The 144,179-nt window shown below is 41.6% G+C and overlaps 1 protein-coding gene across 3 annotated transcripts; it reads right to left on the bottom strand.

Moving 5' to 3' along the window:
* Window positions 1-28,559: 28,559 nt before the first annotated feature.
* Window positions 28,560-123,271, bottom strand: DYRK1A (dual specificity tyrosine phosphorylation regulated kinase 1A). 3 transcript variants are annotated; one of them, XM_068978093.1, is made up of 11 exons: window positions 123,223-123,271; window positions 70,685-70,881; window positions 65,732-65,851; window positions 63,350-63,538; window positions 60,062-60,209; window positions 55,762-56,048; window positions 53,101-53,247; window positions 51,221-51,361; window positions 43,409-43,715; window positions 39,660-39,784; window positions 28,560-31,793 (listed from the first exon to the last, which is right to left on the bottom strand). In XM_068978093.1, exons 1-11 carry the CDS (start codon window positions 123,230-123,232, stop codon window positions 31,173-31,175), a joined length of 2,292 nt encoding a protein of 763 aa, XP_068834194.1. In that variant the 5' UTR covers window positions 123,233-123,271; the 3' UTR covers window positions 28,560-31,172. The 3 variants fall into 3 exon arrangements, with proteins under 3 accessions (XP_068834194.1, XP_068834273.1, XP_068834352.1); XM_068978172.1 differs by having other exon boundaries at window positions 65,732-65,824; XM_068978251.1 differs by lacking the exon at window positions 123,223-123,271 and having other exon boundaries at window positions 70,685-70,819.
* Window positions 123,272-144,179: the final 20,908 nt, after the last annotated feature.

Below are 144,179 nucleotides of genomic sequence, written 5' to 3'. Positions count from 1 at the left end.
CACTTTGCCAACAAAGGTCCATATCATCAAAGCTATGGTTTTTCCTGTAGTCATGTAAGGATGTAAGAGTTGGACCATAAAGAACTGATGCTTTTGAACTGTGTGCTGGAGGAGACTCTGAAGAGTCCCTTGGACAGCAAAGAGATCAAACTAGTCAATCCTAAAGGAAATCAGTCCTGAGTAGTCATTGGAAGGGCTGGTGCTGAAGCTGAAACTCCAATACTTTGGCCACCTGATGAAAAGAACTGACTCATTAGAAAAGACCCTGATGCTGGGAAAGATTGAGGAAGGGAGGAGAAGGGGACGACAGAGGATGGCATCACCAACTCAATGGACATGAGTCTGAGTAAACTCTGGGAGTTGGTGATGGACAGGGAGGCCTGGTGTGCTGTGATTCATGGGGTCGCAGAGAGTCAGACACGACTAAGTGATGGAACAACAACAAATAAGACTGTAGCCCCACTAAGTGCTGGGCGTGGCACTCCCTTGCCCGCCCACTTGGATTTCTTACAAGCATCCTATATGAATAAATTCTTTCCTTACCTTCACTCTGCCTCTCACTGAGCTCTTTCTGTGTCGAAACAGAGGAACCTACACACTCTACCAAGAACTGAGATGCGTTCTGTCAGTTTCAAAGTCATCCCATCTCAGGACAAATAGTGAGTAGAGGCCATTTCCACTCATTCCTTCTTTTTCATTCACACCAGCGGGTTACTGGGCGACAGGTTGGCACGCAGGGGCTGGGAGGGGTTCAATGAGGAAAGACATAGCTTGCCCAAAGCACTCTGAGTCCAGGTGGGGAGAGGAAAAGAAAAGAAAATACCCACAGATAACTAGAAGTTGAGATAAAAAGTAATACATGTCACTTTTTAACACAGAGATAAGATGCTCTGGGGTTTTAGCAGAGGGCAAGTGTTACTATTCCAGATGCTGAATGATGAAAATTCTGTGGGTTGTCAGGCCTGGGAGGAATTCACAGAACTTTCAAACTGAAGAGGGGGATGGGTCCAAATTCTCTGCTTTACAGAAAAGGAAACTGAGGTCCAGAGAGATGAAGTGCCCTCCTCCAAAATCACATAGTTTAAGAGACCCAGGACTCAAATTACTCCCATCCTGGGACTCTTCCACTCTGCCTCCTGTCGCTCCACGTCTAGGATCCCCAGAGCCAATTTCCTGGCAGCATTTCAACGCTAGTCAATGAAAAATTACTCGGCTAAGAGGGTGGCATTTACAAGGTGTGGGGAGAGGCGTGAAGAGTGAGGACGTGGTTGAACAAATACCAAAGCCGGTCAGAAAATAAAGAAGGAAACATGAAGCAGAAATTTACGACCTGGAAGTATTTTCCTCATTTGTTCCGCCATGTGCATTCATCTGGACTCCCTGTTCTTTGACCAAAATACCCAGAAACACACTGGTCTTTTTTGACCCGAGGAGCAGAGATGTTTTCAATGTTCCAACGTGTCTCTTGTTCTAAGAGCCCTTAAAGGCTGTGAGTTATGGGTTTTTCCTCCTGCCTTGGTTCCTTAAATTATGCTCACAGCTTGGCAGAGAACTCTTAACTGCCTGGCCCATTAATCAGGCAGAGCCATAAATTTCTTGCCTCATTGCCCAGTGGAGAATCCTTCTGGAAGATGTTCACGCTGGAGTAGTTCGGGAAGCTCCCATCGGATCCACAGCCTTCTCATGCCAGGTTCCCCTGGGCCTTGGGACAACACAGGGCAGCCCCAGGACATACTCCCAAACAGTTCCCCAGCCAGGGTGGAGCCTGGCTCTATGATCCAGGACCAGCCACTCCATCACTCTGGGCTCCTCATCTATGGAACGGGAATTAGCCCACATATCTCCCCAGATTGTTCTGAAGGTTAATGAGACAAAGTATGTGAACCAGGAACTTTCCTGATGGCTCAGCAGGTAAAGAATCTACCTGCCAATGCAGGAGGCATGAGAGATGTGGGTTCGATCCCTGGGTTGGGAAGATCCCGTGCAGGACATGGCAATCCACTCCAGTATTCTTGCCTGGAGAATCCCAAGGACAGAGGAGCCTGGGGGGCTACAGTCCATGGGGTCACAAAGAATCGGACACAACTGAGCAACTTAGCTCGCAGCAAGCCTATGTCACTCTCCTCCTCTCTCTGAAATGCAGGCAGGACACACACCACTCCCTGGGCCACGGAAGCCGCAAAGCCCAGGGGGAGGGTCCTGCTTTCCTGGCGCCCCTTCCGGCAGACACGCCAGGCTGTCCTCGCAGCCAGAGGCCGCCTCTCCTCCTGCAGGCTTTTCCTCCCCGACCTCTGGCCACAGCCCAGGGGCACTTCTCAGGGTGAACCTCCCAGGGCTGCGGGGTCTTTGCTCAGTTTGATTGTGAAATAGTAACACAAGGACATCACTGCAAGTGTGGAGTGTGTATGCGCTGAGACTCAACGTCTCAGTTCCAGCCACAGCCCCTGAGGGGTGCCTGCAAGATCTGCCTACTTCCAGGGAAGGCAATCCCAGCTCTCAGGGTGTGGAGGCGGCTACAAGTCGGTGGCTGGGGACGGTGACTGCAGCCGTGAAATTAGAAGATGATTGCTTCTTGGCAGGAAAGCTATGACCAACCTAGACAGTGTGTTAAAGAGTGAAAACATTACTTTGCCAACAAAGGTCCGTCTAGTCAAAGCTATGATCCTTCCAGTAGTCACGTACGAATGTGAGAGTTGGAATATAAAGAAAGCTGAGCACTGAAGAACCGATGCTTTTGAACTGTGGTGTTGGAGACTTTTTTTTTTTCATTGGAGGCTAATTACTTTACAATATTGTAGTGGTTTTTGCCATACATTGACATGAATCAGCCATGGGGGTACATGTGTCCCCCATCCTGAACCCCGCTTCCACCTCCCTCCTCCTCCCATCCCTCAGGGTCATCCCAGAGCACCGGCCCTGAACGCCCTGATTCATGCATCAAGCCTGGACTGGCAATCTGTTTCACATATGATAATACACATGTTTCAATGCTTTTCTCTGAAATCATCCCACCCTCGCCTTCTGGAGAAGACTCTTGAGAGTCCCTTAGACTGCAAGGAAATCAAACCAGTCAATCTTAAAGGAAATCAACCTGAATACTCTTTGGAAAGACGGATGCTGAAGCTCCAATACTTAGGCCACTTGATGCGAAGAGCCAACACATTGGAAAAGACCCTGATGCTGGCAAAGATTGAAGGCAGGAGGAGAAGGGTATGACAGAGGATGAGATGGTTGGATGGCATCACAGATTCAATGGACATGAACTTAGGCAAACTCTGGGAGATGGTGAGGGAAGCCTGGGGTGCTGCCGTCCATGGGGTCTCGAGTCAGACACAACTTGGTGAACAGGGGCAACAAAGATGGCTGGGGAAAGTGGGACCAGGGTCAGCAGGAACCATGCCCACAGCCGGGAGACTGGGGATGACTGAGCAGCCAGTCTGTCTGCTTCCAGAGCACTTGCTCCCAGACAGGAAGGCTGTGGTCCTTGTTCTCTCTGGACACGTGTAGGTTCTGGTCTTTGATCGAAAGTTCTGGATCTCTGAGGAGAGTCCAGAGACAGGATCCCACCCCCAGCATCCAATCTAATACAAAGCCATCCTGGAAAGAGACTCCGTAATGTCCACCTGAAGGTTAAGTTACTTTGGAGTCTTGATGCTGCCTTAAAGAAAAAAAAAAGTTTAGATACATCCATTTTACATTTGTCATGTTGGGTAATTCTATAATAAATATAAGCACTGTGGGCACCCTTTTCACTTTATTACATGTCTGAAGTCAGCAGTGTGAATGCAACGTAGTTGACTGGAGAATTTTGACCTTCATAAAACTTTCTCAGAAACTGCTCATAGCCCTATCTTTTTTTTTCCAAAATAAGTTCTTCTTCCTCCCATTATCATGGTATAATTCAGTGGTCCTGCTTTTTGAAAAGTATTTTTGGTGCCCCTTGCAGCTCAAAGATGGAATTGCCAAGGACTGTACATTTGAGACTTAATTCTTTTTTTAAAAATGTGTTCAGTTCAGTTCAGTTGCTCAGTCATGTTTGACTCTTTGCAACCCCATGGGCTGCAGCACACCAGCCCTCCCTGTCCAACACCAACTCCCAGAGTTTACTCAAACTCATGTCCATTGTGTCAGTGATGCCATCCAACCATCTCATCCTCTGTCGTCCCCTTCTCCTCCCACCTTCAAGCTTTCCCAGCATCAGGGTCTTTTCCAATGAGTCAGCTCTTCACATCAGGTGGCCAAAGTATTGGAGTTTCAGCTTCAGCATCAGTCCTTCCAATAAACACCCAGGACTGATCTCCTTTAGGATGGGACTGGTTGGATCTCCTTACTGTCCAAGGGACTTTCAAGAGTCTTCTCCACCACAGTTCAAAAGCATCAAAATGTGTTGTGTCTGTTCATTTAGTTTCTATTCCTTCTCCTTCTATTTGGTTAAGATAAAATTCCCATGAAGTGCAATGAACAGACCCTCAGGAAACCACTGGATGAGTTTTGACAACTGGATACACCTGTGGATCTTTTGCCCCTGTAGTGAAACAGAGCATTTTCATCACCACAGGAAGTTTACTCATCTCCTTCCTATTAAGCTTTCTGCCCCAGAGAAAACCACTGCTGTGGTTTCTGCCGGCATCGACTAGTCTGTCATATCCTGCTGCTGCTGCTGCTGCTAAGTCGCTTCAGTCGTGTCCTACTCTGTGCGACCCCATGGACGGCAGCCCACCAGGCTCCCCCGTCCCTGGGATTCTCCAGGCAAGAACACTGGAGTGGGTTGCCATCTCCTTCTCCAATGCATGAAAGTGAAAAGTGAAAGTGAAAGTGAAGTCGTGTCCAACACTTCGTGACCCCATGGACTGCAGCCCACCAGGCTCCTCCATCCGTGGGATTTTCCAGGCAAGAACATCATATAAACAGTGTGTCTTCTTTTGCGTCTCACTTGTTTCACTCAACATAATGCCCTTAAGATGCATACGGTTTCATGCATCAGGAGTTTGCTCACTTCTGTCACTGAGTAGTATTCTGTTGTATGAATACATCACAGTCCACTCTCCTAGGCTTGGAAATGAAGGTTGCTTATACATTTTCACTAGTAGAAATAGGGCTTCCCTGGGGGCTCAGACAGTAAAGAATCTGCCTGCCATGCAGGAGACTTGAGTCCGATCCCTGGGCCAGGAAGATACCCTAGAGAAGGGAAGGTCAACCCACTCCACTATTCTTGCCTGGTGAATCCCGTAGACAGAGGAGCCTGGCAGGCTACAGTCCATGGGGTCTCACAGAGTCAGACATGAATGAGCAACCAATTTGGGCTTCCCTGGTGGCTCAGATAGTAAAGTATCTGCCTGCAATGTGGGAGACTTGGATTCAATATGTTATAAAGATCTTTGTATGACTATTTTAGTGGACATATGTTTTCATTTCTTGTGGGTTAATATTTACTAGTGGAATTGCTTGGTCATTTTGGAGTGAATGCTTTATAGTGAAAGTGAAAGTCGCTCAGACATGTCTGACTCTTTGTGACCCCATGGACTATACAGTCCACGGAATTCTTCAGGCCAGAATACTAGAGTGGGGTGCCTTTTCCTTCTCCAGGAGATCTTCCCGACCCAGGAATTGAACCTAGGGCTCCCGCATTGTAGGCAGACGCTTTATGATCTGAGCCACCAGGGAAGCCCGGTAGAATAGCTAGAATCGAAGGACTAAAAATTCCAAACGTTAGTGAGGAGGTGAAGAAACTGGAACCTTCATAAACTGCTGGTGGGAATGTAAAATGTACAGTTACTTTCAAAGACCACCTGGCAACTTTTGGAAATATTCAATATTTATCAAATGACCTAGCAATTATACTCCATTTCCCATAAGAAATGAAAATATATGTCCATACAAAGATATGCACACAAATGTTCACAGCAACATTCATAATGGCCAAATCCATCCACTAATGAAGGAAGAACTGAAATTTGGTATATCTATAAATAGAATACCACCTAGCAACAGAAGGAATTAACTATCAATATGTGCAGCAACTTGAATGAACATTAAGACCACTTTAGAGGTTAAGCAACAGAGATACACTGTATAACTCAGGGAAGTTTACCCATTATCTTGTAATAACCTGTCATGGAGCATAATCTGCAAAAACAGAGTCAGTATGCTATATACCTGAAACCAACACAGCATTATGAGGTAACTATGTTTCAACAGAAAAAAAGATAAATAAAAGACATACAGAAAAATAAAAATAAAATACAGCTATGATTTTGAAATCATGTAAGAAAAGATACATTGATCTTAAAAAAATTTCAGTGGAAGAATCCAGACACATACGTCTATATATTATATGATTCCATGTATGTGAAATTTCTAGAAAGGGAAAACTATAGAGACAGAAGACCAATAGTTGACTGGAAGAAAAGCAGGGAAGGGTTGCACATTGGCAAGAGGGAACGTTTGGGGTGATGGAAGTGTTCTAAGACTGGATTCTGAATTTACTGATTCATCAAACTATACACATAAAATCAGTGAAATTCGGGCTTCCCTGGTAGCCCGGTGGTAAAGAATCCACCTGCGCACTCAGGAGTCACGGTTTCCTCCCTGATCCAGGAAGATCCCAGACGCTGCAGAGCAGCTAAGCCCGTGAGCCCCGACTATTGAGCCTGAGCTGTAGAGCCTGGGAGCTGCAGCCACTGAGCCCACCTGCTGCTACGACTGAAGCCCAAACAGCCCAGAGCCTGCCCGCCATGGCCTGAGAAGCCCGCGGACCGCCGCAGAGCCGCCCCGAGCACTCCAACTAAAGGAAAGCCCGCAGGGCAACAGAGACTCAGCGCCACCATAAACAAATAAGTACAATTGTTATGCTCCGAGCCCGTATCTCCGAACCGACCGAGAGAGCAAGTCCACCACAGTAATGCAAAAGCAAGAAGGGAGTTTGTTTATTCCTAGCGCGCTAGGGCCCAAGTCTCATCCCACACAAGGGAATCCGACAAGAGCCCCGAACAAAGGAGTATGGCGGCTTATATACAGGCAGTTCTTTGTCTCAGTTACAGGAGTAGCTGGCGTTACATGATTGGCCAGGCAGGATGAGCGCATATCCTGTCTCTTTCTGGTAAACATGACTCAGGTCCTAGAGCCCGTCGTTTGGTCCCTAACAACAATTACTTTAAAATCAGTGAAATTCACACTAAAGGAAAACTGCTGCTGCTGCTTCTGCCAAGTCCCTTCAGTCGTGTCCAACTCTGTGCGACCCCATAGACGGCAGCCCACCAGGCTCCTCTGTCCACAGGATTCTCCAGGCAAGAACACTGGAGTGGGTTGCCATTTCCTTCTCCAATGCATGAAAGTGAAAAGTGAAAGTGAAGTCGCTCAGTCATGTCCGACTCCTAGCGACCCCATGGATGGCAGCCTTCCAGGCTCCTCTGTCCATGGGATTTTCCAGGCAAGAGTACTGGAGTGGGTTGCCATTGATGTCTACACCTCACTAAAGCTATTAAAGTATATTATGTTGAGTAAAAGAAAACGTAATTAAAAAGAAGTATACAGTGTATTATTCCATTATGTGAGATTTGAGAAGAAGTAAAGTTCAGTGCAGTGTAACATCCCAACAATAGTTCCCTCTGGGGACCATGGGTAGGGGCTGATGAGCACGGGTAATCAAGGGTCTTCCTGGAATGATGGTCATTTCCATAACTTGACAGGTGTTTGGTTACACGGTGGTACGCATTTGTCGAAACTCATTAAATATGTATTTAATATTTGATCATTTCACTCTAAAAATAAAGACTATAAATAAATACTGAACTCTCATTAATAACATGCACCTTGCAGCCAGCACACCGGACTGTGCATTTGAGCCGCCTGTGCACCCCACCTCTCCAAGAAACGCCGGGGCCTGAAGGAAACGCCAAAGCATCTTAGCTTTACAGTGGCGTGAAACCTCCCAGAGTCTATCTAACACACATCATCAAATGAAAGCTGTTGTTGCTCTTTAGTTGCTAAAATCTGTCCTACTCTTTTGTGACCTCATGGACTATAGCCTGCCAGGCTCCTCTGTTCATGGGATTTCCCAGGCAAGAATACTGGAGTGGGTTGCCACTACTTTCTTCAGGGTATCTTCCCGACCCAGGGATCGAACCCATGGCTCCTGGGTCTCCTGCACTGCAGGCAGATTCTTCACCATTGAGCCACCAGGTAAACCCAAATGAAAGAAGCCTTCTTAATACCAAAGACCCTTCTGTTGATTGCTCTTCTTAGTGTTCCTTCCCCTTCTCAGACTTGACTTACTCCCTCGATTTGAAAAAGCACTTGTTTTTTTAAAATTCCAATTCAAATATTTGAACAAATCTCACAATTGATCTCTCTCCCCTGTGCCAGTGTTTCCGCTCCCTCTTCTCGCGCAGCTGTTACAAACGAACTGTCCATCTCACCCCCACTGACAGCTTCTGACTAAACAGAATTATTAGCCTGAAACCATAAATGGCTAGTACTTTCGAGAATGGAAGCAAATAAAAAGCCAGACTCGAGGAACTCAATTCCTCAGTTTCCCCTTTCCAGCACCCTTACCCCTGGTCACCAAACCCCTGCAGGCGCATCCGCACCTTCCCTTCAAAGGCGAACCGGCTGCCAGTCTAGTCTGTGTTGAGCCGAAGGCAGCGAGTCTTTTGAGCTTTCGGGAAGGATGCTCGGTACCCCAGCGCCCTGGGCACAGGGTGGGGAGGTGACGGGCTGCAGAACAAGAGAGCGGGGCTGGAGGGACAGAGGGGAGGGGGCCCCCAGGGTGAGGCCGATGACAGTCGCACTTCCTAAGAATGGGGCCCCACTGCCTCGTTCACGGACACAGAAGCGCTCTGCCAACCCTGTTTGGCCTGCTTGTTTCTTGACTTCCTCCCCAGTGAGGCAGCGGGGAGCCCAGGGCCACAAACACACCCCCTCCACCCTTGGCAGGGGCGCCTTCGATCGAGAGGGCTACCAGCCAGACCCCTCGTCACGCAGGGCTTTGTGGCATCTCCTGAGGCAGCAGGTGAGGTTCAGAGATGTGGTGCCTCCTTTTGGAGGGTGCGTTTCAAGCAAGTCCTGCTGGGGAATGAGTCCCTCTCCAGTTGGGTGTGGAGCTCACCCCAGTTGTGGTGCCTGCTACCTTTACCAGCTGGGCCTCTGCGCTCTTGTTGGTGCTGTTGCTGTCATCAGCTGCACTACGCATGGAGGATCTTAGTTCCCAGACCAGGGATCGAAGCCATGTCCCTGCTCTGGGAGCATGGAATCTTAACAACTGGACCACCAGTCCCTGGGCCTGTATTCTCCAGCATCCTCTTAGCTGATTCCGCCAGGCTCTTCTGTCCACGGGATTCTCCAGCAGGAATACTTTCCCCAGGATTCCAGACCACATTTCTTTTGACTAAGCTTTCCCTGTACGGATGTCTGTGTGGTTTCTGTGTTCTGGATAGACACTGACACACAGGCTGAGAAAACAATTCTGCAGCAGACATCAGCTGCCTGTCATGGAGAAAGAAGGAAGACTGACAAGGTGGTGTCAAAAGCCCAGAGGAACCAAGGGCCATGGAGATGGCCATCAGAGATCCCCAGGTCCTGCTACTCAGGCTGCTGTGCAGACCCCTCCCCATGTAGGGATAACCAATAAGACAGGGAGGAGATGAGAGGGATGAGATAAGTCATAGAGGCTTGGCAGTTTCCACCTAACAAGCTCTCAGCTTACTGGACTTGGTAGAAGCTGGGAGCTCTATCATGTGGATGCGTCGGGAACACATAGAGAGACCCCCATGGTGGGGAAAGGAGGCTCCTGCCTGAATTTAGTGAGTCCTCGACACCTCTTATCAACAGTCTGGAGGGGAGACATGCTGGCAGGAGACTCGCCACCTGAGTTGACCCTTCAGATGTCTGCAGCCCTCACGGACATTCTTGACGACAACCACAGCTTTAGTGACCCCATGCCGGACTGTGCCGTTGAGTCGTTCAGTCGTCCCCGACTCTTCAAATGTGTGACGGTCCTGAAAGATAAAGACTAGAGGACTGTCCTAGAGTAAAGGAGACGAAAGACCATGACAGCTGGGCCTCCCTGTGGCCCAGGGCTGAAGACTCCATGCTTCCAACGCAGGGGGTGCAGGTTTGATCCCTGGTTGGGGAACTAAGATCCCACGTGCTGCGGGGGAGACCAAAAAGAAAAAGAGAGAGAGAGAGATGACAGCTAAAGGCAATGTATGACCTAGACTGGATCCTGGTCCAGGAAAAACATTAGTGGGACAACGGATAAAATCTGAATAAAGGCTGTAGACTGGTGGATAGTATAGTATCTGTGTGAATCTCCTTATTTTCATGATTGTCGTGTAGCTATAGAACGTAAACATTTCTGAGGAAACTGGGTGAAGAGTAAATGAGAACTTTCTACACTGCTTGTAACTTCTAAATAATCTTGAAATTGTTTAAAATTTTAAAGTTAAAAATAAGATCCCTTAAGAATGAAGGTAAGAGATAGTTTCAAATACCAAAAATTGAAAGAATTCACTATCAGTAGACTGCAAAAAAAAAAAAAAACCTAAACAGTATCCTTCAAGCAGAATGAAAATAGTCCTAATTGGATGCTCAGACATGCAGGAAGGAATGGAGAAATGTGAAAGAGGGTGACTTTTACTGTGGGTAAATTCTACTGACAGCTGACTTCATAAAAAGCAATAAAATTTACTGTGGGCCAAAAATAGAATTCAAATAATATCATGTAAATTGAGAAATGTGTGTAGTTAAAAATATTCCAAGATGCAGGCATTGTCTAGAAAGAGGGTGAAGTGCTTAAACACCATTAGCCTTTGATATATGAGTGTCACAGCTTTAAATCTCTATGGTAACCATGAGCGGAATGCTGGACCATTTCCAGACTGATGGAGAAAATAGAATAATAATTTTAAAATATGCAATCAATCCAAATGAAGAAGAAAATGACATGTAGATAGAAATCACTGGGGGAAGAAAGAGTAGATAATGTAATGCAGTTCCAAATACTATATAATTCCAAATATATCAGCACTTATATGAAATCTAAGTAGATTGAAGCTCCAATTAAAAACAAAAAGCTTTTCAAACTAGAACTGCAGCACACCAGGCTTCCCTGTCCTTCACCATCTCCCAGAGTTTGCTCAAACTCATGTTCATCGAGTAGGTGGTGCCACCCAACCATCTCATCCTCTGTCATCCCCTTCTCCCACCTTCAATTTTTCCCAGCATCAGAGTCTTTTCCAATGAGTTGGCTCCTGGCATCAGGTGGTCAAAGTATTGGAGCTTCAGTTTCAGCATCTCATGAGATGAGAGGACAACAAAAAGATAATCATTAGAAGGAAAATATAAAACATCCCTGTTTGCAGATGATTTCATCACATACTGTGTGTGCTGGTTGCTCAGTCATGTCCAACTCTTTGTGACCCCATGGACTGTAGCCGGCCAGGTTTCGGTGTGCATAGAACTGTCCAGGCAAGAATACTGGAGTGGGTTTCCATTCCCTTCTCCAGGGGATCTCCGCAACCCAGGGATCAAACCTGCGTCTCTTGCATTGCAGGCAGATTCTTTACCATCTGAGCCACCAGGGAAGCCCTTACTGCATACTGGAAAAATACAAAAGACTCTAAAAAAATGAGAGAATTTAATAAAGATATAAAATTAACATTAAAATACCATAAAATAAATAGCCTTCATATATTCATATAGTAACTAATTAGAGCAGAATATTTCACTTATAGTACAGGCAAAAAAGGAATAATATCTCAGTGTAAAATTCAAAAGAATTGTATAAAACTTACATGAGAAAAAAATTTAAAACACTTCTGAAAGACCAACGATAAAGTGGATTTAACCAATGAAAAGACATACCAGGTTCTTGGGTAAGATGAATCAACATTAAAAGGAGTTAAATCTTCATTCACAGAATTCCCAAGTCAATTCATCATTCACAGAATTTTCTTCTAAAATTAGATATATTTATTCTAAAAGTCCTATAGGAAAAGATAAAGCAGCAAGAATAACTGGGAAAATCATGATGAAAAGAAAGATAAACTGGCGCTACTAGCCGCAAAATACTAAAACATGCCACAAAATTTCTGTAATGCGAACAGCCGTGCTTGTGGGATATGGATGGATTTACAAACTAACATCATACTTTAGAAGGTACAAAAGACTCAGGTAATTACAACAGTTACCATTTGACAAAGAATGCATGTGAGATCTTTAATTAATGGGGGAAAGATGGGCTTCTTAATAAAAGGTATTGCAACACCCAGCCAGCCATTTACGGAAATTCAAAATCAGATCCTTGCCTCAAAAGACACAGTAGAATAAATTCCAAATGGATCAAAAATTTTAATGTAAAAAAATGAAACTATTAAACATATCAGAGTGGGGAAAACTTTTCTATCACCCAAAAGAGAGAGAATAAACCATTCTGGATCTAAGGAGGCTTGAGAAACAGAATAGCTAAATGCAACGTCTTGACGTTGATTGAATCCTAGCTTGAACTAAAAGCTGTGAAATGTATTTTGGGGCAATGGGGAAATTTGATCAGAGACCTAGTATTTGAGACAGTAAGGTATTATTACAAATTTTGTTAAACAGAATATTGTCATTTTGTAGAGATGCCAATTAGTGAAGTAATTTATGGTGAAATAAAATGTTTTCAGCAAAAGGAAAATTAAAGTGATTTTGGTATATTATCGTAAGAATTCAAAAAGTGTCTGAATGCTTCTAGTTTGGGACGCTCATGGCCTTTTTGTCCTTACCACAGTTCGAAACTAAATTCTAGTTTATATTTTGTCATAAAAAAATTCTAGAAAATGCCCACCAAGGGCACCCAAATCAGAGTCTAACCAGAGATCAAACAGGCTAATGTAGCTTAGCACTAAAGCCGCTGCCACAAAGGCCAGCCTGGGCAGATGCCCGGGGTTTTTGTAAAAGGGAAGAAGGAAATAACTCCTCCCCAAAATGGCAAGGCCTGGAAGTCAGATCCGAGGACCAGCAAACCAGTGGAACTGTCTGGAAGGTTCCTGCAGCAGGCATGCACAGAGCTCCCCCCATGCCCGCCCTGTGGACAGGGCAGCCCCGGGACAGGAGCGCTGGGGGTTCAGGGAAGTTCGCCACCTCAGCTCCACAGACCTGAGGGTCGGCCACCAAGGAGGCGATGGGGACAGAGTCTCTCAGGTCCTGCTGGAGAGCAACCAGGGTGCCTGGGGACAGGAGGGGTCTTAAGGAGACAGGGGACCGGGCAGGGACAGACAAGGGTGGGGCATGGGCCCAACCAGGGACATCCTGGCTTGTCACTGCAGTTCAGCTCAGCTCTAGGGAGATCTCGACTCGTCATCACAGCCGTTTTTTATTCGAAAGCCGCAGTGGCTTGGGAGAGCTTGGTCATGCTCCAGGGTTGAAAGTTAATCCAAGAAAGGGGAGAAGGCTCAGTTCAGTTCAGTCGCTCAGTCATGTCCGACTCTTTGCAACCCCATGAACTGCAGCATGCCAGGCCTCCCTGTCCATCACCAACTCCCAGAGTTTACCCAAACTCATGTCCGTTGAGTCGGTGATGCCATCCAACCATCTCATCCTCTGTTGTCCCTTTCTCCTCCTGCCCTCAATCATTCCCAGCATCAGGGTCTTTTCCAATGAGTCAGTTCTCATCAGGTGGCCAAAGTATTGGAGTTTTAGCTTCAGCATCGGTCCTTCCAATGAACACTCTGAACTGATCTCCTTTAGGATGGACTGGTTGGATCTCCTTGCAGTCCAAGGGACTCTCAAGAGCCTTCTCCAACACCACAGTTCAAAAGCATCAATTCTTCGGCACTCAGCTTTCTTTAAAGTCCAACTCTCACAACCATACATGACTACTGGAAAAACCATAGCCTTGACTAGATGGACCCTTGTTGGCAAAGTAATGTCTGCTGCTTTTTAATATGCTGTCTAGGAGAAGGCTCAGACTCACCTTTTCCAGGATACAGGTCACCCCTCAGCTTGACAGGAAGCATCACAGATGGACCATCAGCTGGTCCCCTGGCACTCATGGGCTTTTCCCGAAAGACTGATCCATAAAGGTCCTAGAGGTAGCTTTAGGCTCTAAGAAGCTCCCTTTGACAATATGTTATCACCTCCCAATCTGAGGCTTACGTATTTATTCTTGAATGGCGTTTCTTTCCAACTTATAAAATTCTGACACTGGTCTGCGTGGTGACCTTGGGCCTCCATCCCAAGTCTGCTCATCTTCCATCCCAGAAACAGCATCACCAGGGACCTGGTGGGCACACTTGCAAGTCTTGACTCTTCATCATGACAGATAGTTCGCAATTTACACTTATAAAGCATGTGTGTGGGTGCTGAGTTGTGTTCGACTACTTACGATCCCATGGACTATAGCCCTTTGGGCTCCTCTAGCCTTAGAATTCTTCAGGCAAGAATACCAGGAGTGGGTTGCCATTCCCTAGAGTCTGAAACGACTGAGTGACTAACTCTTTCATGTTTTCAGATGGCGCTACTGGCAGAGAACATGCCTGCCAGTGCAGGAGAGGCAAGAGACATGGGTTCGATCCCTGGGGCAGGCAGATCCCCTAGAGAGGGAAATGGCAACCCACTTCAGTATTCTTGCCTGGAAATTCCATTGGCAAAAGAGCCTGGTGGGTGACAGTCCATGGGGTTGCAAGAGAATCAGATATGACTCAGTACACACACACATTTCTAAACCTAAATTGCAAAATACCTGAAGCCCATAAAACATATGACTATTTATTAAGTACTCAGCAGCTGGGAGCCAGCGTGAGGAATTCCACCCGTGACAAGGTCATGCGGCAGAGCTCTGATGGCAAGGCTAATCAGACCTCAGGTTTTCCCCCTGGAATTTCCTGAGCATCCATCCCCCAAAAAATAAGAATCTGCCTGCTTTTCCACTCTTCTAATATTCTCTGGAAAAAGTCAAATCAGGGCTTTAGCCTTCTGCATTTGAAAGGGATGTTTCAGTTAAACCCCCTCTGATAACTCTCTAGCTTGCCTAACAGGTTCCCCCGGACCTCTTACAGCTTGTGAATTGCTTACAGCCCCACAACTGCCAGAGGCACAAAGCTTAAAAGCATCTTAAAGATACAGAGCCTTTTCTAAAGAGTTAAAAATTATATTGGTAGAGGGTTTTCACTGTTGACTTAATGATTGCTGCCAGGCCTCCATATTCTTTATCTTTTAGGCACCTAGGAGGATGTTAATCAATGTAAACGGGATATGGAAAAAGATATATGGTAGTTTTGATGTTAGCAACACTAGACTTGTGAGTTAATTACTTCTCTTTTTTATATATCACTGCACTCCTCTTGTGTCCTTGCTATGTAAGAATGTAACTTTATTTAGTGCTTTCTGAGAGTGGCACCAGACTTTGGGAAGATCAACACAAATAAGTCTTCTAGTTAACAAACCCTTATCAGAAAAAAGGCTGTAAAATGTTAATTGGCCCTTTTGGCCAGAAGATGATGTAAATCACCTAAGACTTGTGTATACAATTAGGTATGCAGAGAGAAAAGCCTGGTTTTGATAAGAGTCTGGACTGCTAACGCTGCATAACTTTGTGTTACCCATTGATCTCCATGTTTTATCAAAACTATAAAAGGCCTTCTGAACAATAGAGGGCAGAGCCAGTCGCTGGACTGGTTTCCCCCATATCTCCTCTTTACTCTAATTCCAGGCTGAAATCCCATCTGGAGCGGGGCGGCTCACTAAGTCTACTTACTTGCCCTGGCTTTTAAGACCCACGCCAAAGGGAGTCTAAGGAGGGGCACCCTTCGATATTCAAGTGGGCGCCGGTGGCCCAACATAGATGGTGCAAGCTCCTTGTTGGAACTTTATTGGCCTTCCCCATAAGCCAAGTTATTCAGCCTTCTTTCTCCACTTAATTTTCCTACTGTACTATTTCTTCCTAATCTAATCTTATATTAATGAATAAATAAGTTTTCCTCACCAACGCCGTCCCCGCTTTGAATTCCCTGGATCCACCGGGGCTGGACACCGGCACTCAGCCAAAGAAACCTGGCTATTTTTCTTTTTAATTATCTTCAGGTTCAAAAAACAAAATTCCCTCAGTGCAATTCTTACCAATTTTTAAATTATCCTTCTCCTCTTTCCTGATCCTTCAGTTCAGTTTAGTTCAGTTGCTCAGTCGTGTCCGACTCTTTGTGACCCCATGAATCACAGCACGCCAGCCCTCCCTGTCCATCACCAACTCCCGGAGTTCACTCACACTCACGTCCGAGTCAGTGATGCCATCCAGCCATCTCATCCTCTGTCACCCCCTTCTCCTCCTGCCCCCAATCCCTCCCAGCATCAAAGTCTTTTCCAGTGAGTCAGCTCTTCACATGAGGTGGCCAAAGTACTGGAGATTCAGCTTTAGCATCATTCCTTCCAAAGAAATCCCAGGGCTGATCTCCTTCAGAATGGACTGGTTGGATCTCCTTGCAGTCCAAGGGACTCTCAAGAGTCTTCTCCAACACCACAATTCAAAAGCATCAATTCTTCGGCACTAAGCCTTCTTCACAGTCCAACTCTCACATCCATACATGACCACTGGAAAAACCATAGCCTTGACTAGAAGGACCTTTGTTGGCAAAGTAATGTCTCTGCTTTTCAATATGCTATCTAGGTTGGTCATAACTTTCCTTCCAAGGAGTAAGTGTCTTTTAATTTCATGGCTGCAGTCACCCTCTGCAGTGATTTTGGAGCCCCAAAAGATAAAGTCTGACACTGTTTCCACTGTTTCCCCATCTATTTCCCATGAAGTGATGGGACCAGGTGCCATGATCTTCGTTTTCTGAATGTTGAGCTTTAAGCCAACTTTTTCACTCTCCTTTTTCAGTTTCATCAAGAGGCTCTTTGGTTCTTCACTTTCTGCCGTAAGGGTGGTGTCATCTGCATATCTGAGGTTATTGATATTTCTCCCCGCAATCTTGATTCCAGCTTGTGCTTCATCCAGCCCAGCATTTCTCATGATGTACTCTGCATATAAGTTAAATAAGCAGGGTGACAATATACAGCCTTGATGTACTCCTTTTCCTATTTGGAACCAGTCTGTTGTTCCACGTCCAGTTCTAACCTTAGTTATGGTCAAATGCCTGTTCCAGCCCTCTCCAAGCTACCTGCATCTCAGCCCTGGCCCTGGCATAGCTGACACCTCACCCTCACTCCAGCTGCACCCAGCCTGGATGCCGAATACTGGACTGTGGTCCAAGGCCCCCAGCCACAAGCTTCTGATCTGTGCAAACAAACATAAAAACATAAAGCACCTGCCCCAGGGTGATGTCCATTATAAAACAATGTTCACTGAACATTTCTACAAGGATGAAGTCCTTAGCCACTGCTGTTGCTAATCTACAAGTGCTCTACGGGAGGGATTCAGGACAGAAAACAGAAGAGGCTTTCTGTGCTCCCACCTTCAGTCTTTCCCAGCATCAGGGTCTTTTCCAAAGAGTCAGCTCTCCACATCAGGTGGCCAAAGTATTGGAGTTTTAGCTTCAACATCAGTCCCTCCAATCAACACCCAGGACTGACCTCCTTTAGGATGGACTGGTTGGATCTCCTTGCACTCCAAGGGACTCTCAAGAGTCTTCTCCAACACCACAGTTCAAAAGCATCAATTCTTCGGCACTCAGCTTTCTTTATAGTCCAACTCTCACATCCATACGTGACCACTGGAAAAACCACAGCCCTGATTAGACGGACCTTTGACAGCAAAGTGATATCTCTGGTTCTTAATACACTGCCTAGGTTGGTCATAGCTTTTCCTCCAAAGAGCAATGGTATTTTAATTTCATGACTGCAGTCACCGTCCATAGTGACTTTGGAGCCCAAGAAAATAGTCTGTTGGTAGGTCCCTGAATAAAACTAAACTCATCACTCTTACATGTGTTCTTCTCTCAGTTGACACCATGAATGGAGGAGTAGCTCCCCTGTGTTTCCCTAAAGTCAGAGGGGTGAGGTTGCTGGCTCCTGTCTGCGGCCTGAGAACGTCCTGCCAGTTCCAAGAGGGAGATACAGTGTCTCTCTCTCCATCCATGATTTTGTGAGCAGCCTCCTGCTTACAGAAGTCCCAAAGAAACAAACGTGACAATGCTTGGAAGAGGCCTCACTGTTTGAGCCATATTCTCTTCCTCTCCAGGAAGCAAGACCGAGGCTGCTGCACACACGGCTGTGCCCCTGGTGATTCTCTGCACATGGCCTGCTCATGTACCAACAGACCACGGCCCAGAGACTCTTTGGAGCAGAGATTGTTTCCAGGAGTGGGGCCAGGAGTCCTGGACCCCTACCCCTCCCCAAACTGCCTTTTTGGGGTAGACATCTGGGAGGCTGAACCCACTTACTCCTTCTTCACACCATCTGTGGTAGGGGAAGACAGACTTAATTTAAGAGACTAGATATTAAATGCCTTAGGTTTTCCAGGCCAAGAGACAAAAATGTAGGATATTGTGCAGGGATTTATATATACAATAAAAGAAAAAATTAGTGAAAGTAAAATATAGTAATAATTATAACTTTTTGGTACTACAAGTCTAGCAATGAGAATAATTTGAATCCTTAGTGGGGATGTCTTACTTAATTGAAGTTCAAAGCTAGAGATCAAGATTAATTGCATGTTTATCTGTTAATGCTGATTTGTAATGAGATTTTACATATTTCATCTTTGGAAGTGTCTTCCTGTGGATAGGTACCTCCCCATGCTGGTATCAGTCCACAAGCACGGGACTTTTAACTGAGCATATTTATCACTTGAAAGACGTTTGTAGAATTCTATTACATTTTTCTCTTGATGTTTGCTTTTTTAGCAGATTAATCACTTCAACTGAAGGTTGTGTGGAAACTCCTTAGTTGCAGTTAAATGGATCTTGAAATGTGGCTCATTTCACATTTCTTCGGGAAGAAATTTCAAAGCTTGAAATTTGACGTTTCTTTGGGATTTACATCAAGGTCTAAAAACGGCTGGTGGAGCTGCAGTTTGAACGCAGAAAATATAGATCCCCCTGTAGAACGGCATGGCAACCCACTCCAGTATTCTTGCCTGGAGAATGCCATGGACAGAGGAGCCTGGCAGGCTAGTCTGTGGGGTCCCAAAGAGTCAGACACGACTAAACCGACTTAGCATGCACTCACTGCAAATGTGTGCAGTACTGGAACTCTGGCTTTGTGTTTCAACTTTTGACAACATGTTAACATTAGCTGTGATCTCAGTAATCTTAGTTTTTGTTGAAATGACTTTACCATAGTGTGAATTCCACATATAAGCACTGTTTTCTCTTCTGATTTTAGACAGAATTCATCGATACATTATCAAACCTGAAGCAAAAGCTAATTTCCAAAGCTGTTTAGCGTTTGACAGTGATGGCTGAGGGTAGCTCTTCTTATTCAGAACAATTTCAGTCATGGTCCTGAGCTTAAAAATTGAAATAATGGAGACTCGGACACAGAAAATGGACTTGTAGACACAGTGGGAGAAGGAGAGGGTGGGTCGAATTGAGAAAGCAGTATTGGCGCATAGATACTATCATGTTGGAAATGCAAGGCTGGTGGGAGGCCACTGTATGGCTCAGGGAGCCCAGTCCAGTGCTTTCTGAAGACCTACTTGAATGGGAAAGCTGAGCGCCGAAGAGTCAATGCTTTTCAACTGTGGTGTTGGAGAAGACGCTTGAGAGTCCCTAGGACTGCAAGGAGATCCAACCAGTCCATCCTAAAGGAAATCAGTCCTGGGTGTTCACTGGGAGGACCGATGCTGAAACTGAAACTCCAGTACTTCAGCCACCTGATGTGAAGAGCTGACTCATTTGAAAAGATCCTGATGCTGGGAAAGATTGAGGGCAGGATGAGAAGGGGACGACAGAGGATGAGATGGTTGGATGGCATCACCGACTCGATGGACATGAGTTTGGGTAAGCTCTGGGAGTTGGTGATGGTCAGGGAGGCCTGGTGTTGCAAAGGCCATGAGGTTGCAAAGAGGTGGACATGACTGACAGACTGAAGTGAGATGACTGGGATAGGGGAGGGGAAGAGGGAGGGATACATGTATAATTATGACTGATTCATATTACTGTACCGCAGAAACCAGCACAACATTGTAAAGAATTATCCTCCAATTTAAAGATAAATTTTAAAAAATAAAATCTTTCTAAAAATTGAAATAAACTTTACGGCTACTAAACCATCGAAAGACTGTGTTATAGACCAGGTCAGGACTTTCAGCTACTATTTCTAAAAAACATTCATGGAACTGTTGACAGGTATGTTACAGCAGCAACTGAAGTTCACTGCTCATAACATGGTTCAGGAACACGATTCAAATATATTCCACATTTCTGTTGATTTAAATTCTACAATGAGTAATCCTAAGGTTTAACACCTTATAGTACCACAAGCTTCCCAAGTCTGTCTTTTTAAGGCTTTTTCTACTCCACATTTTTTTTTTTCACTATCAGTTGTAACACATCTTAGCAGATCCCACTTCAGGTTGTACTGAATTAGTTTTCTCAACTTGGAAAATATTTTTGCCTGTAGTTGCTACACACAGGCTATTCTTGTTCAGTCGCTCAGGCATATCTGACTGCAATCCTATGGACTGCAGCACGCCAGGCTTCCGTGCCCTTCACCATCTCCCGGAATTTGCTCAAACTCATGTCCATTGAGTCAATGATGCCACTAACAAAGGCTAATTCTTCAGTTATTTCCAACTTGGCACAGACTCTTCAAAGAAACGAATGTATGTCAACTCTTGTACTAAGAGTCAGGGGAAAACACTCACAACCATTTGCTTTGTTTTTTAATTGACCTGTTGATGTTGTTCCTGGTCTCAACACTTTGAGCAACTGTCATCACTGAGAGACTTCCCTGGTGGTCTGGTGGCTAGGACTCTGCGCTTCCAATGCAGGGGGCCTGGGTTGGAATCCTGGTTGGGGAACCAGATCCTGCATACTGCAACTAAGGCCCAGTCCAGCCAAGTAACTCAGGTTTTTGTTTTTTTTATGGTTATCATTGAAAGGCTGGTAGTTCCAGACAAGCTTAGTTTCTCCAAAGATGTTTCTCCGGCCGCTGAATCAAACATGACTGAACTAACCCACCACAGGTAATTGGCTTTCCTTGCTTGGCTTAACATACACCAGTCAGAAACTTACTCTGGTCGCAGCCTCATTTTCATTTTTTATTTCTGTGGAGAAAGTCTGTGATTAGATATTCAATTTTAAATTTTCTAATTTTTCTGACCATCCATTGCTTCCTTGTGAGTTAGAAGTAGTTTGCTGGATAACGTAGTCGTCTACCAATTGTTTACCTGGAAATGCCGAAAGAGATGGTATTGTTTGTAATGTGACAGCTTCCATATATTGCATGTTGTCACCTAACTCAGGAGGGAAATAACACATACTCCACCATGCCTTAAAAGCAGTGATATTTGAAATCCACTTTGTTTCGACATGATGGCCACACTGGTAATAAAAAAAGAAGTGTATGACATGGTGCAGCACTCAAAATGCTGTCGACTTACCACTGCAGGCCGCCAAACAGCAGGGCGAAATGCCCGTGTGCAAGCTCTGTGGCAATGTAGCTCTCAGGCCTCCAAGCAAGAAGCAACCACAGGGAATTCGCACAGTTTAAAATGCGGTGGTGTTTCGATAAGACTTCATACATGGGTACTGGAATTTAACTTTCATGTAATTTTCACCTCATGAAATTCTGTATGATGTTTTTCAACCATTTAAAATGGAAAAACCATCCTTAACTGGGTGGGTCACACCAAAGGAAAATGTGTCAGGGGCTCACTTGTGTCTGACTCTTCTGTGACTCCCATGAACTAGTAGCTCACCAGGCTCCTCTGTCCACAGAACCCTCCAGGCAAAAATACTAGGGTGGGTCGCCATTCCCATCTTCCTGACCGAGGAACTGCACCTGGGTCTCTTGCATTGCAGGCAGATTCTTTATTGTCTGAGCCACCAGGGTTGATCTCCTTTGGGATGGACTGGTGATCTCCTTGCAGTCCAAGGGACTCTCAAGAGTCTTCTCCAGCACCACAGTTCGAAGGCGTCAGTTCTACGGTGCTACATTAATTGACATTAAATTAGCCCCACCAGGAACTCCGCTTCTGGTGGTCACAGCAGCTGGAGGGATTATCCAGCTGCAGGCTGTGTTACATGATCCCAAGAGTTGAGGTCAGTATGGCGAGCCGGCTGGAGCCTGCCTGTAAGCTGGAGGCTGTCGCGGGTCAGGTGTGGCCTCTTGAACAAGCTGCTCAACTCTCCGCTTTTCTCCAGTGTGGCGTGCGGGTCCAGCCCGTGGTGCTCTCACTTGCACGTGTGGAGGAAGGACCCACAGGCCTTGTTCACACGCAGGTTCTGAGTAGGTCTGGGCCAGGACTGAGAGCCTGCATTTCTAACATGCAGAATGGGCTATGCTGACACTGCCGGTCCCCAGACACTGCTGGGTGGCGAGGGCCTACATGACCTCGAAAGCCCTAGAACATTTCAGCACTCAAGGCAGGCATGAGGTTGTTACTTTTTGGAATATACAAGTCCCCTGGTGGCTCAGTAGTCAAGAATTCGCCTGTAGTGCAGGAGACCTGGGTTCCATCTCTGCGGGAAGATCCCCTGGAGGAGGGCATGGCAACCCACTCCAGTACTCTTGCCTGGAGAATCCCCATGGACAGAGGAGCCTGGGGCCTCGTCCAGATGGCAGAGATGTGCCAGTGGGTCGCAGAAAGACCAAGAGCAATTAAGAGGCACAAAACCAGTCCAAGCCGGTTTTCAACAAGAAGGCTGACCATCATATTGGGTTGGCCAGAAAGTGTGTTTGAGTTTTTCCCTGGTGGCTAAGATGGGAAAGAATCCGCCTGCAACGCAGGAGACCTGGGTTTGATCCCTGGGTCAGAAAATTCCCCTGGAGGAGGGCATGGCAACCCACTCCAGTATTCTTGCCTGGAGACTCCCATGGGCAGAGGAGGCTGGCGGTCTGCAGTCCATGGGGTCACAAAGAGTCAGCCACAACTGAGCAACTAATGCTGTAATAGCTTATGGAAAAACTCGAACCAATTTTGAAATGTTTGAAATTTAGTGATAAGATCACAAGAAACTTGTCTCCCCAGAGAATTTTCCCTACCTCAAGGGAACATTTAAATTCTATTAGATCCATCATGAGCTCCACCTAACCATAACCATAGGCTCTGATGAGGTAATGTTGGCCATATACAAACTAGAAGGAAAATCTGTCCCCGTGCTTCTCTAAGGGAGGGAGTATGCCCTAGGAATGCAGGGCATCACAGGAATACAGAGACGGGGGTCACAGAACGGGCCCCCAAGCTGGCGGAGGTACAGAGTCCTCAAACACATTAACAAAGTAAGGATAAAAACAAAAAAGCCAGCGGCAGCTAGCTACTTAATGCCTTTAAAACGTAGATTATAGCTAAGTTCTGAAAGCTTCCCCAATGAAATTGCTGTTTATGAACTTGGGACCTGATTTCTTCCTTTTCTCCCTGATCTAAGTCAAATCGCTGAAGGCTAACCATGTAAGATATGCGTTCGAGTGGGAAAAGGGAGGGGAAAGGCCACTGGACACATGATGCCCGGGTCGGATAATAGTGCTTGTGAAGAAATGGGTCCTTGGTATAGTTAGGCCTCCAAAAAGCTTCCTTTATAAAGTGAAAGTGAAATCGCTCAGTCATGTCCGACTCTTTGCAACCCCATGGACTGTATGTAGCCTACCAGGCTCCTCTGTCCATGAGATTTTCCAGGCAATAGTACTGGAGTGGATTTATATTTAAATATTATACCTTACGTCAGAGCAGACTCCAAAACATACAACTTTCAACTTCTCAAGTAGATGTAGGTACTGTGCAGTAGCAAAATCAAGTAGCAAAGGAATGTTAAGGTCCAGTTACAGATTCCAGAAATAAACGTAAGCTGGGCAATAATCACGGAGAAGACTACTCACCTAGTTTCCCACAGGGCACTTGTTAAATTTATATAGACATGGATTCATTCATGCTGTGGCCTCAAGCCGTCTAGTTATAAATTATATTCATTGAGCACCTCCTATATTGTGCTAAGATTCTTATGTAGATTATCTCAGTGACGCTTGTATAAGATCCCAGACTGCACACTATAGCTATTTTCATTTGATATAACAGTGAGGTTTAGAGAAATAAAGCAACTTGCCCAGCATTAAGAGCAAGGATTTGAATCCAAATCTTGCTGCCACTGCGCTTCTCAAAGACCTGTCACTCAGACCAGGCGGCTGGTGCCCTGGAGAATCCACCACCGGTCCTGCCAAGACTGCGCACGGCCCAGACTCACCCCTGGGAAACCACCTTAGCACGCCCCCTTCTCACGGGAGACCTGAGAGCTTCTGCCAGGACGTCAGGCCAACCCACTGCCCAAAGGGGAGGGGGACAGAAGACAGTTAAAAGTTTCATGTACTTACGGAAGTCTGCGGTTTTCTGCCTTTCTCGGAGGCTTACTCATCATATTTTATAATGCAGGCCAAGTGGTGACTTTTAATTACTCACTGACATATACTTAATTGTATAATAAGCTCCAGTAGTGAAACTATTTTAAAATGGTCTTCAATTCGGACTCTTGTTGGGTTAGCCTCATGCATTTTCAGGTCATCCTGAGAGACCCAAGCCCCACCCCCAACTCTCTGAATCAAATATACCGAGGCTGTGATCAACACGGCTGTGGTTTTTTAAGATTCTACAGGTGGTAAAGAACCCACCTGCCAAAGCGGAAGATCTAAGAGACGCAGGTTTGATCCCTGGGTCGGAAAGATCCCCTGGAGGAGAGCATGGCAACCCCCTCCATGTTCTTGCCTGGAGAATCCCATGGACAGAGAAGCCTGGCGGGCTACAGTCTGTGGGGTTACAACGAGCCGGACACGACTGAACGACTGGGCACACACGCTCACAGAGGTGAGTAGTCAGATGTGCAGTGGGATTAAAAACTCCTGTTTTAAGTTGATGAGCAGGGATTTAGCAGTTTAAGATCACCTAGGGTTCACCAGCAGAGAAGGCAATGTCACCCCACTCCAGTACTCTTGCCTGGAAAATCCCATGGACGGAGGAGCCTGGTAGGCTGCAGTTCATGGGGTCGCTAAGAGTCGGACACGGGCTGCCGTCTATGGGGTCACACAGCATAGGACCCGACTGAAGCGACTTAGCAGCAGCAGCAGGGTTCACCAGAATCAGTTTTCCCCCTACATCTTGCTTACGGGTTTGCTGGACAACTCCTGAAGGCAACTCCTTCCCCAGCTCAGGGTCCTGGGTCGTGTTACCTGATCCACCGATGGGGTCCGCCTGTGATGTACATGGAAACAGAAACTTTCTCCTTGGGGTCGCTGTTTTACAACACTAAGCCTCAGATTAACATCACAAACGACCTCCGTGTTTAGGGAGGTGACATTCCTCCCTAGGCTACTGCATTCCCAGACAGCAGTGAGTCATGTGGGACTCACCACCCTGCGCTCCACCTTCACCCTCTCCTGGGGAAGCCATCCCTTCCCGGCAGACCTCCCTGGGGCTCGGCCGTCTCTCCCCTTCCCTGGGCAGCGAGGCCCCAGCTGCTCAGCCGGCTTCCCTGACCCTGCCTGGGGAGAACGGGCCACGTGCCCAGGGCCTGCCCCTCTCTTCCCTTTGGCTCAGAATCCTCCCCTTTGCAGCTTCAGCTGCAATTATAGGAAATGAGTTAACGAGTCAATACTGGGAGTATAATCTACAAGAATGGAAAACCGAAAAAGTTAAAAAAAAAAAAACTCAAAAGTAACAATTTTTAAAATTTAACGGTAAACATAATTAACTAGTCTTTTAAGACAAACATGTATGTAATTCCTTCAGAATCGGACATGACTGAGCGACTCCACTTTCACTTCTTCACTTTTAAATTCCTACACAGCCTTCCAACATGTTGTGGCCTGAAAACTCCCCGAGGGTCTGTCTGTACCTGAGCACGTGGCTGGCCGTGCCCATGCCACCAAGCGCACCACCTTCGCCAAGAGTGGGGTGCACTCACTGCTGGCCTGTCTCTCTCATCCTTCACCAGGAGCTTTGCACCCATTTTTCCTGGCCTACATTTAAAATGCGCTTTACTACCCAACCAGACTTCTATTCCTGGACTCAGTTCCTCCAGCACCCAGTTGAGACTGGACTATGACAACCAGCTAAGGCCCAAGGAAGCCAGCTGAAGGCTTGTCCCTTGGAGCAGCGTCCCCAAGTCCTGCTGCAGGCGGCAGGTAATTCATGACATGCCAAGACTGAAAACATAGATTATTCCAACCCTTGTTTTTAATAAAACATCTACCCTCGAGGTGTGGAGTCGTTAAGTCGTGCCTCTTTGCAACCCCCCAGCCTGTAGCACACCAGGCTTCCCTGTCCTTCACTATCTCCCTGAGTTTGCTCAAACTCATGTTCATTGAGCCGGTGATGCCATCCGACCATCTCATCGTCTGTCACATAAAGAACAAAACCCCTGTGTTTTCAGGCAATGAAGCAGATACTGAAACCTGTGGGGTTCTACCTAGTTCTTTGGTATGTATTTAAACTGCTGTGTTTCAGTTGTAGAAAAACTTTTGTCTTTGAAGATTTCAGGTAATAAACTGGAAAACAATTGATGACAAACACTTCCGGCCCCTTCTGTGTTGAGGTCACGTCATCCCTGCAGGTGATGCTGGAAGAACACCTGTGCCCTTCTAGCATGCTTTCCTGTGAAAGGCTGAAACGGGGGATCCTGGCTGCACGACACCCAAGAAAGACCACTTACCGTGTGAGCGAATCTTCTACAAAGTGTGCTGAGTGCTTTAAGCACAGGGACAGGCAGACATGACCAGTAGACGGTGACAGCCCAGGTGATAGCCACATGATGGTTCTTAGGGGACACACAGACCAGCGATGTAACGAGGGGTGATGAAGGATGGAACAGGCTGTCTTCACAAGGTTTTCTTGTTCTTTGTACTAGAAATTACCTGAGGTATGTTTCTACCCTAGGAAACAAGTCTAGGGGAGGAGATCCACGGTTAAGAAAATGAGATCGTCTACTCTGTTCCTCCCCGACACCAAGGGCGGCCCACTGTGCAGACATCCCAAGCAGGAGTCTAAGAACCCAAATACAGCCTCAGTACGCCAAAGTCGGTTTTCCTCCCAACCCTAATCTTAAAAAACTTTTTTCATAATTTTTCAAAATTTCTTTCATGCATTTGTTTTCATACATGGCACGAAGACCAAGTTCTCCATCTGAAATGAATCATTTGACCTATGAGCTTTGGCCACATGACAAAAATGACATAAAAATGAGAACCGTGAGATGGGATGTTAAAGAGGGAGTGGATGTGTATGTACTTACGGCTGACGAATGCTGACGTATGGTGGAAACCCACACAGTACTGTAAAGCAATTACCCTTCACCTAAAGGTACATCTTAAAAGGAGTACTGAACTCATACTCTTTTTTCGGCTGAGCTGGGCAGCCTGTGGGATCCTAACCAGGGACCGAACCCAGGCATCGGGAGCGTTGAGTCTTAACCACTGGACCACAAGGGAAGTCCCTGAACTTGTGTTCTGAGAGCTAGCAAGGGCAGGCCAAGAGAAAACTGGGGGACCGACAGGAAATGTAGCATTTGCTCTGTCCTTGCTGTTTTCCTTATTCTAACTTACTCTAAGTGAGTTCAACAACACAGGAGCTGAAAAGAGGGTGAGCTGGCAAACACAGTAGTCATCTTACTGGCCTGAGAGGATTACTGCAGCCTAAATGAATTTCACTTGTACCTTTTTTTTTTGGTAGCTCTAGTATTCATAAAACAAGCCTAGGCTTTCTGGAGTCTGACATATAAAATGTGGCACTTGGCTAACTAAATGCTCATCACCCTGAGAAAAACCCGAGAGGAGGTTTTCCTTTCACACATGTGGTAGGTGCAGTTGTATGTAGTCAATCTGAACGTAACGAAATCACATTCAACTTTTACAGTTAGTCTTCTGCCTCCTGAAAGCTACCTCACTGTATACTTACACAGGCTAATTTATAGAGAGAGAGGTTTGGTGAGGATTAACTCACTGTGGCAGGAATCCTAAGACTCTGTACAAGAAAGCCCCGACAGACATCTACCAAGGATCTGGGGCAAGAGGAAGGGTCTGATTTGTAGCTCCTCGTGTGTCCACGCAGGTCAAAGCCTAGAGAAAACCACCTAATTCCCACGCCATCCGCAACATGACGGACTACTAGCATTTTCAATCAGACAGAACCTGTGAATATAGTAAAGAGTCAATCTTAAAAATTCAAATCGTCTGTTAAACCTCCAATTTTTACTTTTTTTTCCAAGATTTTTGAAGCCTAGGTTGATGTAACTATGATTTTCCTTTCTACACATTTGACTTCAAACTTCTGGTTGGTATACCTACCAGACCATTACCTGGACCAGGTTAATTGCATAGGAAGCTTTTTTTTTTTTTACTATGTTTACATTTTTCTTAAATTAATCTTAAAAAAAGCATAGTAAAGAGTCTGAGGACAAATTATTCAACTGTTTATCATACATAAGACCGCATGACTATAATACAAAGGGGGGTTCTTTTTCATTTAACGTTACAATATACACAGCAAGTCCGGACCAGATCTTACAATCTGCACACAGGTATTTAACCTTTTCCATGCTGTTTATGTTTACAATGCACAGAAGCCCTGTAACCAAACCGTGTAGTAAAGCACACAAAACTGGACTGCAACATAGCACAGTATGCAGAAGCTTCGGCTTTGATGACTTCCTTTATGTAAATAGCGGTTTAAAAACGGCTTTTTTTTTGGTGCTTGCTAAGATGTGGCAACCAGCACAGAAAAAATATGACCTGACCCACGTATATCTTCACTTCATATTCCTAAACAGCGTAACTACTGAATTCCTTTTGATATTGCTAGACTCAAGATGACATCCTTTTATTCACTGTAAACCTTCATAAACTACCAAGTTCAAAAATCATCCACAGGCTTGACATTTAATTACAAAATAAATATGGATTTCCTGATTAACAACAAAAAAAAATTTTGTGATTTTATAAAAACGGATATTCCCAAGTTTCCATTCACATTCACATAGTTTTAAACCTTTTTGTGTTTTGTCACTGTTTTACATATAAAAACCTGCTTTTGTTCAGAAAAAAATTGACCTAGTCAGCCACATGGAATTGACCAATAAAAAGTAACGTGGTGTTTCTGCTGAGTTGTTTTGAACAGGGTTATCGGCAGAGGTAGATTACTGCTTCTTTTCTAGGCTTCTTTGATCCTGGACAGGTAAATTTCTTATCTTCATTCTCCCAATTCAACCGCTCAAAAGTATAACACCGTAAAATTGGTCAATTTAAAATGGGAACACAAATTTAGCAACTGCCAGACTGTGTTACATTAAGGCAGCATAATCTCAAAACTAGGCACCTGTTAAAACACCAGCCTGCTCATCTCAGGCCACACGTGCGAGTTCTGCTTTACTCGTGCTCATGTTTTGGACCTGTTGGTGCAATCGAGGTCTTGCTTTCAAGTTTACAAGTAGGTTAATCAGGAATACAAGAATCAACTGCTGGTTCCATAGCTTCTGGATCCAGTGTCCCTTTACCTTCAGAAGCCTGAACACATTGAGGATGTAACAGCTGTTGTAATCTTGAGTTAGGTGTCAATCTATCATGTTCAGTACACAGATTGCTGTAAATGTATTGGCTATGGATTCAGCAACAGTTCCAGTTTTGTTTAAGCAATAGTACAGCCATAATTTTCAACTGACATTTAAAAATGGTCTAGTTACACCTTGTGTCAAAGTGCAGAACTGCTACATTATTGGTTACAGACATCTATGTGCTATAAAAACAGCTTTGGTACAATAAATTATCAAAAAAGAAAATAAATTTTTGTAAAATTCACAGCATAATTGTGAGGCAAAAAAGCAGTCACATAAAATTCTGCATTTTTTTTTAAAAATGTTCAGGATGAACAGAAGACATCTTTGTGCAGAAGAAATGGTGGAGATACCACGTGCCGAGAAAAAGCAAAAGAAAAAGTAAAAAGCAGGAAGGGACACAGCTGTAGCTATTTCCATCAAAGCAAACCACTACTTCTGTGACCTTCAACCAATAAGGAAGTCAACTTTATGACACACGCAAAGTGACCTTGCAATACCATACAATTAGTGGGTCACCAAAGTCTGTTTTAAAAGAAAGGCCTCTTGAATTACCCATTCTCTTGTGTTTTCAGCGTTAAGGACTGTCTGCAAAAGCATGTCCAAAAGTGATTGCATCTGAAATGGTAGGCTCTCCTAGTTTCGAGTCCAAATCCATAAGGCCAAAGGTTTTCCCAAAGACCACCACTCAGACCTCCCCAGGACTGGCCACGACTGACCCGTCGATTGCTTCTCAGTGCACCTTGGATGGGAGACCAGTCACGTTCCGTTCCTCTCTCTGTGGCCTCGGCAACGGGAGACCCACAGGATCCCAGGTCAGTGCTGCTTTGCTCCTCAGGAGGTTCAGACAGGAGGGCTCCGATCCCGCCACTCAGCATGCGTCCTGTGCCTTCCACACGCCGATACAACTGTCCCTTCCATACAGCTGAAGGTGATGACTGTGTGAGCTGGAGGTCCCTCTTCTTACAGTACTGCGTTTCCGTGCCCAAGTGTGTTTAGAGGACTTAAAAACCCCAATTTCCCACCCCCCACCCCAAACAGAACAAAAACAAAACAAAAAAACGGGAGGGGGGGGGAGGAAAAACAAAAAGGGGGAGAAAAATACCCTCATGGGGCCCTGTATGCAGATGATGTGCAGTGCCTTTTTATTTTAAAATTAGTTGGCAAATGAGCAAGACCAACATCTGAACAATAACTTTTGTGGAATAGAAAGACGAAAAACCCCACTACGTGACCGGGATGTGGCAAGTTAAAATGGGGGCGGCAAAAAGAGGGCGCCTCTGAGCTATCCGAGAAGATGGGTTTGGACATGGCTCTTTCAAAAACTTCATTGTCCCTTTGCAATCTTTTCAAGTTAAAAAAAAAAAAAAAGTCAGCTTTGCCCTCCTGTAGCTGTTCAGTGTGTTAATCTCCTTCTGATTCAAGCAGCTTTGCACTTTGTTTTTTTTGGAAAAAAACACCACTTCTATAAAAACACACAAGAAACAAACTCAAGTTTCAATGTAGTCACGAGCTAGCTACAGGACTCTGCTGCACACACACTCCCGTCATGGGGGACTCTTCCCTATCAGCCCCTTGCCGCATTGTCAGATGTCCTTCAGTCATGTAATGTGCAGGACCTGTGTTAGCAGAAAATTGGTATGTTGGATGTCCAGCTATGCCAGTCTCTTGGCGGGGATTGGAGTAGACGGTTAAATTAACGTCCATAGCTCCGTTCTGTCCAAAGTCCAAGGTATTAGCAGCCACTGGGCGGTTCTGGTAGGCCTGGTTGCCTTGATTACCAGTAGAGGAGGAAGATGTAGAGGAAGAAGTGGTTGAGGAAGACAGGGATGTCATGGAGTGGTGACTGTGGCCAACCTCCATAGAATCCTGGGTAGAGGAGCTATTTGTTGGAGAATTGTAGACCCTCGGCCTGGTCCGGTTGCCCAAGGCTTGCTGTCCGTGGTGGTGGTGGTGGTGGTGGTGGTGGTGGTGGTGATGGGAACTGTTTCCGTGGTGGTGATGCAATGCATTCTGCTGAGGGGCTACATGAAAGGTGGTTTCTTGAACGGGATGAGTTTCAACAGTGACTTGTGTAGGAGCTTCAGTGCCTGACCAACCAAGGGGAGCAGGAAACTGCTGACGCACCTGGAAGAGCAGATTGTGAAAAGATTTATTCAGGACGTTTCCAAGCTTTAATCTTCAATTAAAAGCTACATTAGCATTTACATGAGAGAAAGGGGTTTGAAATTTTAATGTTTTAGACAGCTCTCTAACACAAACTTACAAATATGTTTCAAGAGTGTTTTTATCAAGTTATACCCATAAATAGGGTTATATGTTTTATTGGCCACTTTCCTTCCTTGGGAGCACTGTTTATGCCAGGGGTCAGCAAACTTCTTCTGGAAAAGGCCAGAGAGTAAACCTGGTTATTTCTGATCAGTCCAAAAGACATTCTTTACCCTAAAGCCCCTCCTCTCTATCTTTCCTGTTTTAACTGAACCACTACTATGCATTTAGCTGCCTAACCATTCCTCCATTCAAACAATCAGTGAGTACTACTAAAGCCACCCCCAATAAGAACTCACATCTGGCATCTCTTCATTACTTTATCCGAGGTCACTACCATTTCTTGCCTAGACTAACACAACAGCCTCCTAAATCAACTCCCATCTTCCACCCTTGCCATTTACCGAACCACTCTCCAAATCACAAGAATAGTCTTTTTAAAACAGATATCCAAATTATTGAGCATGAAAAAGAAATAAAAAGCAACCAAATTGGAAATAAAGAAGTAAACTGGCTGCTGCATACACATGGTGCAACATTATATATGGAAAACCCTGACGACTCCATGAGGAACTTATGGAGAAAATAAATTCAGTAGAGCTACAGGACACAAAATCAATTACACAAAAACCTATTGCATTTCTATATACTAACAATAAAATATCAGAAAAAGAAAACAATCCCATTTACAAAGGCATCAAAAAGAACAAAATAAGCAAGAAATAAATTTAACCAAGGAGGAGAAAGAGCTTTATATAGAAAAAGGACACTAGGAAGAGACATGGCAGATCCAAGGCGACGGGAAGACTGTCCACGCTCACCGACTGTAAGAGAGGGCATCAGTGCCGTTAAAGTGTCCAAACTACTGAACGCAATCTACAGATTCAACGCTATCCCTATCAAAATTAAAAGTCCAATGGCATTTTTTCAAAAAAATAGAACAAAATCCTAAAATTTGTAATCCACAAAAAATATCCAAGTAGTCGAAGCAACCCTGAGAAAGAAAAAGCTGGAAGCATCACACTCCTTGATACAGAACTATACTACAAAGCTACAGTAACCAAACACAGCAAGGTACCAGCATAAAAACCAGCACACAGATCAACGGAACAGAAGAGGGAGCCCAGAAATAAACCTATGTGTATACAGTCGATTAGTTTGTGAGAAAGAACCAAACATATATAATGGAGAAAGGCTATTCCCTTCAATAAATGGTGTTGTGGGACTTCCCAGTGGTCCAGCAGTTAAGAATCCACCTGCCAATGCCAGGAACACAGGTCTGATCCCTGCCCAGGAAAACGCCCAAGGCCATGGGGAAACGAAGACTGGGCACCACAAATACTGCAGCCCACGCTCTGCACCGAGAGGCTGCCACAGGAGAAGCCCACACAGCTCAGCAAAGAGCAGCCCCACGTGTGGAGACCAGGGAGAGCCTGTGCGCCACAGAGAAGACCCACACAGCTCAGCAAAGAGCAGCCCTGCTCACAGAGACCAGAGCAAGCCTGTGCGCCACAGTGAAGCCCACACAGCTCAGCAAAGAGCAGCCCTGCTCACAGAGACCAGAGCAAGCCTGTGCGCCACAGTGAAGCCCACACAGCTCAGCAAAGAGCAGCCCTGCTCACAGAGACCAGAGCAAGCCTGTGCGCCACAGTGAAGCCCACACAGCTCAGCAAAGAGCAGCTCTACTCGTGGGGACCACAGAGAGCCTGTGCGCAACCCAGAGGAGAAATCAGTTAATTAATTTAAATGGTGTCAGGAAAACTAGACAGCCAGATACAAAAGAATGAAACTCAACCACCATTTTACACCAAACCCCAAATGAACTCAACATGGATTGAAGACTTGAAGCCATAAAACTCCTAGAAGGAAACACAGTCTGGCATAAGCCCTGGCGATGATTTTTTGAATCTGACACCAAAGCAAAAACAACAAAAGCAAAAATAAACAAATGAGACTGTATTATACTAAAAACCTACTGGACAGTAAAGGAAACCATCAACAAAACAAAAAGGCAACCTACTGAATGAGAGAAAACATTTGTCAACCACATATCTGATAAGAGGCTAATATCCCAAGCATAAAAAGAACTGATAAAACTCATTAGTAAAAACCCAAATAATCTGACTTAAAAACGGCCAGGAGATCTGACTACACGTTTCCAAAAAAGACACAAAGATGGCCACCATGCACACGGAAAGCAACTCAACATCATTTGTCACTTGAGAAATGCAAACCCAAACCACAATGAGACATCACTCTCAAAAAGACAACAAAGGACAACTGCTGGTGAGGATGCAGAAAAAAGGAAACCCTCACACACTGCTGATGGGAATATACGTTAGTACAACCATTATATGGAAAACAGTAGGGAGGAGGTTCTTCAAAAAATTAAAAACAGAACTACCACATGATATTATGATTATACAGTGGAAGTGAGACTCACGGGATTAGATCTGATAGAGAGCCTGATGAACTATGGACGGAGGTTCATGACATTGTACAGGAGACAGGGATCAAGACCATCCCCAAGAAAAAGAAATACAAAAAAGCAAAAGGGCTGTCTGAGGAGCCCTTACAAATAGCTGTGAAAAGAATAGAAGAGAAAAGCAAAGGAGAAAATGAAAGATATACCCATTTGAGTGCAGAGTTCCAAAGAATAGCAAGGAGAGATAAGAAAGGCTTCCTCAGTGATCAGTGCAAAGATACAGAGGAAAACAATATAATGGGAAAGACTAGAGATCTCTTCAAGAAAACGAGAGATACCAAGGGAACATTTCATGGAAAGATGGGCTCAATGAAGGATAGAAATGGTATGGACCTAACAGAAGCAGAAGCTATTAAGAAGAGGTGGCAAGAATACACAGAAGAACTATACAAAAAAGATCTTCACGACCCAGATAATCACGAACCAGACATTCTGGAATGTGAAATCAAGTGGGCCTTAGGAAGCATCACCACAAACAAAGCTAATGGAGGTGATAGAATTTCGGTTGAGCTATTTCAAATCCTAAAAGATGATGCTGTGAAAGTGCTGCACTCAATATGCCAACAAATTTGGAAAACTCAGCAGTGGCCACAGGACTGGAAAAGGTCAGTTTTCATTCTAATCCCAAAGAAAGGCAACGCCAAAGAATGCTCAAACTACCGCACAATTGCACTCATCTCACACGCTAGTAAAGTAATGCTCAAAATTCTCCAAGCCAGACTTCAACAGTACATGAACCATGAACTTCCAGATGTTCAAGTTGGTTTTACAAAACACAGAACCAGAAATCAAACTACCAACATCTGTTGGGTTATTGAAAAAGCAAGAGAGTTCCAGAAAAACATCTATTTCTGCTTGACTGACTCTGCTCATTTCTCCAACCTTCTCCTACAGTCTGCCTTCCTCTTGCTGCCTGGGTCCCTACTACATAGCATCTTCCTTCTGCTCCTCTATCTGGTTAACATCTTTCACGTATCTCAGAGTATTTGCCCATACTGTTCCCTTCTGCCTAGAATGCTCTGATTTCTAATTTCTGCTTGGATGCTTCTTTCTCATTGTCTCAGTTCCAGAGTCTTCCCCTACCACTCTGGCTAATGTTGCCCTAACTTCTGGGCCAGAGACTCCCAGTTGTCCTCAAAAAACTTCTTCTTCTTCTTCCTGGGCATGTGGCTCCAACGACACTCACCTCCAGTCTCCACTGTACTTAGACACAGCCGTGTGACTGTTTTGGTCAATGGCAAGTTCCTACAGCACAACCAGATCCAGTCCACAAAATACCTCCCGAGTCCTCCTGCGGGATGCAGCGTCCTGCGGGATGCAGCGGACAACTAGGCCCCGGGGAAGGGGCAGTCACAAGACGTCAGGAACCCAGGACATGGGAGAGCCATGCTGCTAACCCGCCATGCCCACTCTGGACATTACGTAGAAGAGAAACTGCACAGTCTTCAAGCTACCATATTTTGGGGGCTCTATCTGTTATCAGTTGGGCCTACTTAAATTAATACACCTCACCCAGCAAACAGCTAGTCTCTATTGTCTTATTTTCTAGTTCTTACAATTTCTATTCACTTGATTCATTTATATACTGAGTCACTGTAACCTCTAGGAAGGAAAAGCCTGTTTCTTTATCACCAGTGGCTAGCACAGATCATTCAGTATTTACTCAATGAAAGTGGTCCCAAGAAATACTAGAAAATAATCCAGACGAAAAACAGGCAGAAAATTCTCAGAGAATGCTGCTGCTGCTAAGTCGCTTCAGTCATGACCAACTCTGTGCGACCCCATAGACAGCAGCCCACCAGGCTCCGCAGTCCCTGGGATTCTCCAGGCAAGAACACTGGAGTGGGTTGCCATTTCCTTCTCCAATCAGAACGCTAATGGTTCTTAAGCTGTGATACTACTCAAATTCATACAAGAAAAGAAATAAACAAAATGTAACTATACTCCGTCCAATGCTAGGTTTTTCATTTCAGACTGTATCCAAAGGTGATCCCAGTTTCTTAAAACTCAGCTGCTGGCAAGCTAAATTGGCAAAAATTACATGGAGAGCAATTTGGCAATAGTCATCAAAGTGACAAGCCACATTATTCTCTGACCCAACAATTTCACGTCCGAGAATTTATATCACAGATGAACTAACTGTGTGTGTGTGTGGATGATTTATATATGGGGTTGTTCATTATAGCATTATTTTGAGTAGTAAAGAAGACTGAAAGTAAACTAAATGTCCATTAATAGAGAAGGACTGCAATGGCTTGTGGAATACCTAAACAATGGAATACTGTGTGACTATTAAAGACAAAACAAAAAGAATGAAAAAGCGCTCTATGATACAGAAAGAGTTCCATAATACATCTAATAAAAATATATGTAAAACACATTAAAAAAAAAAAAGTGAAACAGTGTGCATGGTATGCTGCCTACCACCTGTGTGCAGAAGGCTAAGTGAAGTATATATATTTGTATTTGCTTGAGTATGTATAAAATAGCTCAGAAAGGCTACATAAAACTAATAACATTAACACAGTAATTAGGCGGCTAGAGGACACAGAAGGAAAGACTTTTCATTGAATCCCCGTTTATATTTACCAATTTTTAAACCATGTGAACATATCAACTGTTTAAAAATTAAATAAAAAAGATTTGAAGCAAATAAGACACAATATTAACTTCTTTAAATACGGACAGGATGAACACAAATGTCTTATGTTATCCTGGTACAGTTTATGTATTTTCAGTATTAATATATTTGGAAGAATAAAGGGAGGAAAGAAGGTTACTCTGAAGAATTAGGGAAAGCCTCTGGTAGTGATATTTAAGATCAGAAGGATATACAGTAGTCACCAAAGCAAAGAGAGAGGAAAAGCATATTCCAGGCTGAGCACAGTCCACGTGAGAACTGTGATGGAGAACACAATAAGGTCCGGAAAATGAAAAAAATTCCTGGAAGACCAGAGTGAATGGAGAGGAAGAATGCCTGGGTAGGGGCCAGATCACAGAAACCACTGAAAACTCTGCTGTGCTCAGTCACGTCTGACTCTTTTCAACAGTAGCCCATGAGGCTCCTCTGTCCATGGGATTCTCCAAACTAGAATACTGGAGGGAGTTGCTGTGCCCTCCTCCAGGGGATCTTCCTGATCAGGGATCGAACCCGCGTCTCCTGTCTCCTGCATTGGTAGGCAGTTCTTTACCACTAGCGCCACCTGGGAAGCCCTCTCAATTTTTTTTTTTTTTTTAAGTACAAGAGAAAGCCCAAAAACTGGTTGAAAGCAGGGGATGGACCCAGATGAGACTGCTTTACTGAACATTTATTTACTTGGCTGAAGAAGAACAGAGGTGAACTGGTGAATGAAACAGATGCTGGAAGACCAGTCAAAAATCATCTTTACAGTAAGATAAGCTAGAGATGCCTGTAGCAAGGAGTCAGGGGAGTGAAGTGGAGAGAACAGAAACACATGCAGGATACTCAGAATCCACACTATTTATCATTTGATTCCATGTCAGCGGGTGAGGGAGAGACTCAAGGATTAACTCCCAAGCATCAAGTGTATGACCTAAGAAAATGGGTAAATTCAGGGCCGTTCTGTACAAAGAACAGATAAAAGCAGATGAGCTGTGGCAGAAGAGGAAGCGATGACTAGGATCAACGTGGCACATTTGTAGGGCTGGGCTGTGGAGGCCTCCGGTGCGACACTGATAGGAGACGGTCAGAAATAAAGGCACGGGGGGCTCAGGAGTGAGGTCTAGGTCAGAAATCAAGCTGTGAAGTGACTGACATCAAGATGGAAGTTGTGGGCACTGGCAGGAGCACAAAAGGTCACCAGGAGGGTGTCAGGTGAGAGGGCACAGAACGCCCACTTTCACTGGCAGGGGGAGAAGAGAATCCAGAAAGGAGGCAATGATGGAAGGGGGCAGGTAGCAGAGGACCACGCTGTCCGGGAAAGCAGAGGCGAGCCTGCCCAGGGCTCAAACCAGCGCCGCGTCACTGCGAGTGCAGACTGGAGAGAAAAGCAACCGAGAGCCTGCCCAGCTCCTGAGAACTGACCACTGGTGACACGGCAGGACAGGTGCTCACGCGGAAGCAGGCTGATGGCAGCAGCAGCGGGGCTCTCAAAGGACGAGGAGACAGAGCCCACGGAGAGCAGAGCGTGGGGCGGGGAGCACAAGGGCTGAGGAAGGCCATCCAGAGACGCCTGGGGAGGGCCGGGCGCGGAGGGAAGGCGGCGCGCAGAGGCCAGGCGGCAGCGGGCGGGCGCAGGGCGGGAGGGAGACAGCGGACAAGCGCCGGCGGAGGTGGGCGAGGTGTCTGGGGACAGGCCGTGAGGCCTTCCTTTCTGAAGAGTGCTCCCCACCCAGGGACGAGTCAGGGAGAACAGAGGAGGAGAGGCTTCTAAGAGGCAGGAAGAGTTTGAAACAAGTACTGGAGAGAACGGGAGCGGGAAGAGACGATATGAGAAGCCCGCCCAGCAGGCTGGTGAGCACGAGTGAAGAGTGGCGACGTCAGGACACGTGTGCCGCTCCACCAGCCCGTGGCGGCCCCAGGCCTGACAACAGGGGTGACGTTCATCAACGCCCACTTTATTTCTCATTAAATAATAGACTTGCCTCTCATTATAGACATCATTACGCAGTACTCAGGATGAATTCACTTACTATTTTACAGAGTATTTAAATATTAGTAAATATTTTTACTACTACCATCTGCTTCACCCCCTTAAAAAATTTTACTTCATTAGATCCTCTTTCATCAGTTGAAAAAGCAACTGAACAAAAAAGAAAAAACTTCAAAACACAAAACAAAACATGGAGGAGAAAATTCAAACCACAAACTGATCCAGAACCTAGGACCATTGGTGGTGACAGATAATGAGGAGGGAGAGGCAGTCATTAAGATCATGAGCCTCAGAAAGACCTGAACCCAGGAAGTCCCAGTTCCCACTGTAAAATGAAAATCCAAACAGGGTAAGGCTAAAAACGCTACCAAAGTAAGAGATAAACACAGGGGAAAAGCACCTGGAGCGGCGGCTCGTGTGCACTCAGTAAATCTTGGCTATTTCTAAACCAGGAGGGAAATGATTTCAAGGTTGTGCTGCTTCATGTCAGTCATGTAAGGTAGAAGCTTTTACAGGTGAGGAGGCCATGACCCTTTGGAGTAAGTGACAATCACTCGAAAGACCGTGGGCACCCACACTGCTCCCTGGGCATGGCGGAGGGCGCGCGTGAGGGCGGGCCGGGCTCACCTGCGGACTGTGGGTCTCACAGTCCATGGCCTGGACGGCGGCCGTGAAGTGCCCGCCGCTGTGCCGATGCTGGTGCGTTGGGTCTGACCTGGCTCTCCCACTGTTGCTCGTCCCCGACGATCCACCTGGAGCATCACGACATGACACTACTTGTGAGTGTGAAGTTAGTTGCGTTCCAGTAGATATATCCGATAACTGTAACATTAAAACTGAAACACCCTCTATTAACACGAAAGGGCACCAAAAAAGTACCCAATTCTCTTCTTTCACATTGATCATTCTTGAACTAAAACAGGACCAAGTTCAGTTAAGTCGGGAAAAAAGCATGTGGACCAAGTATTTCCACTTTAAAAACAATTTAAATATTTGGCTACTAGTTTTTTCCCAAGCAGAATTCATTATATGCACAGTTAAGTCTTAGAACTTGGTGGATTTTTTTTTTAACTAGCCCCAAAGAATAGACTTACGAAAAATAATTCCTCCCTTGTTGTTGCTAAGTTGTGTCCAACTCTTTGTTTCTCCAAGGAGCGCAGCACACAAGGCTTCCCTGTCCTTCACTATCTCAAGGAGTTTGCTCAGTGTTCAATAAGTCAGTGATTCCACCCACCCAACCATCTCATCTTCTTTTTGCCCCCTTCTTCTCATTCCTTCAATCTTTCCTAGAATCAGTATCATTTCAATCAGTCGGCTCTTAGCATCAGATGGCCAAAGTACTGGAGCTTCAGCATCAGTCCTTCCAATGAATATTCCGGGTTGATTTCCTTTAGGATTAACTGGTTTGATCTCCTAGCAATTCAAGGGACTCTCAAGAGTCTTCTCCAGTACCACAGTTCGAAAGAACCCATTCTTCAGTGCTCACTCTTCTTTATGGTCCAACTCTCACATCTGTATATGACTACTGGAAAAACCACAGCTTTGACTATATGGACCTCTGTCAGCAAAGTAATGTCTCTGCTTTTTAATATGATGTCTAGGTTGGTTACAGTTTTTCTTCCAAGGAGCAAGCACCTTTTAATTTCACAGTTTCAAGTCAACTGTCTGAGATGATTTTGGAGCACAAGAAAATAAAGTCTGTCACTGTTTTCATTTTTTCCCAACCTATTTGCCATGAAACAATCGGACCGGATGCCATGATTTTCGTTTTTTGAATGTTGAGTTTTAAGCCAGCTTTTGCACTCTCCTCTTTCACCTTCATCAAGAGGCTCTTTGCCTTCTGCCATAAGGTTGTGTCATCTGCATTATCTGAGGTGATTGATATTTCTCCTGGCAATCTTGATTCTGGCTTGTGCTTCATCCAGTCCAGCATTTTTCATGATGTACTCTGCATATAAGTTAAATAAGCAGGGTGACGATATACAGCCTTGAAATACTCCTTTCCCAATTTGGAACTAGTCAGTTGCTCCTGAATGGTTTTAACTGTTTCTTCCTGATGTGCATGCAGGTTTCTTTGGAGGCAGGTTAAGGTGGTCTGGTATTCCCATCTTTTGAAGAATTTTCCATAGTTTTTTGTGATCTACACAGTCAAAGGTTTTAGCACAGTCAATGAAGCACAAATAGATGTTTTTCTGGAATTCCCTTGCTTTTTCTATGAGCCAACAGATGTTGACAATTTGATCTCTGGTTCCTCTGCCTTTTCTAAATCTAGTTTGTACATCTCTAAATTCTTGGTTCACATACTGTTGGAAGTCTAGCTTGGATGATTTTGAGCATTACCTTGGTAGCATGTGAAATAAGTGCAATTGTTCAGTAGTCTGAACATTTTTTGGCATTCCCTTTCTTAGGGATTAGAATGAAAACTGACCTTTTCCAGTCCTGTGGCCACTGCTGAGTTTTCCAAATTTGCTGGCATATTGAGTGCAGCACTTTCACAGCATCATCTTTTAGGATTTGAAATAGCTCAATTGGAATTCTATCACCTCCACTAACTTTGATTGTAGTGATGCTTCCCAAGGTCCACTTGACTTCGCATTCTAGGATGTCTGGCTCTAGGTGAGTGATCACACCATCATGGTTATCTGGGTCATTAAGACCTTTTTTGTTCAGTTTCTCTATGTATTCTTGCCACCTCTCCTTAATCTCTTCTGCTTCTGTTATATTCTTACTGTTTCTGTCCTGTCATGCCTATCCTTGCATGAAGTGTTCCCCTGATATCTCCAATTTTCTTGAAGAGATCTCTAGTCTTGCCCATTCTATTGCTCAGCTATTTGTAAGGCTTCCTCAGACAACCACTTTGCGTTCTTGCATTTCTTTTTCTTGGAGATGGTTTTGATCACTACCTCCTGCACAGTGTAACGAACCCTGTAAGGTTTGTAACGCTGTTAAGAATTCGGCCCATAGTTCTTCAGGCACTCTGTCTATCAGACATAATCCCTTGAATCTATTCATCACCTCCACTGTGTAATCATAAGGGACTTGATTTAGGTCATATCTGAATGGTCTAGTGGTTTTCCCTACTTTCTTCAGTTTAAGCCTAAATTTTGCAAAAAGGAGCTCATAATCTGAGCCAGTCAGCCCCAGGTCTTGTTTTGGCTGACTATGTAGAGCTTCTCCACCTTTGGCTACAAAGAATATAATCAACCTGATTTCGGTACTGATCATCTGGTGATGTCCATGTGTAGAGTTGTCTCCTGCGTTGCTGGAATAGCATGTTTGCTATGACCAGCGTGTTCTTTTGGTAAAACTGTTAGCCTTTGCCGTGCTTCATTTTGTATTCTTAAGACAAACTTGCCTGTTATTCCAGGTATCTCTTGACTTCCTACTTTCAATTCCAATCCCGTGATGAAAAGGACATCTTTTTTAGGTGTTAGTTCTAGAAGGTCTTGTAGGTCTTCAGAGAACTGTTCAACTTCAGCTTCTTTGGCTTTAGTGGTTTGAGGCACAGATTTGGATTACTGTGATATTGAATGGTTTGCCTTGGAAACGAACAGAGATCATTCTGTTGTTTTCAAGACTGCACCCTAGTATTGCATTTGGGACTCTTGTTGACTATGAGGGCTATTCCATTTCTTCTAAGAGATTCTTGCCCACCGTAGTAGATACAATGGTCACCTGAATTAAATTTTCTCATTCCGGGCCATTTTAGTTCACTGATTCCTAAGAAGTCGATATTCACTCTTGTCACCTCCTACTTGACTGAATCCAGTTTACCTTGACTCATGGTCCTAACATTCTAGGTTCTATGCAGTGCTGTTCTTTACAGCATCGGACCTTACTTTCATCACCAAACACATCCACAACAGGGCATCATTTCTGCTTTGGCCCAGCCTCTTCATTCTTTCTGGAGTTATTTTTCCTCTGTTCACCCCAGTAGCACATTGAACACCTAACAGACTTGGGAGTGGGGGCACCCCTCAAGTTTTGGTGTCATATCTTTTTGCCTTTTCATCCTGTTTATGGAGTTCTCAAGGCAAGAATATTGGAGTGGTTTGCCATTCCTTTCTCCAATGGACCACGTTTTGTCAGAAGTCTCTGACACCATGACCCATCGAACCTGGGTGGCCCCACACAGCAGGGCTCACAGCTTCCCTGAGTTACTTAAGACTGTGATTCATGAGATCACTTTGGTTAGTTTCTGTGATTGTGGGTTTTTGTTCTGGAGGCTGTGGGACTGTAGTTCTTGCTTCTTCTGTTTGCCCTCTGAGGGATTTCTCCTTACCCATTAACAACTTTAAAAGCACATTAAATGACACCCCACTTTGTAAAGAGCAGAGCACACATTCAAAGCCTGACACGGCACCGGGACGGCAGACCTGAGCTCGAGGAGGTGCTGGAGGCGGTGCCCGACGACTGCGACTGCTCCAGAGCGGGGCTCGTGGAGACGCTGTTGCTCGTGTTGGTGCCTTCGTCGGCTGTTTTCTTGAAGAAACTGTGCTGCAGGGCGTAGTAAGGTTGGATTCGAGATTTGGGGTCATAATCAAGCATCCTTAAAATGAGGTCTTTGAACTTCAAGTAGTCAGCTACCGTATGGCCCGACTCCCCAGCACGGCGGCCACCAGGCCCTCCTGTTTCTACTCCGAGGATGTTATGCAGTTTACGGGTTCCTGGTGGTTTGTACTCCTATAGAGAAAAGAGACAAAAAAAAAGGGTGGGGGGTTTCTCTAAATTTGATGGAATATGTAAAAGCCTATATAACATCACATCAAATAAGCTTCCTTATAGGATAAGGCTGAGACCTTTGTTAAAAGGAGTGTTTCACGGTTTGCGCCTCTGGATTTTCACATGTACTACTCTTAAAGCACTGCAGTCAGGAGAAATTCAAAATAACTCTGAGCAGAAATGACCATAAAGATCATCTAGTGCAGGGATCAGCAAACGATGCCCTGTTCCAGGGCCTGTTTTATATAAACAGCCCCTACTATGAATGGCTTTACATTTTTAAAGATGGTAAAAACAAACAGAACCAAGTAAGAATATGCAACAAAATCTTTACTCTGTGGTCCTTCACAAAGGAACTGTACCAACCAGTGGCTACAAACCTCTTTTCTCCCCAATACACCTGTGAACTCAGGTGCACTTCCTAGGTAACAATGGCTCATTAAAGCTTCAGCCATCACTCCTAATAAAGAACCATGGGTTTAACACCGTACCTTGCTTATATTCAGTTTAAAAAAAAAAAAAAAACAAAGCAAATTATTTATGCTTCACTTTAGAAAATATGTTTAATAAACTGCCTTTAACATGTACTGACATTTTAGGGAAACTCATTTTAACAGGTAATCTTTAAAATCCCTATGAACACTGAATTTATTCAGAATAATATTAGTAGATTTTGCTTCTACGTGCAATGTAGCAATTTGCAAGAGACCATCACTCTTACTTCAAAATCAAGAACAAGCCAGGTAGGCAAACCACAAAATCACTGCCTTTTAAAAACCTATCAGGGACCTGGTGGCCTAGTGGTTAAGAACCCGCCTCGTAGCACAGGAAAGGCGGGTTCTGGGCCTGGTCAGGGAACTGAGATGCCACGTGCCACAGAGCAGCATAGCCCATGCAACACCGCTGCTGTCCTGACGCTCAGGAGCTTGTGCAGGCAACGCAAGATCACCCACGAGGCAGCAAAGACCCCATGGGCTGCCACTGAGACCTGAGGCAGCCAAACTCACTAATTAGAAAAGAAACCTATCAGCAAGCGGAGGACTAAAGAAACCACTGCTAACTAAATTCTGGAAAATGAAAAGCCTTTCCTGGGAGAAGAGACTACAGTGGGAGAAGGAACGAGAGCCGCGGATGTGAGGAGGGAGAGTTCAGCCCACCAACTCCAAACCAACTTCTGACAGCTATGAGCAGCTGGGCACAAGGGTGGGACAGGCCGACGACCCGGGGAGGACCCCAGGGTTGCAAAGCTGGAGCCAGAGCAGCAGTGTGAACACAGACCACCCTGAGGCACAGAACATTAGAAGAGGGCTGCTGGCTGGGCCTAACATATAACAGATCTCCCCAGCCTCCACACACTGCGTAAAACCCATGAAGACAGTGGGGAACAGAATCTAAGTTAAGCAAACAAGACAGAGCCCAGACTCAGCTACACCACCAAATGAAACCAACTAGTCTCATCACACTAGTAGACAGTGGGAGTCAGGTCTCATTTCACAGGAAAACAGGGTTTACTTCTACCTCAACTGTTCTTAAACGCAGGAAGTCCAGCATACATTCAAAAAATTACAGATACAAGAAACAAACCCCCAAAACGAGTCCATATTAAGTGGAAAAAAGAACTGTAGAAAATCCACATATATAAAATAACCCAATTGTTGAAACTGGCAGATAGGTATTTTAAAAATAACAATAATTTCTTAAGTCAGTTGCTTAGTTCAAAAGCCAGACAACATGTGTGAATAGACTGGGGAGGGTGGGTAATTAAAACTAATTTTTAAAGCTAAATTAAAACTAATTTTTAAAGCTAAATTAAAATGTGAAAACACTAGAACTAAAAAATGCAGTATCATAAATGAAGAATCCATTCAATGATCTCAACAGAAGACTGGGGTCAACAGAAGGAAAACAATGAGCAAATAAGGAGACAAAGAAACGATCCCACCTAACACACGAAAAGAAAGCAAGATGAATACACTAGAGAGCTCTGAGGCGGTATTAAGCACCGTAACATATATTTAAGTGGATAATTATCTGGAGAAGAGAAAGTGAAACAGAACAAATATTTGAAAGGATAATGTCTGAGGATTTTGATGAAAGGTATCAACCCCACAGATCTAACAAATTCAGCACACTCCATGGAAAATAAACACAGAGAAAACTAGGCACAAGAACCGAACAGCCAACCTGCTGAAAAAATCTAACATATTAAAAAAAAAAAATCAAACATATATAAAAAAAAAAGGCATCAACAGTGGCCAGGGGGAAAAGGGAGAAATATTTTAAAGAACACACGGATTAAAATGAACAGTAACAGTCCTTGCCCTACAGAAGGAGTAGTACCTAAGAAGGTGTGGGGGTGGGAGTGGGGGAGGGAATAAAAAAAGGAAAAAAAACAAACAAACACTGCTTAGAAAAATCAATGACTTCTCAGAAACAATACAGAAAACAATATCATAACATCATTTTCTTTAGCTGAAATGTAAACCTAAAATTCTACATCCACTGAAACTTCCATAGCCATGAAAAATATCTTTCCAAAAATAAAGGTGAATACAGGTATTTTCAGATAAACAACTGCTAAAAAGAATTCATCAGCGTAAGTTACTGACTACAAAATAAAGTTCTTCAGGCTGAAGGAACGTAATAACCAGATAGAACTTAGGAACAACAACAAGAAATTAACTCTATGGATAAAAAGAAGTGTGTGTGTGTGTGGGGGGGGGGGGGGGGGGAGGGGTCCTGGCCCACGATGTGTGGCTTGCAGAATCTTACAGTTCCCTGACAAGGCACTGAACCTGGGGCCATGGCAGTGAAAGCTCAAAGTCCTAACCACTGGACTGCCAAGGAACTCCTGAAAAGAACTTGTTACTATCTTTATCTTCTATGTGTTTTAACATCTCCTCTTAATGTTGCTGGTAATTTAGGCAGTTGTGTTGTGAGGTACGTAATACACGCATGAGTGACAGAGGATGACAAAAAATGGAAGGATTAGATAGAAAGCACATGGCTATCACACAGCTTATCGAGTCATGTAACATTTTGTTAAGGTCCACTGGTAAGTTAAAGAGGCATACAGTAAGAGCAACACTAGCAATTACACAAAGAGGAATAGCTACAAAACCAGTAAGAAAGATGAAATAAAACACCAAGAGGACTTAACTCCAAAGAAGGCAGGAAAGGAGTGGGAAACGAAGAAGAAATAAAACAAGCAGAAACACACATATGGCAAAAGTCTAAAACCCCATCCTCTGAATAATTAGGGACCAAATAATTCATTATAAAAGAAAGATACTATCTGACTGGATTAAAAGCGTAACTCAACTACATTCTGCATATAAAAGTCATTTTACATACAGAAGTATGAACAGGTTTACACTGAAAGGATTTTAAAAAAATACTATGAAAGTATTAAGAATTAGAAAATTGACATAGCTTGAATAATACCAAACAAAGTAAACACAAGAAAATATTAAAGACAAAAAGGAGTATTTCATGGTGATGAAAGACTGAATTTATCACCAAGTTATAACAATACTAAATGGGTACACCTATTAAGAGAGCTTCAAAAAACAGAAAACTAAAAGAAAAAAAAACCTAAAAGAAGATTAAGACAAATCCTATATCATCATGAAAGATGAACACTTCTCCCAGTTACAGATAAAATAAACATACAGACACAAAGTATGATTCCCCAAGAAAAAGAGCAACAAGCATATGAAAAGGTGTTCAACGTCACTTTAATTCTTAAGAGAAATGCAAATCAAAACTCTGAAAAAGGACCACCTCCCACTGGTCACAATGGTCATCACGGAAAAGTCTATACATAACAAATACCGGAGAGGAGAAAAGAGAAGCCGCCCTCAGAGGCAGTGGGACTGTAGCCTGGTGCAGCCACTACAGGGAAGAGCACAGAGGTTCCTTAAGAAACTAAACACAGAGCTACCACATCCAACTGCAATCCCACTCCTAGGCATACATCCAGAAAAAAGCAACTGAAGAAGATGCATGCACCCCAGTGTTCACTGCAGAACTATTTGCAATAGCCCAGACACGGAAGCAACCTGAATGTCCACCGACAAATGACTATGATAAAGATGTGGTGGTGTTATTCCACACACATACAGTGAAGTATTACTCAGTGATATAAGAATGAAATAATGCCATTTGCAGCAACATGGCTGGACCTAGAGAGGACCATACTAAGTGAGGTTAAGTCAGACAAGGACAAAGAGATTACTCATATGTGAAATCTAAAAAAGATACAAATGAACTTCTTTTCAAAACAGAAACAGACCCACAGACACAGAAAACAAATTTATGGTTACCAAAGGGAAAACGGATGTGGGAGGGCTAAATTAGGAATAAAATATACACACCACTAGATATAAAATAGATAACCAACAAGGACCTACTGAATAGCACATGGTGCTATGCTCAGTTTTGTAATAACTTATAAGGGAAAATAATGCGTTTATTTATATATAACTGAATCCTGGTGCTGTACACCTGAAACTAATACAATACTGTAAATCAACTATATACATTTCAATTTAAAACTTTTAAAGGAGAGTATCTTCACAAACTTGAGGGAGGTAAAGATTTCTTAGAATTAAAAAAAATACTGTTCATAAAAAATTAAATTTTTGTTTATTAAAAACTGGTACTAAGAAAAGCAGACAAGCCACAGTTGGGGAATAAATACTGGCATACAGGTGACAAAGGACTTATATCCATTACATTAAAAAAAACTCCTACAGCCCAATAATTAAACATCCCAACAACAAAGGGGCAAGACTACAAAGACGGTCACAAAAGAAGATACATAAATGGCTACTGAGCACATAAAAAGCTGGCCAGGTCAATATTCTCAATCATGAAGAAATCAAATGAAAACTACTACATATTCATTTGAATGGCTAAACTCAAAAGAACCAACCACATGAAATGGCGAGGATGTCATGCAATTGGATCTCTGATAATCTTGCGGGAATATAAAATGATAGAACCTTGGGAAACTGGTAATTTCTTAAGAAAGAAAACACACCAGACACCCGATGATCTGGCAATTTTAAGTTGTGACCCCAGAAAACCCAAAAACTTATGTGTACAGAAATTGATCAAAATGTTCCCAGTAGCCTTACTGAAACAGTCCTAAACTAGAAGCAAGCTCAACATCCAATGACAGGTAAACACAGATCAATCATGGCATTTCCATTTAACAAAAGACTGTGAAGCAATAAAATGGAGTAATTTCTGAGACACACTATGGACGAATGTCCAAAAATAATGTCTGTTACATGAAAGAAACAAAATAATAAATACCTCAGGATTCCACTTATATGAATTTTGCCTATGAATAGTCAAAACTAACCTGGGATAACAGAAATCAGAAACTGAGAGTGGATGGCAGAAAAGGGCACTAGAGGTGATGGGAGGAGTTAGGCTACACCATGTTTTAGGCAGTAGGTACACTGTTGTAAATAAAAATTAAAACACAACAAAGTGAAAATTTAAAATACCCGTCTTGTACATAAACTATACTTCAACAAAAAAGCATCATTTATAATTTAATTCTTTACCCTCTCCCACCAAAGGAAAAAAAATAGCCAGTAGGTATGGATCTCATTACTAGGAAGCTGAAACAGGCTCTTGAAACATTAAATGAGCACTTAAAAGTAAAAATTAAATCACTAAGGAAATAAGCTGAGCAAGCATACTGAAAGATAGTACACGCACATTTCTTCATATTCATGGTTAAAATCCCTAGTGCATCTTCATAATGTAACCATTTGGTTATGGATTTGATTTTTTGTTGTTGCTGGAAATTTGTTTCTGTTTAAAAAGGAGTAATTATTTTACATTCTTAAAAATTAAGTTTAAGTCAGTTGCTTAATTGCAGCTTAGGAAAATCTCATGAAATCTACAGTTAATTAATGTATATTAAACATAGGTCAAGATACTTTCAATTTTAAGGGAAAAAATAATCTACTCTTCTGAGTGAAATGCTCCCCTCAGATAATTTAAAATAATAATAATTATAGCTCAACATTGGGAAAATGATAGGTTACAGTCCACTGCGACTTAACTGTGGTTTTATAAGGCAGAGATTGAGGAAATGAATAAATTTTTCATTTAGAAAAAGAAAATGGAAAAAGCAGCAGCAGTATGTTCAGAAAGAAAAACGTAAAGCAGGCATCACATACTCCATGCTAATTAAAAATCCACTGCAAGAGCTACTCTGAATGCTGGTGAAGCTAAGGACTTCCCTGGGAAAGGGGGCCGTGACTGACAAAGGCACGTGGACAGAGGCGGAAGGACCCAGGATGTCTGCTTGGTATTTTCCATCCCTTCCTTATGGGGAGTAGCCATAACTTAGCTGCTAGATACTGCACTGCCTGAAACTTTAGAGAACAAGGCAGAATGCAGTAAGTTACAAATCAGTTGTGAAAGATACAGTTTTACATATATATATTCTTATTAAGAAACGCTTGATATTAGAAGTTAAGACTCCAGAGCTGAAGGTGAATTACAGCAAATAAGCATCACCTTCAGTTCACTGGAAATGACACCTGGTGGCAGTATCGCTAAAATGCAAGGGCAAAACAAAAACTGCAGCAAAAATAAAATTTCTTAAGAGTTAAAACGCAGAACTACAATCATAAAGTATCTGGTGTATGTATCACACACAATCATATATTTATACAGTATATTCATCTAGTACTAGAAACAAACTAGATGGCAAAACATGATTATTTTCAGATATATAAAACAGATGTAAATCAAGATGCAAAATTGTCATCATTTATTCTATTAAATGATTTATTAAATGTCATTTATTAAACTGACATGGCTGAGATGCCTGAAAAGTTCTCAGAAAAGAGAAAATTACTAAAACATATCTAACGCATTAAAACCCTCACTTTGAAAGATTCTGGAGATGTGAAATCCCCATTATCCAAGCTAGGAAACTGAAATCTATCAAAGGACCATCCAGTCAGTTCAGATTCTTGTCACAAACTGCTCACGTCAGAAATCCTGTGCTCTCATCGGAACTACAAAGAAGGCCATTCCTGCAGTTATGACTTCCACTGTCCCAGCTGCAGTCACCTTAGCTGTGATTCCAGTGTAGACCCGAACTATGGGAAACAGAGGTCAAACCGACTGATTCTACTGTGGAAACGAGGCGTGGTGATTTGATCAGTGGCCTCAAAAGACAGGCAGACAGTTTCCAAATGAAGACTTAAAGAGAATACTGAGCATTAACCAAACAGTGTTCAGGTCATACAGGTAGCTTAGGTCAAGCTAAAACCAACTTGGGAAGAAAATCTATACCCGAGTCATGAACAGAACTACTGTTAACAGCAGACTTCAGTAACACTGCTTTCAAATAAATACAAAAATGCGTTATAAAGACAACTCAGTGAAAGAAGTAACAAAGGCTCAAAAATATTATTTCCTTATTTTACCCGTTTTCCGTCTTTGGTCTTCTTTAAGTTCCAAGTGCCATCTGGCAACTTCTCAAAGAACTTTCTTGCTTTTGGTGCTTGGTCAAGAATATGAGCAGGCGGAATACCCAGAACTTCCACTATTTTATTCATCTGATCTACCTGTATTAAAAACAAAAGCAAAAAAAAACACCCTATAATTTCTACTGTAAAACATCCTATATCTGCTCATCCATTCACAAATTACAAATAAAGAGAGTCTCTCCTGTGTGTCAGGCACTCCCTCGGGCAGTAAATACACAATAATGAAGGAAAGAGGTAACGCCCCTACCTCCCGAAGCCCCACATTCCACAGAGGGGAGGGCACAAGATTCAGCAAAGACAGACACTCATCTATGGGATGGCAGGTGGTCATGGATACAACGGAAAGGAAGGAATGACTGGAGGGGACTGCGAAGTTTAAGTTTGGGAGAGTTAAAAAAATAACGAAACAAAAAATGAAAGGCTTAGTAAAGTGTGGACCTAACAAAAAAGTATCTAAGGTGCAGATCCATTTCCTCCAACACCTGAGTGTCTACTGTATGCTAGAAACCACATCCACTGGAACACAGCAGTAAACAAAACAGACAAAAATCTCTGCCCCAAATTTTATATTACAGAGGGAGAGATCATCAGGAAACAAACAAACAGTAGGATCTACTGGGGACTGACTAAGAACAGGGAGAAAATGAAAAGGGCATGAGTGAGGGGGGCACTGCAACATAAAACAGGGTGCCACGGAAGCACCACAAGCAGGTCACATGAGAGAAAGGCCCTGGCACGAGTGCGCGGGCCCTCTGGCCGCTGTCTCCCAGGGACCTGAGAGAGGGCTGCGTGCCGGGGGGACTGGGCAGGAAGACGGACAGAGGGACAGGTGGCAGGTGGCAAGAGGACGGGAGGCGGAGGGAGGGAGGCGTTTCCCAGCTACTCAAAGGGCTCTGGCTTCACCATGCGTGAGACGGCAGCCACTCAAGTTTCTCAGGCGATCTTAATGGTGTTTAAGTTCATGAAAAAGGTACTATTACCTTTATATTATTTATCATTCAAAGAAAAACAAATACACACCACAGCAATTACTGCCAAAGAGCAGCTCACCGGCGAGAGTGAAATGAACTAGCAGGAAGTAGGAAGGGACAGGTTTCTGACACTACTTGACTGACATGTCATGAAATTTCATTAGCCTTTCTTTTCTCATGTATAAATGAATGGACTGATCATAATCTGCAATGGTTAAATTTTCTTTAAAAACAAAAAAACTCCACAAACAGTTTTAAAGACAAGGAAAGCCGTTCCTCCAACTGTACGGAGCTTAGACCCCCCCTCTCCCTTGCCCTCGCATTCCCACCACTGCCGCTGACCTCCAAAGATCTTCTAAGAACACAGACTGAACACCTGTTGACTACAAGAATTACGCTTAGCCTGCAGCTCCAAAATTCTAGAGTCCTAATTTACCCTAAATTATTCAGATCAAATATATCTATCAATCCCATAGGTCATCATTTATTAATACTTTAATTTCACGTCATACTCTCAAAATTGACAGTGTTTTTAGGATGGTTCCTCATTTCATCACCATCATCTTTTTCTGTTATTATACTTAAAATCTGTAAAATTCATACCAAAAAACTTAACATTTTCTAATGTAATTTGCTATTCCCCTTCACTGGTAGATTTAAAGATCTCACTTCCCATCTCGTAATTCTAAACTCACCATTATATAATTGAAATAATTTAAAATGGATAAAATAAGTTTAAAACTGACCAAACACTTGAATGATTTAGGTTGATAAATGACACATTTTCCTAAAAAACAACTTCCAGGTTAGACTGTAAGAGATTAAAAACAAAAAGAAATCATGTACCTCGTTGGCTCCACTGAACAGAGGCTCACCAGTGTGCATTTCAACCAAAATACACCCGAGGGACCACATGTCAATAGCAAGGTCATAAGGCATTCCCAGTAGCACCTCTGGAGACCGATAAAAGCGACTCTGAATATACTGGTATATCTGAAACATATTTCAATAATAGTTTCTGTTTAATTGTAGTCAATACTGTATGAAGAACACAAGTCTAACATAAACAGAAGAAAAATAACTGGGTTACCAGTGATGTTTACTGATTTCAACATTAGACTATGAATATTGTTTTAAAGAACTAAATGCTTCAAGGGAGTGGTATAAGACTCTGAAATGCAAAATGTGCATATACAAAAAATTCAAGCCCTTTATTTAGTTCAGTCCTAACAAGTACTCAAGATATATCCTAAAACAATAATGCCTTATTAGAAGAAAATATGATTGAGAACAATTTATTTCCCTGTTAACTACTCTTCGCTGTTGTGGCTACCATTAATTTAACAGTTAAATTATATTTAACTTAAAGAATGAAATTTCTTCAGGTTAATTCAAAGCATTAAGAGTCAAATTCAGTACAATGTAATTGAAAATTCAGACATCTGTATTGTACTAGACTCACAAATAAACCTAGAAACATAGCCATGCAAAGATTCAATTGGGAGTCATTTCTGACTAATCACTTCTTTACCCCATCCTCCTCCATCCATCCTAAGACTTCTTAGAAAAAGAAAATCTTGAAATGGATTATTTGCAATGGAATAATCTGAGAATGTCTTCAGAGATCAATTCATCTTCACTTGGCCATTTAAAATTTGTATCCAGAAGTATCACAAAAGCAAAGATAGCTTTTATTTTAAAAGGGAGAAAACCAAACAACACCCTGCTAACTAGACTACCTAACTTAATACTCAAACCGGGCAGCCAGTGGCACAAAGATGCTTTCTCAGAAAGCTGCTGGGGCCTGCCCCAAACTCCAGCCGAACCTCGGAGAATCATCTCACAACCCCACAAGGAGGTCAACCCGACCTTACGGCCTTCTTGAAGTGAAAAAAGCCTAACTGAAAGGGACCAGGAAGAAGGAGTACACTACCAAGATTTCAGAAGCCAAGATCACCCTGAAGCCCCAAAGACAAGCTACTACTGAGACTCGTGTTTCCCAGCTTGTGAAAGCATTCTGTCACCTACCTAACCAGCTGGCGACCTGCAGAGCAGTAGTGGGCTCTCTGCAAGGCTGTACCCTGCTACCTTCTGACACTGAGCCAGCAGACCTGGAGGAGGGCCACTGCACGTCTATTTTGGAAATGATTTTCCATGGGATTCTGACACATCCACATATTGGGTTGGCCAAAAATTTCGCTCGGGTTTTTCCAAGCATCTTATGGAAAAACCTGAACAAACTTTTGGCCAACCCAATAATTAAAAAGTCACTGAGCTAAAGGTATAGTTGTCTCCGTCTGGTGGGAGAGAGACAATAGTGTTTGATATTAGCACAGAACATACGACTTGGTTCAAACAGGAAAAAATTCTGCAAGTCTTAAAATCCATTCAAATGACTCAATATAGGCACATACTTTCCATTTATAATATACTCTATCTCTTATTAACAACTATAAGCATCTCTTGATTTTCAGAGGCACTGAAACTGCAAACTTTGCTTCCTATTCCTTCCAATTTTAAAAATTATTTTAATGCAGCATTATTGGCAGGAAATAACAAAAGGACAATCCTATTAAGTGGCCATAAACCTTCATGATTAAATTAACCTAGTTTATTTAAAATCTAGAATAAAGTTGGACAAGACAGAAATTTCACTGATTGGGGAAAACAAATGGAAACCCAATATTAAACACTAATATCTGAAAGTCAGTTATGTTTTTACCTTTAAAATAAAAAAGAAATGCAATTTCAGTATCTACAAGTAAATAGGAACACTTTAAATAAAGTATCAAATAGTGATCCTAGCTGGTTTCAAAAAGAGAACAACCTACAACTTTTGTTTCATATGCAAAACAGAGTAGGTTTCACAATGCTAGAAAGAAGAGAGAGAAACTTGCTTTCCTAAATCAACTAACCCTAAAACTACTTATTGCTATGGACATGTTTGCTTTTAGCACTCAAAAACACGTTTGTTTACCACAAACTAATATGCCCACTGGGCTTCCCTCGTAGCTCAGTTGATAAAGAATCTACCTGCAATCCAGGAGACCCAGGTTCAATCCCTGGGTTGGGAAGATCCCTGGAGAGGAAATGGCAACCCCCACCAGTATTCTTGTCTGGAGAATCCCATCGACAGAGGAGCCTAGCAGGCTACAGTCCATGGGGTTGCAAGAGCGGGATACGACTTAGCGACTAAACCAAACCAATATGTCCATTAGCTTGGACATATGTCGTAATTTATATCCATCCTGTTTTCTCTTTTAGCACATGCATAATTTAACATAAACTCCGAAAAACAAATACCTTCTAATTCAAAGTATTACTATCAATGTTTGCATTTAAAAAAGGATTTCCCAAAATAGGTATCAACACAGGTGATTCAAGATTTTAAACATAACAACCCTGTAATTACCTTCAAATTGTATACAGATTAGTAAGATTTCAATATCTACTTACACTGTTTTACCTAACTCTAACTTTAAATCACAAGTTTTGAAATATACTTACCCTCTGCCCCAACTGACAAGAACTGCCAAAGTCAACAATCTTGATTGCACTGCGTTTAGGGTTACAAAGAAGGATATTCTCAGGTTTTAGGTCACAGTGAATGATACTAAGTTCTGGAGTCGCAAGGAAAAGCAGTGCAGTGCACATCTGTTGTGCAAACTTTCGTGTTAGGTTCAAAGAGACACCTCGAAAATTGGTGTTCCTCAACAAGTCATAGAGGTTGTAGGACAGCATTTCAAAAACTAAACAGAGATGGTTTCGAAACATAAAGTGGCGTTTTAAATGCACTGAAAGAGAACAAAAAGTTTCATTTTAAATTACACATACCAAAAAAAAAAGTGAGAATAACACATACATCAATTCTACAATACTCTATAAAATGTCAATGTCAAATGCAAAGTTTATCAAATTAAAATTGGGAGACAAAAATTCTGCAGTAAGAAGCACATTCTTTCAGCAGTTAAGAATATCAAGACTGGTCATCTGCTGAATCCGCCAATAAGCAATGTAATGTAAGAAGTTCCACCAAAATGCCTAAGTCAGGTCTGAAAACACAAGTCTGTAAACACAGGTCTGTAAACTAACACACAGTACTCTGAATAATAATTTTATCCTCACATGTAAGAGAAAACACTTTTGACTTCCTGAGACCCCCACACCTCATGACTTCATCTAAGCTCCACCCGCTGGGATGCCCAGCCTGCGACAATGCTGTGTGTGGCAGCCCTCTCTGGGAAGGCTTTGATACATGTACACATCTGCCCTGCTAAGCCTCAGATTTCACCAATAATTTTTGAAAACAATTGTCAAAGGAAGACTTTTTTTTTTCTTTTAGGTAAATACAGCAAAGGCTTTGAAATCACATTGTAAGGTACTAAGAGTTCATAATCGATGTATTTGATTATGTTCAACAAACTGGTACATAGGATTCTTCTCCAAGATTGAAGCTTTGGGGAAATTTCAAAATAAAGCTCCATCATAAGAAATTATGAGTAGGCTTATGAATGGGGAAAGAGTATAGAATACATTACTTGGCATCATTACTGACCTTCTTAAAAGGCTTAATGGTCAATAAACCGCTTTGAAAAAAGTTGTGCTGTTAAGTATTAACGCTAACTGCACACCAGAGGAAGTCACTGCCCTCCAGCAGGACAGCTCTCACATCTACCAAACTGAGCACCTGTAACTCAGCTGAGATGACATAAAACCACCATCTGTCAAGGTTACCTCCATTCTGGCCTTTCAGTATAACTTAAACAGAGGTTTCTCTGAAGCTCTATGTGGAATAACTTTGGCATTACTCAGTATCTGGTCCCCGAGAACAGGGATACACGGTGCTGGCCTGGTGGTAGCTCGCCTTTCTTGTTTTTAGATCATTCCTGACACAAATGACTGCAAGTCAGGATAACACAACTTAACTACTGCCACAGCTCTATAGAAGCCCACAGCCCAACTCAATGCTCAGCAACAGGTACATAAGAATGTCTAATATCCGCTCATAATCACTGAGTTCATAGGTTTAAAATGAAGAACACAGCTCCATGTCACATAAGATACCCGAGAGACATGGGCCAAGTAACAGTTTTGATCTAATTAAGCAGCAGCCACTAAAGGGATGCAAAAGGTAACTGATGTCAGAATTCAAATGTGAGTATGAAAATCCCTCTAAGAACCTATGATCAGAATGTTCTTCTGATGGAAGATCAATCCACTCAATTCTACTGATTCACCATTCACTTACTGATTATCTAGAAATGTGCTGAGCACTAAAGACATTGTCAAAGGAAGCTCAAACACAAGTATGTACGTTCAGTTTTTTAAACTGAACTTTGGGGAAAATGGAGGGTTGGCAAGACTGTTTTAGACCTAAACTGAATGCTTTTTTAACTAGACCATGGCAGGTAGCAAATAACCCAGATAAGAAATTATGCTATGTGGTAAAAAAGTAGATTATTTCTTTTTTTAAGTTCAAAGACTTAAGACTGTAAAACTCAGAGTAAACTGATCAAATCATTTCAAAATTAAAGTTATTCACACCGTAAGAGAGCAATACAACTCCCAGACACCTTAAATTCAATGTATTAACTCTACTGACAGGGCTGTGTTTAAAGTTCTCCGTGCTTGTTTTTAGTACAGAACCTCAGTTTCTTGAGACAGTGTACATGAGCTCACCATCTTCCTAAATAAGAACTTAAAAAAAAAACAACTCATCCAAAACAGTATCTGTAATGACTCCTGCAATCACTAGAGTCAGTGTATTAAAACAAAAACAGTAATTATTATAAGTTAACCAAGTAGCTAACATTCTGTGTTTTCTTTCAATAAAGCAGAAATACGTAATTACAGTGATCCTATCAACATTATCTCTACTACTTCAGCAAAACTTCAAAATAAAACACACAAGAGTGAGGAAGAAGAGGGGAGCTATGTTCAAAGACCAGTAAGTCAAGCATCCCTAGAATGTTCTTCCTAGCCTCCTAAGCCCCTTGAACGGCAAAGTGCCCACCTTACACTAAATACACTTGAGTGTGAACAACGAACATGCAATGAATGTGAGAAGAAAGGATTTTAAACACAAATGTGATTACTATGGGTTGTATCAGATATCTACAAAGACGATAAGAAAGAAAAAAATAGTATAAGTTCATTTTATTATATCAACAGGGAGTGAAGGGTGTTCCATAAATGAAATCTATCTGAACTATACACCTTTAAACATCAATTTTGTTTCTATTATTTTGGGAGGACTAAAGAAACATAATGCTCTCTCTTCATTTCTTAAACAGGAGTCTGCTAATAAAACTTAACCTCATGCTTATCAGGTAAAGCTAGCATTTCTGACCTCAGTTGCTAATATACATCTGTTTTTTTTAAAGTCTGTAATTAATTGGTCCTAAAGTCTCTATTCATTGAAAGGACTGTTGCTGAAGCTAAAATGCTTTGGACAACTGATATGAAGGGCCGACTCACTGGAAAACACCATGATGCTGGGAAGGACTGAAGGTAAAAGGAAAAGGAGGCAGCAGAAAATGACCAACTCAAAGGACAGGAAATTGAGCAAACTCTGTGAGACAGTGGACGACAGAGGAGCCTGGTGTGCTACAGTCCATGAGGTCACAAAAAGTCAGACAGGACTCAGCAACTGAACATGACTGAACAGCAACAAAAGCCTCTCTCTTAGAATGTATAATTAGAAGGTGTTTTGCCCATGTATCAGTTGGCCCTAGACCTCGCTAGTTTCATAATTCTTCTGTCTCTTCTTTCGGGACTCAAAAGAAACACCACAGGATAAGGAAACAAACATAAGCTCTGGAGTTAGATCAAAGCAGATTGAGATTCTCACTCCTAGAACCCTGGAACCTTGGGAATGTTACTCTTTGTATAAACAACCTGTAATATACGGATTCTACTATTAATACCTTCTGTACAGGACTGAAAAGCCTAAGGAACACAGTAGGAGTTCAGGAAATGTGAGCTACTATCTCTCAAGAACAGCCTGACACCTGAGTCCAGACATATGGATGTGAGAGTTGGACTATGAAGAAGGCTGAGCGCCGAAGAATTGATGCTTCTGAACTGTGGTGTTGGAGAAGACTCTTGAGAGTCCCTTGGACTCTGCAAGGAGATCCAACCAGTCCATTCTGAAGATCAGCCCTGGGATTCCTTTGGAGAGAATGATGCTAAAGCTGAAACTCCAGTACTTTGGCCACCTCATGCAGAGAGTTGACTCATTGGAAAAGACTGTGATGCTGGGAGGGATTGGGGGCAGGAGGAGAAGGGGACGACAGAGGATGAGATGGCTGGATGGCATCACTGACTCGATGGTTCTGAGTCTGGGTGAACTCCAGGAGTTGGTGATGGACAGGGAGGCTTGGCGTGCTGCGACTCAAGGGGTCGCAAAGAGTCGGACACGACTGAGCGACTGAACTGAACTGAACCATTAACGACATACATCGCTCACTTCTAATTTCTGAGCTGTACTAGAATGATTAAAGCTAACAGAGAACTCTCTAGATAAACAAGCATCATTAAAGCAAACAAATGATTCTTGCAAGTTGAAAAGCAAGGGCCGCGACTCTCATTTGTTGTCACACTACATACACCTGGACTGCACATTCCCAAAGACCTAAAACACTACCGGAAGATTAAGTAACACATAAATTGATGCCCTCCCAAGAGAAATAACTGAATTCTTTATTCAATCACTTTAAGATAAAATTAGCAGTTTTCATATGAAAACAATCATTAGCTCAAACCAGCAGTCTGAGGCGGAGCACACTGAGCCTGTGCGCCTGTTTACCTATGTAGTATTTCATTTCAGTGTCATGCTTGTTCATGAGCTCGAGAAGTCGCACTTCTATCTGGGCTTGATTCAGAAAAGCCTTCTTGTTCTTTATTATTTTAATGGCAACCCATTCCTGTTCCACACGATCATATGCCTTTACAACCTAAAAGAGAAAAAAAAGAAATTTCGTTAATGAACAATTTAACAACAGCTTACAGTTCACCTTAACTGTACATTTATCTAACTCTTTCTCTGACCTTCCTGACTAAGAGAGATCCTACTCATTTCCATTCAGTAGCATCTATTTACTACTTTGTTACTTTAAATCAATTTTTCAAATGGGTTTCTTTCCCATCCTTACAGTATTTTTAAACATCCATAAAACAGACAACTTTCTTAAAATTAGACTATTTTCCTCCTTCAGAAGTAAATTATAAATCTTGACATGTACTTTGGTTTTTTTGTTAACTTCTCACTAAATAGCATCGTTAAAACTATTCTTTTAACTAAAAAAAAAAAAAAGCTGGCTTAAATTCCAAGCCTATGTGTGAGATATTTAAAAGGTGTTATCTGAAAAATGTAGATAACTTTCTAAATTTAAATTATATTCTCATAGATAAAAACTTAGACATGTACCAGAAGAATTAGTTTATGCTTTAAAAAAGTGATAAATTACCAGGAAATAAGTTTAAAATGCCGTAGTTAGGGGATTTTGAGTTTTAAAATGAGAATGAATGCTAAGGAAGCAGAACAGTCATGTGCAAATCACTATGCACACCTCCAGTTTAAAATTTTACTCATTTAAAATAAATTTCACACTCCTACAAATTTACACATAACTTAGAAAATACATAGTTTAAAAACTGTATCTCTGCAGAGTTAATCTTATGTGTCTTTTAAATCAGAGGGACCCATGGAAACCTCTGACTGAGCGGATCTGATATTCTTCTGTGTCACTAGCCGTGTAGACTGTCCCAGGAGTTGCAGTCTACTACTGCCCGGATCCCAATGGTCTCCAGGACAAAGGCCACTAACGGGGGGCCAACTATTCACTGACTTAGCAAATAGCTAACTGGCTCAGTGCTAAAGCAATGTTTCCAACCCCGAATGACACACTCAGTAGGCTGTTTTCAAATATACCAATGTTCAGAATCCAGTCACAGACAGTCTGGTTTAATTGTTTGGAGCCCAGACACTGTCCTCCCTCCCCTCTACCCCCTTGACCCCCAAAGCGCCCTGAAGACTTCAATGTGCAACCAGGACTGCCCACCACTGCCTTAAGAAACGTAGCAGCCACTTCTTTGACGAGGATCTGGCAGAGAACTTAGTCTGACCCAGACAATACGGCAAGCGACATGTCCTGACCCTGAACATACTCCAGCCTAGGAGAAAGGTATCAATCAGTCTGACCTGGTAAACTGGTTTGGATGTCAAAGAAGGCTATGTCGTCACAGGTTTGCTATGCTCATTTGATCTTAGGAAACAAGAGTATGAGAAAATTAAAGTAAGGGGGTGGGGGAGGTCACGGTGAGCTCAAAGACCGAGTACTGAAGGAAACTAAGCTGAGCGAACAGGCAGCGTGGCCACAGTTTTCACGGAGCACACCACAGAAGGGAGAGCAGCGGGCTGCAGAGAGGAACTGCCTGACACCGGGCAATTCTGAAGGCGGGGATGACAATCACTCTACCTAGGATGTTCACAGCCTTACTTAAAAGGTAGGCCTCAGAAATGCCTTGCCTTAAACGGCTTGTGTAGAGAAAGCAGAAGTTGCTTCTACCACAATGTGAAAAGTGAAAGAAAGGGCATCCCTGGTGGCTCAGACCGTAAAGAATCCACCTGCCAATGCAGGAGACCCAGGTTCAATCCCTGGGTCGGGAAGATCCTCTGGAGAAGGGAATGGCTACCCACTCCAGTATTCACGCCTGGAGAATCCCATGGACAGAGAAGCCTGGATAAAGAGGGACTCCCCCAGACACTGAGAATCCTGACTCAGGAGAAGAGGTTACTCATCAAGGGGAAAGGCCCCAAACTACGTATAATTACAGCAAGTCTCTGGAATCGTGGAAAGGGACAGACATGTTAGACACACACCACCAGGCCTGGCAGAGCCACACCAGAATTACAGAGGTCTTCTAAGAACCTCATTCATATTTCCCTATAGGTCTAACCTTGATCTGTCTGGGCCCAGAGCTGTGGCTGTTTTGCCCTAAGCATGATTAGACTAACACATGCTGAATTTTTCCTCACTGATTAAAAACAGGCATATTTTTGCTTTCCTGCAGGGCAGGAACAGATAAGTAAGAGTACACAGGTTTCATAGTTTAAAAAAAACAAAAACAAAAACAATCTCCAAAATCCATAAAAATCACCAAAAAAGGTACAATATTTGCACCGCAAATTAATAACTGACTCACTGCACAAAAGCTCCAAGGCAAAGGAGACTGGGATTAACAGGAAATCATACCTCAAACAAAACAGCTCTGTGACTTGATGACACGGGATGAGAGAAGACAGGGAGACTTACAGATGGAAACAGCTGGGAGCCTCACACCCAGACGAAAGTTTTTTAACAGGGCAAGGAGGGAGGTCTGGCAGCTCTGAATCTGGGCATAGGTGAGGCAAGAGGCTAACACAGTTAAGGTTCGCGCTTCGTCCTGGGCAAGTGAGAGACGAGAGCCACAGGTGGAGAGAAGAGGCCAGGGACGAAGAGACACACTAGGCCGGCCTGAAGGATCCCACCCATCGGAATGATGCCCATCACAGTACTAGCAATGCTGATGCCGTGAGGACTTAACAGCAGACCCTCTGTCCACTCAGAGGCCTGACGGAGCTGGAGGAGGGGCTGAGGACCAGCTCGGGGCCCAGCCCTGGGTGTCCAAGTCTCTCAGATGAGAGGACACCTGCTGAGGCAGCTGAAAATGGTCATTTGTTGCCCCTTTTGAGGAGGATGATTAGGCAGGAAGGCAATTATCTCCAGCATACATCAGGAAGAACCATCCAGAGACTAAAAGCCCAATGAAAGAGGCCGTACTATCTGTTAGTGATTCAAATTACTTAGTAAAATAACTACTTGGTAGCTATAGTAACTCTGTGAAACAAACAAAAAGTCTAATAGAGTTTTTATAGCTGATGCAGCTGATAATAGTTTTACTAACTTTAGAGAACTATAATAACCCAAATACTTACATATCCATTCTTTGTATCTATTTACAACTATTAGAAGTGTACTACTGAGAAAAGGCTATAATAACATGACTCACTGAGAAGTTCTCATTTATAAAATTCAGCAACTTGTTAGATTACCTGTCCAAAGGAACCTTTGCCTATTAAGGAGTCAATTTCGTAACGATCCATCCACTTTTCTCCGTTTTTTACAATATAATCATAGTTATCATCATCATAACCATCGTTGTAAACCTTCCGCTCCTTCTTATGACTAGAATCGTCTCCCTGGCCCTGTTGGTGTCTCCGCTTCTTTTTTGCATAGTAAACCTAAAATGAGAGAATCTAGTGTTAACTGTGTAATTAAAAATCATGAGGCATGGAGTGGCACCATATATATACATACATATCAAGAGTACATATGAGACAAATCTGCCAACAGTAAGAAACTGATGAATTTTTATTCTATGGAACAAAAAAAAGACAGAAATTTCTATAGTTGCTATTTGAATTACAGATTAACTCTAATATATATCAAATGAAAAACACCTACAGAAAAATTCACTTTAGAATTATACTGTGCATACAGTTTATAAACAGGAGATATTAAGTGAGTAGGCCAGTCTCCCATCAAGGAAAGCAACAGGACCTGATTTACATTTATTTTTAAAACTAAGGTATAATTTACATACAGTGAGCTGGTATAGATCCTAGGAGTGTATAATGTAAGGAACTTTGGGAAAACGTATACGCTGATATAAACAACAAATGCTAACCGCGCCCCCTTCTAGTCAACCCCAATTTTATATTTGACCCTAAAGCAAAAGATTTCAGAAATGAAAGGTGAAATGTGTATGAACTGGTATTTTACTAATATGGGAAGCGCTTCTGAGACAGGCTCGGCTTTAAGCTTATGACAGCAAAGTAAGGAAAACCAGTCAGGCCCCTCCCCCCACACTCAAGGGCACTGAAGCTGTGGTTGATCACAGACTGAGTTATTTTCCTTGTATCTGTTTTTCTTATAAAACAGTTTCTAAGACTAGTAAAAAATAACAGGTGGACTAGGCAATAGTTCTGCTGCTGCTGCTAAGTCACTTCAGTCGTGTCCGACTCTGTGCAACCCCATAGACGGCAGCCCACCAGGCTCCCCCGTCCCTGGGATTCTCCAGGCAAGAACACTGGAGTGGGTTGCCATTTCCTTCTCCAATGCATGAAAGTGAAAAGTGAAAGGGAAGTCGCTCAGTCATGTACAGCTCTTCGTGACCCCATGGATCGCAGCCGACCAGGCTCCTCTGTCCATGGGATTTTCCAGGCGGGAGTACTGGAGTGGGGTGCCATCGCCTTCTCCCAGTAGTTGGTAATTAATGAGGCAATAGTTCAAGTAATTGGTAACTAACTTTGAGGAAATGATAAATTACACTCCATAAAGCAATATCAGAAAAACTAGTTTACAAGGTAACAGCTAAAAAAAGCTTCAACAAAGCAACTTAGCAGTATTAGTTTATCAGATTATTTTCAGATGACCAAAAACTAGTTTGAAACATCTTTTAGAACATATAAATTGTAAACAAAATCCAACTTAGAAATGTTCCTCATTGAGTTCACTTCAATTTTATCTTGCCACATTGCCACAATAACAGTGGCATTAAACAGCACCAAACTGCTAAGAAATTTATACACACATAAGAACATCTTTTTAAATGGCTCTCAAGCTGGTAGAAGATAAGTCTTTAATGTGGAAGTATGTAGGGCCCCATTGGAAGAGGAAAGAGAGCACAGGTGTGACCACCCGTCTCTAGAAAAGCTCATTTACTAATTCACTATACAGCTAGAGTTGATGTTAGGAGCAAATAACAACCAAGCCAAACGGCTAAAACAACCAGAAAAATAATTTCTCAAAGTGAAGAGTCACGTTGGAAGATGAGTAATTCATAGTGCTATGTTTTTATGCTACTTAATCCCACCAAAAAGGCTTTCAGGTGTCGTACAGTGAAAGGATACAGATAAAAAAGAACACTCATTAAAAAGAAAATTTTAAACCACACAAATATAGATATTATCAGATAAACTAGGCCAAACGCCTGTTAACTGAGCATTAAACACATATCAGAGCCTCCTGACATCTCTGGCAAAAGCAGAAACAGATACATAAAAAATTAAGCAAAATTCTGTAACACTTTCATACTTTTACATTATCACTATTCCCTCCCTTTCCTCTGAAGTTTTGGAGAAGGGGTATTATAGAAATTATAACTCAGCATGTATTAAATATAACTTTGAAAAAGAAGGAAGTTACTCACAATTATCTTTTTACAATTCTTGTTTATATAGCATCTTTCTTTTACACAATTATGATGCTTTTATCTATAAACCGCTAACTTACCAGTCTTCATAATAATCATCAATATGACAATCCTTGGGAATTAAAAGTAATTTTAATATGTTTAAACACACTACAAAATAACTTGTTTCCTCCACTCTATGGCGAGATAGACGCCGTAATAACAAATCAATAGTTCTTACCTCATTAATATGCTTATATGTTTTGATCAAGTCAACAGAAAGTTTTCTCAGGGGAGCAGTAGCTGGATCACGGAAGGTTTGGGGCATCCGCCTCTGTAACATGACAATATCAGGCATCACCTTAAATAGACAGAGAAGACTAGCACTTTAACTATGCTGTGCTGGTATGAACTCCCTCTTCTGTAACCTGTGCATATGCATTTAAAACAAAACAGATATCCACATTAGAACATGAAACATTCACATGAAACATTCTCTCTTGGTCATCTCTTTCAACCGGAATCCAATGAAGACAACCACTGGAACAAATAAATGAAATTAGCAAATATACCCAGCTGTGAAGCCTTCAATTTTGTTTCCCAAATTTAACGAGAGGATTACAGACATCCCCCTGGTCCAGGAGACACGCAGAGGCTGCCCCAAAGGGCTTCTCCACTGTACAATCAGCCTAAGGAAAAACTTCTTCTGAATGGTTCCTCCAGCCTGGCCTGGTTCACAACAGGCAGACAGACCCCACGCTCTGTGCAGCGCCTGCCAGGAGCACAGCTGAAATCTGCTCTCGTGCCTTCAAGCTGACCAAGGAGACCCACCCTCTGCCTTAACACATCCAATGCCCCCTCCACACTCCCTCTGCCCACCCTGCACGGCACCTGCCACCACCTAATATCCTGGTATACGTTTACTGGGTTACTGGTTTTAGTTTTTTCTCCTCCTTCCCCTACTGGGAAAACGCCATATGAGGCAGATATAGCTGACCAATGCTGTATTCCCTCTGCCTACAACAGGAGCAGACATACTGTCTGAAACACAGTAGACATTTAATAAATATGTGATGAATAAACAAGAGAATCCATAATACCAATATCCCTATCTACGATTACACTAGCAGCTGACCAAAAATAAGTTCCAGAGAACACCTTAAAGCTAATGAAACCTTCTTTTTAAAAACTCATTTCAACCACACTCCCAACCCAAAGCTAACCCACGTCTCTTTCATCATCCAATAAGCAGTCAGGGTTCAACTGAGAGCCTCTGGCTAGATGGGGGATGGAATAGGAAACACAAACGTCCTCCAAACACAAACACAACACACCCAGAAATACTGCAACTGGCACACCAGTGGCCCTAGAGGGTGTGTTCACCCAATTCCTCTGCCTCATCTCAAGCCTCAGCAAAGGGGTTCCCAGAAGGTCTTCCGTGACCAACAGATCCTCCAAGGCAATTACAGACATCAAGGTACCCTCCACCACCACCAGTCACCCTTGGGCTGCTGTCCAGCTCTCGTAACAGACATACTAGCAAAACCAGCGAGCCCCCAGTCACCCTGAGGGGCAGAGAGACACTAGGTATCACACAAAGGCCTCAGAGCAACGTCTGGAGTCTTGGGAAAACGAACCCACAATAAGCAAACCGAGAAGACGGTTGTCAGGACGGAACAGGAAAGAACCCATCCCTGCGGCATGAAGAGATGGCGTGATCGGAGTGCTTACCTAGCTGTGCTCCTCTTTTTTTTCTATGAAACAAGTGGAAATTTTATTTGAGCCAAATATGAGGATAACAACCTGGGAACAACAATTTAAGACACCAGAATTGTCTTGCCTCTGCAGTTTCTCTTAAACCAACATTAACATCAGTTTCCTCTGCATCTATACTCAAACCCTAAGTTTTCTGCACTCAGTATATGAGTGTGTGCTACGGGCTTGCCATGTCACCAAACACTGCTCTCCTCTTCCACAACTAGTCAAACTGCCAACAAGGCCACACCAATTAACTAATTCTAAATACCTTACTTTTATGTACTCTGGCCACAGAAATTACTATTTCAGGGGCATCTGTATGTATAAACCAGATGAATTCCACCCACAAAAAACTGGCCTTTAGATAAGACTGCATTTCACTGCTTGAGATGGTGCCTTGTACAGAGCAGGCACTCAAAATTCATTTCTACATGAATTTTGAAAAAACAAATTCATTTCTACAAACTAAACAACTCTTTCTTCACTAACTTGCATTGTAAGTTCATGTTAAGTAACTCTATCTTCTGTTTTTCACTGCTGTGGTACAATAAGCACCAATCCAGAGTTAGAAAATAACTTGTCCAAATACATACTCAGTTATAAATCTATACTAAGACTCAAAGCATCTGATGCTTTATCCACTTCCACCTCCTCACAGTCACAAGGTCAGGAGAAGGTAATGTGGCCAGCTCCCTTCCTCCCTTCCACCGCTGGGCGAAAGCCGATGGTGTCCAGAGGAGCCAGGAGCCCCCAGCCTCCACACCGCCCCAGCGTCCTCCCGTGGCCGCAGCTCTCTGGCTCTGGAGGCCAAAAGAAGCCTCATTCCGACGCTCCTGTCTGTGTGAAGACACAGATCACTCTCTGTCACATACACACACAAAGCAGGAGTTCACACCTCCTGCGAGGTAAGTTACAAGAGCTCAATCAATCTTCCTTGAGAGAGCCCACAGTGTTAAGTGCTAGGACTTCATTTAAAATTGATTTCTAGTTTTCTAGTTTAATAATACCTATTCCATTTATTTTATGTTTCCCTTATATTTTCATATGTAGTGGAGAATGAAGAACACTACGTCCTGCCTTTTTTGCCATTTTGAGAGCTATTAATAAACCTGAATAGCGTATGTAAGACATATCCAGAATACACAGTTTAAGAACCATGAAACGTAGTCTGAAAACAGCCGAGAGAGACAGCATTCTGAACATCAATCACACGTGTCTACATTTACTTTTACTACATTTATCTTTTGATAAAACTGTGGTTAAACTTATATGAAATAAACTCACACAAGAAAGACTAACTACCAGAAACAACATGTTAAGTTAGTTCCTTTCAACTTACTTGTACAATAAATCTTATTTAAAAAGCACCAACAGGATGATCAGTAAGAAACAATGGAAATCAAGTAACAAAATTAGAGAACCTTAGAGCTAGAAAGTACTCTGGTGAGTCCAGTCTAAGGTGCCAATCTTACGTTCAAGCAACCAAGAGAAGGTTCCAGGTGCCCTGAGTCAAGTCCCTCAACCACCTCATGACAAGACCTGAAGTTCGTATCTGATGCCCGCAGACCACGCCACATCAGTGCCTTTACACTTCATTTCCTAAATGAGCTTTTAATCTGACTGCCTTTTAGGTTCCGGGATTTCTGGAGTTTGGCAGAAGTATCTGGCTGAATATTATTACTTAGAAGATGGTCTTTTTTACATCATATGAATCTTCAAAAACATTTTACAGCTTAAAATGGAAATGCTAAGTAACTTATCTCTTACTGGAAAATAACCCTCAAGATGTCGGTTCTATCTAAAAATAGGTACTTTGCTAACTAAATTACCGACTACAATCATATAAACAAACAATAACTTTAAAGGACTGGATATTTTCCCTAGCCCTCCGTAGACGCCAAGTGTTAGAACTGAAAGAGCACTCTATGTAAGCAGCAGCGAGCCTGGCCTGGGCCCAGGACTGCTTACAATCCTGGAGAAGGCACCAACGGGAGTTCAGGCCCTTCAGCTGTAGAGAGACTGAACACGACGCCTGCCTGATAGGCCGATTTTGAACAAGTGGGAAAATGAATCCAAACGTACTCTGTTTCTTCAAAGCACAGTGTGAACAGATGACTGCGCTATTACTCTTTTTGGGTGTCCAAAGAATTTTCTTCTGGTACACACAACACTATCCAATTCTGACCAACTGCTCCAATTCTTAAACATACAACTTGTCAATTTACTGTATAAAACAAATTCTCACGTCCTGCCATAATTTACCTTATATTTAACTGTGACTATTATTACTCACATGCAGTGTCATTTTATAAATGTAAAGTCAGTTCAACTATGATCAAATCTTACTATAATATATACAAGGGGGTCCTCAAATAATGATGTTACTTAGGTGGGTCTATTCTAAGGCCCCAATCTTATACTCAAGGAACAGAAAGAAGGGTCCAGGTACCTGACTCGAGTCCCACAGCCAGATCATGAGTCAGGACCTGAAGTCCACGTCTCATGACCAGCAGACCATGCCATGTCAATGCACGGTAGCCAATAGCTCATTAAAACTATGTGTTATTGAATTAGAAAAAAACACGTTTCCTCAAAAACTCCAGTGTTAGAAGTGCTTTGAAATTTTCCAAGTTTGTGTTTACATTAAAAGATCTAAACAGTGACAAACCAAATTCCTAAGTACCTGGGAAAACAGTCATTTTAAACACACACATACACTCAGTCTCAGTAAGGAATGAGACTTCACCAGAACTGTAGCTAGTTTAAAAAAAAAACTCCCCAAATCAAAAAAGCAACATAGTGGATACAGTTAACTCAGGAAGATATTAAAAATACACACTTATACACACATGCATGTATGTATATACATCCAGAGATGTCAGCATATTACAATCTATTATAGCACTTTACACTTACACTATCTATCTTATGTGAAATCACTGAATCTTTAGTCTGAGTGTTAAAATGAGAAGCATGGTTAACTTATATTTTTTCTTTTTAATTTTAATGAGTTTCATATTTAATTCTATAAAAGTATACTAAAGTAATTTCTAACAGTGGGAAGTCTGCACTTTAAGTTTGCTATAATGGAATCTGACTTGTTTTCCTATAACTTACATTTTTCTACCTAAATGCTTTCCCATAAAAACAGCTTTAAAGTTTTTAAATTTTAACTAATATTCTTTATTAGAAATAACTCCCCCTTCTCACTGCAGAATGAGAAAATTTGAATTAAAGTAAAATACATAAGGAAAAAGAAAAAAAATCCAACAAACTTTCAAATGCAAATTTCTCAACATCGTCTTTTTGTCAATCTGGAATCCCCCATCACATGCAAAACTGAAAAACACAAGGCATTTCGCCTATTTACTATTTTATCATTTTGAGGCATAAACTGCCATCCCAACACATCACTAGGAATACATTGTGAACATACCTGGTTAGTTAGAGGTTGCTGAATCTGGTCAGAGTAAGATAAGGCAGAAACCTGTTGGTCACTTATGTTTGGCTGGCGACGGTCACTGTACTGATGTGAATGGGGCATCTGTCCAGCCATCTGAAGGCCAGCAGCATGGAATGAAAATGACGGTGCAAGCCGAACAGATGAAGGTTTGCATGCTGAAGTCTCTCCTCCTGCGAGAAGATAACAAGTGTGGTTTAATGGATGCACTCATATCCTGATGTTTCTATCTTTTGACTTATCTGATAACTCTTTAAAATAAGGATTTCAGGTTGTTCTATAAATATTAAAAGTCTTTAAAACTGCAAACAAGGATATGATATTCAACATAACTGCTGTACGATAAATGGTACAAAACCTAACACTGATTAAAATGAGTATATATAAGCCTGTTTCAAGAGAAAACCTTAAGCAAATCTTTCTGTAAACTAATAGAAATAACCTTTAATACTTACTTTCACATATTAGATCTTCATCAATTAAGAACCATAAGTTGCAAAAGTAATCTCTGAATTCCTGCAAAGGGCCTAACCAACAGATCAGCTCTTTAGAAATCAATTCAAAGGGAACACTGCCGAGAGTCTGCTCTGCAACTGCCAGGTGTATGGCCATCAATAACCAAGATCCCCCTAAAACCAGGTGGAAAACTGGTCCTAGTGGTGCTCACCACTGACACGGGTAATTAAAAGTTGAGTACACAACTCACGGAAACAAATTTCTCTGACTCTTCCAACACAGTCCTTAGAGAACCCAGACCAGGAAAGCCTGCCACTAAAACGAACAATCGAGAATCATCCCGCAGGTAGGCTGGGACCATGGTCATGATTTTTCACGGCAGAAAAGAAAAATGAAGATTTTGTTCCTGAAGTATTTGGCAGCTAACTAATAAAAGTTAATTTTTCTTTAGGAAATGAGAAAGACTTTTCTTATATTCAACCAAATTTGCAAACACAGACTAAAGCCAGAAGACAAATTATAAAACCCTGGCCAACCAACACTGGCCCAGCATACCTGTGCTTGTCTTGCTGAGTAAACTAGCAAACTCTGACCACACCACACACCACACTGCTCAGCACTGGGGTACTTTTTCTAAAGTCGGCTTGTTCTGAAACATATAATAGTGCTGGCCCCAAAGTGAAGAGCACAGATCCCCGGCCAGACTGCTGCAGTCTGAAATCTCAGCTCCAACTCACCAGCTGTGTGACCTTGCACACCTGATTTCCTGATAATAATATCTACCTCCAACAGTTGTGGTGAAGGTTAAAGTGCTTTAATACATGGAAAGTATTGGGCTGGCCAAACCATTCTTTTAACTTTTAAGCACTGACTATATCCTATCTAAGTACTGAACACATCCTATATAAGTACTGAATATATCCTACACTGCAAACGCCACTGTCCTCCACCCAATCAACCAGCGTCAAAGCTCTGGGAGTCACAGTAGAGATCTCTTCCTCCACTGACCGCCTCATGCAAACGGCAGCCCGATCCTGCTGACTGTGCCTCCTATGAAAAGTGAAAGTGAAAAGTGTTACTCCCTCGGTCGTCCCCAACTCTTTGTGACCCCATGGGCTATAGCCCGCCAGACTCTTCCGTCCATGGGATTTCCCAGACAAGAATACTGGAGCGGGTTGCCATTTCCTTCTCCAGGGCATCTTCCCAACCCAGGGATTCAACCTGGGTCCCCACGTTGCAGGCAGAGTCTTTACTGCCTGAGCCAAGAGGCAGAAGAAGACCCTCCTAAAGAACACTCAACTCTTCTTTTCATGCCCTTACTCAGTCCCTCACTTAGATGACTGCAGTAGACTCCTAGTAGCTCTCTCTTGGCCCATGTGCAACCCTCTATTTCTTCAGATGGCTAGAGGGACCATTTCCACAGGGTAAATCTCAAATTTACAACTCCTACTTAGCACTGCTTTTAGACCTTAGCTTCTATTTCCCTCCATTACAGCATACAGTCCTTAACTGACCCGAAGGGTAAGATTAATAAACATCTGCTAAATAAGTTAAGGATAATGTTCCTATGATGACAGGTGGGATGATTTCTCTAAACATGTCATTACTCATAATTAAAAAATAAATCCAATTATGCAGAGCAACTTTGTTCAGTTAAAAAATCTTTTTATCCTAAGGAAGTAACAAATGATGTGCACAAAGATAATTAGGGAAGAATGTTTATCTTGGTATTGTTTGCAACAGCAAAAAACTGGAAACCTAAATGTCAAATAATTGGGAGGGAGGTTAACTCTGCATGTTAAAAACATAAAACACTAGGAAGGAATATATTTAAATGAATATGAAAAGAACTGAGGTCCTTGATCTAGGAAAAACTCTTATAAATAGAGAGCAAACAGACTATAAGGCTCAGAATGGCAGTTTAACCACTCTGGGTCCTAGTTTCCCCACCTACAGCAGTGGAATTATTGTTAACATACTAACCCTGTTCCTTTAGGTTCGGTACAAGTTTTAACTCGATACCACAGCAGACATGCAGAATAGAACCTGGTACATAACAAGCACTTAAAAAAAAAAAAGGGCTTCCCTGGTGGCTCAGAGGTTAAAGCGTCTGCCTCCAATGTGGAAGACCCGGGTTCGATCCCTGGGTCGGGAAGATCCCCTGGAGAAGGAAATGGCAATCCACTCCAGTATTCTTGCCTGGAGAATCCCATGGACGGAGAAGCCTAGTAGGTTACAGTCCATGGGGTCGCAAAGAGTCAGACACAACTGAGCGACTTCACCTTCACCTTCAAAAAAAAATACTAGATTCCGCTTCTATCATCAATGTCATTATTACATATTGTATTTAAACTCATTTTTTATAACATATAGAAAAATCATTAGTATACAGCTTAACCAATCATCATTAGTTGGTTAGTCAACCCTGTCCTGTGGAGACAGGAAAATAAAAACTGCCTTCATTCCGGAAATCCCTGATACCATCGTATGATCCCTCCCAATCAGTATCTAATGACCTCGTCCCCTTGACCTCCAAAACAGATTCATTTTATGTACATGAATTTTTTTGCTTAATATTAGGCTTATAAACTGTGGCTTGTTATCATTACTTTACCCTACTTTTGATTAACACTGGATGACTTCCAGTTTCCAGATGGCTCAATAGGTAAAGAATCTACCTGCAATGCAGAAGACACAGGAGACACAGCTTTGATTCCAGGATCAGGAAGAACCCCTGGAGGAGGGCACAGCAAGCCACTCCAGTATTCTTGCCTGGAGAATCCCCATGGACAGAGGAGCCTGGCGGGCTACAGTCCATGGGGTCTCAGAGCTGGGCACGACTGCTTGAAGCAACTTAGCTCGCACATTTCCACTTCAGAGCTATTATAAACACAGCTACTAGGAAGTGACTGCTTTTTGGTATATAAAGAGATGTTGTCCTGTTGGTTTTTTCTTCAATTTTTGTTTAATCAATCTGTTTTTTCCCTAGCAGTTAATGAAAATTCCCTGTGCTCCACTCCTTCACTAAGACTTGGAATCATCAGTATTTCTAATGTCAGCCGTGAAAGTAGGTGTGTATTCCACTGTGATTTTAATGTGCATTTTCCTCCTGCCTATGAGCATCTTTTCATTTATCAGTCACTTGGATATCCACTTACATGAAAAGCCCATTCAGACTGCTTTTTGATTTTTCTATCAAGAGTCATTTTCTTACAGATTTCTAAAATTTTTTTAGATTACATTTTTAACATACTTTGGATATAAGCCCCTTATTGGCTAGCTCTAGATGGTTTGTATTGTCTCTCTCTTAATGGTATTTTTTGATGAACACCATCTCTTATTGTTGGCAACTTTTGGTTTAAAATTAGTATGTTTGGTGTCTAAGCAATCTTTCCTTATACCAAAGTCATGAAGAAATTCCAGGTTATCTTCCAGAAGTCGAGTTTTACCCCTCACATCTAGAAATGTGCAATGCTCTTGGATCTGATTTCTGTGAGTCTGCAACAGCAATCAAGTTTCATTCCCTCCCCAGTGGATATCCAATTAACCCAGAAGCAATGATTAACGACAAACTTTCCCAATGCCCTGTGTTGTCATCTTTTCTTAATTCACATACTCATACATGTCTGATGTGTTTTGGATTTTTTGTTTTGTTCTGTTGGATAAAGACTTACCTAGAATTCTTACATCTATGTGTAAGAACCAGAGATTGCCTAAATCATGGTAGCTTCAGAATTTTTAATATCTAGCAGAGAATTTTGTTCTTCTTCAAGAATGTTTAGGCTATTCTTAGCCCTTTGTGTGTCTATGTTTTCAAGTTAGCTCATCAAATTCACCAAAACAAATGCACGCTGGTTTCGGCTGACACTGCGTCGCCTGGAAGAGTTCTCTGTACAGTAGTCATGGTCCCTTCACCTAAGACTGGTTAACAAGGCCTTCACTTTCCCCTTTGTGATCAGTCTAATGAAAGGCTTATTCATTATATTAAGTATATTCTTTTATGTGTATTTTCTATTTTTGCATGCATCTTGTTCTATCAGTTAGCAAGAGAGGTATAGTAAAAATCTCCCATTTAGGTTATATATTGGGTCACATAAAGTCGTTACACCTTCCTGATAAATAAGGCCTTTTATCATTATAAGCTGCCCCTCTTTCCTTCCAGTAATGCTTTTCACCTTGTCTGATAATGACAACAGTATGATACAAACAAGCTTTCTCTTAATCTGTGCGTGCTGTCTTTTGTCCATCCTTTTACTTTCAACCTATTTCCTTAAATCTTAGGTTTGTTTCTTGTCAACAGGCTTCCGTGGTGGCTTAGCTGGTAACGAGTCCCCAGGGAGAGATCCCTGGGTTGGGAATATTCCCTGGAAAAGGGAAAGGCTACCCACCCCAGTATTCTGGCCTGGAGAATGCCATGGACTGTACAGTTGGAAAGAGCCAAAGAGTCAGACACAACTGACTGGCCTTCCCTGAGAGCTCAGTTGGTAAAGAATCCACCTGCAATGCAGGAGACCCCAGTTCAATTCCTGTGTCAGGAAGATCCCCTGGAGAAAGGACAGGCTACCCACTCCAGTATTCTTGGGCTTCCCTTGTGGCTCAGTTGGTAAAGAATCTGTCTGCAATGCAGGAGACCTGGGTTCGATCCATGGGTTGGGAAGATTCCCTGGAGAAGGGAAAGGCTACCCACTCCAGGATTCTGGCCTGGAGAATTCCATGGACTGCACGGCCCATGGGGTCACAAAGAGCTAGACACACCTGAGTGACTTTTATCTTCACTCTTCTTGTCAACAGTGTACAGTTAAGATTTAATTCATGTATGAACACTAATAATCTTTCTATTTATTCCAACTGTTTTATGTTTCTTTCTTACTTTCTGCTGGAGTAAGCTTCTTATATACTATCCTTGCACAAAGATTATTATTTTTTAGTTATCTTCTAACACTGGGTACCCAGGTAAGCGCTAGTGGTAAACAACTCGCCTGCCAATGCAGGAGACTTACAGAGACTCGGGTTCGACCCCTGGGCTGGGAAGATCCCCTGCAGAAGGAAATGGCTACCCACTCCAGCATTCTTGTCTGGAGAATCCTACGCACAGAGGAACGTGGTTTGCTACAGTCCACGGGGTCACAAAAAGTGGGGCATGACAGTATGGATTATATATCCTTCACTCATCAAAATCTAATTACTCCTTTACTTCTACAAACTATTGTTGACTTGCACATTTATACAAACACACACACACACACAACCACAAGACAGTGATGAATCACCCAGTGTGAGCAGAACCAGACTCAAGCATTTTGAGGCTCAGATTGGTAATTTTTTGACATCCAGATAGCCATGAGGGAAATAACCAAGAAATGGATAGCCGATGCGTGATTATCACTGCTACCCGCCTACAAAACTATCATCCTACAACACTTGTTTCACTTTCTTAATCTAGATCCAGTGAGTTGCATGCATTAAATTCAACAAGCGTTTACTTAGAGTTAACTGAGCCACTGTTCTATGGGGTGACAACGCCACTCATGATCTGAGACAGCACAGCTCGAACTTTAATGTGCTTCAAATCACCTTTAAGGCTTGTCTTGTTAAAACTGCAGATTCGGATTCAGGAGACTAGAGCAGGGCTTGAGAGTCCACACCTCTAACAAGACACCAGATTCTGCTTTGAATAGCAACTGAAAACATCTAACTGCTCACCTTAATAAAAGAAAGCTATTTTCCAACTCATGCAAGTAGCAGACAATCCAAAAATAGGCAATATTCTGGCTATGCAATGCACCATAAGGATTCTCCCTCTAACGGATTTTGGGGTTTGTGGGTTCACTAACATATTCCTGTCCGTAAGGATGTATGGAAGGTGACAAAGAATCCGCTGCTCCTTTAAAGACTTGCTGTAGTAACCTGAATGTGGATCAACAAGAAGTAACTACGTTTCTCAGTTGTGGGGTTTTTTAAAAAGCTATTTACTATACTAACTATTTACTATGAAACCTACTGTAACTACCTGGTAACATTACTAGTTATTTAGTGAAGTAAAAGGAAACTTAAGCTTCTAGTACTAAGGCCGCATGGATAGGTATGCCGGCCACACGCTCACTGTCTCCTCTCTTAGCTCAAGTGCCAGAAGGAGACTCGTTCAGGTCCTCTCACAATGTCAGGAGTATTTAAGGTGTTCACTTAATCATTCCCCTCCTATAATAAGACCCAAGAAGATGAGCTAATGTGGGAATTTCTTGTCAACCTGATTTTATAACCAAGCAAATAATCACGGTAACTTTGCATCTTCCCTTTTAATTCAAATGTTAATGAGAAAGAAGACTCAGTTTATCCTATAACAGAGATGACGATAATAAAGTTAGGCTGAACTACATGAAATTGCTGATGTTAGAGCTCATTTGGCGTACAAAACAGCATTTCAGGAGATATGGTTTAACCTGCATCTGCCATGATCTGTAACCCTTATTCAACTAAATTAAAAATCATTTATAATAATGTTTTAGCCTGAGAACATTATCATACACATGTTGCAATAGCAGATCTTTTTAATAAAAAATTTATGAAACAATTCAAAATTATCTTCAAAACCATTACGTGGAGTTCAATTCCAAAATAATGTTTTAAATTGCTGCCAAATAATATAAAAGGCAAGTCGGAGAGAAGTACGCACTGCAAGGTCCTATCTTCATTTTTTAATATCGTTCTGGATCCTTTTCACCATGAGCATATTTTTGTAACTTTTTAAAGTTCATAAAAACACTACTGGTAAATGAATGTGAATGCTCATGCTCAGTCATGTCCGACTCTTTTGAGACCCCATGGGCTGTAGCCCTCCAGGCTCCTCTGTCCATGGGATTCTCCAGGTAAGAATACTGAAGTCGGTTGTCATTTCTTCCTCCAGGGACTTTTTTAAGGTTCATAAAAATGTTCCTGATAAACAGTTTACTAAAAAATAAAGGAGCTTCCTCACTATGGTCTAACAAGAAACGGTAATAACTAGAGCTCTAGTAGAGATTAGCACTGATTCTAGAGAAACATTTCATGAACAGATCTGAGACTGGAAGAGGGCAAGACAGAGGCAGAGGCAGACATAGAGGAAACACCAACTAAAAAAGCCTGAGAGGAACCCTGAGTGGAAATAACAGCCAGTTTAACTGTCTCTGATATGAGACCCACATGCAGCATCACTTGCAGCTAACTTGAAATTTTTTTATTAATATATTGATAGGGGACTATCCTTGTGATGGTAATAGCCCAGATTAGATTTTAAAGAGACGGAACAATATAAAAGAACAAAAATAAATGAAAATAATTCAAGTTAATTAAAACTAAGATGTTCAAGAACATGCAGAAATTTTTATGAAGCCAAGTCTCCAGAATTCCTTTAGAAATGAGGGAAGGGCAACCAAGCTTAAGTGGGAAGAAACCACCTCCAAAGTTCCTAGCAACATTACATACCCATAACAAAAGAGAAGAAAAACCAGCCAGTTGGACTTTGAATGATGGCTGAAAAGAAAGGTACACAAGTAAGAGGATACCTGAGTGGAAGTCCACAAGTAAGACACCATTAGTACCAAGAACAGCGCCTGAGACATGGCCTGAATTCAGGAAATATCTGTTCTGTGCAAGAAAGAACTGAATGCACCAGGAATATTTAGAATGTGAAGAAATGGTTCAAAAAGGGAGGGAGAAAGCTGAAGGGGGCCAAGAATGAAAGAAGCATTTTTAAAATGAGGGGCTCATGAGCCTGAAATAAAGAACAGTCTGACTGGAGCACAGGCTATAGTCAATTTCTGACCATTTCCCTTACTCACTTTTACATCCCCAGCACATACCAACACCGCCTGTCTCCACAGTCGGTGTTAAATAAATATATATGAAGGTGAAACTATGTTATGTTTCTGTAAATTATCTCATTTTAAGAACAAATGAACGGATTTATTACCGTCTAGTTAGTAGCCAAAATACATCACCACAGAATGCATGCATACGTGTACAAACACACACAATTCCCTACTAGCCAAAAAAGCATATTCAGTTGTCTACAAACAAGATGAAACCGCCTGGGTTTATTAGTCTGAGACATTAAGTAAATCTTGTATTAAACTGTTAAGAATAACAACTGCATAAGAATAAAACCATTTCTTTTTAAAGCCCGTAGTATCAGATTTTCACTTCTGACTATTTTAGATAGAGTGCCTGATACTGAACTACCTCGCTCACAGCAAACCACTAATGAAACTGGTCAAACATATGAAACAGCTTGTTTTCAGACACTGGACAACAGGTTGCGCAGAACTGTGATCGCGGAGAAAAGGGAGACAAGCTTGGTGAACCACACAGTCACCTTGGCTTTCTTTCTATCTGAAGACAACTCCCAGAGCACAGTGTGGGGATGAGGAGCCCAGAGCACAGGATCCTGCTCAGCTGAGGAGCCGGACCTGAGGGCTCAAGGCTACGAGAGCTCGACACGGCACGCGACATCTGTCCGGCAGGTAGGAGAAGTAAGGGAGCGATGCAGAGAAAGGAGCCCCATGAATCGACGCGTAGGATCCCCTCGGCTCCGTGGCCACATACCAACTGCACAGTCGTCAGGGGAAGGTCCGTGAGGCCACGCAGAGAGCAAAGGCTGACAGCTAGAAGACAACTGACTACTACAACTCACACTTGGAACTACGAGCACTTGTTCCAATCACTTAAGAGCGGAAAAGCCCCAATACACACTGCACAGAGACCCAGGAAAGCCTCTACTTCAGGGGGAGAGCTGTACTAGCCCTACGAAAAGGCTGAAACAAACCTCCAAGGACCAAGATGATCAACAAGCGAACTGCCTATCAGGACAAAATTCAGCCCTTCTTAAAATCAGGACAACAAAACCCAGAGGCTCAGCAGCCTAGCAGTCTTAAAGACACCTACATCCAACCAAACGTCACTGGGCACACAGAGAGGCAGGGAAATGTAGTGTGGACTCAAGAAGGAAAAAACTTCATCAATGGACCCAGAAATAACAGAAACAATGAAATTAGCAGACAAAAGATCAGAAATCTTTTAAAATATAAAGGAAATTATAGACAAAAGAAGAGAACAACAAATCTTAACAGGTAAGTGGAAACTATAAAAAGAAACCAAAAAAAAAAAAATTCTAGAAATGAAAAATGACTGAAGTGAAAAATTCACTGAATGGATCTAATAGCAAATAGCAATTAAACACTGCTGGAGCAGGGGTAGGGGAGAATCAGCGAATTTTAAAAAGAGGAGTATAAATTAACCAAACTGAAAATAAGTACAAAATAACAGAAAAAATATAAACAAAGCATCCAAAACCTATAGAACGCAATCAAGCTAGCAATCCTGTTTGGAGGAGGTATCAAAGGAAAGGATAAAGAAACTGGAAAAAAAAATTTATGAACACATAAAAGTCAAAAGTCTTCCAAATTCAATTAAAAGAATCAACCCACAGACCCAAACTCAATGAACCCCAAGCAGTATAAACACATACACACACCACTGGAGGCATTAGAGCAAATTTCTGAAAACCAACAGAAAGAAAAAAAATTTAAGCAGCCAGAAAGTGGGGGAAATGCCCATTTACACACAAGAAAACCACTGACTTCTCATCAGAAACCATGAACACCAGAAAAAGAGTAAAGCAACATCTTTAAAATAATAAAGAAAAAAGACCTTTAACCTGCCAATTCTATACCCAATGAAAACATCCTTCAAAAATGAAGGCAAAACACTTTTTCAGACTGTCAACAACCTAGCTTGCACTCCTAAAGTGTTCACAGTTCACAGACGGAAAATGATTCCAGAAAGAATCTGTGATCTACACAATGGAATTAAGACCAGAAATGGAAGATATATAGCTAAAATAGTGAAGAGATTTCCCTCCTAAATGTTTTTAAGAGATAATGTAAATTTTTTAATTCTTTAAAAAAACTTTTGTTTAAAGTAAAAATAACAATGTATTGTAAAGTATGTAACACATATAAAAGTAAAACATGGCAACCATAAGACCAAGGACAGAAGCGGCAGATTGGAAGTATAAGACACTCTTAACCTAAGGGTGCATGTCATGCACCCTCAAGCAACCACTGAAAAAGATGGATGGATGGACAGAGAGACAGAAGATTATCCTCAACTAGATCACAGAAAATCTTACTTAGCCCTTCAGTAAATGGCCCTTAAACCCTTTCAATTACAAAAGACAAATCACATTTTTATAGCTGAAAAGGTCTTCTCAATAATAGCATCTGGAACACAAGAAGGATTAAAATAATCACTCAAGATACAGCTGAACTCTAGAATTATTATAATGTACACAGTATAACATGTAACATGGGTAAATTTATGTTTTTTCCAATATTCTAAAATTATAAATTATTTTTAAATAGTCAAAATAAAGCAGGTAATACCACCTGGTTATTTTATAGGTTATCAGCAGCTATAAAAATTCCAAGTGGAAAAAGAAATCTCTTTTTTCTTATAGTATTCACTAAATAAAAATGTTTACTCAGTAATAAGCCCATTTAAACTAAAAATGTCCCACTTTGGTAGGAAACAAAAGTGTCAAGCAGCCTTTGCGCCCTTAAAGTCTAGAAACGGGGTGGGGCTGAAACAAAAGACAAGTAAACAGATGTACACAATGTCTCCAGAGGAATTTACAAGCACGATTACACCCTTCCAGGAACTGACTCCCATCACCCCAACAAAGAGAAGATCAGGGATTCTCTAGCTCAGCCTGGTGCTACCGGCAACTGACACCGGATTAGAAGCCGGAGGCTCCTTCTAGTGCAACAATGTTCCTGAAATGCACGCTCACCTGCCCTCCGCCAGCTGTTCACCGCGGAAGCCCTAGGACCCAGACCCTGTCAGCGCGCAGCAGACACACTGCTTAAAGCGTAACTGCGGCCTGACCTGCTCACCCTGCAGTACACAAAGGGCACAGACTCCCAGAGATTTATAAATGCAAAGCTGCCACTAGGAGATTCAGAAATGCCAAGACAAAAATAAAAGATTATTATGCTGCAATAAATTAAACATCCAAGCTGCTGAATTTTAGGTATAACTGACTGGCAATTGATCGTAAATGACTGCAACGAAACTTTTTAAAAACTGAAAACTAAAACTTTACTAGCAAAGTTACATGCTAAAGAAAGCAACAATCAAAACAATGACCCCTTGTACAAAATGCTCACAAACATGCTTCTGAGGCAAATTAAGGTTGAGATAAATACAATTTTTTAAAAAAAATTGTTTATCTTCACAATGGTAGAGAAATGATTCTTGCTGGCTTACAACTGTTTCAAATCTATACAGCCTCTAACCTGTTCCCCCCACCCTACTTCAGTCCTCTGGGGAAACCAAAAGCAAGCTCGTTTCTGGTAGTTTAATTTTAGATGTTGTTTCACCAGACAACCCTGCAGAGGGGCAGAACAGGACGCCTTGTGAACGAGCAGAACCCAGATCTCTGCACAGGGAGCAGCGCTGAGACAACAGCTGCCCCAGGGCCTTTCCCAACCATATCCGTGTCTCAACACAGAACAGCGCCACACACAACCAGAAGACCTCACTCACACAGAGCTCCTTCTAGCCACAGTATGAGAATAATACGATTTATTCAGCAGGTAACTCGTCAGGCTGAATGAGACCACGCTCCTGTTTAAAAAGAAACACTATGCTATCACTTGAGAATATACTTCCAGAGTCATGAAGATCTACAGAGGACAATGCCGCTGCTCCAGCAGGCATCTGCATTCATGCTAATGAAAGTGAACGAATAACGTGTCCCGCCTGCAGCGCTTGGATGAATGTTAAACACTTGTGGAGCTGAAGGATTTACACGTTAACTGAAGTCATTTGGCCTTCAGTAAAATTAACTTTCATAAATAAATAAAGATACCTAAAGTTTTAAAAAAAATGATGCAAGTCATCCAAACTGACAAACTCTACAAGTTGTAATCAAGAAACACTTCTTTCAAGCAAGCTAAGAAACAATCATTCAGTTAGACAGTAAGTCAGATTTGAGAATCCAGCGTGTCCTCTGATGACAGCGATCAAGGCTGGACAGCTGTCCTCATGTGCGTACCCGTCAGGTGACATATCCTTATTTACAGTTTAGCAAATACAATCACCTGAGACAGGGTTAGCGGCAGCTGACAACGCAGGGAAAAGTTAAATTCAGCCTAGCTAGTGGTAACGTGACCTGTGCTCTCAATGAAGGCCACACTCCATTATTCCCAGTCAGGAGCTGGGGTTTTCGTTCACCTCCTCCTCAGGTCAGAGTCATCGTGGGACAGGTCAAGAACACTGAAACCGTCTATGTGGAACAGCCCATCTCAAGTTGCTCATAACCACCTCTGTGGAGCCCCGTGGTCCTGGGCTCTGCTTTCCAGATCTCCGATACCTCCATCACAGGCAAATGTAACAAACTCATTTATGAAACAGGGAAAATGAAGATATACCTGGAAAGCCCAGCTTGCTCCACAGAAATACACTGAACTAGGACTGAAGACTTCCTCTCGCTTGCCTCAACACCCGCACACACGCAGTATGGTAACAAATAAGCCAGGTTCCTCATACGTGAAATGAGATGGTTCGTCATCGTGTCCAGTCACGTAAATGCAAAGCATTCCTTCCCTTGTAAAATGCCATGGATTTGAAATGTTACACAGATCACAGAGGGAAGAAAAGGTTGTGCTCAAAAGTCTTCTGTTTAGAGCTTAAATGACACATTTTAAAAAATGGTGGTTAGATACATAGCAAAATACTATTTTAAAAAAACTTTAAATCTTTTATACACACACACATGATATATGACTATGTTCACACAAATAAAACCTGAGTTACCCAAAGATGCTCCCTCCCCAACCCTGTTTCAGCCTTTTTCTTGAGCTCTCTTGACTACAATTTTGCCAGGGCCCACACACATTATGGTTGCATTCCAGAAACCTGGATATACAAAAGGAAGAGAGACGATACATTACAACCTATCTAAAAGCTGAAATATTACAAAGCTGTTAAAAAGCTAAACACTGATGCTCAGCTGCCCTGCCCTCCAACAAGAAGAACCAGACACAGAACGCGGCAGCGAGGAGCGTGACACTGGCAGAGACGCCACCGACCACCGGCTGTCGCCACCTCCAGCTGCGCCACGACCATGCCGCTGTAACGGGTGTCTGGAGAGGCCACCGAGCTGCAGAGACACTGACCCTCTGGAAGGAAAGCTGCCCCAAGCCTTCTCTCATCTGTGCCTCTACCTTCTCCCAGAACTCGCATAGCAACAGCAGCTGAGAGGGGAAAAAAAACACACCACACACGCACACATTTTAAAACCTCTTCCCTCCCCGATGCTAGGCAGAAAAGGGGAGAACCATACACATACTCCTCTCCTCACTCTTTTTTAGTTCTAGCTAGACAGCTGTTAAACATACAAGATATTTTTAAATCTAGCTAAGTACTTGGTTGGGTACCTATATTGAATTGCAGCATAATACTTAAAATTATCCAGTGAGGCAATCATTTGGCTTTGTGATTCCAATTAAAACACTGTATATTTACGGGGATTTTCCATTACCAAATGCCCAAAAGGCAAGATATTCATCTGACCAAAGATACTGTCAAAAGTTAAGCACTGAGCAACTTGTTAACAGAGGTTATAAAATGTAATCAAATATAAAAAAGTAACCCTTCATTAAAAGTATATTTATGCAGTAAATAAATACATCACTTTAAATCTCATCAGTAGTTTTCCCTCTTCCATATCCACTGTGTTTAAAATTTGCATCTGAGTTCCATGTCAAATGAAAACAGTCTGGAAAATGTTATTGTCCAAAATGTTATACAATATGTTTAAATATATAAAGCTAATGATGTAATTAATAAAACTAAAATCTCCCCCACCCCCCAGAAAAAGTCAGGCAAAAAAAGCATATAGGAAAAGCTTCAAACTCATTCAAACCAAGAAGTCAACAAATAACAATGAGATTACATGATCTACCTCTCAAACAGGTACATTTTTCCAAACCCAACATGATACTCTAGCAGTAACAGTACAATCAAGCAGGTTTCAATGGCCCTTTACCAGAATGCTGTCAGCAGTTTCTCACAACTAAAGAAACAGTAAAAAACAGTAACTACATTCATTCAGCTCTTCTTCCAACACCAATCGTGCCCCAGTATGCTTCAGATCCACGCGAGCTCCGTGAATTGGGTGGCTTTATTGCAGCATCTGTTACCCTTCACACAGAAAGAACCTGAAGCCCAGCAGCTCGCGGGGCCCTAAGTGTGGGCCCCTGCTCACGCTGGTCACTAGGAACAACCTGGGATCGGCAGGGTCCTGTTCGCTGACCACAATCCAGGCCTCGGAGACCGAGGGGCAGGCAAGCGCTCGAGAGGCACGAGAGACCCCGCCTGCAAGAGCAGCCTGCCGGGTCCTCGCACAGGAGCGAAGACAACCGGGCCGGGCAGGAAGCGGACGGGCTGGAAACAGCACCCTGCCTGCACACATCCCTGCCCGAGTCCACGTCAAGAGACAAACGAGTGGCTGTGGCTGGAAGGGAGGGCAGTTTAAAAGGAATCTAGGAGAAACAGATAAACGTCATGTCAAACTTTACAAACACCTTTTAAGAAAGCCAGTTCCCGAGTCCCCACAGGTTTTGTGAGGCGCTCATGAAGACCCCTGAAGACGACGAGGCGGGCAGCGGGCACTGTCCACCCCAGGGGACAGGGGGCTCCCCAGGCTCCAGCCCTGCCTGCCAGGCACACCCTCCACTCCTCACTCTGCAGCTTGACCTGCCCACTGCCCTTCCGAACCACCACTCAAATGTCCCTTCAAGCTTGGCCAGAGAATACAGACGAGGGGGGCTGATGGACAGAAAGGCAGGCTGGACCAGGGTCTTGCTGCCAGGTAAGAGACGGGATCTGTAAACCAGGGAAGAGGCGGCCAGGAGGGATGCCACTCCAGCTGTTTTCAACTACAGCAAGGAACGCTTGGCAGGGTCTGGATTCAATTCTGCCACTTATTACCTAGCTACTGAGTGGATAATTCAATCTGTGCCTCCCTTTCCATCTGCAGAATGGGTTAGTAACAGTGCTTGACCCTCAAGACTATGATGAAAATTAAAGACTTAATTTAAAACGGTACTGGGCAGACGGTAAGAGCTCGAAAAATGCTCTACTGTTCAAGCTCATCACAGCCTAACAATGTGCAAGACGGATGGAAGCGGAAAACCTCAAGCAGAGAGTAACTAGGGGCTCATTGCAACCATCTGAACAAAGGACTAAGATAGTCTCTAGGAAGCTACTGTCAAAAATGGAAAGGAAGACGCAAGAACAGGCACCGTGAGACATAAATGACAGGACTTAAAACTTATGTAAATATGGAAGATGAGAGACAAGTTGGTTTCAAAACCGATTCCGAGGTTTCGAGCCTCGGTGACTTGGGAAACAGTGGTGACTGGGAACGTCTGAAGAGGGCACTAGCTGAGTGAGGGTACCTCCTTAAAGGCAGTGTGACTTGATCCAAGACTGCTGCCTCGTAATCTCAGCAGTGCTCACGCTATCACACACTTGACAGTTACACTTCGCTGAAAACACAAAGGAAAAAAGGTACAAACACAATAAAAGGAGAAGGAAATGGGCACAGCGGAGGAGGAAAAAAACAAAAACCGACGAGGGGAGGTAGAGCCCAGGGTTCTGGTCCAGGATCCGAGGTGAACCACGTGACAACGGGGAAAACACACCACCTGGACCGACAGCCGCTCCGTCCGACACCCCTCCCATGTCACACACAGAGGGGGCTCGCACCATCCACGTGGGGCTTCTTCAAAATACACGTATCACTCTCCTTTCTTTCCCGTCTCTGAAGCATCTTCCTAGAGCATCTCTGTTTCTGACATGTCTGAACCCAAGCTGCTCTGGAGACTTGGGCAGAATAAAACGTTGAACGTGGTGACCAACCACCGCCCCAGTCACTTCCAGCCTCGACATCGCATTTGCCTGAGCAGACCTCTGCCGGGAGCCAGCACGGGAGATCCCACCCATGACAAGGTCACGCGGAGAGACCTGCTGGGCAAGGCGAGTCAGGTCTCAAGGGGTCCTCTACCCGAGCATCTACCCGGAAACCAAAATCTGTCTGTTTACTGTCTGCTATACTATACTCTTCTGACATTACAGGGGGATGTCCCTGACCACCTTTCTCTGGAAAAAGTTAACTCAGAGCTCCAACTGGTTTCCTGCATATGAAAGGAGTATCTCAGCTCAAATCCCTCTGACAGCTCTCTAACTTGCCTGACAGTTGGAGACTTTTACAACTTGTGATTGTTTACGGCCCCCAACCGCGAGAGGCTCCAAGCTTAAAACATCTTAAAGATATAGAGCCTTTTAGAGCTAAGAATTAGTTTGGTGAAGGGTTTCTTTGTTGAGTTAATGTTTGCTGCCAGGCCTCCATATCCTTTATCTTTTAGGTACCTGGGAGGATATTAATCAATGTAAACGGGATGCAGGAATAGGAATATAGTAGTTTTGATGTTAGCAATACTAGACTTTTGAGTTAATGAATTTTCTCTTTGTTATAAATCACTGTACCCCTCTTTCTTTGTTATAAACTGTTGTGTCCTTGCTATGTAAGAATATAACTTTATTTAGTGCTTTCTGAGAGTGGCACCAGACTTTGGGAAGAACAACACTATTAAGGCAAATAAGTCTTCTGGTTGACAGACCCTTATCAGAAAAGGGCCGTAAAATGTTAATTGGCCCTCTGGCCAGAAGATGATGTAAATCACCTAAGACTTGTGTATACAGCTAGGCACGCAGACAGAAAGCCTGGTCTCGATAAGAGTCAGGGCTGCTGACGCTGCATAATTTTGTATTATCCATTGATCTCTATGTACAACCAAAAGTATAAAAAGCTTTTCCGAACAATAAAGGATGGGCCAGTCCCTGGAAAGACTGGTTTCCCCCGTGTTGAATCTCTCTCTCTCTCTCTCTCTCTCCTCTCCTCTCCCTCTCTCCCTCTCTCCCTCCCCCCCTCCCCCCCCTTCCCTCCCTCCTTCTCCTTTTCAGGCTGAATTCCCATCTGGGGCGTGGAGGCTCTCCCAGTCTACTTACTTGCCCTGGCTTCTAAGACCCACAGGAGAGGGCACCCAAGGAGGGGCACCCTCCACTATTCAAGTGGCGCCAGTGGCCTAACACAGATGGTCCAAGTTCCTTGTCTTGGAACTTTATCCACGTAAACCAAGTTATTCAGCCTCTTGTCTCCACTAAATTTTCCTACTACACTATTTTTTCCTAATCTCTCTTTATATTTCTAAATAAGTAAGTTTTTCCTCGCCACGCCATCCCCCCTTCAAATTACCCTGGACCCACCGGGGCTGGACCCCGGCAGACCTCAGTCAAGCACGCACGACGGTCCCCAAACCAAGGAGGGCTTGCATCTCCCAGTCCGACCAGGACCACGAGCATGCCCTGTTCCACTGCGCCTCGCACACACTGTGGGTTTTACTAGCTGAAGGCTTGTGGCAGCCCCAGTCAAGCAAGTCTATCAGTGTCATTTTTCCAACAGTATGTGCTCATTCCAGGGCTCTATGTCACCTTGTGGCAATTCTTACAATATTTCAAGCTTTTTCAGTATTACTACGTTTGTTATGGTGATCTGCGATCTCTGACATCACTACTGTAATTGGGGGGTTTTTGTATTTTATTTTTTAAATCAAGGTATGCACTTTTTAAAAAGACATAACGCTGCTGCACACTTAACAAATGACAGTATAGTATAAACGCAACTCTTCTGCACACTGAAAAACTAAAAATTGTGCAATTCACTTTACTGTGGTGGTCTGGAATCAAACTCTCAAGCCCTCTGAAGGTGTCTGTGCATATTTCTCTCTATATATGAGGAGTATCCACCACACTACGGTCCAAAGCATGCTCCCAATCTTCAATACCGTTTCCTGTCCTTAAAGTCACCTAGGTTTTCCAGAGCGCATAATCTTCACTTCTAAGGTATTTTAAAGACATTTTTTGAATCACTGTACGACACTCAGGATAATAACTGGATATATTATCCCAAGTAAGATTTAAAAAAATTTTTTTAGTTAGAAGAGTTGCTGTTTTCCATTAATTCTATGCGTATATTCATGATTTCTAATTACAGTACTTTTGAAAATGGTCTTTAGAAGTATTATGTACAACATCAGCTCCTGAAAACACGAGGTCATAACCTTAAACATCTGTGTTAAATTGCTCTGCCTCACTTTGAACAGATTCATGACATCAAATGATCTTCATGAGCATCCCAAACAATTACTGAAAGAGGCTTACGCATCACCCTCAAAGAGACCTCGATCACTCAGAGTACAGCAATGAGCAGTCTTCAGCATGTGCCACAGCAGAGGAGACAGTGTAAAAGGCTGCTGAAGGACTCAAATGTGTAAGGGCTGAAAAGTATGTTTGGGAAAATTATTTTACATTCAGACATGTACAGTACAAAAAATGTTTTCAACTTCAAATATAATCACAATGCTAAAAAACTAGATTTAATTTTAACACATTAAACATTTCTTTAGCTGAATGACACACCAAAGTAAAAATGTTGATACATGCCAATAACACTTCTTCCCACTTCCCACCTATAAAGATGTTTTCATTTTCCTTTCCTTCTTTAATTAAAAATAATTTTTAATTGAGGTATACTTGACATGCCTCTGGAGAAGGAAAATGGCGACCCACTCCCATATTCTTGCCGGGAAAATCCCAAGGATACAGGAGCCTGGTGGGCTACAGTTCTAGGGTCACAAAGAGTTGAACACGACTGAACAACTAAACGACAAAACTACTTGGCATACAGCATTTTATTAGTCTAATGATTCGATTCTTTCTTCTTTTACGTCTTTAGGGAAACCACTCTTAAGGTTAAGTAACTCTCAACAATCTAATGCCTAAAATGAGAGGAAGGAACAGTTATAACACAATTTCAATTAGAAGTTTATGCTAAACTAAGTGGATCTGGGTTTCTTACAATATCACTGAAGAACACACCTCTTCAGAGGAGCTTAAAATAACAGCCCTTCCCCCCTCCTTCCTCCAGGGGCTGCTGAGAGCCCATCTCCAACCACCCTCAGGCAGTCCTCCGGGGAACTGCCTGCATCGAAGAGCCCCTCACTCTCCTACCATCAACCACCTCTCCCTTCCAGTTCTGTCCAGCATATAAACAGGCTCTATTTCCTCACTGTTAAAATCCTTCCTGGATTCTTCATTCCCTCTTCATGATCAATCTATCTTCTAACTCTCTCAGTCAACGAATATTTACTGAGCCCCTACTATGCTCTACAGCTAAGCTGTCCAACACGGCAGCCACTAGTCACAGATGGCTACTCAGGGCCTGAAATGCAGCTTGGGGAAACCAAGATGGGCTGTAAATGTGTAAGATACAAGATTTCAAGGACGGAGCACAGAATAATAGAATGTAAACTATCTCAATAATTTTTAACCTTAACATAGTATTTTTCAGATGTATTTGGTAAAATAAAACATTTTACCAAGCTTTACATTAATGTTTCTTTTTTCTATTTTTTTAGATGGTGACTCCTAGAAACTTAAATTACATGACAGGCTTATACTCTACTGGACAGCACTGTTCTAGATAAAGTCCTCAGCATTAAGGACATAAACATGAAAACAAAGGGCAAAGTCTCTGTCTTCCTAGAGTCTGCATCTGATTGCTGGTGCGGGCAAGTCAGCAGTCCTCAGACAGTAAGTGAACCCCGTAATATCAGAAGAAATGTTAGATTCGTTCTGAAGGAAATGAGACAAGGAAATGAGAAACTGGATGTGGCAGGGAGCTGTGTCTGCTCTCCACTTTCCATCCCTCACACCAGAGGAAAGGCAGCCGCGTTTTCCCCCCAGCCCACAGCAGAGTGGCAGCAGCCGCGTGGGGCGCACATCAGTAGTCACACAGCACAGAAAGCACTGGGCCAGCCAGAACCCGGTCAGAAGGCGCACTATGTCTGCCCAGGCTGGAGCAGACTGGGCTGCCAAGTGCAACCCCGCCCCGCAGGCTGTGCACCCGCATCCATCTACTCAAGCTGGAGACCAGAGGCCTCACGCTCCCATTTCCACCTCTCATTTCCGCCTATGCACACACAATCCAACTACATTCTAGAACTCTAGCCTCAGGAATGTCTCACAAACTCATATGCTTATTGCTTTACTCTTTGTTAAGATCTTATTTCCTCAGCAAGTGTTGGGGGGAAGGGGGATCCTACAGCAGTACCTGCACCTTCTGATCACTGCTGTCAAATCACTTCCTTAAAAAAGGTCCAAGATCAACACCTTGAGACATCAGAGCGCCCAGGTCTCTCATCCTATCTCCCACCATCTCCTCCCTCCGACCCTCCCACTACACATCCTTCCTCTGAGTTGTACCAACAGTGTCTGAGCAGAAGTGGGCCCTCTGTCTGGAGTTCTCTCTTTTCTCCTCTTTCCTGCTTCTTGAGGAACTCTTGAGGGGTTCCCTGGTGGCTCTGCTGGTAAAGAATCTGCCTGCAGTGCAGGAGACCTAGGTTCGATCCCTGGGTTGGGAAGTTCCCCTGGAGAAGGGAATGGCAACCCACTCCAGTATTCTGGCCTAGAGAATTGGGGTTGCAAAGAAGCGGACACGACTGGACGACTTCCACTTGAAATCTTGAACTCAGCCTTCAAACCCCGGTCTCACGTCACCTGCTCTTAGGAATGTCCCCAGAGCCTTGCAGCGAGCCACACCAGTTCTCTACTCTGCTACGGGCACTGCAAGCATGGTCCATGCAGGAGCACCAACGAGTCCTTACAATCAGCACCCTTGAGGGAGTACTGGTCTTTTCTGTTCACAGATTCTCATAAACACGACAATGCCAAGGTTTACAGAAGACACTTAATAAGTGAATGAGTGCAGGAAGCTAAGAGAGACCCAGGAACCCCCTGCCCACAGCCCTCCAGGGTGGACGAGGGGCTCCTCATGAGCCGCCCTCCCACGCTTCACTGCATCAGAACTATTCCTGTGCGCATCGCTGGACCACGAGGCCAGACAGTCTCTCTCACTCACCTCTTTCACGCCAGCCAAAGGCACTCAGTAAGTATGTCACTCAGTGAGTGAGTGGATGAACGAACATTACCAGACATCAAGCTCCCAACCTCAATTTACAGAGGGGCCACCTGCAACCCAGAGTTGTACCGACTTGTCCAGAAAGGTCAGAGGCAAAATCAAGCCTGGAACAATCTCCTGTCTGACACCCCAGGACAGGACATCTTCTCCTGATAAGAAGGCCCTGACATAAGCGTCTGTTGCTTTCTGGTCACTTGGTCTCTGGACCCCCACCACAGTCCGCGGGACTCACAGAAGACAAAGAAATCCACGCTTCTACCATAAAAGTCGAACAGCAACAGAACTTGGCTCCTCCTCACTCCCTGATAACTGGGGTTCTGCTAGGGAGCCCAGTTTGAACGGTCCCTCCTGGAGGTGCAGGGACTGTGAGGGCACTGCCAGTGGGGAGGGGACAGACTGGGAGGTGCCAGGAATGCCATCCTAACCAAACCAGACTGTGGCCTGATCAGACCGTGTCCTCCGCTGCCAGCCACTTGGTTCCTACTTATTTTTCCAGCACAGACCGCAGCTTCCCAAACACTTCGGTGAACAGACTTACAGCCTTCCATGAAATTCATTGTCTTGCCTAGATTTGCCAAGCCTGAGTTTCTGTTGTCTGCATCCAAGAACTGTCACACATAAAGGACGCTGAGGAACAATCACCCAACGTGGGGGGAGGTGGGGGGGGGGGTGTCATTAGCAGTAATTCAGCAGTATCATGAGGGGATGAGAAAAGGAAAGATGAGAGAAAAAATTACCTAAAACTACATCAAGGTCTTGCTGGTGATGCTCAGAGTGGCCGCACTTGCCACAGGGACAAGAGTGCGACTGGGCTCTGCCCAATGGAACAGCACCAGAAGTCATGTGTGGCACCACCAGCCTGGCCCGTGAAACCTCCCATGCAAACTGCCATGCTCTTTCCCAGTGCCATGACTGAATGCCAGAGCCAGGGTGACCTTTGGACACCACATGTAGGCTGAGAAAAATGTCCAGAGACTGGTCCCTGAACAGCTGTGTAGAGCAGTTACCCTGGTGTATAGTCACTGGGCAACTGTATGAACCAGAAATAAACTTCTGAACTAAAATCACTGATTTGTTAGGTATGTTGTTATACCTGTTAGCCTACCATAATGAATGCACAAAGTAGTATCTACCTAGAGAGGTCAGCAAATACTTAAAAAAAGAAATGTTATTTCTCAATTTGAAAGCAATAATCAGCAGTATGCCACTTCCCATTAGTAAGGATCTGGACTAATACAAAGCTACCACCCGAATTAAGAAATGTGTTTTTGGTTTTGAGAGAACAGAATTTTTCCTGGTGAATAAGTACAACGGCAGAGGGGGGTGGGACTCAATGCATGTGACTCTGCAGCAAATGCAGTAATTCCCGTTTCATATGCATTTCCCTCCTCTGCTCAGTATGTGTGTTCAGAGAAATTGAGCATACAAATTTTTTTCCAGGATAAACCGTCAATTAGATACACTACAAGCATGTAAAACCATCATGAAAACAAAGTCATATGAACTGCTACCTACTCAATAGCTCACTTGGGGGGCTTTTAAAAATACACACGTCACCTCAACCTCTAAAGATCTGGATTCATTTAGGTCTGAAACGGGGACCAGGCATCAATATTTTTCAAAGATTTCCCAGGTCATCAGATTAAGGAGCCCCTCCACTAGAACAAGAATTCTGATTAAAATTTCTGCACTTTAGAACAGTGATGATATAGTACAAAGTACTTTACTACTTGACATGAAAGCATCATTTCAAAAGTCCTAACATCAGCTCATCAACTGATGGGGAGGCCTCTACTAAAATCCTTCCTAAAAAATTATCCACAATGTCAGCTCATTGACTGACGGGGGCGGGGGGGGGTGGGTGGCCTCTACTAAAATCCTTCCTAAATCTCTGCATTTTGAGGAACCAAGTCAGCTAAGGAGTCACAATGTGAAATAAAATGATAGGAAAACAGATTTTTTAAAAAAACTCTGGAGTAGAAGAGCATATTTAGACAGAAGGGAAATTCATAACAGCCCTTCATGACAAGTACTTCTCAAGAGTGGAAACCTGGGGAAACAGGAGCAACTCTTCTCATCTCATTTATATACACTTTAATTATATCATTTTAATAATCATCACATATAAGTCACACTTATTAGAACACACCAACAACAAATGCTCTTCTGAAAGCATGAAAGGTTCCTTACTTCAAAACAAAACTGACTCAGTCACCTCCACCTTTGGCAATACACGGCCTGATCCCACACCTGGATGGTGGCAACCACCCTCTCTGCCCCAAAGCTCCACATCTGTCATCTCAGTCAGCTTCCCAAATCATCCACACTTCCCAGCTCTGAAGCTGAGCCAGTACCTGCCAACACAACGGCTAGCAAAACCTGGAGCAAGGTCAGTTGACTTTTTCTTAAGAGTCTGGGTGTGAACACACCAGACTTTGCCAAGCACAGCCTCTGCTGCAGCTATCAGCTCTGTCCTCTCGACACAGAACAGCCACAGATGACACAGCCGGAGCAGACTGTGTGTTTACAGAAAATGAGGCAATGGGCTGGAGATGGGGTCTGGAGGCTCCAGAGGCAACCAAGGCTAGCGCGAGGCACCCTGGAATTGTCATACACACACCCACTTATGCGTCTACATATGATAGATTCACGCAGTAAAGTGCATTTATGTACTGTTTATATAACACATGTGTTTGTGTTATTATTCCTTTGATCCCCAATTATAAAACAAGGCCCTTAAGGATGGAACCACCGCTTCATTCACTGACAGATCTTCAGTGAATGGGCACGTAACGACACTCAAAAACATCACTGCCAGGCTCAATGATTAGTAACTCACCTCATGAGACTGAGGAAGGAAAGCAATACAAAAGAACCAATTTCTGCTAAAAGGAGAGGAGAGAGATGATTATACGTAAACTGAGGCTCCACAGTCGAACAGCAGGTGCCCTCCAGCCCCTGCCCAGGCCATCACCGTCACTGACAAGGCACACCAGCGCTAAGGACAAGGAGCATCAACAGTATCAACCAGAGGAGCAGTGTGACTACCGAGAGCTCCACGCGGCAGGTCCCGAGGGAGCACCGAGGAGCCCACCCTCCGCCGATCCTGGGCGTGCCGCTTCCACAGCGAGCAGGACAAGCGTAGAGCCAACACCGCCCTAGAGGGAGCAAACGGAGTGTAGCCCTGGCTCTCCCAGCTCTCAGTGTGACCTGGCCTTCCTCAAGGCCCAGTCGCACTTCCTATAAAGCGGGGATGACACAGCATTCGAACACCTATGAGAGGGTCACGTGAGCTAACGCATGTGAACACACTTTGTAAACTCTAAAACACCACCCAATTTCAAAGGCGAAGATTTAAAAGCCATGAATTCTCAAGTGCCAGGATACTAGCTAGAAAAGAGTAGCAATTTTCCCATTAACTATCGACTCTTTGCAACCCTATGGACTGCAGCCCGCCAGGCTCCTCTTTCCACGGCATTCTCCAGGCATGAACACTGCAGTGGGTGACCACACCCTCCTCCAGGGGATCTTCACCATCCAGGGATCGAACCGGGTCTCTTATGGCTCGCGCACTGGCGGGTGCATTCTTTACCACTAGCGCCACCGCGGAGAAGGCAATGCAGCCCACTCCAGTTTTCTTGCCTAGAGAATCCCAGGGACGGGGGAGCCTGGTGGGCTGCCGTCAACTGAAGCAACTTAGCAGCAGCAGCAGCAGCAGCGCCACCTGGGAAGCCCATACTGAATAGAAAACTAATGTCAATTAAATTGTCTTTTAAAAGTCCTCAAGGATCCGAATAGGCTATTTTGATTTTGAGTTTCTAAAGAACGCAACTTGTCCTCTTTGTTTCCTGAGCTGCACCCACTACACTATTTAATACTAATGCATTTATTTAAACATGTTTTAGAAAAAAGTTTATCATGACTATGTCTTCAGAGATATTACAGTTCTTAGGAAATGGTTAAGTAAGTGCACAGTATAATCCATTTTATGCAAAAACAAGTGAACTGAGAAGCCTAGGGCTCAGGAAAACTTTTTCAAAGCTTTAGTTATAAGATCTTCTTCCACAGTAACTATCAAGAAACATGGCTATGTGCAGGCACTAGCAAGGATTTTTCGGCACAATACTGCATTCTCTCCCTAATGCCAAAGACATTTGTGGCAGCGAAGCCTACTCACTGCTTTCAATGCAGGGGAGCCCTTAGCCCCACAGGAACGATATTAAGAGTGTTAACACTGACAAGAGCAGGACGCCAAGTTCCCAGCCTCTCACTGGGTCTATGAGGAAACGGACAGTGATTAGAAATGACCATTCTTTTACACAGAACTCCCTGGGCTTTCCTATGGACAACCATCATTCCTCTATTCCAAGTGGGAAAAAACAGTAAGTTGTCCTGGATACAGGAATAGGCTTGCAAGATTTTATGCAGGACTGCGGTTGGCGCTATAAACCAGAATACCCCAAAGACACGTGGGTTCGTTTAAAACAAGTCAAATAAAGCTGAAGTAAAGCACACCCTTGCAGAGATCATTCCCGAGGGCCTTTCTGGCAAAAACTGCACTTCCCCCAAACATCCACATGTTTAGATGTTTGTGAGGTTATCTTTAGCCATTAGAATATAAGCTCCACGTTAGCAAAGACTCGGTCTTATCCACTAGCATATACTTATCAACAAGAGGAAACGCTTGGCACAGTAAATGCTCACCCGTTTCTCAAACTACCTGACATCTAACAGAACATCCCTTAGCTACTAACTGACCATACAGAGTCCCATCATTTCTCGTAAGTTGTATAAATTTAATAGAATTGCTTTGGTTTCCCTATATTTATTTTCACTCCGACCTTCATTAAGTGGAAGTGAGGCTGACAGGTTCTAACTTTGTAACACATTGCAGTTCCCTTATGAGAAACTTCATACATTAGAGGCAGCATAGAGTAGTGCCTAACAGCACAGATCCCTGCGCCTCGATGCCCAGTTCAAATCCCAGCTGCACCATTCACTAGCTATGGCCTCTGGTACCTTCTCAACTTCCTGTGACCCACTCTGCTCATCAGCAAAACAGAAATGATTACCACAGTATCAGCCCCCAGCTCCGCAGCCCTTCCACTCTTCCTCCAGTGTTTTCAGCGCAGCGCACACCCGGAAGAGCCTTGCTGTTCTTCTCTGCCAGCTCCTCCCTGCAGCTCACTGCTCATGCTCGCTCCCCCTCTCATGGGAAAGCAAGGCCAACAGCTATCAATTCACTATTCACTTATGGACTTTCTGCAATCTGGAATTTCTACTTAGAGGTTCTACTTATTTATCCAGAAGCAAACTAATTTATACCCCCCGCCCCCCGACCTCGCCAAAAGAACACCCTTGCCAACCTGCCATTTCCACTAACAATACTCTCCCATCATCCAGGCTTGCCTTCATGTTCTCGAACTCTTCTTCATTCTACACCTTCAGGACTAATCATCCTCTAAGTTCTGCCTAGGGTTCCTACTAGGATTCATAACAATCTCTGTTCTTTCACCTTATAACTGTTCACAGACAGTAATTCCATGAGAACAGTGAGACTCCCGTAATTTTCACAGGTCTCTCAATTTCTAACACCTAGTAAAGGGGATTCTGAACCTAGTAGGCTCAGTAAATATTTAATAAACTAATGCAAGCGTGGCTTACTATATCCACCTCCTAAAGAGGCTTCCAGGAGTCCAGAATACAAACCTTTCTAAAGTTGTTAATCTTTCGTAAAATACCTCGTGTATACAACTTGTCTGCTTAGACACACTCATTGACATATTTGAGTAACCACTAGTAATAAAGGACTACAGGCTGGACTGGGGAGGGAAGAAAAGAACTGGGGCACAATTCCAAGACTTGAGTCTTCTCCAGGTTTTCCAAAAATGTTACAAGCATGTGCAAGAAACAGCCATGTAAACACTTATGGTAAAAGGTGAACGGACATTAATTCAGATTAGTAGATAGTTCTTAATTAAAATAAGCAAAGGAAAGGAAAAGGGGCCATTCCAAGCTGAGGGAAGAGCAGAGGTAAGAACCTATGAACATACAAGTGTTATGTTTGGGAAACAACACGGGCTGAGGGCGGCAGTTACAGACTCTGTGTCCCTTCAAACTCACATGCAAGACTAGCCCCCAAGCACCACGAATACGACTGTATTGGAACTGATCTTGTTTGACACAGGGTCACTGCAGACGTAATCAGCCAAGGATAAGGTCATGATGGTGGGCCCTAATCCAGTATGGCTGCTGTCCTCATAAAAGGAGGAAGCGTGGACAGACAGGCACTCAGGGAGCACACCAGGCGGAGACGGAGACGGCAGTCAGGGAGGCGCAGCAGAGGCCAAAGCACGTGGAGGCAGCACGCACACCAAGCAGACTGTGAAACATCAGGACCCACAGAGTGCACGAAGCACCTGACACAGGGCAGCGTCTTCCCAACAGTGAGGAACAATCCGACTACACGCTCTGCTGGTCCCACGTACAAAACCTTAAACACAGCTAAACAGATCAAACTATTTCCAAGAAATATAACTGCCCCAGAAAAAGGTCACAAAAACTTATAGGCATGTAAATCTACTCCTCACTTAATACAGTAAAAAACCATAAATGTCCAGCACACAATCAGAATTACCAAGCATACAAAGATGCACTGGAAAACATAACCTATAATGAGACAAAAGCAATCAATCAACAGAAACTGATCCAGAATTGACACAGCTGTTAAAATTAGCAGGTAAAGACATTAAAACAGGTATTATAATAACTATATTCCACATATTCATATAGCTAAAGAAGAAAACTGTGGGAAACATTTTTTTGAAAGATACAAACAGAACTTGTACAAATAAAACTACATAGTTTAAGATTAAAAACACATTAGACATTGCAGGAAAAAAAGAAGAGTGAACCTGAAGATAGCAATAAAAACTATTTCAGAATTTCAACTGACAATTCAAACACCTGAAACTGGCTGTCAACACAGGGGGAAAAAAACCCAGCTTTTTAAAAAGAGAAATTAAAATCTAAAATTAACAGACATTCACTTAGTTCTGGGACAACCTCAAATTTTGTAATATACATGAACTAGAGTTCCTGACAGGAACAGAAGCAATTTTTTCAAAGTCAGAAATTTTCTAAATTTGATAAAAACTACAAATTCAGAGATACAGACGGTTCAATAAGCCACAAGCACAAGAAACATAAAGAGAATCACACAAAGGCACATCATAATAAAATTTGCTGAAAACTAATGGTAACAAGAAAATCTTACAGGCAGTCAGGGGGAAAAGAATATATTATACATAAACGAACAAAGATAAGCATTAAGTAAGATTTCTTAGAAGAAACAATGCAAGTGAATAGACAGTGGAGTAAGTAAGTTGTGGAAAGAAAAAGTATCACCTAGAATTTCTACGTCCAATGAAAATGCCCATCAAAAACAAAAGACGATGCAAACAATTTCAGATATACAAAAGATGAGAAAATGTGTCACTAATAAACCTGCACAACAGAAAATATTAAAGGAAGTACTGAGGATGAAGGAAAATGAGAGCAGACAGAAACAGGACCTAGACAGAAAAATGAAGAGCATCAGAAAAGGTAAACGACATGAGCAGATGTGTAGGAGTGTTTCTAGTTAGTTAAGTCTCATTAAAAGATTATTAACTGTTTAAACAAAAATAATAATTTAGTGTGGGGTTTCTAACATACATATAAACTTCATGAAAAGCAGTAAAAAGACCAGTAAAAGATAAATCAAAGTATACTAAGTGGTATGGTCAATATGCTAAATGTGATGTGAAGTGGCAGATTATTTGAAAGTAGACCACATCAGGCCAAACGCTGGGCTGGAGGAAGCACAAGCTGGAATCAAGATGGCCAGAGAAATATCAATAACCTCAGATATGCAGATGACACCACCCTTATGGCAGAAAGTGAAGAAGAGGAGAGTAAAAAAGTTGGCTTAAAGCTCAACATTCAGAAAACTAAGATCATGGCATCCGGTCCCATCACTTCATGGCAAATAGATGGGGAAACAGTGGCTGACTATCTTTTGGGGCTCCAAAATCACTGCAGATGGTGACTGCAGCCATGAAAATAAAAGACACGTGTTCCTTGGAAGAAAAATTATGACAAACCTAGACAGTGCATTAAAAAGCAGAGACATTACCTTCCTCTCAAAGGTCCATCTAGTCAAAACTATGGTTTTTCCAAGAGTCATGTATGGATGTGAGAGTTGGACCATAAAGAAAGCTGAGCACCAAAGAATTGATGCTCTTGAACTGTGGTGTTGGAGAAGACTCTTGAGAGTCCCTTGGACTGCAAGGAAATCAAACCAGTCAATCCTAAAGGAAATCGGTCCTGAATATACATTGGAAGGACTGATGCTAAAGCTGCAATACTTTGGCCACCTGATGCAAAGAACTGACTCATTGGAAAAGACCCTGATGCTGGGAAAGATTGAAGGTAGGAGGAGAAGGGGACAAGAGAAGATGAGATGGTTGGATGGCATCACCGACCCAATGGACATGAGTCTGAGTAAACTCTGGGAGTTGATGATGGGCAGGGAAGCCTGGTGACTCAATGGACATGAGTCTGAGTAAACTCTGGGAGTTGGTGACGGGCAGGGAAGCCTGGTGTGCTGCAGTCCATGGGGCCGCAAAGAGTTGGATATGACGGAACTGACTAAAACTGTTACCAGATAAAAAGCAATCACTGAATTTAAAAAAAAGCCGAGGTGGTGGTTTAAAGTGAATAAGCCAACAAAGGAGAATAAAAAAAAATCAAAAAAAATATATTCATTTAATCCAAAGAAGACAGAAAAAGGGGGGGAAGCAGAACAAGTAACAGAGAAGATAATAGAAAGTAAATAGCAGCCTGACTTAAATTGGAACATATCAACAATCATATTAAATGCAAATAGTCTAAATACCCCAACTGAGAGACAGAGATTTTCAGACTTGGGGGTAAGAAGGAGAGCAAGATTCAACTACATGCTGCCTATAAAAAACACATTTCAAATAGACATTAATACATTAAAAGTAAAAGACTGAAAAAAAAAGTAAAAGGCTGAAAAAAGATATGTCATGCTAACACTAATCAAAACTAAGATGAAACAGCTATATTAATATGAAACAAAGTATTCTGTAACCGACGGAATGTATGACTAGGAATGAAAGTCACTTTACAGTGTTAGAGGCGTCAAATCATCAAGAGGATATATTCATTCTGAATATGCAGGCACCTATCAAGAGTTTTAAAATACATGGAGCAAAAAAAAAAATGTAAGAATAAACAGACAATTATATTAGAAAATTTAATAATCTTTTCTCTTAATAAATGATAGTACAAGAAGACAGAAAATCAATAAGAATACAGAAAGAACACTATTCATGAATTTGACCTGCTGCTGCCACTGTGTCACTCCAGTCGTGTCCGACTCGGTGCGACCCCACAGACGGCAGCCCACCAGGCTCCCCCATCCCTGGGATTCTCCAGGCAAGAACACTGGAGTGGGTTGTCATTTCCTCCAATGCGTGAAAGTGAAAAGGGAAAGTGAAGTTGCTCAGTCGTGGCCAACTCTTAGCGACCCCATGGACTGCAACCTGCCAGGCTCCCCTGTCCCTGGGATTCTCCAGGCAAGAGTACTGGAGTGGGGAGCCATCGCCTTCTAACAAACACTTGAACAAAAAACACTGCTGTTTCTAATATAGCAAATAATATCTGAGAGTACCTTTGTTGTGTGAATTAAATATATAAATGGAAATAGAAAATAAAATTTGAACTAAATATAGTATATTTTTAAAAAGCTCTGAAATCAATGACTTGTTTTCTATCTTAATAAACCAGAAAAAAAGCAAACGAAACCCTAAGTTAACAGAATAAAGAAAATGTAAGCATCTAGAGTAGAAATCAACAAAACAGAAAAAAAAAAAAAAAACAGAGCACGTCAATGAAACCCCAATATGTCTTCCATGAATGTAAGACGCAAAACATCTGAACAAAATTGTAGCACATTGAATCCATCCATCTTTAAGAACAGGACAATGTATCACAACCAAGCTGGCTTTATTTCAGAAATGCAGTGTCAGTTTAATATTCAGAAATCAATGTTATTCACCAAATTAACTTTAAAAAAAGGACAATCATACAGTAATCTCAAAATCCAGCAACTATTTTTGATTAAAAAAAGAAAAAATTTTCAGCAAACTAGAAATTCATCTTCCTCAATCAAATAAAGGACAGTGACAAAAATTCCAGCTAATATCATACTTAGTGGTGATTCAATGTTTCTCTCTTTAAAAGAAGACAACCAGGATGTCCTTTTTCAGCACCTCTATTCAGCACTGTGTTCTTCTACATGCACACTACATTCCATGGAGGTCCCAGCCAATACAGCAAGGTGAGAAGAGATACAAGGTAAGCAACCGGAAGAGAAGAAGCAAAGCTGGCTCTCATCTTAAACAGGATTATCCAGGTAGAAAAGCTGATGGAATATACCGAAAGCTATTAGACTCACAAAGAAGTTTAAGCAAGGTTGCAGAATACAAGCTCAATACACAAAAATCAGTTGGATTTTATATACTAGCAACTATAATCATAAACTGAAGCTTAAAAACTATTTATCATAGTATAAATACTTTCACAGATCTGACAAAAGATGTGCAAGATTCAATACACTGAAAATTAGAAATATCAGAGAAATTAAAGAAAAATCTAAGTAAGATTTCTGTCAGTTTCCTATTTGCAGTAACTGACAAAATGATTTGTCAGTAACTGTGTGATACAGTTACAGAAAGTGGTGAAATATCCAGAAGGAAATTTCCGGAAACGCAAAGAACCTAGAGCAGTCATCACAATTTTGGAAAAGAAGAAATTGCAGGACTAACACTACCACTATCAGATTTCAATACTTAATTATAAGGCTACAGTACTAAAGGCAATATGCTATTGGCGTCAAAACAGACAAATGGATTAATGGAACAGATTAACGGAAAAGAACAGGAAGTCCATGAACAGACCCACACCACATGGAGACTGATTTTCAACAAAGATACAAAAGAAATTCAGTGGAGAAAGGATAGTCCTTTCTTCAAATGGACCATTTGCAGAAAAAGTGATCTATACCTTGCAGCACCAATTACAAACATTAACTCCAAATGGATCACAGACTTAAATGTAAAACGCAAAATTATAAAATCTGGAGGGGGGAAGAAAACATGGGAAACCTTTCGGATCTTTGGACAGTTTGTATGTTTTCCAAAAGTATGATCCACAGAAGAACAAATCAATGAATTAGATTTCATAAAAATTAAAAATATCTGTTCAAAGACAAACAGAATGAAAAAATAAGCCATGAATTAGGATAAATTATTTGCAAATCATTTATCTGCTAAAGGACTTGAATCCAAAATAGGTAAAATTCTCAGAACTCAGTAATAAGGAGAGTAAGGGGGGAAAAGTAGGACCAAGGATTTGAACACTTTACCAAAAAGGACAAACAGAGCACAAACAAGCCTTCCCAAGACCATGTGAAATACCGCTTTCATCAAGAATCTTTTCCTAGTTCCAACAGAAAAAGGATCACTCCCTCCTCTGAATTTCCACCTCTCCTGCAGCACAGATTATTTCACCACTTTCCGTAACTGTATCACACAGTTACATAAAGACATACGTCAACTACCTCCATCGAACTACAAACTCCGTGAGTGGAGGAGCCTAGGCCCCTCTGACTATGGGGATGAATAAAGCATTTCTGTTCATTTTATTTTTATTTCAGTTTTACTGAGATATAATTGATATATAACACTGTGTACATTTGTTTTAGAATACATCTTCAGTAGGAAAAATGATCAGATGTTAAGGTTTAATTTTTGTTTACATTTTTTGCAAGGATGTTAAGACTGTCCAATTAGCATGCCCATCTGATTAACCAGACACTTAAATAAAAGATATAACAATTAAAGGGGTAAAGTTCTTAGATAATTTGATATCGACATCTAAAATTCACCTGGATTATTTCTGGTACCATCCTGTGTTTCAGTGCTTTAGGGTCAAGAGGGACAGAGGAAAGAAAGTTTAATAAAACCCTTATGCTTTAACCAACAGACAGCACAAGGTGAAGCGCACAAGTTGCCACAAAACCAAGTGAAGAGAAGCCAAAGGAAATGAGAGCCAGGACAGTGAAACAGCAGTTCTGACTTTAAGGGAATGACACCAGCTGGCTTAGAAGCTCAGGCACTGAAACATCTAAGACACCGAAGCCTTAATCACTGTGATCACCCATACTGGATAACAATAATACCAGGATGGTTACTTTTGTTCAACTGCTATCTGTTCTTACACTAAAATGTTCTCCTTCCTATTACTCTCCAGCTATTTGAATTAAGCCATATTTAAAACCTTAACGGAGTTCCATGGGCTTTCTCAAAAGCCTTTCCCAGACTACTCATCCTGTTACCCGTGTCCCAGTGCTCAAAAAGCCTGGGATGTCTTTTTCCTGTACTCTTTCAGATAAATACTTATGGTACTTCCTGTACGACAGTCTTATGTCTTCATCTAAGTCTGCATGAGTTTACTCTTCACCTCTTAAGTTCTTTGAACGAATCACTGAGATTTTAATTTCCTACAGACTCGCTCACCAAACTACTCAATAAAGACTTAATGTAACGCAAAGATACTATTAGTACAAGCAATAGTTAAAACATCTGACTTAAATCAGAAAGATAGTAGTAACGAGAGGTGATGAGTAACAACCTGAAGATGAACCGAAGAACATGAACGAGGGGCTTCAAGTTATGCTCCTACCTGCTAGCCTACATGAGCAGTACCAGATAAATTCTGCCCCAAAACTTGCACCAATTTATTAAACACAAACATGTACCTTTATAAAAGGTCAATCATGAGAAACATCAAATATGCTACTTTTTGCAATGGTACTATTTCTAATCTGAAAAGAAAAATCAATTTTACTGAACAGAGTTTTAGAAAACCTGTGCATAGTGCTGCTCCCTGGGTTATATTTTGACAACGCTAAAGAATTTTCTTTTTTTGTAATAAAAGTATTTAATTAGATAAAAATTTTAAACAATTTACTTATATAATTTAATACACATATTTTGGTTACAGGTATTTAACAAAGCAATCAAATCCTTATTTCCACTTCTGTTCTAAAATCCGCCTGCCCGCAGTGAGTGGGAACTGCTGCAGATCATTAAACACTCATTTATCAATGTCTCTCACCAGGCAACACAATGCAGCAGAATAGCACATAGAAACCATCCTGAACCCCAGCAACAGCGGCTAATTAGCATAGCCTACCACTAAACCGACTCCATATGATTGGAACTGTTAGTCGGAATGCTAGCCAATCAAACTAGGGTATGCAAATAGCCTATTTTAGTTGCCAGGGCAGAGCTACTTCCCAACGTCCAATAGGAAAACAAGCAATAAACAAGAAATGAAATTGAGCTTTGTCACATTTTCAAGTTGCTGTTAACACTTTCAGGGTTAGAGCAAAATTAACAGCAACTGTAAAGGATCAGAATCATATTCTATTTTTCACTCCAAATGAAGTCCAATGGTAATACACACAGAATACAGTTAATGTAGTTTACGTGTTGTAATTTTAACATTTTACTCTAGTTATGAGTTTTTGTATCAGAAGCTGCCATCAACATTTTAACTTTTCCCCCCACCTACTCAAAGGCAGGCATTATGTAAATCTCTTTCCATACATTCAAGTATATTCTCATATTAGAGAAATCCTATAAATCATTTTTACTCTATTACAAAAAACCTAAACAAAAGGTGGGCATAACAGAACACCTGGCTCACTGGAAGCCTGAAACAAGCTTGATCAGACCGAAGAGAAATAACATTATGGTTTTGGTTACGATATATGCAAATATGTAATTTCAAAATAATTTTAAAACTACAAAACCCCAAGTTATTATTAACCTATAGGACTCAGAATATATAAATTGGGAAATAATGCTCATATCATGGAACCAAGATCAAGATATAAGCACAATAAAAACACATTATATTCAAATGTAAAATTTCTAATAATGAGTAAAATGTTTAAAAAAATCCTACTGTCAGTACGACTAACAGCTACAAATACAGTCTTAAATACAGTAACTCAGTATACTCACAGCTACAAATACACTCTTAAAGAGCATCGGTGTACTGACAATTCTTAGTGGTTGAGAGAACGTCTTTAATCTCACATATTCAGAAAACTGCTTTGAAACACGTCAAGGAGACACATTTCCCATTTGTGCCTTATGACTGTGTCTTTATAAAAGATAAAGTTTTTTATTTTAAAATGGATCAACTTGTCCCACCTATCCTACCAATTATCTCCTAAATGGAGTACAGATTCATCCCACACCAAGAAGTCATAGATTTTCAAATATATTTTCCCATAGAATGTCTGTTAATGTCTCCAGAAAGACTTCTAGCATTTGTCAAATATATTTAATTAAGACAAAGAACAGATTTCAAGCATCAGATTCAAAGAAAACAACATGTTGCTCCTATCTCCACCACTGCAAGTTATCTTCCCCCTTAAGAAAACTAAAGCCACTTTTCGAGCATCTCCAAAGCAACCACCACCTATGCTTCTCTCCTAATTTCTTCCCATGTTCTACTTAGCAGTTCTTGATGAAAGTCATTTAAAAAGTCCAATGAAACCACAAACTAAAGTCAGCTTCTTAAGGGCAGGAACTTTAAAGCTAGAAGAAACCTTAAAGACCGTTTAATACTAAGCCCCTTGTTCCAAAAACAAACTATCCTTTTAGACAACTAGTGCATAAGATCTATAGATGAAAATCAGTTCATTTCAGTCAGTCACGTCCGACTCTTTGAGACCCCATGAATCACAGCACGCCAGGCCTCCCTGTCCATCACCATCTCCCAGAGTTCATTCAAACTCATGTCCATCGAGTTGGTGATGCCATCCAGCCATCTCATCCTCTGTCGTCCCCTTCTCCTCCTGCCCCCAATCCTTCCCAGCATCTTTTCCAATGAGTCAACTCTTCTCATGAGGTGGCCAAAGTATTGGAGTTTCAGTTTTAGCATCAGTCCTCCCAATGAATACCCAAGACTGATCTCCTTTAGAATGGACTGGTTGGATCTCCCTGCAGTTCAAGGGACTCTCAAAAATCTTCTCCAACACCACAGTTCAAAACCATCAATTCTTCGGCACTCAGCTTTCTTCACAGTCCAACTCTCACATCCATACATGACCACTGGAAAAACCAAAGCCCTCCCACATACACTAACAATATCTGTAAATAATATCAGTCAAGCACTAGTAAATCTCATGGTTTGCTACCCGTACAAAAATATATAAAAAAATAAATGTTCAAAAAAGGTTAGCTCAGAATCACTCTCACTGCCATCATATGACAAAAGCAACTACACTAACCAAGGCTTACTTAAGAAAAGGTGGAAAAATCACTCTAACTGAAAGACTCAATCTTACTTCCCCCTTCAGATATCATTTGGGTGGGTGCTTAATACTTGGAACCCTTTACAAGCCTCCTTTAATGTGTGTGTGTTTAATACTTGGAACCTTTTACAAGCCTCCCTTAATTCCTAAGGGCAAAGGCAAAAGAGAGAGATTTTTAAGTCAATTTCATTCACATTCTTGCCCATAAATTTTTAATATCCTGGTCATTCCTCCCAGGTTCAAGCTTCTTACTTCCATCACATCAATAAACTGAATCTACAGCAGTTTTAAAACAAAAAACATGTTCCATGTAAACAAAGACTGTTCTCAGTCCACCTCTTAAAACATTCTCCATATGACAAAATTTTCCATCCTTAAAGAAAAACCAGTAAAACCTTGGCATTTTCATTTTCATTTGGGACCTAGAGACACAGGGAAACATCATCTGCCTGGTGACAGATGCTTTGGGATAAAACATCCTGAATTTAAATGTTGTTCAGTTTATCATCAGTTCTTTTAAAACTTAAATTGTGGAGTTCAGGAAAATATCAATGACTACTACTACTCAGAAATTAAACACTGAAAATGTTTAAAAATAGTTAAATCACTAAACTAGAATCTTCATTACATATGTATTTTAGAATTTCTAGTAAAGAAAATACTAAGTTTTCTAAGTATAGAATCAACCATTTACTTTTTAAAAATATACTACTCCACTTATATTGCAAGAAGAAACATATTTGGAAAATATAACTGGTAACTTTTCAAATCTGCTATTAAAGATGCTCAAAATATATAAACAGACTCTAGCCTCTCAATGTGTAACAGGCCATTATCATGACAAGTAATAAGTCATCCAAGATGATCTCAAATGATAAACCACACCATACCAACAATTTTATATTTTAGGGAGAACTACAACATAGCTGTATAGTTTTAAAAAATGGAAAGCATTTTCCTTTTTAGATCTGAAGCCATCTAATCTGGAAAGACGTTCAAAACTTTTGAGCAACTACTTTGGTCCAGTCTGTGACACCTCAACCAGTGTAAAAGCGAGACACCATCACACCGCCTTGTAGGACGTCTTTTACAGAAAGATGACGTCCAGAGATGTCTGTCCTCTCCAACCAGAGAACAACTCTGACGTCTTCCCACCCTCCTCCTCCTCATAAATCTGCCTACAAAAGCTGAAGGTAAACTGTTACTTACATCTGGATTATGGACATAAAGTTTTAAATCTTGGACTATTCTCTACCCTTGTGGATCAACTAATTCACATACGGGAAATGGCCCCATCTTCATCCTCCTTCCCCTCCCCAAACAAAAAAAGCACTCAACACATTACAAATACTCACCGTTGTATATTAAATATACTTTTACTCCCTCATCAGGTATTGTGGAAATATTAAAAGCTGACTGATCAAGCCTTTATTTAGCTAAATGTTATCATAATTAATGCATACTGCTGAAACAACAACAAAAAAGATTTTTGCAAATTAACTTTGGGGTTAAAAACTTTCCTTGGATTGTGCTTGAATAAAATAAAGTAACCACTTCATCTTTCTTAACCATCCTCACCTATACGACCATGAATATGAAAACAAGTAGACAGATTTCATACATTTAGGGGTTATACTTAGTCTGATTTTAAAAATGAATAATATGAAAAATTCACTTTCAAGAGGCTTGGGGTTCAAAGCACCTGAGATAAGGAGCCATCCTCCAAAGCAGTTGAAACCTAGGGAGCAAGAAGAGGCCACATGGTGGTAATGGGTAAAACGTGGACAGAAAAAACAGTGCTTCCAAACGGTGCGTGCTTAGTCTCTCAGTCGTGTCCAACTCTGAGACTCCATGGACTGTAGTCCGCCAGGCTCCTCTATCCATGCGGATTCTCCAGGCAAGAGTACTGGAGTGGGTTGTCATGCCTTTCTCCAGTTGGGATCTTCCCAACCCAGGGACGGAACCCAGGTCTCCTACACTGCAGGTGGATTCTTTACCATCTGAGCCACCAGGGAAGCTTCCAAACAGAGCCCAAACCAAAAATTACAAAGGGAGAAACTGAAGTACAGATGTTGCCTCTCAAGAGAGCTATTTCTTGCATGGGCAATTTTAAGTGCTATACTATAGGTGGGTAGTAGATGGAAAGTTTTACTGAGATCATGAATTTCACCTACTTCTTAACATTTACTACCAGAGAAGCAAAGACAGCCACAACTGGAGTAATGCTTGAAAAAATCCTTTAACACAAACAGCAAGAGAAGTAACAAACACCCAGAAGCTCAGTTTCCTAAACTGAGGCTGGAAAGTGCTTTCAAAAGGAAAAATCTACAGCACAGGTGGGCTAAGCATACTTTTTCACATCCTCTGTATTATCTACCAACATAGCAATTAAAAGTCACAAAAGTAAAATCATCAGCAGAGCATGGGAGAGAGATTCACGGCGGTGAACCAAAAAGTTCTGACAGACTTCTTCAAGACAAAAGGCCAACAGGATCATACCAATAATCAGAAGAGTATCAGGAAGACCCAGAGCCGAAAGCTGACACCAAGAACCACAGCAGAAGCGGCAGGTGTCATCTGGGTGCAAAAGGAAAACTGGAGTAGAAAGAAAGATGGGCAGAATGGGCCTGACTACCAGACAACTATCTGCTGTGTGGTCAGCCTCTCCCCAGTGCTCAAAGAAGCATCTATCACAGAGTCAACACACTTAGTCTCAGCCACTCAAACAAAGAGGACAGTCACCCTCAGGCTGAGGCAAAAAAAAAAAAAAAAACAAGCCCTGGAAGACACTAGGCCACCTGCCACGGAAGGGTTAGTGAGGAGCAGCAGAGCTCCACTCTGCTCCCCGGGACCCTCTCACCCTGCAATGAAAGGGTGAGACCCCTCTTGCCAAGACCCTCATTCACACCCACTGAACTGAGGCCATCTGCCTGGCATCTCACCACAAACCCCAAATCTGCATTTGCCCCCACAACTGGGAGAAAAGCTGATAATGGCACATGGAGGTCAGGTTCTTGAGTGGGGCAACAGGGGTTACAAGTATTTTTCATTAAAATATTATAAAAGAGGGCCTTCCCATAGACCGAACGAAGGGGACAAGTATTGTAAAAATTACTCTGCCTCTGATTTAAAACAAAATTTTTTGCCCAGTGAAAATCGGCACAGCACACAATTAAATCATTTTTGAAAATCATCATGACATTCATTACACTACACCTCCAATCCCAGTGTTAACATTCCTCCTTTGAGTGGAAGAAGCTTGGTGACCTACATCTCCTTCTCTAGGTCCTAATCCACTCAGCAATTTTCCAGTACAGTTTTCCTGTTTTTAATTTTCAACAGAACCTCAAGATAAAAAACCATGGAGCCAATTACAGTTCAGGAAAGATATGTAAGTGCGCATCCTTGTATGCAACGTGAAAGCCACTGTCTGGCGGACAAAGGCTGCGAGACAAAAAGAAGGGGAACCAAAGCTCTCATTTTGTATCTTGGGAAAACAAGAGAAACTGTCTAAAACTGACAGGTCAAGAAAGAGAGATTTAAGTCAATTTTATAAAGTTGTAATAATAACAAAAATTTAAAGGAGAAATAGAAACTGGCAGAAAGAAAAGCACACAGAGCTATCTGATTTCCTCTTTCTCACAGGACAGTCTTTAGTTTCTTAAATAAAAAAAAATAGATCTATAAACACATTACTCTATTTAAAGTGATGTTAAGTAACCAAAGGAAGAATTTAAAAACTGAATATTAAAAGGTGTTTTACCACTAAGGAGTGAGAATGAGGAAAAGGAAAATGGCTATTTCATTTTTACTTCCAGATTTTAGTTTTATTAACTATACACCTCTAAATTGAGTAATTAATGCTTAATATAGAAAAAAGTACAAATCTGATTTTAACATGTCATTTAGGCATGGCTTAAAAAATACTACTACTAGTAAGGGCGAAAAGGTTGCTTGTAACCAGAAGGTTCTAGAAAAAGCAAGCATTCAACAAATTTGTTAACTTTTATAACTTTATATAGAGCAGATCTAGGTTTCTATTAAAAAAATAATAGTCTACATTTTCAAGGATCTACTGAGTACTTGCTCCCATGTGTATTTTGTGGATAATGTGAAAAAATGGAAGTGAACTTACTTGTACAGCTCCTGAATCTCTAACATAGGCCCACTTAACAATATGGACGTCTACACTTTTTAATAAGACTAGCATTTAAAGGAAACAAAGGCTTCAACCAAGCTAAAGAGGGACCAGTCAACAGTAGCCTGATGTCAAAGAAAAAGGGAGAAAGCCCACTGAGAGAAGTGGAGTATTAAATGATTCCTATGGAGTATATAAGCCACACTGTCAAAACCTTACGCTGTAACTTTTTACATCAGCTTTTTTAGTTTGGGTTTTCCTTTTAAAGACTCTTACTGCTTAAAATAAACCAAAATTTACTTTAACAAACTTTTAAAATAATGGCCAAGTTGATCCATTTTCTAAAACTATGAAAACCAAACTCCATCAAAGTATTCCTACACAAATATTTTATTTCACTTGAATCTACAATTCAAATCTGTCAATAATACACTTTCTTCACCACTCATATGTGCTTGTTTAAGAACACGTTTCTTTTTCTGGAATTCAGCTGCAGGAGTTGCTTGTATATTTTTGAGATAAGTTGTTTGTCAGTTGCTTCATTTGCTATTATTTTCTCCCATTCCGAAGGCTGTCTTTTCACCTTGCTTATAGTTTTCTTCGTTGTGCAGAAGCTTTTAACTTTAATTAGATCCCATTTGTTTATTTTTGCTTTTATTTCCAGTATTCTGGGAGGTGGGTCATAGAGGATCCTGCTGTGATTTATGTCAGAGAGTGCTTTGCCTATGTTCTCCTCTAGAAGTTTTATAGTTTCTGGTCTTACGTTTAGATCTTTGATCCATTTTGAGTTTATTTTTGTGTATGGTGTTAGAAAGTGTTCTAGTTTCATTCTTTTACAAGTGGTTGACCAGTCTTCCCAGCATCACTTGTTAAAGAGATTGTCTTTAAATCCACTGTATATTCTTGCCTCCTCTGTTGAAGATAAGGTGTCCACAGGTGTGTGGATTTATCTCTGGGCTTTCTATTTTGTTCCATTGGTCTCTATTTCTGTCTTTGTGCCAGTACCACACTGTCTTGATGACTGTGGCTTTGTAGTAGAGCCTGAAGTCAGGCAGGTTGATTTCTCCAGTTCGATTCTTCTTTCTCAAGACTGCTTTGGCTACTCAAGGTTTTTTGTATTTCCATAAAAAATACGAAATTATTTGTTCTAGCTCTGTGAAAAATACCGCTGCTAGCTTGATAGGGATTGCATTGAATCTGTAGATTGCTTTGGGTAGTAAATGTCTATTTAATTCTTTGGGCCCAATCAAAAAATAGGCCGAAGAATTAAATAGACATTTCTCCAAAGATATACAGATGGCTAACAAACACATGAAAAGATGCTCAACATCACTCATTATCAGAGAAATGCAAATCAAAACCACAATGAAGTACCATTTCACACCAGTCAGAATGGCTGTGATCCAAAAGTCTACAGGCAATAAATGCTGGAGAGGGTGTGGAGAAAAGGGAACTCTCTTACACTGTTGGTGGGAATGCAAACTAGTTCAGCCACTATGGAGAACAGTGTGGAGATTCCTTAAAAAACTGGAAATAGAACTGCCTTATGACCCAGCAATTCCAATGCTGGGCATACTCACCGAGGAAACCAGAATTGAGAGAGACACGTGTACCCCAATGTTCATCACAGCACTGTTTGTAATAGCCAGGACATGGAAGCAACCTAGATGTCCATCAGCAGATGAATGGATAAGAAAGCTGTGGTGCACATACACAATGGAGTATTACTCAGCCATTAAAAAGAATACATTTGAATCAGTTCTAATGAGGTGGATGAAACTGGAGCCAATTATACAGAGTGAAGTAAGCCAGAAAGAAAAACACCAATGCAGTATACTAACACATATATATGGAATTTAGAAAGATGGTAACAATAACCCTGTATATGAGACAGCAAAGAGACACAGATGTATAGAACAGTCTTTTGGACTCTGTGGGAGAGGGAGAGGGTGGGATGATTTGGGAGAATGGCATGGAAACATGTATACTATCATATAAGAAACAAAAACAACAACAAAAAAAGAACACATTTCTTTTTAAAGCAGTAATTACTTCCACAGATTTTCCAGAAAAGCTGATACAGATAAGCTTACTGTATCTTGTCAACACCAAAGAGTAAATTATTTATGAAGCCCTTGGGAATCCCTGTAAAAGAGGATATACAGTACACCAAGTAAAAAGCCACCATCATCAACAGATTGTTAATGGATTTATTCTTATTTGTTCAACAAATATTTGAGAATCAATTTTATTTTCAGGCATTACACTAATAAATAAGCCCTAGACCCTCCATACAAAAACTTAAAGCTCCTGTATAAAACAATACTATGAATAAAATTAAAAGACAAATGTAAACCGGAAAGTTCACGAGAAGTAACAAAAGCAGCAATATACTGGCTAAGCAAGCTCCATCCCTGACTAGCTGTGTGACCTGGGGCAGGCTACTAACTTCTGGCTGGGTTAATCATCACTCCAATCTAAGAGTTACCATCAAGAAAAAATGAGTTAATAAATGTAAATCATTTAGAATGGTTCCTGACATATAACAGTAGTCAATGAGGAACTCTCAAGAAAATGAAATTAAAAAAAAAAAAATACTCGAGAAATATCAGCAAAAAATACTAAAAGGAAGATCACAGACCATATAAACACATACTCAACCTCACAAATATTCAAATAAAGGCAAATTAAAGTATTAAGTTATGTTTTCTCTATCAAACTGGCAAATATTTTTAAATATTCAGGATTCTACAGTGGGGTAAAACTGTGCTGTACAGCTGGTAAAAGCCTGATCTGTTCTTTAAAAAAGACATTTGAAAATATGTATCAGAAGTCTTAAAAATGTACATGCCCTTTAACCCAATAAATGCAACCTCTAAGACTAAACCTAGGGCAATAAATCACACGTGAACACAAGGTCTACCACAACATTCACTCAAACATTATTATGAACTAATTAGCAACAATGAGGAATAGTAACTGATTCGTAGAATACTAATTACTCATGAAAAATGATGCTATAAAAGATGGGGAAATGTTTAAATTTTAAAAGACTAGAGAAAGTAAAAGATGACCCCATTTGCCTCTTCGGTCTTGTTAGGAGGAGCCCCATGTGAAAAACGTATAACAAGCAAAAATACATAAACTAAAAAAATAGTGATATTCCAATTATTTGGATTATTGCTGATTTTCATTTTCTTCTTTACAGAAGTTCTATCTGAATTCAAATAACTTTTAACTAAAAATATGTAAACTGGACTGTGGTGGCGACAGCTGCACAAGTGTAAAAATTCACTGAAAACTCAACCTTAGAAGATGCAAGAATTTTATGATATGTAATTTATCAAAGAATATTCACACACACACAGGACAGGAAAAAGTCTTTGCCCTCAAAGAGAGAAAAAAAAAATTACATTTTGTGTTTTACTGAATGGGGAAGAGGGAGAACTAAAGTTTCAGACCTCTTTACCAATAACTCTGCGTAACTGTAACAACATCTTTTTCTACTAGACTTACGTAAAAATGGATATTAGATGATCACTTCAAATATATGAAAAAAACAAAATGTTAGTTTTTCAAGTAACTTGAGTTACCAGAAAAAAACTCTTTACTCCAAAACATTTTTTTCCCTATCTACCCTTCTCCTGTAAATAAAAACTGAGTAATACCAATAAGTAGGAAAAAATCAGCATTATAAATTAAACAGTCCTTCAATACAATTTTAAATTATGTAAATGAGATGGATTTTAACTAACTGTTAAGTCTGATAAAATCTGAAACATTAAACAGGTGATTTGAGAAGACAGGTCAAATGCTCAAAACAAGGGTAAATTTAAGAAAACGCAAGCTCAAAATAAGCATAAATAGTATGGTCATAACAACTGAGAGGGGAGAGAATAAAAATAACAGAAATAGGCCACATCTACCAGGCACCAGCTATGTAAGCGCTCAGCACTCCACTGTGAGGCTGTATTGCTATTACTATGCTTCCTATTCCCCTATTCCTGTGAAGCAAGTGAGACGTGGAGCTGTGTATTTTGTTCTTGTAGTTACCCAAATCCCTTGTTTTCCTTTCTTCTCATCATGCGTCTAGGGGTGAAGAAGCATGACCTACTGTTTCCCCTACTTGTAACACCACTGAAATTTTTTTTTTTTTTCACGACCACTGAAATTTAATTACCAACTTTCCCCCCTCCCCCCTATTCTCCAAGCATCCAATCTGAAGGACTCTTTTATTTCCCATTAGTAACTGATGCAATCAGAACTTTATTCTTTTTTTATGTTGTTTCTCCTGTATCTTCATTGCAGAGAATCTAGCCATTACATATTATACTCATGCATAAGCATCAATTTAAGTTCCACAAGTACCTACTTAAAGCTCCTTTTATGTCAGTGTCCCTGCAGTCTCCTTGGTTGCCAAAGTTTATTCCCTGGTAGATTCCTTAAGAAGTGTTCAAAGAAAGAACAGCCTCCAAGTTCACATTCACATTCATAACATTTGTTTGCTGTTTTCATACTTGAGTCAATTCAGCTGGATATAAAACTCCTGGCTCTTACTTGTTCTCCTGGTGTTTATTAGAAGTTGTTATTCCACTGCTTCCAGAATAGAGCACTGTTATCAAAACCAGACAATCCAACAATCTTCCCCTTAAAAGATTTGGATCTTTGCCTACATACTCCAAGAATTTTCCTCAAAGTCCAATAATGTTTAAAGAATATATCTACATGGTAGTCGTTTCTGGATCAATTTCTCCAAGTATATAACTTTTCAAATGTAGTGGTAACCCTTTTTCTTTTTTTTAATTTCAGGAAACTTACGTGAATTATAATTATTAGAATTTATTAAGTTTCACTGCTCTGGTTCCTCTTCAGAGACTCTGGTATTGTTTCTATGTTGATATTTCTTTGCCTCTCTTTGGTAAATGTCACCTTTTCTAGAACATTTCTTTTTCTTCAATTCTTTTTTTAAAATTTTTGTCTATTTATCTTCTGTTTCTCCAAAGACATTTTCTATTGTTTGTTTCACTTTAGCGTACCTTCTAGTCGCGCTTCATTTTTCAAATGATTCTTTATTTCCCTTTACCATTTCTAAGATTTCCTTATTTAGATTTCTGTTGCTCTTCCACACCTTCCCAGGTGGCGCTAGTGGTAAAGAACCCGCCTGCCAATGCAGGAGACCCAAGAGGCTCAGGTTTGATCCCTGGGTCAAGAAGCTTCCCTGGAGGAGGGCATGGCAACCCACTCCAGTATTCATGCCTGGAGAATCCCATGGACAGAGGAGCCTGGTGGGGTACAGTCCATGGGGTCGTAAAGAGCTGGACATGACTGAGAGACTAACAATCCATATTTCTATCATCTAAATTTCTTTCAGTTTGAATTCATCTGGAAACATCAGGCTATAGTTTTCATTTGTTTTGTAAGCATTTCTTTCCAGCATGCTTTCATTGTCTGCAGAAATATTTTTCTCTCATTCCTTTTTTCTTATGAAAGTAAGCTCGGGGGGGAATTTGACTGAGTCAGTTGGTCTCTTTCATGCAAAATAAAAAAAACTTTGAGGAAGCTGGAGTAGATTTTCCAGGTTCAGTAAGTTCTCCTCCGTCTTCCTCAAGAGGAAACGAAGCATACCAAAATACAGACTCATGACTGAGGTCTCCTGTACTCCCACCTTCCCCCTATCTTACTTGCCCTTCTCCCCTTCTCCCCCATGGTCTTCATCCTGCTTCATTTGGATTCCATTATCAGTAGCATCTCCTCAGTGTGGGACTCTGACCAGGAAGGGAACTTCAACCGGTCGGTTTTGAAGATTCACAGGCACCAGAGGGGTCTACCACCACAGAATTCACTGGGAGCCTCTGCTATACTGAGAACTCACAAACATCTGTTCGTTTTAGCTGCTGTTCTCAACCTTTCTTGCCACACTTTGCAGGGACTTTTTGTTAGTTAGCTTGGGGTTCTCCTGTTCTCAAATCCATCAAATTCCTGCTGCTTTCTTCTGAATCTTTCAGTACAAATGTTGACACCATTCAGGTCTTGTAGTTACTGGAGACTGGTCCTCATCTACTTCTATTAAGAGTCTGTGGCGATTGTGTTTTAGAGAAAGTGTCCACCCATTTTTGGTTTTGCCATGCTAGTTACTCTATATTTAGGGAAAACTGTCAAGATTCAAAACACTATGTCCTACTCTTATCTTCCCAGATCTCAGACGTTCTTCTGAAGGTACATTTAGCAAGTATCCCTAAAATTTAAAATTATGAGTGTGAATCCATTTGCTCTCACCGAGGTCTTGAATAAAGGTATTAAGGCCTAAGAAATACAACTTTACAACATGGCTAACCTCAGGTTTTCCACCATCTTCTCTATAAATATTCTATGTTCTCTTATGAGACACACACCTGATGCAATCACTATTACTCCCTTTATCTAGAAACCAGAAACAGTAAAAAAAAAAAAAAGAAAGAAACATAAAAGGAAATGGAAAATAATGTGGAACTCTTAAAACCACCTGAAGAAATTTATTAAAGCAGACATTCCGAGTAGATATTTTTACGCATTAATAGAGTAACAATTTTTGTTCTTTTAACAAGTATTCGTTGAACGCTTTCTATGTCACAAGAACCCTGTTAGACACAGGACACAAAAATGCGAATAAGCCATGGTCCTCTGACTCTGAGAATCAGATTAGCTGGGACCAAAACATGGCAAGCTAACACATGCAAATGCCATAAAAGCATTAAACAAAAGCACTTGCTAGAAAGAATCCTGGGAGAATATTTACTGAACTATGTTAGGTTTGTTGCTTTATGCATTTCTGAAACAACTAAACTTTTTCCTCCACTGGGAACACACTATCACTTTTATAAAAATTTTCTAAAACAGAAGATTCTTCTCTTTGCCAGCTGAATTGGAAACTTATTTTTAACTATAATACTCATTGCTCGCAAAGATATATTAAAAAGACAAACATTTATCTAATGCTACTAAGTATAAACTGGTACATTTACCAAACACCTTTCTAAAGAGTTTTAAGAAGGGTCTTGAAAATTTTTAAGCCCTATGAGCCAAAATATTTACACTCCTAGGGACAAACTACAAGGCAATAATTCAACATACGAACAAATACTCACGCACAAATGTTAGCACTTTTTTAAAAAGTGAAAAAGAAAACTTAAAAAAACATCCCAAAGACATCTAACTTAACTAGGAAATGAGCATATAAAGAAACAGCTTCAAATCACGTATTTTAAAATAAATTTCTAAAATAATGTGCCCTCAAAATGTTACAGTTCTGAATGCTCTGAATGTGCTCCAAGCTGAAAAGAACAGACCACTATAGTTAGTTAAGTTTTTGATGACACAGGGAAATGTTCACAATATAATGCTGGGCAATAAAAGAGAAAATATAAACAATATGAAAACAGATTCTGCCCAAGCACGCCGACCTATTCGGATGATTTTAATAAAAAATGGCATCAAAAACAAAATACTGGAAGAGAAAGTGCCCTAGAGTAATGGGCAATAGAATTCTGGGTATATTTCCTTCCACTCATCCATAGTCTTATAAATTTCCAAATTTTTTCACTGATACTACATTACCGAGTCAACAGGGAGAAAAACTTAAAACCTGAGCGCAAAAATAAATTCACCAGATTTAACCATTCACCAAAAACCATCAACTTGTTGAATTATTAAGCACAAAATCAGACCGCTCAGGATTGAGAAATGAATGAGAACTAAAGAAGGGAAAACACATACAGGAAAAGACTATTTACACAGGACCATGTGAAGAACAAGACTGTAAGGAGGGAAACAGGCAATACACTCTCAAATATCAAAATGCACAAACCCTTTTACTCCTCTCCGTGCACCTGTGTATATAAATGGGACTACAGAAGTTGACTTTATTTAAGCTCACAGATCTGATTTCTAATTGCTGTATATTAGAATATCTCATACTCCTGTGATCACTGTAGTATGCAAACTCACAAAACTCACATTTTAATCTGTTGAAACTGCCACATCAAATAGCTTTAATCATTTAAGTTTATAGAAATATGGTAGACAATATAATCAAGTCAGCAGAATTTAAAATAAATTTATAATGTTCATCCTCAAATAGTTATAGTTCTGTATGTTCTAGAACTATTTCAAGTTTTCAAATAACTAGCTTATCATTATTATTTAAAAAGAAAATTTCAGTTGTTAAAGAAGCTCAGCAAAGTATAGTATCATCTGCCATAACCAACAGCTTTTCCAATTAACGTTCCACTGAATGTTAATAGGTATAAATAAGAAATAAAAGGAAGGGGAGGTCCTTTTATCAAATAAATTTGAAAAATGCAAGTGCTTTTAGGTTAATGTGCACAGTGATCTCTGAAGCAGTCAATTTTCCAAATTAAATCTCCTAAGTACTTTCTACATTCTAAATAAACTGAATTTGGTTACTGCTTAATTCAAAGGAGTGAGGAGTAGCTCCTAGGTTCTCAGGATGATCGCATGCTTGGGTAGAATGGTGTCACTCAACGCTAACAGGAATGAATAAGAGAGGAGAAAGTGTGTGCAGCAGAGACATATAGGAGGCAGTTATGTAAGTCTGGAGCTCAGAAAAGAAGAGTGGGACACAAAAGCAGATTTTGACAACATGTTGGTATCAGGTGAAGACATTACTGCGAATGCCTTAACCAGAAAGTGCTTTCTATTTTTACTCTAGGTATCTTGAATTCGACAGACAAGGTTCTAAAATTTATCATAAACATCCACTGCATAATTTGCTTATATATCTTCTCCCTCTTCCAGCTGAAATGTGTTCCTTGATTCCCAAGCAAAGGAATCCGCACAAACCGAGCACTACTATTGCACCTGGTACAAAGCAAATGTTAGTGAAACCAATGTTTGGTCATAAGCGACTTTTCTTCCAAAGGTCAAAAAATGATCCAATCTTACCTACTATATAGCCTAACTGTATTTTAAAATATGAAAAATGCTCTCAAACAAGTACAGAAACACCTATAAACACACGTACTAAAGACATATTAAAGTTTAACTTTAGCTTGCTGTTCAGTAAAAACTGATTATTAAGCTTTGGCTTTTGAAAAGCGCAGTCAAAACATACTTCAATGTCCTTTCTAGCTGCCCTGAAAGGGCACCTAAAATGAAGTGGCATGAGAGTAAGGCATCGTCACATCTCACCAACATACAGTCAAGATCATGACTGCCTGGGGAAACAACACTCACTTCCAAGTATGCAAAAACATTCTAGAAATAACTCCCAATGAAAAACTCCTTATGAGCTTTTACATGTTAAAATCCTGTCCGCTGAATAATAAATGTGTGCATCGTAAAACCAGAGCAAACTGCATTAATTAAAGATGATTATAAAAGCTGTTAATTTTACATTCAAAAACAATTATTAACTTTCAAACTGTTGAAGGGGAAATACACCAACAGCTAAGATACACATCAGAGTCAAACCTTCCTTCTTCAGTCTTTCCCCTTATCAGCCAGTAAATGTTGGTAATTTTTAAAGACTACAGGGCTGAGTAAGAGACTAGATTACACTACGAATCTGATATTTGTAAATTTTCTGTGTGTTCCAGCACTCATAAAATGAACTAGATAATCTTTATAAACTGGATTTACTCTTTAGATATTTCAGTTCATCCATAAGCCTCTCAAGAAAAAGAGCTATTTGGAAACTTTTCTTATCTTGTGACAAGAAACTAGAAATAAAAGAGCAACTCTGCCACCTCAAAGTTCCTTAAGGGAAAACCTCTAGAATCATTAATATTCATGGATAAGTCTTTCGAGACACCCCCAGAACACTCTGTTCCTCTACTGACCGCAGGTGAAAGTAAGCACCTACTTGGTACAGCCAGTGTGCTAGTACCGTGCCCCAGGAGCAACCCGGGAGCTGACAGGGCTCAGACACTGTTCCTGCACCAGAAGGTCACACTTATGAAATCTGACAACACAATTCTCATAAAATTCTACAATGTTTTCTGTAAATTCTTTATTTACTCCTCCATGACACTGATATTCGGCCTCAGCATCATGATGATTCTATCAGCCACTCAGCCGACACGTGTCCATGGTGTGCCTCTGGTATGTACAGGCAAACACACATGCACCCTTGAGACACAGATCACAGCAATAATCACTGAATCGCCTTTTACTCAAAAAAGAATTACCATCGAACCCTTTGAGTTCCTCATGAATGTAAAATATGATTTGATCTATAATATATATTCAAGCACATTTATTCATACAAAATGGTACACCTGAGACATAATTTTTTTTTAATTCCACCCTGAAGTAAAAAAAAAAATTTTTTTCTGTTTGAAAAACAAAGATCACCAAAACCAAAAACCAATCACAAAAACTTTAACACCTTCACCAATAATGTAATTAAGTATCTATCCAAGATTTATGTAGTTACTTCTTTTCCAGTTAAAGACCACATTTTCAGTTTATAAATCAAGCAAGAATGTCTGTGTCCAGGTCTGCAAATATAAGCCACTTGGTTCAACAAAATGTCTCCTAATCAGCCTGATTTTAAAACATTCAAATTTAAACATTAATAACACCTTATCCATTAGCTACACTACATTTTCAAGAGTTTGAACATGGCCACAGATACAACAGCCTTCATTTTTCCATGTATAAGATCACCTCAATTAATTATAAACCAATCAAAATTATTCTTTCAAAACTGCCTTCTATACTGATTTTCCTATATAAATACAAACAACAAAACGATAAAAGAGGAGACAAGGAAGAAAGAAAGGAGAAAGAGAGGAATGAAGATGGATGGAGAGAGGCAGGAAAGAAAACATAAAACCCCAGACCATACTGTTTTAAGGAGTCATACATATGGGTGTTAACACATCCTTAATTTAATGGTTGGAGTCTTACTTAAGACGCACCACTAACATCTACTCCATCAGCCTTCACAGCTCTGCTCTAAAGGGATCTGGGGGAACATGCATTCACCCAGAAAGGTGAATATTTTATTTATCTTTAACAGAAACACTTCAAATCTGGCCAAAGTACTTTAGCCAGTCTTCCCCTTTTGAAAAGGTCAAGAACTAGCAATTACTATGCTATATTTGTATTAATATCACTCTCAGTTACTGATTATCAAACTGATGCCCAAAGTCAAATCTAATAATACCCCAACTATATCTTTCCATTTAGTGATCTAAATAATTCTCCCCACTAATGCTGTTTATCAGAAAGCTCCCCCCCATTCAAAATATACCACCAGTTCCCACATTCTCTCAGACAGCCATAGTTTTACTGTATTTCAAAACTTGAGTCACCTGTATGCATCGTCTTCTTTCAAGTCTCATATCATCCTGATGGGGTGGGGGGAGGGAGGGAAGAGTCCAGCAGCAAAACTATAACACTGTGTGAAGAAAAACAGATTATGATAAGAGATAAGGATGCAAGACAATTACCCCTAATTGAGGAACATCTAATGTTAACACAACCCCCAAAACACAGAGATAAACGGATTGTAAATTCATTTGCTAACATTTATTTAAGCTTACTTGAAAATAATTTTCATTAATGAAAACCAATTATATATAAAATATAAAGTAACTGCCAGGGAGAAAAAGTTTTAAATCTGACTACTACCAACAAAAAAATTCACACATTTCTAGGTATGAAATAAACTGTCAATACTCCCCTAGTCTATGTAATTATCAGAAGAAAATTATCTACATTTTATAATCTGCATCAATTCACAAATCAGTATGAATGTGAATTCACTTTCACCATGGCTTACTATCAAAAGTAAAGAAAGCTGCTTTATAGGAACAATCAGATGTCAATCTTCCAGCGTTACAGGTAAATTGAGACACTGCTCACAACTGCTCCTCTAAGCCCACAAACTCTCTTGTGCTCTCCAAGTGGCTTCCCCTACTTATTCTTTGACTTTAAACTCCTACTTACTTCCACTGCTATTTCATGATTGGCCAGCAAATTTCAGGACTAATGGGAAAGCAAAAGCACCTCTTGCTTTTGTCAACTAAGAGCACACAATAACAGACAAGACAAAGATAAGCACAGGCTGAAAATCAACTAAGGAGTTTGGTCTAAAAATCTAGTTTTCAAATTGATACTGTGGAATTCAGTATTATTCTAAATGAAACAATGTTGCTTACGTTGGCCAAGTTCCCAGGCTAGCCAAAGACATCCATCTACTGAGACCAAAAGATACTGCACCAGCCACGGGCACTGGGAACTCTGCAGGAGCAACACAGAAACTTCACCAATTCTAGATCCTCTCTTTATTTGGAAAAATTCTGAAGTAGGTTGTTTCCCTTTGTTAGCACTCTCTCAACTCTTGAGGCTTGCAATTCCCTAAATTTACATGAAGACACTCCAATCATCCTGTTAATAGTAATAACCCTTTCCCCTGAGTACCAGCATGTTCCTGAATTACCACCCCAAAGTTCCTGCTGCCTCAATGGAGTTCACTTCAGGTATGTGACAGGAAAAAAACAACTGGGCTGAAATAATTCACTTTAACATCTGCAGTTTTCAACAAGGATGCTAGCTAAATAGATCAAATAAACCCCTAATTGTTAGAATTCTAATAGTACTGCAAAATAACATTAAAAAATACTGCCATAGTGTGAGGAAAAGTTTTAGCCAAGTGGGTCATTATATGGATCTGAGTCTGTATTTACTGTCCCCAAATATTTCTGCTTTTCACTTATTTCTCCTCCTACTTTTGAGCCCCTGGTGTTCTTTAAAAGCTCAAAACATGGAAGAGCAGCTCAGAGATAGCAGTTTACATGTATGAACTACTTGTAAATTAGGAACCACCTGTCTCTGAAATCATTCCTTGATTCCAGATTCCATCCTTGAAAAACCACTTTTTCATTTTCGATGCTGCTATGGTATCAAGTAAAAACCTAAGCATGAGACCAGCTGGTATCCAGCCTGGAGGAAAGGGGGATACGGACAGAGAGAGGAACACAAAAGCAGCCCATCAGAAGTTTTACTTGCAAAAATAACATATGAATCAAGATTAAAGATTTTTACTTCAAAAACATAGTTTTCTAATTTTTCCCCTCATAAATGGTCAGTCTTAAAAAATAATAATAAAAGTCTATAAATTCAGCATAAACTACAGTAAAGGAAAACGTGAAATTTAAACTCTCTAGCTATGAACTACACATTTTCAAATCCTTCAGGCTCTCAACATTATATTCTTCACCTGTAAAATGTCACAATGCTATCTACACCCTGCCAACTTCAATGGCTTCAACAGGAGAAGATGAGTGGGCCAATGGCATAATGGATAACGAATCTGCCTCTGGATTATCAAAATGATATATCTCACCCTAAAACTGACATCTTTTAGGGGGTAAAAAAATCAACCATTTAATCACTACTCATTTGAAAAACAGCCTTTAGCAAAGGATAAAGAATCTCAGCGAGTTAGGAAACTGGCTGCTGAGGTACGCTGCAACTAAACCATCATCTCCTGTGAAGTGAAGGCGCTCAGCCGTGGCCGACCCTTCGCGACCCCATGGACTGCAGCCCACCAGGCTTCTCTGTCCATGGGATTCTCCAGGCAAGAGGACTGGAGTGGGGTGCCATTGCCTTCTCCGCATAGACTGACTAATGATAAACTTCTCAAGTCTAGACACTGGATTACTAAATAAAGATTCTAGCGATTACTCCAATATATCCTTCAGGCTTGTCACTTTTTAAAAAAACAATGGTCTGTATCAGATGTGAGTTTTGACAATCACTAGGTTACAGCAAACACCAAACGGACTTTGCAAACTACAGATACAATTTTCTTTCTAAAGAAGCTTACAAATTCAGTCATATTTTAATTTTTCTCTGAAAAAAACCTACAGTGATTTTATCTTTTCCCCTACAAATGGAACCATTCACAAATTACGGGGCAAAATTAGATGCTAATGAAAAACATGTACTATCCTTACCACAGAAACCTCCCATAATCCTCAGAATCTTTTACAGTATGTTTTAGCTCACATTTTGCCAAAGGCTACAATGTAGGAACTGAGCTTAAGTGGTTTTTGAAGCTAAACTTACAAACCATTTTACTAGCTGTCTGAAATCACTGCGTACAATTAACCCACAGCACATGTGCAGGGAGGGCCAACGGCATTTCAATAAGCTTGAGGTTCGGTGCATGGTATGCTCAGCAAAGCACAGACGTGGTCTCTTGGTATCTGTTCTTTCTCGAGAGGTCAGGGAGACAAGAGGGGAGGGGAGGAGGGGGGGGGGAGGATATGAAGACACCCAACTGAAAGTACTCTTGTGCTGGGATTTATAAAATCACTACAAATCTAAAAAAAAAAAACTAGAGTACCAAAACTGTGATTGAAATGAATGGATTAGCATGATATGGCAAACCCAGATTAACTCGAGAGTTAATGAACTAAGGGCTTTCCTTGTGGCTCAGCTGGTCAAGAACCTGCCTGCATTGTGGGAGACCTGGGTTCGATCCCTGGTTGGGGAAGATCCCCTAGAGAAGGGAAAGGCTACCCACTCCAGTATTCTGGTCTGGAGAATTCCACGGACTGTATAGTCTATGGGGTCACAAAGAGTCGGACATCACTGAGCGACTTTCATTTTCTTCCATTTAATGAACTAAATGGCAGTCATTGATGTATTTTCTGAAGACACAATGTTTTATACTGACGGAAAACTAAACATTTTATCTAGTTTCAAAATAACTATAGTAGTAGGGAAGTATTGCAAACAGCAGGCAAAAAAAAAATCAGTACTCACAAGCTGAAGTGAGTGAAGTCACTCAGTCGTGTCCGAGTCTTTGCGACCCCATGGACTGCAGCCTACCAGGCTCCTCCATCCATGGGATTCTCCAGGCAAGAATACTGGAGTGGGTTGCCATTTCCTGCTCCAGGGGATCTTCCCGACCCAGGGATCAAACCCAGGTCTCCCACATTGGAGGCAGATGCTTTAACCTCTGAGCCACCAGGGAAGCCCAACACAAGCTTCAAAAGTACTGGTAGGAACCATCTTATTTCTTAAGCTGGGTAGAAGTACACAGCTGTTGCTTATTATCTTTTAATTTTATGTGTTATATATACTCATATTCACAATTTTAAAAATTTAACCCTTAGGAAAAAACAAAAGGCAAGAGGTTTAAAAGGACAATTCAGATGGTACAGAAGATGTCTATTAAGAATAAGCTACAAAAAAAATAAATAAATAAGCTACAAAAATGAAAACAAAGTTGAGGGACTTAAAATTTTATTCCATGGATCAAATTACTACGCTGTTATATTCAAATCATACACTGTGACCCGCTTTCCTTATAAACTTCTGCTCATTTACACTAATAGAGTAAGGAAGTCATAGAAGAAAATGTCTTTATTTCAGAAGCAGACTTTCAAGAATTAAAACAGCCAAAGGAGTCATACAGGAAATGTTTTGATACCTAACATGCAAGAAAAAAAAATCTATCAACCTAATTCCCAAAAAGATGATCAAATGGGATATGGGGGGGGGGGGTCTTTTCACTAACTGGGGATTTCAAGAGAAATCCTAAAAACCAAGAATATTTATGACTTCCTCTAGAATCCAAGGAAATACCCACAGTCTTAAAAAAAAAAAAAAAACTGAAAATGCAAAAAGCACAAGAGTTCAAATCAAAATTATGAGTAACACTGCAGAGAAAAGGACCTTCCTATACCCCAACCACTCAGCTGAGACACTTCACAGACGCTGACACACACCCAACAAGCAGGCCCTCTAATTTCACCAGCGTGGACACCAGGGGTCAGACAGATCAAGCAGCCTGGCCTAAGGTCACACCATGAGAACTCTGGTCCCACACCAAAGTTCACTTCTTTCCGCCACTCCAAGATCCTCTCACTAGGGATCACTGAAATGGTTATAAAAAAATTACAAACCTGCAAGAATCTAGGTGGACTAAGTCTGATTTTAAGTCTCACCATTTACTCTTCTGCCTCAACCAGGCCAAACATGAATAAAATTCATAAGCAGTAAATTACTTTGTAAAAAAATATTTCAGTTTAGAAGAATAAAAAAGTAACTTTCCTGAAAAGTCAGCCTAGCAGAGAAATTCTGATTATAACATGTAGCAGTTTGCTACATATTCCTTAAAAAAAAAAAAAAAAAACTGAAAACGAGCAGAGAAGAGTGTAAAAACCAACAGCAGGTAAGTCATTTTTGCACTAAAGCCTCAGGCAAGATAAAAGAATATGAAGAACTATAAATCTGGGTCTTGGATCATATGACTCCACTGGCATGTTAGAAGTGGGAGCAGCTGATACATGGGGTTTAAAGAGAAAGAAGAATGTGATTTCTCATGAAACTGAAAATAAAGAACACAACTCTGAGTAAGCATTGGAGAGAAGGTTCAAGAAGACAGACCTGAGTGGATTAAATAAATAATGCCCCAATTTTTGCTACCTCAAGCACCAAGTTACCTGGGCTCTCCAGGACTACATCTGGGCTAAACTGAGACAAAATTAGGCACTGTATATCTGGCTACAGCAATAAGCTCAGGAAAACAGGAGGGAAATAACTCATAGGCATATTATCTGTAACAACACAGAATGCATTGACAAGTATCTTTTTTAAGACTGGAGAGCAGAGACTGAGAAGTTTATAGGGGTAGTGGTGGTGCTGTAGTGGCTAAGTCGTGTCCGACTCTTGCGACCCTGTGGACAGTAGCCCGCCAGGCTCCTCTGTCCATGGGATTCTCCAGGCAAGAATACTGGAGTGGGTTGACATTTCCTTCTCCAGGGGATCTTCCCAACCAAGGGATTGAACCCAGGTCTCCTGCATTGCAGGCAGATTCTTTACTGACTGAGCTATGAGGGAAGCCTCATTGGAGTAGGCTATGACCAAAAAAAGTACTGGTACCCTGCCACTAATTCAAAATATATAAATGACCACTGATACTGTGGCCTTCCTGGTGCTTCAGATGGTTGATCCCTGGGTTGGGACGATCCCCTGGAGAAAGGAATGGCTACCCACTCCAGTTTTCTTGCCTGGAGAATCCCATGGACAGAGGTTACAGTTCATGGGGTTGCAGAGTCAGACACGACTAAGCAACTGACACTTTCACCAATACTGTATTTTGCTTGCCATCTTTTGTCTCCTTTAGTGAGTGTGAAAACAATTATTTTCACAGATTTATACAACCTTCAAATCTATCAACATACCTACGTGTTTTCTCTTATATTTCAAGTTCCTCAAACTTCAATATTCAGACCACAGAACTTTTCAGGAACCTAACTTCCACTACTGGAGAGCTATCACTGTATATATACTAAGAAATATCCCATCATAAGCAGACCTAAGTTCCAGAGGTTCATTTAAGCTAGCTGGTTGCAAGGCAACATTAAGTATTATTTTAGTTACGTGTGGAATTAAGCAGACTTCTCAAGTGCGACTTGCCCCCAGCCTACTCTCTCCTTCAAAGTTTCAGGCCCACATTTCAGAGAGTCCTATGAACTGAGCTTGACGTCCCAGTTATTTTCATTTCCCACTTATTACTGAACGTGAGAGATTTTGTATTTAATGGACACATAAGCACTTTCCTTTAATTCACTTAATTCTCATAAATAATTACATAAGTTACGTAGCACTATTACCCGGTTTACAGGTGAGGAGAGTAAGGCCCAGAGAAGTGAGGTCACACAGAGCCACACAGGACTATTTTAGAGACGGACTCCAAAGTTGCCGACCTCAGGCCCCAGGTTAAAATGAATTTATGATCTCCCGACTCTACTCTCCCAACCAAGAAGGAAGAGGAAAGAACAGGTAGGACAGGAAGAAAATCCACTTCTCCCTCCTGCGTTCTCAGTTTTGGTCAATGGGTTTCACCACACCCCAGTCTCCCAAACTAAAACCCTAATAACCTGGGACCTCTTTCCTGCTGCGTATCCCACATCCAATCCACACAAATTCTTGTGTTGGGAAATTCCCTGGCGGTCTAATGGTTAGAACTTAGTGCTTTCACTGCCAGGGCCCAGGTTCAATCCTTGGCTGAGAAACAAAGATCCCACCAGCCACACAGTGCAGCCCCCACTACCCCCCAAAACACTGAACTAACCATCCCAGCAAATGAATCAAACCTAAGGAATCAGTCCCAGAAACCTCCAGTCTACGGCCAGTCTTGATGTCAGAAGTGGACAGTCTCACAGGACTGAGCCCTTTCTTTACCTGTGAGGTCTGATTCTTCCTCTAGGTAGACAGTGTGAGAACTGGGCTGAATTCTCGGACACCCTGCTGGCATCTGAGAACTGCTTGTGTGAAAGAGTCCCTCCCTACGAAACACACACACATACACACTGGAATTGGGCACAGGAACCCTTTGCAAAAACGAATTAAAAGCAAAGTGATATAAACAAAATAAATTTTCTCTCTCTCTTCTGTTGCTATGCTTGCTTCCTATCATCTACACAACATGTACTCAGACTCTTTATTACTCAAATCGATCCTCCTCATAAGATGAATTGGGCTTCCCTGGCGGCTCAGACAGTAAAGACTCTGCCTGCAATATGGGAGACCAGGGTTTGATCCCTGGGTTGGGCAGATCCCCTGCAGGAGGGCACGGCAACCCACTACAGTATTCTTGCCTGGAGAATCCCATGGACAGAGGAGCCTGGTGGGCACTGGTCCATGGGGTCGCAAACAGTCGGACACGACCTAAGAGGAATTAAAAAGGGGTGCCCGTGACCAAGAATCAAACAAGGCTGAGGTCCAGTGCATCGTGTCATCCCTCCTTACATTTCCCTTCCTAACCTCAAGACCTGCCATGATGGCATGCAAGCGTTTTATTTTAGAAACAAAGCATATCTATCAGAAAGAAGACACTTAGGAAAAATAACACTCAATCCCTGAAAGCCTGCAATCCCTTCTCATAACCAGCTTCTAAGAAATGCAATAAAAACCACTATGCTTTCCTTTCTGATAGGACTGACTTTTCCAAGTCAGTCAGTTCAGTCACTCAGTCGTGTCCGACTCTTTGCAACCCCATGAATCGCAGCCCGCCAGGCCTTCCTGTCCATCACCAACTCCCAGAGTTCACTCAAATTCACATCCATCGAGTCGGTGATGCCATCCGCCATCTTATCCTCTGTCGTCCCCTTCTCCTCCTGCCCCCAATCCCTCCCAGCATCAGGGTCTTTTCCAGTGAGTAAGCTCTTCACATCAAGTGACCAAAGTATTGGAGTTTCAGCTTTAGCATCAGTCCTTCCAAAGAAATCCCAGGGCTGATCTCCTTCAGAATGGACTGGTTGGATCTCCTTGCAGTCCAAGGGACTCTCAGGAGTATTCTCCAATACCACAGTTCAAAAGCATCAATTCTTTGGCACTCAGCTTTCTTCAGAGTCCAACTCTCACATCCATACATGACCACTGGAAAAATCATAGCCTTGACTAGACGGACCTTTGTTGGCAAAGTAATGTCTCTGCTTTTGAATATGCTGCCTAGGTTGGTCATAACTTTCCTTCCAAAGAGTAAGCGTCTTTTAACTTCATGGCTGCAATCACCATCTGCATTGATTTTGGAGCCCCAAAAAAATAAAGTCTGACACTGTTTCCACTGTTTCCCCATCTATTTCCCATGAAGTGATGGTACCAGATGCCATATGTGAGTGTACATAAGTGTATATAAGTGCATTCATATATATACTTAGTTCATTATATGTACTTTTGTAAATATAATTATATAAACCACTGTGCTTTTAATTACCTTTGAATTTCAAAAATACAGAAAAAATAACAAGGTCCAGAAATAATCAAAAAACACACACTATTACTAACAGTTTACATTTTCTTCCAGCAACCCTATTACTAAGAGCAGTAAAATGAGTTTTGTTTTACTTATTTTCTCTGCTAGACTTTTGGAGAACTTAAAGGAAAATGCTGTCCCCTGAAAAATTCTTAAACTGTGTGGTCTTATACTTCAGGGTATCAACTGTCCTCCGATTGGTACCTTTGTCACCTTTGGCCCCAAACTCAGGTGCTGGTCTCCAGTTCTATCGTCTGGCCCCTCCACTGGTTTTTCTAAACATCTTTCCCTCTAAACGAAGTACCTCAAAGATTTGCCCTGAACTAGTAACTCCAGACTTTTCTCTAGCTGCCCTACCCGCCCACTCAGTATCTAGTCCAGAGCTGCAGGATGTTGCCTACAGGGCCACGTTACCACATCAACTCTTTACTACGCCTAAAGGCATGCAACCCCTTCCTTACACAACTCACACTCCCATCTCTTCCCACCCCCCACAACCATTCTAGAAACTGCTGAATTCTTTAGCTACTCTAAATGATCTCGCTCAATGCTATGCATTCTCAAAATGCCTCATGCCCTTCCATTCTTCTCCATGCCTACTGTATCATCCCCGGCCCAGGCCCTTATTTCACACAATTAGAGATGCCTCCTAAACTCAGCATCTCCTAGGCCAGATGGTATGCCAGAAACACTAGGGGCGTCTGCAGAACCAGACTGCAGACTTCACTCCGAAAGATCCTGATTCAGGAAGCAAGGAGAAGGGCTCAAGAACCTGCCTGGGTTTTGTTTAGTTTTTGTTTTTTAAAATATTTATTTGGCTGCAGCGGGTCTTAGTTACAGCACTCAGGATCTTTAGCTGCAGCCTGCGAACTCCTAGTTGGGGCGTGTGGAATCTAATTCCATGACCAGGGATCGAAGCCCAGCCCCCTGCATTGGGAGCTTGAAGTCTTAGCCACTGGACCACCAGGGAAGTCCCTGGTTGGTTTGTTTTTTTTAAATATACAAGAACATCCAGCTTATTTACTCTTGAGCATGGCCGGATTTGGGAAATATTTTACTTAAAGACAGCTTACCCCTCGTCGCATTTTATCACACATTTAGCTGCTGCACACATACATCGCTGAAGCACAGACTTTCAACCTGGATTTAACCCATCTGTGACTTAGGAACATTAGTCAAATCTTACTGCCCTGAACTCAGAGCTCAGTGTGGTGTTCCATAAAATGACACCCTCCTTCTGCAGCCATGCTCAATCCTTTCCCCTAACTAAAGTCACCCCTTCTCTATCTGATCTTTACCTAAATCCTAGCCACTCTTCAAGACCCACTCATTTCTCCTCATCCAGCTTAAAGCCACTCCAGTTTCTCCCCTGAACCTCCGTTTACCTACAGACCACTATATTTTGTTTGTTATTTATGTTATAGTCTTACTCAAGTGATATTATCGACTGCTTGGTGAATCTCAGTCTCACATTTCTATTATATCCTAGTAGATGTTCAATGAGCACACTGGATTAACAGAATAAACAACATGGAAAATACTGTCTTGTATAGAGAAAGTGGGTTTAAAGCAGTATGCAAATATATTTATTTTTAAAAAGGAGAGAAGAGTAACTGTGTGCAGAAAAAAAAAAGAATTCACAGGTTACACACAAAATCCAAACAGTAGTTATCTCCAGAAAGAAGAACTGCAGGAAACTGTTATTCTTATTTTCTAAAGTTTCTAAAATGAATGTGTTATTTTGTAATGAAACAAAATCTTATTATACCTAGAATTTTAAACCTTAGCTAAATCTTAACCTAGAATTTTCTCCTGTTTTTTGGTTGCACCGTACGGAATGTGGGATCCTAGGCCCCCAATCAGAGACCGAACCCATGCCTCCTGCAGTGGAAGCCAGGAGTCTTAACCACTTCCGCCAGGGAAGGCCCAACCTAGCATTTTCTTGATCAATGGAAATTCGGTAAAAATGACTGACATGTGGCATCAATGCAATCCTAATGTATGTGACTGATTTATTAATGTCAACATTTCCCAACCTATACTCCAAATTCCACTGGCCTCACTAGACCGGGTGTTCAACCTTGGGGGCCTCCTTCACAGCCATGCAGATCAACTATATACACGGTACACATGAACACAAGCTTTCACGAGTGCACTGTTTCCGGGCAGTTTTCTTCATGGAGCACTGATTCACCATCTGCTTGTAGTCCTATTTTCCTTAATGTTCATCTACTTTTAGAAACTCATTTCATGACGAAAAATACAAAGTTTATATACAAAACTATATTATCAACAAAAAATTAGAAATACTAAAAATATTCAACACTAACAGAAAAGATGTACAGTCACATGATATTATGTAAATCCTTGAAGTTCTTACAATATTATATTACATGAGGGAAAAAAATCATGCATTACATCTTATCAGAAAGAACTTAAAATCTTCATCGAAGTACAGTCTCAGGAAAGTAAAAGGGAAAAAAAAGCACAGAAGAAACGCTGGAATAAAATACATAAAATTATTAATAATGAATGTCTTTGGCTAATAACAGATTATTTTTAATTTTCTTCCTTACCCTTTTTAGCACATCACAACTTTAATAAATATGCATCTTCTTTTTATAATCAGGAAAAAAATGGTCCAAGAAATTCGTCCTCCATCCTAACAGAAAAGTCACCGTGAAATTTAGCTATGGGCCACAACTATGGAACAACTTCACGTACCCTCCAACTTTTAAAACTCTGGCCACTGTCCACAGTAAGACTCTCCCAGAAGGGCTCTGGGTTACCTAACCTGGTGTTCAAGGCCCAAAGCCTTCAGGCTCCGAGTCAGCCCGCCCTCTAACCCCTGGCCCCACCACTTCCCAGGTGGTCTCATGTCAGGTTCTAGACGCCCAGCTGCCGAGTGCCCTCATTTACAAAGTGAGGATGATCCCCAAAACAGTGCGGTTACGATGACACGGCATTTAACACGCGGCACGGTGACCGTGCACTCCGTGCTCCCGCTGCTGCCCTGGTGTGTTCCACACTGTCGTGGAGACCCCCACCTTTCCGGTCCCATCTCTTTTCATACATGTGTGTTCCTTGAAACTTCTCTCGAGCCACAAAGCTCATTCCCCAAGAATCCCTCTCCTGCTGAAACTACTCCCTTTCCTGCCTGTCAACACCATTTCCCAAGTCCAGCGCCAGTGTCTTCTCCTCCAGAAAGTCTCCCACTGGCACCCCTCAAGCCCGCCACAGCAGTACTGACACCAGGACTCGGGCCCTAACTCTGCCTGCAACTGGAGCTAACAAACGCCACGCGCAGTGGCACCTAGAAACTGTGGAAAGCCTGTTCCCTCCTGCTCCAGAAGGCCAGCTCCCTCAACTACAGCAGACTCTCCACACGAAGAGAAGAGAGAAACAGAGTCATCATCATCAAACCACAACATCGCCACAAAACCTGCTTTAGCATTGCTCTGTTGACACAAATGAGTTAAAAAAATTTTTAATATTGAAAACAAGATGATAAGCACAGTGTAGTCATATCTGCAATCTAATCATGGAACAAACGACTTGGCTAACTCATTTTAATATGAAAGACACAAAACTGAGAATTTCTAATATAGAGAATGATATATGAGCTAAAAAATATTTTACAGAATTATCAATTCTCTATAAATAGCTATAATCAGAAAAGGCTTGGGCATAGTTTTTGTTTCTTGGGTCTTTTTTTTTCCCTGTTAAACACCAGACCGCTTCTCTAAAGAGAATATTTTTAAATGTGGTGTTATTTATACTGAAAACATTAGCAAACCAGGTGGGCAAAATAATGACTGTGGACGCAAGAGGGCAAGGACATGAGTGTTAATTAAATTCTCTACTTTTATGTATGTTTGAGGTTTTTAATAACTAAAAAAAAGTTTTAATAAAATCAGTGATGTATGAAATACGTATCAGAAATACAATTTTTTAAACTATCAAATATATGACAAAAGAAGCTAACTAAAAAAAAATTAAAGATGTGATATTGTAAGACAAGAGAACTTACAAACATACCATGACTAAGCAAAATCTGCTTTTTTTATTCTTTTGTTTCTCTTTGAGGAGAGAAAATAGAGGTTAAAACTGCTTGGAAAACTATTTTACATAAAATGTTTTATATAAATCACTAACAAAGATTTACCTAAATAAACTGATTCCTATAAATTTTTGACTGGGACATTTGTGCTAATAAATGAACAGCTATGATATGAAAATTCAAGGAGTCAGGGTGAAATTCCTTTTAGGGTGTCATTGGCTGGCTCCATGAGATCAATGAAGCACAAACTTTCTAGTGCCAAAGTCCACAAGACAGACAGATCCCCTTACTAGTTTTAGCAGCTAACATTCTCCAGCCACTCTTGGAGGGGAAAAAAAAAAAATTTGAACATTTTTAACAACTTGCCCCAAAATTTCCTCTTGCTGCCCGAAGTCATAACTGATGTTTGATCTTCCTACTTTTGCACATTACGAAGAGTAACACATTTTTTGTGGTAGCTAATACAGATGAATTATACAATAACACTGAATTTAGTGTCAGACTGAGAGCGAGAGGTCTTCAGTTTCATTTAATTCAAATCAATCCTTTAGTAGATGTGGAAACTCAGGTTTAGAGGTTATGTGCCTTAAGAGGATCTGAAAGCAAAACCAACACCAAAAAAATCAGATTATCAAATCAATGATAAAAGCAAAATAATATTTGCCATTTTAATTGAGCATTCAAACTCCACTGCTACACAGAAATATGGGCAAATATGTATCTGTACAACATAAGCATACTTATTTTTATTTTCATATAAATGAAAATACACAGGAAAATGTCCAGAAAGATAACTACAAGCCTTCAGCAGCAGTAGCTATCTTCAGGACAATGGGACTGAGAAGGTGGCTGGGTAGGAGTCGAAAGAGGGACCACCATACATACTTCTGTATACAATTCAGAAGGGCCATCATTTACACCTACTGAAAAAAACGAAAAGTAATTTAAAATACCTGCATACAAGTAAGATCCTAAAAATCAGATGATGTCATGACATGATTAGAGTTTCAAATTTATCATCCATTTCTTCAACAAATGTGTGCTGAGAACTGGAGATGTACGGGTGAGAGTGACGGTCACTGTGACTGCCCTCAGGGAGCTCCCAGTCCAACGCGGGGACAGGCAAGCTACACCAACACCTAGCTACAGAGCATGCTCACATGGTGAGAGACAGTGATCTGGAGGGAAAGGTCAGACTGCTAAGAGGAGGTCAAGGAGAGGAACTCACTTGAGGAAGGGGGAGGGGTGTCAGAAACAATTTTTCCAAGAAACTGACAGATGAGACCAGAATTTGTAGTCTTTATATGCATAAGGCTTCTGAAGTTCACAATCCTTTCAATTTCTAGATCCACATAAGAGAGATGGTGAGAAAATTCAGAACTTCTGAGAAAGTATCAGGTAAACAGGGACCTGGAAGTACGAAGGCCATTCAGCCCAGAGGTGAAAGACAAAAGTACCTCCACATAACTTAGCAAGTCTCATGGGTGGGACCAACTGACTCTGACTTGCCCCCTGTAGTCCAAGAAAGTGAAAGTGAAGTTGTTCAGTAGTGTCCGACTCTTTGCGACTCGTGGACTGTAGCCCACCAAGCTCCTCCGTCCATGGGATTCTCCAGGCAAGAATACTGGAGTGGGTTGCCATTTCCTTCTCCAGGGCATCATCCCGACCCAGGGATCAAACCCAGGTCTCCCACACTGCAGGCAGATGCTTTAACCTCTGCACCACCAGGGACAGGACTAAAGCCCAGAGTAAGGAGAATGCTGCAGGAGAACACGTGACAAACCAGGGCGAGAAAGCAGGCACGGCATCACGGATGAGCTGCGGCTTGAGGGCCAGCCGCCGTCACCGCACCCGCAGAGTCTGCATATTCCAACTCCAAGTGGGAAGCAGGGTGCCATTCACCCCAGAGCCCGCCCCTCTGGCCTGGCCTTCACCCAAAGGTCCACAGCACTATTTAAAACTGCCTGCTCCATAAAACAGAATTTTAGAAGAAAACTACCTCTTCACTAGTTTTTTGTGTTTTGGTTTTTTTTTTTTTGCCCTGGGGACAACTTTGCAACATGGTGGAGGGAGCAAAAATCCAAGTAAAGCACAGGAGGTCCTACAGAGATGTGAAGGTCAAGATTAGACTTTCAAGCAGCTGAAGCACCTGGAATCTTTGGGGGACAGGGCAAAAGAGAGAGAAGAGCTACGCAGAAAGGGGTCTCCAAAAGTCTGCAGAGAGACCCAAAAAGACCAGAATGTCCATGGGCCAGGTGAGTCTACCCCAAAACTTAGCACAGAGGGACTAAGAGGCTGAGAGCAGAACAGAAAGGAGCAGGCAGGGAGAGTCTGGAGTCACAGTGGGGAGAGCTCTTTAGCAGAGATTTACTGTGTCAATGTGACTGAGCCCCCAGGTGCCCAGACAAGTAACTGGTCAAACACTATTCTGGGTGTGTCTGGAAGGCTGGTTCTGGCTAAGATTAACATTTGATTCTGCAGACTGACTGCTCTAATATGGGTGGTTCTCATCCAGTTGGTTGAGAAGAGAAGAAACAGGCCCTTCCACGGCTAAGAGAGAGCACCTGTCCGACTGCACTGAGCTGAGACTTCAACACTTTTCCTGCCTTTGGACTCAAACAGAAACATCAGCTCTGAAATCTTGAGCCTTCTGGCCTTCAGACTAGAACTGAAATCATCACCTCTTACGGTTCTCAGGCCTTCAGACTCTGACTAGAACACCACCATCGGCTCTTTGGGTCTCCAACTTGCCAACTGCAGAGTTGGGGACATCTCAGCCTTTACAATCACATGAGCCAAGAAGAGACATGGGTTCAACCCCTGGATCAAGAAGATCCCCTGAAGCAGGAAGTAGCAATATTCTTACCACTCCAGTATTCTTGCCTGGAGAATTCCATGAACAAAGGAGTCTGGCTAACTACAGTCCATGGGGTCACAGGGAGTCGAACACAACTAAGCAAGTGAGCACACAGCACACAATAATATACAAACCCAAACATAAAGTCAAGGTGGCCAGCCAGCCTTGCAGAACTAACATTAACGTTCTTAAAAAGAAAACAGTGTTCAATCAAAAATCAGTCAACAAGAAACAAAAAGAAGGGATCCACAGTCCAGGGGATAAAAGAGGCAACCGAACACCAGCTCAAGGCTGGATGAGATGTTACACTGCAGATAACAGCTTTACAACTTCGTATTTTATACAAAGAATTAGAAGAAAATGTGTTCCAAAACTTTCAGGAATTTTGCTCTTTAATGTGTGAACAGAATATCTCAGCAGAAAAATTGAAACTACAAAAAAAAAAGAACAAAAAGAAAATAATAAAATCACAGGAGACACTGAGAAGATAGTAGAAAAACATGTGAAGAAATCATGGCTAAAAATCTCTCACATTATAATTACACCCAGACATGCCACAGGCAGTTTAAAACCAAAGACAAAGAGAAAGATCTTAAAAGTGGCCAGAGAAAAAAGTATATACAGAGAAGAACAAAATAGTAATTACAACTAACATCTCACTGGAAACGACGGAAGCCAGAAGACAGTGGAACACCACCGTTAATGTGCTCAGTGACAACTACCACAAATGTGGAATTCTGTACCCAGGGAAAATAAACTTCAAGCACTAAGGTGCAATAAATTCTTTACCAGCACACCTGAACTACAAATACCACTAAAGAATGTTCTTCAGGCTGAGGGGAAATGATACTGGATTGAAACACAAATCTATACAAGAAATGAAGAATGCCAGAAATGGTAAATAAGTAGGTAAATTTTCAAAATGAGTATATTTTTTTCTTTCTTATACTTAAAAGAATATTGATTGTTTAAAACAAAAACTATAAATTGCAGCTTAAAATGTGCTTGAAGCTAAAATCCCAAGATTGTAACATATGTAGGAATAACACATGGTGGGAATAAAAAAATATGGCAATAATTGCACCAAGTGGGAGGCAGGTAAACAGCTTGATAGTGTTTATGGCTATCCCATTTGGGAAATGGGGAATGGGAAGTGGAAAGTGTCACCAACTCTAAATACTTAAAAACAGATATGAACTTGCCTCAATATATAGTACACCTTCAGAAGTTCCTGCGAAGCTCATGCACAGTAATTACAAACACACAAAGAAACCCTTCATCCCAAGAGAAACTCAGTGGGTAAACAACCCAATTTCACACCCAAGGAATTAGAAATAATAGAACCATCTGAAAACAACTTCCAAATATGTATCTTAAGATGCTTAGAAAAAAAGAGTCAATTTTTTATTAAGGATAATCAAAAAAATCAGGCAGTTCAACAAAGAACCAGGTATTAAAATTAACATACACACATAATACATTCATGTTCATGGCTGGCTCATGGCTGGCTCATGACTGCAAAAACACTAACACTGGTACTTTCCATTCTAAGTGCGACCACCTTTTCTTTTTAAACAACACTGTTTACTGTATGTTCATCTTATTCAAAATGACCAGTCCAAAATTAGCTAAAAGAAGGTATAATTAAAAAATATACTCCAACTGCAGTACATTTTCAAGTTTAATACAAACAAGCAATTTTAGGAAAAGTGTAATCATAGTGTATTTGTCACTATTCTTCTATAATCTGCACCTTCTCACAAAGTCATTAAAATTCCTACATTGCTAAAATGTGTTCTATTAATTTGTATCATTTTCCTAAATTAATACTCATTTTTAACAAATCCTAATAAAAATTATCACTGTCGGATTGAGCCAGACCCATAACCTTCACTCTTAGAGACTAGTAGCTCAAAAACCATTATTATAAATGACATGTGAAGTACTAAAATTTGGGGCAATGCCTAATTTGAATCCCAAATTTGAAAATCAAGCTAACGTTGAAAAGATGCATAATACACTATGAATTTCTACTCTAACTAGAAATATACTTACAAATATCTAAAAGTTACTATTTCAAAAGCAACATGCCTATACTCTTCCATATAATGTATCAGTGGCGGTGGTTTATTCGCTAAGTCATATCCAACTCTTGAGGCTCCTCTGTTCACACAATTTTTGCTCCTCTGTCCAAAAATCTGCCTGCAATCTATCAGAGTGTAAGCTAAAAAAGGTCACTCTCCAAAAAAATATCCACATCCTAATCTCTGGAACCTACAGATGTGATCATATTTAGAAACAGGTCTTTACAGATGTGACTAAAGTTCAGCTAAGGATGCTGAAATGAGGAGATGATCCGGGCGGGCCCTACATGCCTTTACAAGTGTCCTTATGCGCTCACTAGGCAGACACCTGACACCAGCAGAGAGAAGGCAGAGCTCAGAGAGATGCGGCCACAAGCCAGAGGGCGCCGGCAGCCGCCAGGAGCGCGGCAGGAGGAGGTGCCCCGCACCACCAACACTGCAGCTTCGGCTCAGGGCTGCCGATTCCAAGGCTTCTGACTTCCAGAGCAATGAAAGCACACATCTGTTCTTTTAAATCACTAAGTTTGTGGTGATTTTTTACAGAAGCCACAGGAAACTAATACAAAGAGATAAAGACATTTCCAATCTTAAAATATGTACACTTACAAACATCACCTATGAAAAATGCTTCAGTCTGTATTTGTATTCTTGGAGAATGTGGAAGAGTATGCCTAATTTAATATCAACATCTCGTTTGGAATGATTTACAATCTTAACTACTTTTTTGTGAGTTCCTTCAAGCTTTAAAAAGACATAACCACTGGAAGACATAGAACGTAAAATCCCCACCACTTTCATGCTCAGTGAAACCCAATATGGAGCTATCCAATCTGGAAGACTTTAAGAAAGCTTTCATAGGTTCTATCGCAAACAGCAACTGCTGAAATGCCAAACTTTCACTGTCAATGACATGACGGCAAAAACTGTATTTGTGGCTTTTCACTACTTTACCCCTAACTTTTGGTGCATCATCAAATGAATCAGCCTGGATTGTATTTCCTGTCAAAATTTCCTACTATTGCGTGTTTTCCACACCACTCTTCCCCCTTTCTCCACCCTGCAGCTTCATCATGAACCCTCGGGGCTCTAACCATAATATCTCAATGGGTTAAGCAGCAACCACACCCTTGTGAAAGCCAAGGCACATCTAATATGCTGAAAAGAAGGAACAGGCTGACATGTCCTGGGTAGTCATCTCACCAGGAAAAAAGCCACTTACTTGAACATCTGTGTACAACCCAGATTTGGGTCTAACATTACCAAATGCTTCTCAATTTAGGGCAGTTGGTAAAGAATCCGCCTGTGATGCAGGAGATCCCAGTTCAATCCCTGGGCTGGGAAGATCCCCTGGTGGAGGGAAAGGCTACCCACTCCAGTATTCTGGCCTGGAGAATTCCATGGACCGTACAGTCCACGGGGTCACGAAGAGTCGGACACAACTGTGTGACTTTCACTTTCTCTCTTTTACCAAACCTGTTCTAGGTTTTAAGATCCCATACTCTTTCCACTAAAGGACACTGCCCCTCTCAACCATGGAACTGCTGCAGCTGATTAGGAAGATCTGCGGATGTGCCTAGCACAGGCTTTGCATCATCAAATTTAGTTCTGCTCCCCTTTACTTCAGAGAAGGGGCCGCATCCTTAACCTTCACAAGCTTCTCTATCCTGTTCCTTTCCTTACAAGGTCCCGACAATCGCAGATCAGGGAGAGTGAAGAGTGTCCAGGTCCCTGACAGACACTGGTCCCTCTGGGGCAGAAAGAAAAAGGGAAGCCCTCCTTCTGTCTCAAGCTGTGCTCTTCACCTTACATGACCTCTCCTATCTTCTGAACTTGAACATCACATTCAGAACCTGCCTTGTAACAGTTGTAGAATACATCCCTTAAGAAGAAAATTCTCTTAAGAATGGTACTGTGATTTAATAGTCTTGTCTTCTCTACCAGGTTGTAATTTCATTACGAACAGAGAATGTATCATATTCAAGGTCAAAGAACAAAGCAATTTCCCTCACAGATGACACTGAAGATGTATTTAATTGAAGTCATCAAGTTGATACACAGTAACTTAAGAAGAGAAGTGAATAAGTGATGTCGCTAAGTGATGTCGCTCAGTCGTATCCGACTCTTTGCGACCCCATGGACTGTAGCCTACCAGGCTCCTCTGTCCATGGGATTTTCCAGGCAAGAGTACTGGAGTGGGTCGCCATTTCCTTCTCCAGGGGATCTTCCTGACCCAGGGATCAAATCCGGGTCTTCTGCATTGTAGGCAGACACTTTTACTATCTGAGCCACCAGGGAAGTCTTAACACGATGTTAAAACAAAAGTACGTAAATTATTTGGTTTGTGCTATATTGGAACTTATGCTGAGCAGCTAACTTTTCCAGAATCTCTGTTCACTTAGGCAAGGTTCAAGAAGTCTAGATTTCTATCTTATAGTAATTTCCCAGCTTACTTCCAAATGGCGATATGAGCACTTAACCTTATTTACCAAACAAATTAGCACAATACCTGGCATAGACTTAAAAACGCCACCTAACATTTCTGATAATACGTTTTAATTTATGAAGCAATTTTAAGTACAACTCGTGTCACGTTCTCTGAACCCTACAAAACCCGGCAGATACATAATTTTGCACTTTCACATCTGAGGCACCTGAAGTGTAGACTATCCAAAGCCAAGTGGGTCCCACGCCACTGACATCTGCATCAGAATCACCCTCAGGGGCTGGTTAAAAATTCAGCTTCAGAGACAGAACCATCAGAACCTCCAAAGGGTAGGGCCAGAACCTGTATTTTGAACAAGGGCCCCAGGTGATTTTCACACATGGCCAAATTTACGAACTTCTTAGAATTCAGAGCCCATGAGGTTTGATAGCATTTAAGAAAGAGCTTCGTTCTGCTGGGCTAGTTTACCGAAGGGAACTATGTGCTACTCCTCTGGGAAAGAGATGTCACTTGTGACAGAATGTGCACCTAAGTGTTTCCAGTAACACAGAATGCAGCAAAGATTAAACAACTCTTTACCTGGCTTGTACTTTGAGGAGACAGACGTATAAACGGTTAGAGCTGGTTAGTTTCATGTTCCTAGTAATTTCAGAACATGCCTTTCAAATATACTCAGCATTTTAATCAAATGCCAAAATAATTTACTTCCTCTTTGTGTTAACCGTAAGATTTTTGGTAAACAAAAACATTCAGTAAAAAGCTTCCCCCAAAAGGATACTAAGGAAACTAAATGGTTTCCTCCACGCTGTCTGCGGCAGAGACAAGACAGTCACCTCCTCCCTCTATAATCATTGTCACACACACAACTGCCCTGCTGGGTTCCACTTTCCGGCTTCCACAGCAGCTGGGTATGGCCACATGACCAAGTTCTCACAGACGGAGTGCAAAAGGAGGCATGGCTGCCGCTTCTGATCTCCTAAGACAAGGAGTGAACATGTCTCTGTCCCATCACCCTCCTAAGAGATGGGGCAAGGACAACACAGATGAG

The sequence above is a fragment of the Capricornis sumatraensis genome, chromosome 1 (assembly GCF_032405125.1).
Source record: "Capricornis sumatraensis isolate serow.1 chromosome 1, serow.2, whole genome shotgun sequence".
In the NCBI taxonomy this organism is placed as follows: Eukaryota; Metazoa; Chordata; class Mammalia; order Artiodactyla; family Bovidae; genus Capricornis; species Capricornis sumatraensis.
This window is presented reverse-complemented; position numbering and strand designations above follow the sequence as displayed.

Coding starts and splice junctions, on each gene's coding strand:
- DYRK1A (XM_068978093.1), bottom strand. Junction 65,852..70,684: donor AGCAACCTCTAACTAACCAG/GTATGTTCACAA, acceptor TGTCTATTTAAG/GTGATGCCTGATATTGTCAT. Junction 39,785..43,408: donor CAGCACCTCCTCGAGCTCAG/GTCTGCCGTCCC, acceptor GTGATGCTCCAG/GTGGATCGTCGGGGACGAGC.